At 43.3% G+C, this 144,179-nt stretch overlaps 3 protein-coding genes across 5 annotated transcripts in view; 1 reads left to right on the top strand and 2 right to left on the bottom strand.

Annotated features, from left to right (window-relative positions):
* Positions 1-40,644: 40,644 nt before the first annotated feature.
* On the bottom strand, positions 40,645-115,224 carry ARK2N (arkadia (RNF111) N-terminal like PKA signaling regulator 2N). 3 transcript variants are annotated; one of them, XR_014025290.1, is made up of 7 exons: positions 114,788-115,224; positions 102,192-102,275; positions 92,724-93,544; positions 64,082-64,282; positions 47,706-47,832; positions 41,910-45,950; positions 40,645-41,766 (listed from the first exon to the last, which is right to left on the bottom strand). XR_014025290.1 is itself a non-coding variant. In XM_081319289.1 (6 exons), the coding sequence occupies exons 3-6, from the start codon at positions 93,448-93,450 to the stop codon at positions 45,767-45,769; spliced, it is 1,221 nt and encodes a 406-aa protein (XP_081175415.1). In that variant the 5' UTR covers positions 93,451-93,544; positions 102,192-102,275; positions 114,788-115,224; the 3' UTR covers positions 40,645-45,766. The 3 variants fall into 3 exon arrangements, 2 of the variants coding, with proteins under 2 accessions (XP_081175415.1, XP_081175414.1); XM_081319289.1 differs by having other exon boundaries at positions 40,645-45,950; positions 64,082-64,264; XM_081319288.1 differs by having other exon boundaries at positions 40,645-45,950.
* Positions 115,225-130,547: 15,323 nt separating this feature from the next.
* On the bottom strand, positions 130,548-142,768 carry HAUS1 (HAUS augmin like complex subunit 1). The gene is made up of 9 exons (XM_081319304.1): positions 142,661-142,768; positions 141,413-141,587; positions 140,266-140,401; positions 139,107-139,241; positions 136,358-136,481; positions 135,069-135,134; positions 132,596-132,667; positions 132,011-132,058; positions 130,548-130,742 (listed from the first exon to the last, which is right to left on the bottom strand). The coding sequence occupies exons 1-9, from the start codon at positions 142,748-142,750 to the stop codon at positions 130,683-130,685; spliced, it is 906 nt and encodes a 301-aa protein (XP_081175430.1). The 5' UTR covers positions 142,751-142,768; the 3' UTR covers positions 130,548-130,682.
* Positions 142,769-143,634: 866 nt separating this feature from the next.
* ATP5F1A (ATP synthase F1 subunit alpha) overlaps positions 143,635-144,179 on the top strand; it is a gene marked incomplete at both ends in the record, with an annotated part of 16,280 nt that continues 15,735 nt past the window's right edge. Inside the window, one exon of the mRNA XM_081316315.1 lies at positions 143,635-143,730. Within this exon, the coding sequence (XP_081172441.1) occupies positions 143,635-143,730 (96 nt within the window). The remainder of the gene's footprint in view (positions 143,731-144,179) is intronic.

Below are 144,179 nucleotides of genomic sequence, written 5' to 3' on the forward strand. Positions count from 1 at the left end.
ATAATAATAATAATAATAATAATAATAATAATAATAATAATAATAATAATAATTTTATTTATATACCGCCCTTCTCCCGAAGGACTCAGGGCGGTGAACAGGGCAGATATATAAAATATACAAAAATACAAAAGTTAAAAGAAAATTAAACATATGCCCAACTAAAAACAGTAAATACAGATATTAAAAATGACCATAAAAACCCAACCCATCCCCCATCAGGCCAGGCCGGCTTGTTCAAATAAGAGTGTCTTCAGATCGCGACGGAAGGAGCGAAGGTCAGGCGCCATCCGGAGAATAGAATAGAATAGAATAGAATAGAATAGAATAGAATAGAATAGAATAGAATAGAATAGAATAGAATAGAATAGAATAGAATAGAATAGAATAGAATAGAATAGAATAGAATAGAAAATATGGAATGGAATGGAATAGAGCTGGAAGGGACCTTGGAGGTCTTCTAGTCCAACCCCCTGCTCAAGCAGGAGAACCTATAACATCTCAGACAAGTGACTGTTCAACCTCTTCTTAAAAACCTCCAGTGATGGAGTACCCACGATTTCTGGTGGCAAGCTGTTCCACTGGTTGATTGTCCTCAGGAAGTTTTTCCTTAATTCCAGGTTGCTTGTCTCTTTGGTCAGTTTCCAACCATTGTTTCCAATTTGGAGAATTCAGTGTTACCCCATTCGTAATGCTGTCGCATCCTCAGCCATGATTTAAAAGGTGTTTTGTCTTCCACAAATCAACTTTATTTAACCACACACATTTCCTCCTTAAACCGTGCTAAGCTAATTTTACAGCTAACTTTATAGCTTTCTTGTCTGTTTTTTGCATGTGTAGATAGAGGAGCTGAGTGGAAATGCACTGAATTGAATTGAGCTGAGTGAGCTCACTTGACTTGACCTGCCTTGAGTTGAGTTGTTGAGTTGAATTGAGTTGAGCTGAACTGCGCTAGTTCAGTAGAATTGAGTTGAATTGAGTTGAGTTGAGTTGAGTTGAATTGAATTGAGCTGAGCTGAGCTGGCTTGCTTGAGTTGAGTTGAGTTGAGTTGAGTTGAGCTGAGCTGAGCTAAGCTAAGCTAAGCTAAGCTAAACTGACTTGGCTTGAGCTGCCTTGATTTGAGTTCAGCTGAGTTCAATTGAATTGAGCTGAACTGAGCTAGTCCAGTAAAATTGAATTGAGCTGAGCTGAGCTGAGTTGAGCTGAGCTGAGCTGGCTTAGCTTGAGTTGACCTGAGCTGACTTGACTTGAGCTACCTTGAGTTGAGTTCAGTTGAGTTGAATTGAATTGAGCTGAGCTGAAGTGAGTAGAGTTCAGCTAAATTGAGCTGAGTTGAGCTATGTTGAGCTGAACTGAGCTGAACTGAGTTGACTTGGCTTGAGTTGAGCTGTTTTTGAGCTGAGCTAAGCTGACCTGCCTTTAGCTGAGTTGAGTGGACTTAGCTTGAGCTGAGCTGAACTGAGCTAAGCTGACTTGGCTTGAGTTCAGCTAAACCAGGGGTCTTCAAACTTGGCCCTTTTATGACTTGTGGACTTCAACTCCCAGAATTCTTCAGCCAACATGTCTGGCTGAGGAATTCTGGGAGTTGAAGTCCACAAGTCATAAAAGGGCCAAGTTTGAAGACCCCTGAGCTAAACTGTCTTGAGTTGAGCTGAGCTGAGCTAAGGTGGCTTGGCTTGAGCTGAGCTGAATTGCGTTGAGCTGAATTGAACTGAGTTGAGTACAGTTGAGTTGAGTTGAGCTGAGTTGACTTGTGTTAAGCTTAGCTGAGCTGACTGACTCTAGATTTACAGTTGCTTAGTTCTGATTCAAACTATGGCTGGGAACACACCTGTCTTACACCTGTGTTCCTCTTGCATCCTTGTTGTTTCTAAATGTTCTCATTTTATCCTCCCCATAGTTCCCTTAAGGTGGGTTCAATCTTCATAGTACCATAATTGAACAGGCCTTCCTATCCAAAGCATTTTATAAAATAAAGTCGGGCTTTGTTTTGCCCAAAGGTTATGATGAAAAGCCACCAACAGAGTTAAAGCCAAAGAGATCTGTTCTTTTTCCAGAGTGATAAATGGTTTGTGGGGAAAACAGAACTGAGAGCCGATGGGGTTCAGGTAGAGATTGAGTAGCTTTCGAATTGCCCAGAAGCAGAAAGGCCAAAAAACAAACATAGATAACACAGCCTAGTTAAGTATAAGTCGTCCTTGATTTACAATCTTTCATTTTATTTATTTATTTATTTATTTTATTTTTATTGGATTTATATACCGCCCCTCTCCGAAAGGACTCGGGGCGGTGTACAGGGCAATTAAAACACTATAAATAACCCATAATGTATAAAAATTAAAATAGAATTAAATCAAATAGCCCTAAACAATAAACACAGTCTAAAATTTAAAAATTTTTAAAATTTAAAATCTAAAATCCCAGTCCCTCAGTCCAGGTCGGCAAGTTCAAATACCCAAGTCTTCAGGCTAATGACCATTTGAAGTTAGAATAGAATAGAATAGAATAGAATAGAATAGAATAGAATAGAATAGAATAGAATAGAATAGAATAGAATAGAATAGAATAGAATAGAATAGAATAGAATAGAATAGAATAGAATAGAATAGAATAGAATAATTAGTATAGAATAGAATAGAATAGGAATAGAATAATAAGAATCATAATTAGTATAGAATATAGAATAGAATAGAATAGAATAGAATAGAATCATAATTAGTATAGAAAATAGAATAGAATAGAATAGAATAGAATAGAATAGAATAGAATAGAATAGAATAGAATAGAATAGAATAGGAATAGAATAATAAGAATAATAATTAGTATAGAATATAGAATGGAATTAGAATAGAATAGAATAGAATAGAATAGAATAGAATAGAATAGAATAGAATAGAATAGAATAGAATAGAATAGAATAGAATAGAATAGAATAGAATAGGGAAAATAGAATAGAATAGAATAGAATAGAATAGAATAGAATAGAATAGAATAGAATAGAATAGAATAGAATAGAATAGAATAGAATAGAATAGAGCTGGAAGGGACCTTGGAGGTCTTCTAGTCCAGCCCCCTGCTCAAGCAGGAGAGCCTATACCATCTCAGACAAGTGACTGTCCAGTCTCTTCTTAAAAATCTCCAGTGATGGAGCACCCACGATTTCTGGAGGTAAGCCGTTCCACTGGTTAATTGTCCTCACTGTCAGGAAGTTTCTCCTTAATTCCAGGTTGCTTCTCTCTTTGGTCAGTTTCCAACCATTGTTTCTCGTCCTGCCCTCTGGTGCTCTGGTGATCAACCTGGCCCCCTCCTCTTCTTGTGGCAGCCCCTCAGATACTGGAACTCTGCTATCATGTCTCCCCCATTTCTTCTTTCCTTTAGACTAGCCAAACCCAAGTCCTGCAGCTGTTTTTCGTATGTTTTAATCTCCAGGCCTTGGATCATCGTAGTTGCTCTTCTCTGAACTTTTTCCAAGGTCTCAACATTTTTTTTGTGTGATACGGTGACCAAAATTGGCTACAGTATGAGAAATATGAAAAAAGGTAACCTATGGACCTTTTCCACACGGCCTTTGCCGCATCCCCAGGGTCACGTGATCAAAATTCAAGATGCTTGGCAACCGGATCACATTTATATTTATATTTTATATTTTATTATATTTGTATATATTTGTATACCGCCCTTCTCCCGGTTGCCATGGCCTGAGGTCACGTGTTCATCTTTTACCGACTTTCCGAGAAGCAAAGTCAATGGGAAAACCAGATTGACTTTACAACTAACTGCGTTACTAACCACGGAAGTGACTCATTCAAAGAAAACCTGAGGCAAGAAATGGTCATAAAACAGGGCAAAAATCACTCCGCACCTGTCTGGCTTAGCAACAGAAATTTGGCCGTAGATTAACCCTACTGTACATCTACGAAAGATTTTGCGGCTGTGTTTTCACCTCGTGGTAAAATTGGTATTAACCTTGTTCAGTTGGGTGTTGTTTTGCAGCTTCGTGCGTGCTTGTGAATTCCACCTGCTTCATTAGTTCCAGATCCAGGAGAAAGTCGTGTGTGAACTCAGAAAATGGATTAATTCAGTCATCTTAGAAGAGCCTTGGTGGAGCAGTGGGCTAATGCCTCCTTAAGTAACACCAGCTGCCTGCAATTAGTGCAGGTTCGCATCCCACCAGGCTCAAGGTTGACTCAGCCTTCCATCCTTCCGAGGTAGGTAAAATGAGGACCCAGATTGTTGGGGGCAATTAAGCTGACTTTGTAATAATGCCGCTTGGGGTGTGTGTGAAAGCCCTAATAAGCAGGCATATACATAGAATGAAGGCTACTGCTAAGCTTGTAAGCTGCCCTGAGTCTTCAAAGAAGGGCGGGATATAAATGGAATTTAAAATAAAAAATAAAATAAATCTTGTTGACTGTTTTTACGCTGGTGAAGCCATGGGCAACCTGTGAGGGCTGCATAGTTTTTATTCCCCAAGATGGAATTTATCCTCCTCAAAGTTGTCTAAAGCTAAGAAAAAGCAGCGGGGAGGCCCAGAGCAAGCAGTTTTATTAAATCTTACTTAAAATTACATTTAATTAATTCCAGTTTACTTGTACAGAAGATCTGATTATTGCCTACGTGTTTACCTACCTTTCCACATATTGCACTTCTGAAAAATGCAACGCGGTGTGAGCTGAGGACCGCACAGATGCCATACAGATAGTCCTGAAATTATAATGGTTCATTTATTTTATTTATTTTTTTTATTTTAATTCCATTTATATCTCGCCCTTCTCCGAAGACTCAGGGCGGCTTACAAGCTTAGCAGTAGCCTTCATTCTATGTATATGCCTGCTTGTTAGGGCTTTCACACAAACCCCAAGCGGCATTATTACAAAGTCAGCTTATTGCCCCCAACAATCTGGGTCCTCATTTAGTGACTGTTTGAAGGTAATGATGACACTTGGGAAAAAAGTGAGGTATGAATGTTTTTTTTGCACTCACAACTCTGGCAACATCCCTGGGATCAATGTGGTCTAAACGTGGTTGCTTGGCAACCGGTTCATATTTATGACGGTCGCAGGGGGGGGGGACAAGAAAGAACATAAAATGGCTGAAAACTCTCTTAACAAGGCCAAAGTTCCTATGTGCAGTTCAGAGCAGTTTTCCAAGGTGTAGTCCTGTGTGCGACATTTGTTCATGTGGATTTTTGCAGGCCATCCCAATGATATCGTGTTCCTAAATTGCACTACTTGTTCTCAAGATGTGTTTCCTTCGTTTTCTCCCCTCCCCAAATTCAAGGAGCTGGAAGAAACTTTACTTTCTGCAGTGCATGTAAATTCTCAATGTCTAAACTGCACATAATTAAAAAAAAATCTCCTGTAATGTTTCTCCAAGGTTAAAGGGACTCTATTAATGTCTGGACAGCATCCAAGACCAGTAATTATAATTTTGACTCCTCGGAATTCCAAGAAGAGTTTTAATTAGAAATGGATTTCTTTTCTTTCCTTCTCTGCTTTTTCTCTGGCAGGATTCTTTGCACCGTTTCAATTATTTTTCCGTCTCAAAATTTGTCAGTTATTAATAACAGGTAAAAAATTCCTTCTGGAGCTGCAGAAATAATAATAATAATAATAAAAACACCCGCTTGGCTTTCTTTGAGAATCATCTTTATAAAAAGAAAAAGAAAAAAGCATTGCGGTAGTTTTTTCATGATTTGCCTAGCCGGGAAATTGATAAATTCAACACATAGAATAGAATAGAATAGAATAGAATAGAATAGAATAGAATAGAATAGAATAGAATAGAATAGAATAGAATAGAATAGAATAGAATAGAATAGAATAGAATAGAATAGAATAGAATAGAAAATGGAATGGAATGGAATGGAATGGAATGGAATGGAATAGAATAGAATAGAATAGAATAGAATAGAATAGAATAGAATAGAATAGAATAAAATAGAATAGAATAGAATAGAATAGAATAGAATAGAATAGAAAATGGAATGGAATGGAATGGAATGGAATAGAATAGAATAGAATAGAATAGAATAGAATAGAATAGAATAGAATAGAATAGAATAGAATAGAATAGAATAGAATAGAATAGAATAGAATAGAATAGAATAGAAAAAGGAATGGAATGGAATGGAATGGAATGGAATGGAATGGAATGGAATAGAATAGAATAGAATAGAATAGAATAGAATAGAATAGAATAGAATAGAATAGAATAGAATAGAATAGAATAGAATAGAATAGAAAATGGAATGGAATGGAATGGAATGGAATGGAATGGAATAGAATAGAATAGAATAGAATAGAATAGAATAGAATAGAATAGAATAGAATAGAATAGAATAGAATAGAATATGGAATGGAATGGAATAGAATAGAATAGAATAGAATAGAATAGAATAGAATAGAATAGAATAGAATAGAATAGAATAGAATAGAATAGAATAGAATAGAATAGAATATATAATAGTAGAATAGAGTGGAGTGGAGTGGAGTGGAGTGGAGTGGAGTGGAGTGGAGTGGAGTGGAGTAGAGTAGAGTAGAGTAGAAATATAATTCTTTATTGGCCAAGTGTGACCGGACACACAAGGAAATTTGGCTTTGGTGCATAAGCTCACAGTGTGCATATAAACCACAAATAATAGGTCATAGGTGATAAATCATGGTTACAATAATTAATCAAAACAAACAACAATCCCTCATTTAAGATTGTTCCGCTTGTTCAACCCCTCCAAGAGAATTGACTGATTTTTTTCAACGTTGACTAATTTGGCAGCTATGTTATAATGAAAGCCTGTCTCTTCTTTGGGGGGGGGGGAGAAACACCATTGGTGACTTGCCCAGCCAGCTTCCAACAAGCAAAGTCAGTGGGGGAAGCTGGATTTGCTTAACACTCCTATGATTCATTTAATGATTGCAGTGATTTGCTGAACCACTGTGGTTTAAAAAAAAGGCCATCCAATAGCCTGTCACTCACTAAACAACTGACTTCACTTGGCAGTGAGAACTCTGGTCCCCCAAACTGTTGTCGTAAGTCAAGGATAACTGCCCACCAAAGAGGGTTGGGTCCATATTTCCACTGGACTGGTGGAAGGCCATGCCTTCATATCAAGCCAGGATAGGACCGTGGAGACCAAGGGTCTTCAAACTTGCCCTTTTATGACTGGTGGACTTCAACTCCCAGAATTCCTCAGCCGGCCTGGCTAAAGAATTCTGGGAGTTGAAGTCCACCAGTCATAAAAGGGCCAAGTCTGAAGAGCCCTGGTGCAGACATATCTATACTGTGCAATGGAAGAAAAGAACTTTCCCGAATACGGGCAGTCCTCAACTTACGACCAAAATTTCTGTTGCTAGGTGAGACATTTGTTAAGTGAGTCTCACCCCATTTTACAACTTTCTTGCCATCGTTGTTAAGTGAATTGCTGCAGGCCTTAAGTTAGGAACATGGCAGTTAAGCCAACCGGGCTTCTCCTTTGATTTCCCCTTTGATTTCGAACGGCTTCTGGAGGCAGGTTGTTCCACTGGGAAACTGTCCTCACTGTCAGGAAGTTTCTCCTTAGTTCCAGGTTGCTTCTCCCCTTGGTTAGTTTCCATCCGTTGCTTCTTGTCCTGCCTTCGGGCGCTTTGGAGACTAGCTTGACTGCCTCTTCTTTGGGGCAGCCCCTGAGATATTGGAACACTGCTATCATGTCCCCCCTCACCCTTCTCTTCATTAAACTACACATCCCCAATTCCAGCAATCGTTCCTTGTATGTTTTAGCCTCCAGTCCCTGATCATCTTCGTTGCTCTTCTCTGCACTCTTTCCAGAGTCTCAACATCTTTTTACATCGTGGTGACCAAAACTGGATGCCGTATTCCAAGGGAGGGGAGGAGGAGGAAGGGAAAGTGAGAGTGAGAATAAAAAGCTTCCCATATATCAAAAGAAGCAGCCTCTCCAGACTAATACAAAGAGCAAACAGAAAGTTTGCACAGAGGCCCTTTTCTGCAGCTGAAAGTGGATCTGGGGCTGGAACAGATTTCCAGGAGACTCCTTGCAATTCGGAATCAAGTTTCTCTCTGGAGCTGAGACCTTGGAATAGAATCGATGCTCCTAAACCTGCAGCTGTTGCAAAAGGAGAGCTATTCAGCCTTGCCAGGGTGTGTGTGTGTCTGTGTGTGTGTTTGTGTGTGTGTTGGGGGGAGCCTGTCTGGCTTCCCTTCCGCCAATTGCTATGAGAACTCCAATAAAAGAAACTGGGGGTCTGTCAGAAGCCCCCCTCCTTCCTCCCCCAACTCCAAAGCCAGATTTTTATAGCCTAATAACTGTTGGTTTGTCCTCAAGAACTTTATGGGTTTGTCATTAAAAGGAAATGAACCAGAGGGAAGGGGATGTTTCTTATTTATCTATCTATTTATTTATCTATTTATTTATTTTTAACCTTCCTTCCTTCCTTCTTCTCTTTCTGCACTCCTTTATTTCTATTTCCTTTTTCTTTTCTTTCTTTCTTTTTTCTTTTTCTTCCTTTTTCTTCCTTTCTCTTTCATGTTTTCCTCTTTCTTTCTTTCTTTCTTTCTTTCTTTCTTTCTCTTTCTTTTTCTTTCTTTCTTTCTTTCTTTCTTTCTTTCTTTCTTTCTTTCTTTCTTTCTTTCCTTCCTTCCTTCCTTCCTTCCTTCCTTCCTTCCTTCCTTCCTTCTCTTTCTTCTTTCTTTCTTTCTTTCTTTCTTTCGTTCTTTCTTTCGTTCTTTCTTTCTTTCTTTCTTTCTTTCTTTCTTTCTTTCTTTCTTTCTTTCTTTCTTTCTTTCTTTCTTTCTTTCTTTCTTTCCTGCCTTTATTATTTTTATAAATAACTCAAGTTGGCGACAATACGTAATACTCTTTCTTCTCTCTATTTTTTCCCCACAACAACAAGCCTGTGAGGTGGGTTGGGCTGAGAGAGAGGGACTGGCTCAAAGTCACCCAGATGGCTTTCATGCCTAAGGAGGGACTAGAACTCACCGTCTCCTGGTGATTGGCTCAAAGTCACCCAGCTGGCTTTCATGCCTAAGGAGGGACTAGAACTCACCGTCTCCTGGTGATTGGCTCAAAGTCACCCAGATGGCTTTCATGCCTAAGGAGGGACTAGAACTCACCGTCTCCTGGTGATTGACTCAGTCACCCAGATGGCTTTCATGCCTAAGGAGGGACTAGAACTCACCGTCTCCTGGTGATTGGCTCAGTCACCCAGATGGCTTTCATGCCTAAGGAGGGACTAGAACTCACCGTCTCCTGGTGATTGGCTCAGTCACCCAGATGGCTTTCATGCCTAAGGAGGGACTAGAACTCACCGTCTCCTGCTGATTGGCTCAGTCACCCAGATGGCTTTCATGCCTAAGGAGGGACTAGAACTCACCGTCTCCTGCTGATTGGCTCAAAGTCACCCAGATGGCTTTCATGCCTAAGGAGGGACTAGAACTCACCATCTCCTGGTGATTGGCTCAAAGTCACCCAGATGGCTTTCATGCCTAAGGAGGGACTAGAACTCACTGTATCCTGGTGATTGGCCCAAAGTCACCCAGATGGCTTTCCTGCCTAAGGTGGGACTAGAACTCACCGTCTCCTGGTGATTGGCTCAAAGTCACCCAGATGGCTTTCATTTCTAAGGAGGGACTAGAACTCACCGTCTCCTGGTGATTAGCTCAAAGTCACCCAGATGGCTTTCATGCCTAAGGTGGGACTAGAACTCACCATCTCCTGGTGATTGGCTCAAAGTCACCCAGATGGCTTTCATGCCTAAGGTGGGACTAGAACTCACCGTCTCCTGGTGATTGGCTCAAAGTCACCCAGATGGCTTTCATGCCTAAGGTGGGACTAGAACTCACCGTCTCCTGGTGATTGGCTCAAAGTCACCCAAATGGCTTTCATGCCTAAGGTGGGACTAGAACTCACCGTCTCCTGGTGATTGGCTCAAAGTCACCCAGATGGCTTTCATGCCTAAGGAGGGACTAGAACTCACCGTCTCCTGGTGATTGGCCCAAAGTCACCCAGATGGCTTTCATGCCTAAGGAGGGACTAGAACTCACCGTCTCCTGGTGATTGGCTCAAAGTCACCCAGATGGCTTTCATGCCTAAGGAGGGACTAGAACTCACCGTCTCCTGGTGATTGGCCCAAAGTCACCCAGATGGCTTTCATGCCTAAGGAGGGACTAGAACTCACTGTCTCCTGGTGATTGGCCCAAAGTCATCCAGATGGCTTTCCTGCCTAAGGTGGGACTAGAACTCACCGTCTCCTGGTGATTGGCTCAAAGTCACCCAGATGGCTTTCATGCCTAAGGTGGGACTAGAACTCACTGTCTCCTGATGGTGAATGCTCAAGCCAGGGACCTTTACAGGAGACAAAATTTATAGGTGGACAGCAATCCTTGTTTATAATTGCGATTTACAAGCCAGGAAGACCTATAAATGGCATGCCGATTTTATGATGGCCATGGATTGTTTGAGTCCATAGTTGGTTCCCAATCACCACAGAATCAACCCATTTAATGATGGGATTTAGCCTCTCTTCCAGGCGAGCTGCTAATCCTAAAACGACACGGCCAAAAGCGTTCCCTGATTTCTGTGTGACCGTGCGTCCTGGGAAACGCTCGCCTTGCAAGGGCCAGCGCTAATTAGCTTTCCTTTCAATCAAGCTTGGTTGTCAAGGTCTAAAGTCTTCCCTTAAACGTTACAGATCATGCCACCACAGTTGAGTGGGAAACGCTGAAAAGGTTCAATTTTATGTTTTTTTGGCACCAAAACATAAGAAAAAAGATCTGTTAAGCCCTGGCTAGATTTAATATGTCCCACTTCCAGCATGTTCGCACTGTTCTATGCAAGCTAGGATCTTTAATCTAGAGCAGGAGTCTTCAAACTCGGCCCTTTTATGACTTGTGGACTTCAACTCCCAGAATTCCTCAGTCTGGCTGAGGGCCAAGTTTGAGGACCCTTGGTCTAGAGCAGAGGTAGGCAACCTCGGCTCTTTTATGACTCATGGACTTCAACTCCCAGAATTCCTGAGTCAGCTATGCTGACTCAGGAATTCTGGGAGTTGAAGTCCATGAGTCATAAAAGAGCCGAGGTTGCCTACCCCTGGTCTAGAGCGAGATCTCCAGGCACGGCAACTTTGTAGACTTCAACTTCCAGAATTCCCAGCCAGCATAGGTGGCTGAGGAATTCTGGGAGTTGAAGTCCACGAGTCTTAAAGTTGCCAAGCTTGGAGACCCCTGGTCCTAGAGCAGGGGTCTTCAAACGTGGCCCTTTTATGACTTGTGGACTTCAACTCCCACAATTCCTCAGCCAGACTGAAGACCCCTGTCCTAGAAGAATGTTTTACGATGCGTGGACTTCAGCTTCCCGAATTCCCTCAACCCCGTGGAATTCTGGGAATTGAAGTCCGCAAGTCTTAAAGTTGCCAAGCTTGGAGACCCCTGCTCCTGGAGCAGCATTGTTACGTTGCGTGGACTTCAATTCCCAGAATTTCCCCCCCAGCCCCGTGGAATTCTGGGAGTTGATGTCCATGGATCTTTAAATGGCTGAAGTTGAGAATCTCTCCTGTATATGAATCTCTCTTGCAAGCCTGGATGGAGCCTGCCTCCCTCCGTCCATTGATATACGCTCCCCGCTTCTTCTTGCTTTTCTACCGATATATTTTATTTTATTTTATTCCATTTATATCCCGCCCTTATTCGTGTGATAATAACGGAGCTCAAAGGAGGAGAGCTGAAAGCTAAGTCACAGGACAACAAAGGGAAGCCGGGCATGTGAAGGGACCAATTGGTGCCATGAAATATCTCCAGATTCACAGCGGGAGGCAACAGATGTCCTCTGGGGAAAAAGGCTATTCAGCTTGATGGCTCTTTAACCCCCCCTATAAAACCACAGATGGCCGGCCGTGAAGATCAGCTGCCAGGGGATAACTGCAAAAGAAGGTTATTGTCCTTTTGTCCCTGGTTGTTTCTTTTCTGGATGCATCTGTTTGCCCACGGCCTGACACCAGAGTCCCAGATTAGATCTGGCCTCAGCCTGATCCCGCCTCAGGATCTGCTGGTATTTTTTGCCCGGCTGTATCTACCTGACCCACCTGAGCAGGGAGGCAGGGGGTGTTATAGGTCGCCCTCTGAAAGAGGAGGGCCTTCTCCATGGTGGCTCCCTCCCTCTGGAACATTTAGAATAGAATAGAATAGAATAGAATAGAATAGAATAGAATAGAATAGAATAGAATAGAATAGAATAGAATAGAATAGAATAAGAATAGAAAATATGGAGTGGAATAGAGTGGAGTGGAGTGGAGTGGAGTAGAGTAGAATATATGGAATAGAATAGAATAGAATAGAATAGAATAGAATAGAATAGAATAGAATAGAATAGAATAGAATAGAATAGAATAGAATAGAATAGAATAGAATAGAATAGAATAGAATAGAAAATATGGAGTAGAATATATGGAATGGAATGGAATGGAATGGAATGGAATGGAATGGAATAGAATAGAATAGAATAGAATAGAATAGAATAGAATAGAATAGAATAGAATAGAATAGAATAGAATAGAATAGAATAGAAAATATGGAGTGGAATAGAGTGGAATGGAGTGGAGTGGAGTAGAGTAGAATATATGGAATAGAATAGAATAGAATAGAATAGAATAGAATAGAATAGAATAGAATAGAATAGAATAGAATAGAATAGAATAGAATAGAATAGAATAGAATAGAATAGAATAGAATAGAATAGAATAGAATAGAATAGAATAGAATAGAAAATATGGAGTAGAATATATGGAATGGAATGGAATGGAATGGAATGGAATGGAATGGAATGGAATGGAATGGAATGGAATAGAATAGAATAGAATAGAAAATATGGAGTGGAATAGAGTGGAGTGGAGTGGAGTGGAGTGGAGTAGAGTAGAATATATGGAATACAATAGAATAGAAGAATAGAATAGAATAGAATAGAATAGAATAGAATAGAATAGAATAGAATAGAATAGAATAGAATAGAATAGAATAGAATAGAATAGAATAGAAAATATGGAGTGGAATAGAGTGGAGTGGAGTGGAGTGGAGTAGAGTAGAATATATGGAATAGAATAGAATAGAATAGAATAGAATAGAATAGAATAGAATAGAATAGAATAGAATAGAATAGAATAGAATAGAATAGAATAGAATAGAATAGAATAGAATAGAATAGAATAGAATAGAATAGAATAGAGTCCCAGATTAGATCTGGCCTCAGCCTGATCCCGCCTCAGGATCTGCTGGTATTTTTTGCCCGGCTGTATCTACCTGACCCACCTGGGCAGGGAGGCAGGGGGTGTTATAGGTCGCCCTCTGAAAGAGGAGGGCCTTCTCCATGGTGGCTCCCTCCCTCTGGAACATTTAGAATAGAATAGAATAGAATAGAATAGAATAGAATAGAATAGAATAGAATAGAATAGAATAGAATAGAATAGAATAGAATAGAATAGAATAGAATAGAATAGAATAGAAAATATGGAGTGGAATAGAGTGGAGTGGAGTGGAGTGGAGTAGAGTAGAATATATGGAATAGAATAGAATAGAATAGAATAGAATAGAATAGAATAGAATAGAATAGAATAGAATAGAATAGAATAGAATAGAATAGAATAGAATAGAATAGAATAGAAAATATGGAGTAGAATATATGGAATGGAATGGAATGGAATGGAATGGAATGGAATGGAATAGAATAGAATAGAATAGAATAGAATAGAATAGAATAGAATAGAATAGAATAGAATAGAATAGAATAGAATAGAATAGAATAGAAAATATGGAGTAGAATATATGGAATGGAATGGAATGGAATGGAATGGAATGGAATGGAATGGAATAGAATAGAATAGAATAGAAAATATGGAGTGGAATAGAGTGGAGTGGAGTGGAGTGGAGTAGAGTAGAATATATGGAATACAATAGAATAGAAGAATAGAATAGAATAGAATAGAATAGAATAGAATAGAATAGAATAGAATAGAATAGAATAGAATAGAATAGAATAGAATAGAATAGAATAGAATAGAATAGAAAATATGGAGTGGAATAGAGTGGAGTGGAGTGGAGTGGAGTAGAGTAGAATATATGGAATAGAATAGAATAGAATAGAATAGAATAGAATAGAATAGAATAGAATAGAATAGAATAGAATAGAATAGAATAGAATAGAATAGAATAGAATAGAATAGAATCCCAGATTAGATCTGGCCTCAGCCTGATCCCGCCTCAGGATCTGCTGGTATTTTTTGCCCGGCTGTATCTACCTGACCCACCTGGGCAGGGAGGCAGGGGGTGTTATAGGTCGCCCTCTGAAAGAGGAGGGCCTTCTCCATGGTGGCTCCCTCCCTCTGGAACATTTAGAATAGAATAGAATAGAATAGAATAGAATAGAATAGAATAGAATAGAATAGAATAGAATAGAATAGAATAGAATAGAATAGAATAGAATAGAATAGAAAATATGGAGTGGAATAGAGTGGAGTGGAGTGGAGTAGAGTAGAATATATGGAATAGAATAGAATAGAATAGAATAGAATAGAATAGAATAGAATAGAATAGAATAGAATAGAATAGAATAGAATAGAATAGAATAGAATAGAATAGAAAATATGGAGTAGAATATATGGAATGGAATGGAATGGAATGGAATGGAATGGAATGGAATAGAATAGAATAGAATAGAATAGAATAGAATAGAATAGAATAGAATAGAATAGAATAGAATAGAATAGAATAGAATAGAATAGAATAGAATACAAAATATGGAGTGGAATAGAGTGGAATGGAGTGGAGTGGAGTAGAGTAGAATATATAGAATAGAATAGAATAGAATAGAATAGAATAGAATAGAATAGAATAGAATAGAATAGAATAGAATAGAATAGAATAGAATAGAATAGAATAGAATAGAATAGAATAGAATAGAATAGAATAGAAAATATGGAGTAGAATATATGGAATGGAATGGAATGGAATGGAATGGAATGGAATGGAATAGAATAGAATAGAATAGAATAGAAAATATGGAGTGGAATAGAGTGGAGTGGAGTGGAGTGGAGTAGAGTAGAATATATGGAATAGAATAGAATAGAATAGAAAATATGGAGTAGAATATATGGAATGGAATGGAATGGAATGGAATGGAATAGAATAGAATAGAATAGAATAGAATAGAATAGAATAGAATAGAAAATATGGAGTAGAATATATGGAATGGAATGGAATGGAATGGAATGGAATGGAATGGAATGGAATAGAATAGAATAGAATAGAAAATATGGAGTGGAATAGAGTGGAGTGGAGTGGAGTGGAGTAGAGTAGAATATATGGAATACAATAGAATAGAAGAATAGAATAGAATAGAATAGAATAGAATAGAATAGAATAGAATAGAATAGAATAGAATAGAATAGAATAGAATAGAATAGAATAGAATAGAATAGAATAGAAAATATGGAGTGGAATAGAGTGGAGTGGAGTGGAGTGGAGTAGAGTAGAATATATGGAATAGAATAGAATAGAATAGAATAGAATAGAATAGAATAGAATAGAATAGAATAGAATAGAATAGAATAGAATAGAATAGAATAGAATAGAATAGAATAGAATAGAATAGAATAGAATCCCAGATTAGATCTGGCCTCAGCCTGATCCCGCCTCAGGATCTGCTGGTATTTTTTGCCCGGCTGTATCTACCTGACCCACCTGGGCAGGGAGGCAGGGGGTGTTATAGGTCGCCCTCTGAAAGAGGAGGGCCTTCTCCATGGTGGCTCCCTCCCTCTGGAACATTTAGAATAGAATAGAATAGAATAGAATAGAATAGAATAGAATAGAATAGAATAGAATAGAATAGAATAGAATAGAATAGAATAGAATAGAATAGAATAGAATAGAAAATATGGAGTGGAATAGAGTGGAGTGGAGTGGAGTAGAGTAGAATATATGGAATAGAATAGAATAGAATAGAATAGAATAGAATAGAATAGAATAGAATAGAATAGAATAGAATAGAATAGAATAGAATAGAATAGAATAGAATAGAATAGAATAGAATAGAAAATATGGAGTAGAATATATGGAATGGAATGGAATGGAATGGAATGGAATGGAATAGAATAGAATAGAATAGAATAGAATAGAATAGAATAGAATAGAATAGAATAGAATAGAATAGAATAGAATAGAATAGAATAGAATAGAATACAAAATATGGAGTGGAATAGAGTGGAATGGAGTGGAGTGGAGTAGAGTAGAATATATAGAATAGAATAGAATAGAATAGAATAGAATAGAATAGAATAGAATAGAATAGAATAGAATAGAATAGAATAGAATAGAATAGAATAGAATAGAATAGAATAGAAAATATGGAGTAGAATATATGGAATGGAATGGAATGGAATGGAATGGAATGGAATAGAATAGAATAGAATAGAATAGAAAATATGGAGTGGAATAGAGTGGAGTGGAGTGGAGTGGAGTAGAGTAGAATATATGGAATAGAATAGAATAGAAGAATAGAATAGAATAGAATAGAATAGAATAGAATAGAATAGAATAGAATAGAATAGAATAGAATAGAATAGAATAGAATAGAATAGAATAGAATAGAATAGAAAATATGGAGTGGAATAGAGTGGAGTGGAGTGGAGTAGAGTAGAATATATGGAATAGAATAGAATAGAATAGAATAGAATAGAATAGAATAGAATAGAATAGAATAGAATAGAATAGAATAGAATAGAATAGAATAGAATAGAATAGAATAGAATAGAATAGAATAGAATAGAGTCCCAGATTAGATCTGGCCTCAGCCTGATCCCGCCTCAGGATCTGCTGGTATTTTTTGCCCGGCTGTATCTACCTGACCCACCTGAGCAGGGAGGCAGGGGGTGTTATAGGTCGCCCTCTGAAAGAGGAGGGCCTTCTCCATGGTGGCTCCCTCCCTCTGGAACATTTAGAATAGAATAGAATAGAATAGAATAGAATAGAATAGAATAGAATAGAATAGAATAGAATAGAATAGAATAGAATAGAATAGAATAGAATAGAATAGAATAGAATAGAAAATATGGAGTAGAATATATGGAATGGAATGGAATGGAATAGAATAGAATAGAATAGAATAGAATAGAATAGAATAGAATAGAATAGAATAGAATAGAATAGAATAGAATAGAATAGAATAGAATAGAATAGAATAGAATAGAATAGAAAATATGGAGTGGAATAGAGTGGAGTGGAGTGGAGTGGAGTAGAGTAGAATATATGGAATACAATAGAATAGAAGAATAGAATAGAATAGAATAGAATAGAATAGAATAGAATAGAATAGAATAGAATAGAATAGAATAGAATAGAATAGAATAGAATAGAATAGAATAGAATAGAATAGAATAGAATAGAAAATATGGAGTGGAATAGAGTGGAGTGGAGTGGAGTGGAGTAGAGTAGAATATATGGAATAGAATAGAATAGAATAGAATAGAATAGAATAGAATAGAATAGAATAGAATAGAATAGAATAGAATAGAATAGAATAGAATAGAATAGAGTCCCAGATTAGATCTGGCCTCAGCCTGATCCCGCCTCAGGATCTGCTGGTATTTTTTGCCCGGCTGTATCTACCTGACCCACCTGGGCAGGGAGGCAGGGGGTGTTATAGGTCGCCCTCTGAAAGAGGAGGGCCTTCTCCATGGTGGCTCCCTCCCTCTGGAACATTTAGAATAGAATAGAATAGAATAGAATAGAATAGAATAGAATAGAATAGAATAGAATAGAATAGAATAGAATAGAATAGAATAGAATAGAATAGAATAGAATAGAATAGAAAATATGGAGTGGAATAGAGTGGAGTGGAGTGGAGTGGAGTAGAGTAGAATATATGGAATAGAATAGAATAGAATAGAATAGAATAGAATAGAATAGAATAGAATAGAATAGAATAGAATAGAATAGAATAGAATAGAATAGAATAGAATAGAATAGAATAGAATAGAATAGAAAATATGGAGTAGAATATATGGAATGGAATGGAATGGAATAGAATAGAATAGAATAGAATAGAATAGAATAGAATAGAATAGAATAGAATAGAATAGAATAGAATAGAATAGAATAGAATAGAATAGAATAGAATAGAATAGAATAGAAAATATGGAGTGGAATAGAGTGGAGTGGAGTGGAGTGGAGTAGAGTAGAATATATGGAATAGAATAGAATAGAATAGAATAGAATAGAATAGAATAGAATAGAATAGAATAGAATAGAATAGAATAGAATAGAATAGAATAGAATAGAATAGAATAGAATAGAGTCCCAGATTAGATCTGGCCTCAGCCTGATCCCGCCTCAGGATCTGCTGGTATTTTTTGCCCGGCTGTATCTACCTGACCCACCTGGGCAGGGAGGCAGGGTGTGTTATAGGTCGCCCTCTGAAAGAGGAGGGCCTTCTCCATGGTGGCTCCCTCCCTCTGGAACATTTAGAATAGAATAGAATAGAATAGAATAGAATAGAATAGAATAGAATAGAATAGAATAGAATAGAATAGAATAGAATAGAATAGAATAGAATAGAATAGAATAGAATAGAATAGAATAGAAAATATGGAGTGGAATAGAGTGGAGTGGAGTGGAGTGGAGTAGAGTAGAATATATGGAATAGAATAGAATAGAATAGAATAGAATAGAATAGAATAGAATAGAATAGAATAGAATAGAATAGAATAGAATAGAATAGAAAATATGGAGTAGAATATATGGAATGGAATGGAATGGAATGGAATGGAATAGAATAGAATAGAATAGAATAGAATAGAATAGAATAGAATAGAATAGAATAGAATAGAATAGAATAGAATAGAATAGAATAGAATAGAATAGAATAGAAAATATGGAGTGGAATAGAGTGGAATGGAGTGGAGTGGAGTAGAGTAGAATATATGGAATAGAATAGAATAGAATAGAATAGAATAGAATAGAATAGAATAGAATAGAATAGAATAGAATAGAATAGAATAGAATAGAATAGAAAATATGGAGTAGAATATATGGAATGGAATGGAATGGAATGGAATGGAATGGAATGGAATGGAATGGAATGGAATAGAATAGAATAGAATAGAAAATATGGAGTGGAATAGAGTGGAGTGGAGTGGAGTGGAGTAGAGTAGAATATATGGAATACAATAGAATAGAAGAATAGAATAGAATAGAATAGAATAGAATAGAATAGAATAGAATAGAATAGAATAGAATAGAATAGAATAGAATAGAATAGAATAGAATAGAATAGAATAGAATAGAATAGAATAGAATAGAATAGAATAGAAAATATGGAGTGGAATAGAGTGGAGTGGAGTGGAGTGGAGTAGAGTAGAATATATGGAATAGAATAGAATAGAATAGAATAGAATAGAATAGAATAGAATAGAATAGAATAGAATAGAATAGAATAGAATAGAATAGAATAGAATAGAATAGAATAGAATAGAATAGAATAGAATAGAATAGAATCCCAGATTAGATCTGGCCTCAGCCTGATCCCGCCTCAGGATCTGCTGGTATTTTTTGCCCGGCTGTATCTACCTGACCCACCTGGGCAGGGAGGCAGGGGGTGTTATAGGTCGCCCTCTGAAAGAGGAGGGCCTTCTCCATGGTGGCTCCCTCCCTCTGGAACATTTAGAATAGAATAGAATAGAATAGAATAGAATAGAATAGAATAGAATAGAATAGAATAGAATAGAATAGAATAGAATAGAATAGAATAGAATAGAATAGAATAGAATAGAATAGAAAATATGGAGTGGAATAGAGTGGAGTGGAGTGGAGTAGAGTAGAATATATGGAATAGAATAGAATAGAATAGAATAGAATAGAATAGAATAGAATAGAATAGAATAGAATAGAATAGAATAGAATAGAATAGAATAGAATAGAATAGAATAGAAAATATGGAGTAGAATATATGGAATGGAATGGAATGGAATGGAATGGAATAGAATAGAATAGAATAGAATAGAATAGAATAGAATAGAATAGAATAGAATAGAATAGAATAGAATACAAAATATGGAGTGGAATAGAGTGGAATGGAGTGGAGTGGAGTAGAGTAGAATATATAGAATAGAATAGAATAGAATAGAATAGAATAGAATAGAATAGAATAGAATAGAATAGAATAGAATAGAATAGAATAGAATAGAATAGAATAGAAAATATGGAGTAGAATATATGGAATGGAATGGAATGGAATGGAATGGAATGGAATAGAATAGAATAGAATAGAATAGAAAATATGGAGTGGAATAGAGTGGAGTGGAGTGGAGTGGAGTAGAGTAGAATATATGGAATAGAATAGAATAGAATAGAATAGAATAGAATAGAATAGAATAGAATAGAATAGAATAGAATAGAATAGAATAGAATAGAATAGAATAGAATAGAAAATATGGAGTGGAATAGAGTGGAGTGGAGTGGAGTGGAGTAGAGTAGAATATATGGAATACAATAGAATAGAAGAATAGAATAGAATAGAATAGAATAGAATAGAATAGAATAGAATAGAATAGAATAGAATAGAATAGAATAGAATAGAATAGAATAGAATAGAATAGAAAATATGGAGTGGAATAGAGTGGAGTGGAGTGGAGTGGAGTAGAGTAGAATATATGGAATAGAATAGAATAGAATAGAATAGAATAGAATAGAATAGAATAGAATAGAATAGAATAGAATAGAATAGAATAGAATAGAATAGAATAGAATAGAATAGAATAGAATAGAATAGAATAGAGTCCCAGATTAGATCTGGCCTCAGCCTGATCCCGCCTCAGGATCTGCTGGTATTTTTTGCCCGGCTGTATCTACCTGACCCACCTGGGCAGGGAGGCAGGGGGTGTTATAGGTCGCCCTCTGAAAGAGGAGGGCCTTCTCCATGGTGGCTCCCTCCCTCTGGAACATTTAGAATAGAATAGAATAGAATAGAATAGAATAGAATAGAATAGAATAGAATAGAATAGAATAGAATAGAATAGAATAGAATAGAATAGAATAGAATAGAATAGAATAGAATAGAAAATATGGAGTGGAATAGAGTGGAGTGGAGTGGAGTGGAGTAGAGTAGAATATATGGAATAGAATAGAATAGAATAGAATAGAATAGAATAGAATAGAATAGAATAGAATAGAATAGAATAGAATAGAATAGAATAGAATAGAATAGAATAGAATAGAATAGAAAATATGGAGTAGAATATATGGAATGGAATGGAATGGAATAGAATAGAATAGAATAGAATAGAATAGAATAGAATAGAATAGAATAGAATAGAATAGAATAGAATAGAATAGAATAGAATAGAATAGAATAGAAAATATGGAGTGGAATAGAGTGGAGTGGAGTGGAGTGGAGTAGAGTAGAATATATGGAATAGAATAGAATAGAATAGAATAGAATAGAATAGAATAGAATAGAATAGAATAGAATAGAATAGAATAGAATAGAATAGAATAGAATAGAATAGAATAGAATAGAGTCCCAGATTAGATCTGGCCTCAGCCTGATCCCGCCTCAGGATCTGCTGGTATTTTTTGCCCGGCTGTATCTACCTGACCCACCTGGGCAGGGAGGCAGGGTGTGTTATAGGTCGCCCTCTGAAAGAGGAGGGCCTTCTCCATGGTGGCTCCCTCCCTCTGGAACATTTAGAATAGAATAGAATAGAATAGAATAGAATAGAATAGAATAGAATAGAATAGAATAGAATAGAATAGAATAGAATAGAATAGAATAGAATAGAATAGAATAGAATAGAATAGAATAGAATAGAAAATATGGAGTGGAATAGAGTGGAGTGGAGTGGAGTGGAGTAGAGTAGAATATATGGAATAGAATAGAATAGAATAGAATAGAATAGAATAGAATAGAATAGAATAGAATAGAATAGAATAGAATAGAATAGAATAGAATAGAATAGAATAGAATAGAATAGAATAGAATAGAATAGAATAGAATAGAATAGAAAATATGGAGTAGAATATATGGAATGGAATGGAATGGAATGGAATGGAATAGAATAGAATAGAATAGAATAGAATAGAATAGAATAGAATAGAATAGAATAGAATAGAATAGAATAGAATAGAATAGAATAGAAAATATGGAGTGGAATAGAGTGGAATGGAGTGGAGTGGAGTAGAGTAGAATATATGGAATAGAATAGAATAGAATAGAATAGAATAGAATAGAATAGAATAGAATAGAATAGAATAGAATAGAATAGAATAGAAAATATGGAGTAGAATATATGGAATGGAATGGAATGGAATGGAATGGAATGGAATGGAATGGAATGGAATGGAATGGAATAGAATAGAATAGAATAGAAAATATGGAGTGGAATAGAGTGGAGTGGAGTGGAGTGGAGTAGAGTAGAATATATGGAATACAATAGAATAGAAGAATAGAATAGAATAGAATAGAATAGAATAGAATAGAATAGAATAGAATAGAATAGAATAGAATAGAATAGAATAGAATAGAATAGAATAGAATAGAATAGAATAGAAAATATGGAGTGGAATAGAGTGGAGTGGAGTGGAGTGGAGTAGAGTAGAATATATGGAATAGAATAGAATAGAATAGAATAGAATAGAATAGAATAGAATAGAATAGAATAGAATAGAATAGAATAGAATAGAATAGAATAGAATAGAATAGAATAGAATAGAATAGAATCCCAGATTAGATCTGGCCTCAGCCTGATCCCGCCTCAGGATCTGCTGGTATTTTTTGCCCGGCTGTATCTACCTGACCCACCTGGGCAGGGAGGCAGGGGGTGTTATAGGTCGCCCTCTGAAAGAGGAGGGCCTTCTCCATGGTGGCTCCCTCCCTCTGGAACATTTAGAATAGAATAGAATAGAATAGAATAGAATAGAATAGAATAGAATAGAATAGAATAGAATAGAATAGAATAGAATAGAATAGAATAGAATAGAATAGAATAGAATAGAATAGAATAGAAAATATGGAGTGGAATAGAGTGGAGTGGAGTGGAGTAGAGTAGAATATATGGAATAGAATAGAATAGAATAGAATAGAATAGAATAGAATAGAATAGAATAGAATAGAATAGAATAGAATAGAATAGAATAGAATAGAATAGAATAGAATAGAATAGAAAATATGGAGTAGAATATATGGAATGGAATGGAATGGAATGGAATGGAATAGAATAGAATAGAATAGAATAGAATAGAATAGAATAGAATAGAATAGAATAGAATAGAATAGAATACAAAATATGGAGTGGAATAGAGTGGAATGGAGTGGAGTGGAGTAGAGTAGAATATATAGAATAGAATAGAATAGAATAGAATAGAATAGAATAGAATAGAATAGAATAGAATAGAATAGAATAGAATAGAATAGAATAGAATAGAATAGAATAGAATAGAAAATATGGAGTAGAATATATGGAATGGAATGGAATGGAATGGAATGGAATGGAATGGAATGGAATAGAATAGAATAGAATAGAATAGAAAATATGGAGTGGAATAGAGTGGAGTGGAGTGGAGTGGAGTAGAGTAGAATATATGGAATAGAATAGAATAGAATAGAATAGAATAGAATAGAATAGAATAGAATAGAATAGAATAGAATAGAATAGAATAGAATAGAATAGAATAGAATAGAATAGAATAGAATAGAATAGAATAGAAAATATGGAGTGGAATAGAGTGGAGTGGAGTGGAGTAGAGTAGAATAGAATAGAATAGAATAGAATAGAATAGAATAGAATAGAATAGAATAGAATAGAATAGAATAGAATAGAATAGAATAGAATAGAATAGAATAGAATAGAATAGAATAGAATAGAATAGAGTCCCAGATTAGATCTGGCCTCAGCCTGATCCCGCCTCAGGATCTGCTGGTATTTTTTGCCCGGCTGTATCTACCTGACCCACCTGAGCAGGGAGGCAGGGGGTGTTATAGGTCGCCCTCTGAAAGAGGAGGGCCTTCTCCATGGTGGCTCCCTCCCTCTGGAACATTTAGAATAGAATAGAATAGAATAGAATAGAATAGAATAGAATAGAATAGAATAGAATAGAATAGAATAGAATAGAATAGAATAGAATAGAATAGAATAGAATAGAAAATATGGAGTAGAATATATGGAATGGAATGGAATAGAATAGAATAGAATAGAATAGAATAGAATAGAATAGAATAGAATAGAATAGAATAGAATAGAATAGAATAGAATAGAATAGAATAGAATAGAATAGAATAGAATAGAATAGAATAATAGAATAGAATAGAATAGAATAGAATAGAATAGAATAGAATAGAATAGAATAGAATAGAATAGGAATAGAATAGAATAGAATAGAATAATAGAATAGAATAGAATAGAATAGAATAGAATAGAATAGAATAGAATAGAATAGAATAGAATAGAATAGAATAGAATAGAATAGAATAGAATAGAAAATATGGAGTGGAATAGAGTGGAGTGGAGTGGAGTGGAGTAGAGTAGAATATATGGAATAGAATAGAATAGAATAGAATAGAATAGAATAGAATAGAATAGAATAGAATAGAATAGAATAGAATAGAATAGAATAGAATAGAATAGAATAGAATAGAATAGAATAGAATAGAATAGAATAGAATAGAATAGAAAATATGGAGTAGAATATATGGAATGGAATGGAATGGAATGGAATGGAATAGAATAGAATAGAATAGAATAGAATAGAATAGAATAGAATAGAATAGAATAGAATAGAATAGAATAGAATAGAATAGAATAGAATAGAATAGAATAGAATAGAATAGAATAGAATAGAATAGAAAATATGGAGTGGAATAGAGTGGAATGGAGTGGAGTGGAGTAGAGTAGAATATATGGAATAGAATAGAATAGAATAGAATAGAATAGAATAGAATAGAATAGAATAGAATAGAATAGAATAGAATAGAATAGAATAGAAAATATGGAGTAGAATATATGGAATGGAATGGAATGGAATGGAATGGAATGGAATGGAATGGAATGGAATAGAATAGAATAGAATAGAAAATATGGAGTGGAATAGAGTGGAGTGGAGTGGAGTGGAGTAGAGTAGAATATATGGAATACAATAGAATAGAAGAATAGAATAGAATAGAATAGAATAGAATAGAATAGAATAGAATAGAATAGAATAGAATAGAATAGAATAGAATAGAATAGAATAGAATAGAATAGAATAGAATAGAATAGAATAGAATAGAAAATATGGAGTGGAATAGAGTGGAGTGGAGTGGAGTGGAGTAGAGTAGAATATATGGAATAGAATAGAATAGAATAGAATAGAATAGAATAGAATAGAATAGAATAGAATAGAATAGAATAGAATAGAATAGAATAGAATAGAATAGAATAGAATAGAATAGAATAGAATAGAATAGAATAGAATCCCAGATTAGATCTGGCCTCAGCCTGATCCCGCCTCAGGATCTGCTGGTATTTTTTGCCCGGCTGTATCTACCTGACCCACCTGGGCAGGGAGGCAGGGGGTGTTATAGGTCGCCCTCTGAAAGAGGAGGGCCTTCTCCATGGTGGCTCCCTCCCTCTGGAACATTTAGAATAGAATAGAATAGAATAGAATAGAATAGAATAGAATAGAATAGAATAGAATAGAATAGAATAGAATAGAATAGAATAGAATAGAATAGAAAATATGGAGTGGAATAGAGTGGAGTGGAGTGGAGTAGAGTAGAATATATGGAATAGAATAGAATAGAATAGAATAGAATAGAATAGAATAGAATAGAATAGAATAGAATAGAATAGAATAGAATAGAATAGAATAGAATAGAATAGAATAGAATAGAATAGAATAGAATAGAAAATATGGAGTAGAATATATGGAATGGAATGGAATGGAATGGAATGGAATGGAATGGAATGGAATAGAATAGAATAGAATAGAATAGAATAGAATAGAATAGAATAGAATAGAATAGAATAGAATAGAATAGAATAGAATAGAATAGAATAGAATAGAATACAAAATATGGAGTGGAATAGAGTGGAATGGAGTGGAGTGGAGTAGAGTAGAATATATAGAATAGAATAGAATAGAATAGAATAGAATAGAATAGAATAGAATAGAATAGAATAGAATAGAATAGAATAGAATAGAATAGAAAATATGGAGTAGAATATATGGAATGGAATGGAATGGAATGGAATGGAATGGAATGGAATAGAATAGAATAGAATAGAAAATATGGAGTGGAATAGAGTGGAGTGGAGTGGAGTGGAGTAGAGTAGAATATATGGAATAGAATAGAATAGAATAGAATAGAATAGAATAGAATAGAATAGAATAGAATAGAATAGAATAGAATAGAATAGAATAGAATAGAATAGAATAGAATAGAATAGAATAGAATAGAATAGAAAATATGGAGTGGAATAGAGTGGAGTGGAGTGGAGTAGAGTAGAATATATGGAATAGAATAGAATAGAATAGAATAGAATAGAATAGAATAGAATAGAATAGAATAGAATAGAATAGAATAGAATAGAATAGAATAGAATAGAATAGAGTCCCAGATTAGATCTGGCCTCAGCCTGATCCCGCCTCAGGATCTGCTGGTATTTTTTGCCCGGCTGTATCTACCTGACCCACCTGAGCAGGGAGGCAGGGGGTGTTATAGGTCGCCCTCTGAAAGAGGAGGGCCTTCTCCATGGTGGCTCCCTCCCTCTGGAACATTTAGAATAGAATAGAATAGAATAGAATAGAATAGAATAGAATAGAATAGAATAGAATAGAATAGAATAGAATAGAATAGAATAGAATAGAATAGAATAGAATAGAATAGAAAATATGGAGTAGAATATATGGAATGGAATGGAATGGAATGGAATGGAATGGAATGGAATAGAATAGAATAGAATAGAATAGAATAGAATAGAATAGAATAGAATAGAATAGAATAGAATAGAATAGAATAGAATAGAATAGAATAGAATAGAATAGAATAATAATAAGTTGGAAGGGACCTTGGAGGTCATCTAGTCCAACCCCCTGCTAAGGCAGGAAACCCTATACCATTTCAAGCAAATGACTGTCCAGTCTCTTCTTAAAAACTTCCAGTGTTGGAGCATTCACGGTTTCTGGAGGCAGGTTGTTCCACTGGTTAATTGTCCTCACTGTCAGGAAATCTCTCCTTCATTCCAGGTTGCTTCTCTCCTTGGTAAGTTTCCATCCGTTGCTTCTTGTCCTGCCTTCAGGAGCTTTCCTGCATTTCCTGAACCCTAAAGGAGTTTTAAAATTCTGCAACAGCCCTTACTTCTGGACATGTCTTTTTGGTGTCCAGCCGAGACCTTTCTGGGTCTTCAAGGCGTTTGAAGAAATGTCGAACTTTTATTTTTTTTATTTTTTTTCACATTTCCCTTTTCTCGGCGTGACAAAGAAGAAAGTGGACAGCTGAAGTCTGGAACCCAAAGGGTAAAAAAAAATAAAGAGCACCTATCCAGGCACTTTTAAAAGAATCTGGATGCACTGGATGCAGATCAAGCTATTTTGACCGCTTTTGATGATCTCTGAGTCACCGACAACAGGCCTGTTGCCCTGTGTGTGTGTGTTTGTATGTTCCCCGAAGGCAGTTGCTTATCCCTAGAGTGAGTCAGGGGGTGTTGTGATTCAGGGTCAGCCTGTGGGTTCGGCAGTTGGGTCGGACGACTCAGAGGAGGAGGAGGGGGCTGTTGAAGACCTTGCTGAGGGCGTTGAAGATCTTGCTGATGAGAGCCCTCAGCCAAGCCCCTCCCACTTGGTCACCATGGAGACCCAGCTGTGTGAGCCTGACAGCGTGGATGAAGATGACCCACAGCTGGCCCTGTTCAAGGATGCCCGACGCAGGAGGCAGTCAATTAGGAGTAAACAGAGGAAGGCAATGGGGCTCCTCGGAAGGAGGCAGAGAGAAGCCACGCCCTGAACTCTATATAAGGGGAATGTGTGGGAGGGCTGGTTTCCTGAAGGCAACCGCTTGGATAGTTCCTGTTTCTTAAAGCTCCTGTTTCTTGGTTCGTGTCTTGTTTGTTTTTGTAGCTATAAATTTGGCAGGCGTAATTCCAGCCTCTTGCCGTTTGTAAAGGGGTTGTCCCTGCCTTTTCTGCAGGGCCGGTAGCAGGCTGGTACAGAACAGGGGGCTTCTGTTTTGTTTTGTTATTACAAGCTTGTAGTTTACTTAAAAAGTCGGCGAGGGAACACCTCCAAAAGTAGGAAGGATCACAGCTGGTACCTTCTGAATTTAGTGCCGGGCAAAGATTCACGAATCCTCACATCATCCTAACATTCTGGCTACAGGCAAGTTTTGTTGTTCTTCAGGCGCTAAGTTGCGTCCAACTCTTTGTGACCCCATGGACCACAGCACGCCAGGGTCTCCTCCCCCCCCCCCGGTCCTCCATTGTCTCCCAGAGTAATCCACCCAAAGTCACCTTCATTGTGTCGATGACATAATCTAACCACCTTGATTTTGCTTGTTGAAAGCCTCCTGGGCGGATCACAAATGGTGATCAAGTGATCCCGGGATGCTGCGACTGTCATAAATACATGCACGTTGTGCCAAGCACCTAAATTTCGCCCATGTGATCTCAGGGACGGTGTGGCAGTCCTGTGTCTGAGGGCTGGTTGTAATTCACTTTTTTTTTTTCCAGCCCTGCCACAATGTCGAACAATCATTAAACCAATGGACATAAGTTGAGGACTACCTAGTGGATGATCCCTTCAATATGAGCCAGCCGTGTGCTGCACCTGCCAAAAAAGCCAACACAGTGCTAGGCTGCATTAACAGAGGGATAGAATCAAGATCACGTGAAGTGTTAATACCACTTTACAAGGCCTTGGTAAGGCCACACCTGGAATACTGCATCCAGTTTAGGTCACCACGATGTAAAACAGCTGTTGAGACTCTAGAAAGAGTGCAGAGAAGAGCAACGAAGATGATTAAGGGACTGGAGGCCAAAACATATAAGGAATGGTTGCTGGAATTGGGGATGTCTAGTAACTAGTTTAATGCAAAGAAGAACTAGGGGGTGACATGACAGCAGTGTTCCAGTATCTCAGGGGCTGCCCCAAAGAGGAGGGACTCAAGCTATTCTCCAAAGCACCCGAAGGCAGGAGAAGAAGCAACGGATGGAAACTAATCAAGGAGAGAAGCAATCTAGAAGGAGAAATTTCCTGACAGTTAGAACAATTAACCAATGGAACTACCGGTACCTGCCTCCAGAAGCTGTGAATGCTTCAACACTGAAAGTTTTTAAGAAGAGACTGGACAGCCTTTTGTCTGAAATGGTATTGGGTTTTTCTGCCTGAGCAGGGGGTTGGACTAGATGACCCACAAGGTCCCTTCCAACCTGCTGCTGCTGCTGCTGCTCCTCCTCCTCCTCCTCATTATTATTATTATTATTATTATTATTATTATTATTATTATTATTATTATTATTATTATTATTATTATTATTATTATTATATTTCTATCTATTGGACGCTCATGTCTCTTGTTCAGGAAGCAATTCAGCTCCACCCACTAGGGATATTTTCTAAATGCAACTTTGAACCACATCAGATCAGTACAAAGTTCGTATGTGGGCTGATGGCTTTCTTCTGGCCAGTAATTTTGCTCTCAAAGAAATCATTGGCTTCCGGACCAGCTCCTGTGACTCTTACAACAGCATAGAACAGGGATAGGCAACCTCGGCTCTTTTATGACTCATGGACTTCAACTCCCAGAATTCCTGAGTCAGCTGGCTCAGGAATTCTGGGAGTTGAAGTCCGTGAGTCATAAAAGAGCCGAGGTTGCCTACCCCTGAACTAGACAAACCCAATTCCAGCAACCGTTCTTCCTGTGTTTTTAACCTCCAGCCCCCCCCCCCCCCGCAACCTCTCCTGTTAGTTTGGAATCTACCAGAACTAATAGGAATGCATATTGATCGTTTTTATAATTGCAAAAAAAAAAGAGATACTATAAGAAGAACGGTAATTCTCTACCAATTAGAATTGGCTGCCTGGAGTGGAATACTCTTTAGAAAATACAGGGACACTGATATTCATCACTGGGTTTTCCATTTGTTTCCTTTTATTAAATAAATAAAAAATTCAGTCGCCTAACCTGCCAGGAACAGAGAGAGCTAGTCCTTGACTTACGACCATAATTGAACCCCCAAAAATAATTTTCCTAAGCGAGACAGTTTTTAAGTGGGTTTTGTCCCAATTTACGACTTTTCTTGCCACAGTTGCTCAGCGAATCACTGCAAGTTGTTAATAACATGGTTGTTAAATGGATCTGGCCTCCCCCATTGACTGTCATAAGCCATTTGTCCGAAATGCTATAGGGTTTCTTGCCTGAGCGGGGGGTTGGACTAGATGACCTCCAATGTCCCTTCCAACTTTTTATTATTATTATTATTATTATTATTATTATTATTATTATTATTATTATTGTTGTTGTTGTTGTTGTTGTTGTTGTTGTTGTTGTTCTTGTTTTGTTGTTGTTGTTGTTGTTATTATTATTATTATTATTATTATTAATAATAATAATAATAATAATAATAATAATAATAAATAATTTTATTTGTATACCGCCCTTCTCCCAAAGGACTCAGGGCGGTGAACAGGGCAAACATATAAAAATACAAAATACAAAAATTAAAAAGGAATTAAACAAAATGCCCAAATTAACAATAGATTAAAATACATTTAAAATACATTTTAAAAACATTATTATTATTATTATTATTATTATTATTATTATTATTATTATTATTATTATTATTATTATTATTATTATTATTATTATTATTATTATTAATTATCCATTTCTCTGAAATGGTATAGGGTTTCTTGCCTGAGCGGGGGGTTGGACTAGATGACCTCCAAGGTCCCTTCCAACATTATTATTGCTATTATTATTATTATTACTATTATTATTAACAACAACAATAATAATACACGCCAGTTGCCAGGTGTCCGAATTTTGATCATGTGACAATGGGAAGGCAGCAACGGTCATAAGTGCGAAAATAAGTCCCTTTTTTTCAGCGCTGTTGTTACTTTGAATGGTCACTAAACGAAAGGTCGTTAAGTCGAGGACTTCCTGTATTTAGAAATCTGGGAATGCTGATATTCATCAATATGTTTTCCCTTTGCTTCCTGTCATTAAATAACAATTCAGTTGCATGCATAACCTGTGAGGATCTAGAATAGAACAACAGAGTCGGAAGGGACCTTGGAGGTCATCTAGTCCAACCCCCTGCCCAAGCAGGAGACCTTACACCATTTTTAGAATAAAAGAGAAGAGCTGGGAGGGACCTTGTAGGTCATCTAGTCCAACCCCCTGCTCAAGCAGGAGAACCTACAGCATTTCAGACAAATTTCTGACCGACGGCAGTCCAGTCTCTTCTTGAAAGCCTCCAAGGATGAAGCCCCTACAACATCTGAAGACAATCTTATCGATTGATTGTTCTCACTGTCAGAAGATCTCTCCTTATTTCTAGGTTGAATCTCTCCTTGATCTGCTTCCATCCGTGATTCCTTATCTGGCCTTCAGGTGCTTTGGAAAATAGGTTGTCTCCTTCCTCTGTGTGTTGTTAGCTGCGAAGTCGTGTCCGACCCATCGCGACCCCATGGACAACCTTCCTCCAGGCCTTCCTGTCCTCTACCATCTTCTGGAGTCCATTTAGGCTCACGCCTACCGCTTCAGTGACTCCATCCAGCCACCTCCTTCTCTGTCGTCCCCTTCTTCTCTCGCCCTCAACCTTTCCCAGCATGAGGCTCTTCTCCAGTGAGTCCTTCCTTCTCATTAGGTGGCCAAAGTATTTGAGTTCTAGCTTTAGGATCTGGCCTTCTAAAGAGCAGTCAGGGTGGATCTCCTCTAGGACTGACCGGTTTGATCGCCTTGCAGTCCAAGGGACTCGCAGGAGTCTTCTCCAGCACCAGAGTTCAAAGGCCTCAATTCTTTGGCGCTCGGCCTTTCTTATGGTCCAGCTTTCACTGCCCTACATTGCAACTGGGAAGACCATCGCCTTGACTATACGCACTTTTGTTGACAGGGTGACGTCTCTGCTTTTTAGTGTGCTGTCTAGATTTGCCATGGCTTTCCTCCCAAGGAGCAAGCGTCTTTTAATTTCTTGGCTACGGTCCCCGTCTGTGAGACCCCCTCAAATATTGGAAGACTGCTATCCTGTCTCCCCTGCTCTTCTGTCTTCTGGGGTTCCTTCTTCGGGGTCGTTTGGCAGGTGAAAAAAAGAACTGCGGGAAAACCTTCGGGAGATTAAAAAGAGTCTATGTCTGACTTTTCCAAGTGCCGTGGGGAGCGAGGGGTCCCAGCTGAGTCAGCTGAGGAGCAGAGGTGGAAAGGATGAAGCCGCTGAGGGGTGGAGAAGCATTCGCCAATTCAGCGCCCCGCCAAGCTGGGAGACATAAAGCAAGCAGCAGGGATGCTGCGGAAGTGCTAAAAAAGGTTCGGATAAAAAAATCCACCGAGAATGTGCTTTTCCTTGGGAGACCGAAGTGGGAAGGAGGGAGGGGGAGACCCACCCACCCACCCAAAGGAGCGCCCAGGGGCCTTGGCGTAGTTTTGCCCTGCATTACTCCATCTCTGGCCATGGGGGGTGAGCTATTACCCCCCGTAGATAGGGTGCGCAACTTGGGGGTCCTTCTAGATTCACAGCTCTCTTTGGAAGAGCATATTGGAGCTGTGACTAGGGGGGCCTTTGCCCAGGTTCACCTGGTGCGCCAGTTGCGACCCTATCTAGACCGGGATGCCTTGCGTACAGTCACTCATGCGCTCGTGACTTCTCGTCTAGACTACTGTAATGCTCTCTACATGGGGCTGCCCTTGAAGTCCACTCGGAGGCTCCAACTGGTGCAGAATGCAGCCGCGCGAGTTGTGCTGGGAGCTTCCCGATACTCCCATGTTACACCTTTGCTCCGCGAGCTGCATTGGCTGCCGGTTGTCCTCCAGGTGAGATTCAAGGTGTTAGTAATGACTTACAAAGCCCTACATGGCATGGGTCCGGATTACCTATGGCAACACCTGCGGCCGGCGTCATCTTCCCTCCGTCCAGTGCACTGCCACAGAGAGGGCCTCCTGAGGGTGCCTCCGATCAGAGAATGTCGACTGGTGGCCCCCAGGGGGAGGGCATTCTCTGTGGGCGCGCCAGACCTGTGGAACCGCTTGCCGGTTGAGCTCCGGACGGCCCCCGACCTTCGCTCCTTCCGGCGCGACTTAAAAACGTATCTATTTGAGCAGTCTGACCTGGTCTGATGGGTTAGGGTTGGGGTTTTAATATAGCTTTTATTGTTTTAATTGTGGGCATTTATTTAATTTGTTTTTAACTTTTGTATTCAGTTTGTATTTATTGCCCTGTACACCGCCCTGAGTCCTTCGGGAGAAGGGCGGTATAAAAATGTAATAAATAAATAAATAAATAAATAAATCTTAGGATCCATCAGCACTCAAAAGGCCTCCGCCGTCTTCCTTACTGAAAAGGCAAAAGAGGTGAGAATCAGCAAAAAAAAAAATATCCTTTATGCTAGACAAGGGAGTGCCAAGATTTTTCAGCAATTTGGTTGAAAAACGTACTGTATGAACCGCAAGAAAAGAAATAATAATAATAATAATAATAATAATAATAATAATAATAATAATAATAATAATAATAATAATAATAAAGTTGGAAGGGACCTTGGAGGTCATCTAGTGCAACCCCCTGCTCAGGCAGGAAACCTTATACCATTTCAGGCAAATGTCTGTCCAGTCTCTTCTTAAAAACATCCAGTGTTGGAGCACTCACAGCTTCTGGAGGCAGGTAGTTCCACTGGTTAATTGTTCTAAGTTTCAGGAAGTTTCTCCTTAGTTCCAGGTTGCTTCTCTCCTTGATTAGTTTCCATCCGTTGCTTCTTCTCCTGCCTTCAGCCGCTTTGGAGAATAGCTTGATATTGGTATAGATTGGTATAGATTTACTGTATGAAACCATAAAGTGAATAAACTTCGGGTATGGAAGATTTGGCGCCAATGTGAGGAGCTATTTGATTGGATATAATAAAAATACATGCAAGTGACTGCACTATGATGAAAGTAAAAGCTGTAACCATTGTAATAGTTAAGTCAGTGAGTAGTTAGCAAATAGAATAGAATAGAATAGGTCATCTGTGTGAGATATTTGCTTGGTTTTTTTAATATATTAATGGAAAAGGATGTTAAGGGAAGCTTGGGATGAATTAAGAGTTGTGTTAATTGGAAATGTGAATGTAGGTGAACTGTGTGCAGATGACAAATCTTTTTTTTAATTATTAAAAATTTTATTAAAATTATCATAATATAACTTATAAATGGGAATCAGTTTGATCTAATTGGCTAAGACACCAGGCTAGAAAGTTGGAGATCATGAGTTCAAGTCCCGCCTTAGGCATGAAAGCCAGCTGCGTGACTTTAGGCCAATCGCCAGGAGACTGTGAGTTCTAGTCCCGCCTTAGGTTTGAAAGCCAGCGGGGTGACTCTGGGCCAATCGCCAGGAGACGGTGAGTTCTAGTCCTGCCCCGCTTCATCAGAGTCCAACTTTGGTTTCTGTAGAGCGTCACAGAGGATACCGTGGTTTGCACGTCTTCCTAGAAAAAGACACATTCCAGCATCTGCCTAATGCGTTACTGCAAAGGGTTAGCTTTTTCAAAAGGTCTTGAAACTAATCCAGGACAGAACCAAGCTAGAATTAAGGAGACATTTCCGGACTGTGAGAACAATTAACCAGTAGGTCTCGAACACGGGCCTATTAACCTCCAATTCGGGGTCCTAACAACCTGGGGATTTATTTTCAGGAATTTATTTATTTGTATCCCGCTTTTATTATTTATACAAATATCTCAAGGCAGCAAAACATATCCAACACACACATTCCTATTCCTATTTTCCCTACTACAACAACCCTAGGAGATGAGCTGGGCAGAGAAAGAATGACGGGCCTAAAGTCACCCAGATGGCTTTCATACCTAAGGTGGGAGTAGAACTCACCATCTCCTGGCGATTGGCCCAAAGTCACCCAGCTGGCTTTCATGCCTAAGGCAGGACTAGAACTTACCATCTCCTGGTGATTGGCCTAAAGTCACCCCGCTGGTTTTCATGCCTAAGGTGGGACTAGAACTCACTGTCTCCTGGCGATTGGCCCAAAGTCACCCAGCCAAATTTAAAGTCTAAGGTGGGACTAGAACTCACAGTTTCCTGGCGACTGGCCTAAAGTCACCCAGCTGGCTTTCATGCCTAAGGAGGGATTTGAACTCATGATTTCCAACTTTCTAGCCTGGTGTCTTAGCCACTAGACCAAACTGATTCCCATTTCTAAGTTATGATAATTTTAATAAAAATTTTAATAATTAAAAAAAGCAGATTGTCATCTGCACACAGAAGTTCACTTACAGTCCATTCACATTTCCAATTAACACAACTCTAATTCATCCCAAGCTTGCCTTAATATCCTTTTCCATTAATATATTTAAAAAACAAGGAAATATCTAACACTGATGACGTATTCTATTCTATTTAGTAACTATTCACTAACTTAACTGTTCCAATGGTTACAGGTTTTACTTTTATCATAGTGCAGTCACTTTCATGCATTTTTATTATATCCAGCAAGTAGCTCCTCATACTGGCGCAAAATCTTCCGTAACCATAGTTTATTCACTTTATTGTACATATGCTCTAAATTAACAAATCTATACCAACTTTTCTTTCTTGTGTTCATACGTTTTTCAACCGAATTGCTGAAAAACAAATATCTAATCTTGCTACTCCCTTGTCTGGCATAAAGTATATTTTTGCTGATTTTCCCCTTTTTTACCTTTTCAGTTAGAATTCTGCCAAACCCTTGCCCAGGCTTAGTTAACAAATTAATCTTGCAATTTTGGTATTTTTTCTCTAAATCTACAGAAAGGGCAACATTTGCAGCCTTCACATATGCATTAAGTCACTTTTTTATATATATATAACTATTTTTTAAAAGGACAGTTAAGTAAATGGATTAGCAATAGATATCTTCGTGAATAACGGTTACATTAAATAACTTTTATAGAATTGTTAACTATTTACAGCTGAAAAACGATATGTATACCCTTTTTCTCTTTTATTATGGTTTTTTTTCACTTAAGAAAACGTTTTCTATGCAGGTTTTTATTTTTTGTTGTTTTTGACAATGCATGTATTTTTATCTTGGTGGGGTATTTTTGTTTCTTTGTCATTATTTTAAAAGAAATATAAGAATATATATTTTTTTAAAAAAAAGTTACGTTTACAAGTTTTCAAGTAACTGTCTCCAACACACTCAAAAGTTTTAGCAATATTTCAAACTTTGGCGCCACCTAATGAACTTATATGGGTAGTCCCCCGCTTACAAGCGTTTGTTTAGTGACCATCCAAAGCTACAATGGCACTGGAAAAATTGATTGTTTTCCACACTTACGACCGTGGTCACGTGATCAAAATTCAGACACTCGGAAACTGGCTCGTATTTATGACAGTTGCAGCATCCTGGGATCACCATTTGGTAATCTTCCCAGCCGGCTTCCAACAAGCGAAGTCAACGGGGGAAGCCAGGATTTGCTTAATGACCGCACGATTCACTTAATAACTGCAGGGACTCACTTAACAACTGTGGCAAGACAGGTTGTAAAATGGGACAAAACTCACTGAACAACTGTCTGGCTTAGAAGGCAGGACCAGAAGCGAAAAGTGGGAACTCATCAAAGGGAGAAGCAACCTGGAACTAAGGAGAAACTTCCTGACAGTCGGAACAATTAACCAGTGGAACAACCTGCCTCCAGAAGCTGTGAATGCTCCAACACTGGAGGTTTTTACAAAGAGGCTGGACAGCCATTTGTCTGAAATGGTATAGGGTTTCCTGCCTGAGCAGGGGGTTGGGCTAGATGATCTCCGAGGTCCCTTCCAACTCTAGTGTTGTTATTGTTATAGAACAGCCTTCCCAGGAGAGGACCAGCTGCATTAGCTACAATGAATGCAATTGTACAGTGCTGCCCCACGGGGAATGCTCCTGCTTGGCTTTCACTTGTACCCTTTTCCAGGACGCTCCGTTCCACTTCCACCATCCCGTTCTCTTTTGACCATGAGTGTTTTGTCCCCTCTGAGTGCATCGGGCCTTATTAAGATGCATTTACCTTCTTTGATCGTTCTCGCTGCAAGAACGTGTTTGATTGAATGAGATCCAGCCTACCTCATTTGGGGTGGGGTTTGAAGAGAGGAGGAGGAGGAGGAGGAGGAGGAGGAGGAGGAGGAGGAGGAGGAGGAGAAGGAGGAGAAGGAGGAGGAGGAGGAGAACTGTAGGGTCCTGGGTGCTCTGAGCTTGGCTGTTTTCTTGCAGATTTCATTGCCCAACTAGGTAAAATCATCAGTAATAAAAGGGAATGGGGCATGTGGGGGGGGAGGAGGAGGAGGAGGAGGAGGAGGAGGAGGTGGAGGAGGAGGAGGAGGAGGAGGAGAACTGTAGGGTCCTGGGTGCTCTGAGCTTGGCTGTTTTCTTGCAGGCATTTCATTGCCCAACTAGGTAAAATCATCAGTAATAAAAGGGAATGGGGCATGTGGGGGGAGGAGGAGGAGGAGGAGGAGGAGGTGGAGGAGGAGGAGGAGAACTGTAGGGTCCTGGGTGCTCTGAGCTTGGCTGTTTTCTTGCAGGCATTTCATTACCCAAGTAACATCATCATTTCAAGAAGGGAGTGGGGTAGTAGTAGTAGTAGTAGTAGTAGTAGTAGTAGTAGTAGGAGGAGGAGGAGGAGGAGGAGGAGGAGGAGGAGAACTGTAGGGTCCTTGGTGCTCTGAGCTTGGCTGTTTTCTTGCAGGTGTTTCATTACCCAAGTAAGTAACATCATCAGTGCACTGATGTCACCTAGTTGGGGCAATGAAACATCTGCAACAAAACAACCAAGCTCGGAGAGTACCAAGGACCCCACGGCTATCTGTTAGTGGTAGAGTGGAGAAATGTTGTGATCAAGTCTGCAAAGAGGGCGGATCCCAATGGTATCACGCTATTGGTCCCAAGGCAGAGCTGACCTCTAGGCTTCAGTTCAAGGAGCTCCAGTTCCTCTGGATGGACGAGGGTAGCGAGTCGATCTGGAATCTTCACGGAAACCCGACGCATTGGCGACGGTTTGGAAATAAAGAGGGGAAACGGCAGAGATGGGGAACGATGGCCCTTTGATGACTTGAGGACCCTGGCTGGCTGGGGAATTCTGGGTGTTGAAGTCCACAAGGGCCATCAAGTCCTAAGGGGCCATGGGTCCCCATCCCTGCTTTATGCTTTAATCAGCGACCGAGGGATGACCCCTTGCAGGGTAGGGCTGAGGAATTTGTACAGTATCTGCAGGACAAAATCGCCCAGATCCGGTCTGGTTTGGACTCCGACTGGGTGGAATCCGGCGGAGTGGAAGGGGCAGGTCTTGGTTATTACCATCTGGGGTGAGTTTGACCCTGTATCTTTGGATGATGTGGACAGGATTATGCGCAGACTGAGCGCTACAACCTGTTTACTGGACCCATGTCCCTCCTGGCTAGTTTCGGCCGCCGGGGAGGTGACAGGGGGCTGGCTCCAGGCAGTTGTCAATGCTTCTTTGATGGAGGGTGTCTTCCCCTCTGCCTTAAAAGAGGCGGTGGTGAGGCCCCTCCTCAAGGAGCCTGCTCTGGACCCAGCCTCGTTGAATAACTATCGTCCTGTCTCCAACCTTCGCTTTGTAGCGAAGGTTGTTGAGAGTGTTGTGGCGTGTCAGCTTCCGCAATTCCTGGATGAAGCGGACTATCTGGAGCCGTACCAGTTCGGTTTCATACCCGGTTACAGCACGGAAATGGCATTGGTTGCACTGGTAGATGATCTCTGGCGGGCCCGGGACAGGGGCTGTTTCTCTGTCCTGGTCCTACTTGACCTCTCAGCGGCTTTTGATACCATCGACCATGGTATCTTGCTGCAACGGCTCGAGGGGTTGGGAGTGGGAGGCACTGTTTTACGGTGGTTCTCCTCCTACCTCTCGGGCCGTTCACAGTTTGTATTGGCAGGGGGGCAGAGATCCACCCCGAGGCCCCTTTCTTGTGGGGTGCCCCAGGGGTCGGTTCTCTCCCCCCTCCTGTTTAACACCTGTATGAAGCCGCTGGGTGAGATCATTCGTGGTTTTGGGGTGAGGTATCAGCAATATGCGGATGATACCCAGTTGTTCATCTCCACCTCGAGCCAACCCAGTGATGCCCTTGACGTGATGTCCCGGTGCCTGGAGGCGGTACGGGTCTGGATGGGAAGGAACAGGGTCAGGCTCAACCCCTCCAAGACCGAGTGGCTGTGGATATCGGCATCTCATTCTGTCCAACAGGTTCCATCTCTTCTTATGGGGTTGGAGTTATTGCCCCCGTCAGAAAGGGCTCGCAACTTGGGTGTCCTCCTGGATTCACAGCTTAATTTGGAAGAACATTTAACTGCTGTGACCAGGGGGGCCTTTGCACAGGTTCGCCTGGTGCGCCATTTGCACCCCTTTTTGGACCGACATGCCCTATGCACGGTCACCCACGCCCTCGTCACTTCTCGCCTGGATTACTGTAACGCTCTCTACATGGGGCTGCCCTTGAAGTACACCCGGAGGCTTCAGCTGGTGCAAAATGCGGCCGTGCAGGTACTTATGGGAGTTCCTCGATACTCCCATGTTACTCCACTCCTGCGCGAGCTTCATTGGCTTCCGGTTGTCCTCCGGGTGCGATTCAAGGTGCTGGTAATCACTTTTAAAGCCCTACATGGCTTAGGCCCGGGGTATTTGCAAGACCACCTGCTGCCAATGTTAACCTCCCATCGCCCGGTTCGCTCCCACAGAGTCGGCCTCCTCAGGGTTCCGTCGGCTAAGCAATGCCGGCTGGCGACCCCCAGGGGGAGAGCCTTCTCTGTGGTCGCGCCGACCCTCTGGAATGAGTTGCCTCCAGAGCTGCGGACGGCCCCTGACCTTAGGTCCTTCCGCCGTGACCTGAAGACATGGATGTTTCAACAATCAGTCCTGGACTGACTGTGGTTTTAAATTTGGTTTTATGGGGTAAAATTACTACGTATTGAACATATCTACTGTTTAATTCTTTTTTAAATTTTGTATTTTCATGTTCTTTTTTTAGTTTTTATGGTTGTGAGCCGCCCTGAGTCCTTAGGGAGAAGGGCGGCATATAAATATAATCAATCAATCAATCAAATCCATGTATGGAAACCACCCCGGAAGACTTTTCCCCAAGGAAAAAAACGTCACTACAAAAAACCCTCACAGGCTACGAAGGAAAGTATTGTTTAAATAATTCACTCTATTTTATTATTTTCCTTTAAAATAGTTTAAACTTTATGCTACAGACTTGTTTCAAAAAACAAAACAAAATCCCCAGAAATCTCATCTTGCACATGTGTGTGTATACACACACACATGCATATACTATGTATACGCATATATATATATATATATATATATATATATATATATATATATATATATATATATATATATATATATATATATATATATATATATATATATATATATATATATATATATATATATTCTCCAGACCATTAAATATTACATGGAGAGAAGAACGTGTGTTAAAAGGAACTTTTTTGTGTTCGTCTTTTTAAACTCAGCAGTTACACAAATTCTAACTTTCCCTCCCCCCCCACAAAAAAATCTTCCTTGCAGAAGATGTGAACAGAACTGTTAAAACCAGGCCTGTCAAGAGAAAATTAGCAGCCCAATCAATAGCTTGCTGCCAAATGCTTATAGCGAAATCAGGGGTTGTTTTTTTTGTGTGGTTTTTTTTGCAGCCGAAAATGCCAACTTTACTGAAAATCCAGCTGACAGCCGGGCCGAAGAGGGCCAGCTTGGCAAGCCTGTGCTAAAATTATCAAGTGCATTGATTCTTAACCATACAATGGCTACAATCTCACTTTTCCACAGAGCAAAAGACAAATCGAAAACAGGTTGCCAGCTCTCGCCAAAAATAAAATAGAACAAAAATAGCAATAATAATAATAATAAAAAAAATCAAACTCTAAATCCTTTAGCTATCCAGTGATTGTATTTTTTTTTCTTTCTTCCTCGTCCTTTAAAAAAAAAACTTTTTAAAGTCCTTCAAAGGAGAGGGGGGAAAAAATGTAGTGTTTTTAATTTAAAAAAAAAAAAAACGATTCCCGAGCTAACAAAAAACCTCATGATTCCTTTAGAACAGACACAGTGCACAATTGGAAGAAGTTTGGTTAGAATGCAGTCAGTTTATATATATATATATATATATATACATGGAAGTCACAGCAAGTACAAACTAAAAAATAGCTTTTTTTGCCCCCACCACCCCCCCCCTCTTCGTTTTAAAGGGTAATAATCCATCTGTATGCTCCCCTGATGCTTCTGATACTGGCCAACAACATGAAGGGACTAAATAATGGATTTATTCAATCAGTAGGTCAGTTAGAGATGTAGCTTTCCTTAGTTTAAAAAAAAACGAAAAAAAAAATCCCCTGCTTTTTCTGGGTTTGGAGAGGGGGGGGAAAGAAACTCAATTAAAACTAGCGCAAAGATTTCACTCCCGCCTAGTTTTCAGACACCCCAATCGGATCTGCTTCCCCCCCTGGGAAGGAACTGTTGCGACCCCGCCAGGCTCACTGCTACTTTAGACGTGGCGCAAGCTATCCCGTAGAGCAGGGGTCTTCAAACTCGGCCCTTTTATGACTCATGGACTTCAACTCCCAGAATTCCTCAGCCAGGCATGCTGGCTGAGGAATTCTGGGAGTTGAAGTCCATGAGTCATAAAAGGGCCGAATTTGAAGACTCCTGCCGTAGAGCGACAAGGGATGTTTCCCCCCCCCTCCGTGGGAAAATTATGGGATTGCCTCCTGGTGAGAGAGGTGGAACCAACCCTTGGGGAGGAAAAAAAAGAAGAAGAAGAAGAAGAGGTTGGTTCTTTGGCTGAGAAGAACCTGGTCTGGTCACACAACGGCCGTTTGTTTGAAGAACCTCAAGATGAAGGATGGGGTTGAGGCCTTTGGGATGTTGTGCTATTTTCTGCGGGTTGTGAACACTGCATTATGGGCCGCTGTGTGCCGTCACCGCTACTGAGGGCCAGTGTCTCTTTTGAATGGAGGGAGGGGGGAGAACAAAGACCCTCCCGCCCTACTTGTTGTAGGAAGTAAGATTCAAGTTTCACAAGGTGTCCATGCCCGCTTAAGGACAAGAAGGGGAAGAGACTTCCTTGAGAGTCAAGAGATGCGGGATTGCAATTCTTCCCAAATCGTTTGGGACTTATTTTACACCCTGAAATCAACTTGTGTGTGTGTGTGTGTGTGTGTGTGTTATGATTCTAGTGTAAACAGGGGGTGGGGGAGAATCCCACAAGGAGCTTGGTTTTCTCCGAGTGTGCATGTGTGTGCTTGGGTATGGTTAGCCTAGCACAGGGGTCTTCAAACCTGGCCCTTGGATGACTTGTGGACTTCAGCTCCCAGAATTCCTCAGCCAGGCATGCTGGCTGAGGAATTCTGGGAGTTGAAGTCCACAAGTCATCCAAGGGCCAGGTTTGAAGACCCCTGGCCTAGCAGTACGTTCAGAGGAACGCTGCCTCCACTTAACATTGGATATAATGGGGTCGTTCGAAGCAAAAGCTGCCAACTCTAAGATCAGAAGTTAGTAATTCGAAGAGACCCACCCACCCACACACACACACACACACACACACACACACACCCTCCCAAGCAACCAGGAAGGCTGCAATTTTGTCCTTTCCATTATTAAAGAGTTCCTCGGCCACCTCTCGCTGTTAAATCTGCAAGGGCTGTTTCGTTTGTCCTTTTAAGGATGAATAACGAAGCCTTCTCCACGTCTAACATCCGACAGCACTTTTAACTGAACAGGCTTGTGACATGCAAAGGCCTGGATCTACCTGCGGGGGGGGGGGAGGAATGCGTGTTTTAGCACACGCTTCTGAACGTTAACAGGAGACGGGATGATGTTTCTGGGATTTTTTATTTTTTTTTTAAACTGAGCAAACGTTAAGGTTGTTTTCTCTCACAGTTCTTTACCGAGCTAAGCTGGTGGGGAAATTCTCCGATTTGTGAGCCTTGACTTTCTAAAGGGGTGGGGGAGGGGGGGTGCGAGGAAGAGAGCAAGCTTCCTTTAAACTACCATTCTCAGTATATGCTCCCTTAAAAAAGGCCAGTTTCCGAGGACACGTCGCGTAAGTGGAATCATTTCCTGGTCGTGCATGCAAGCTGTCAGGAGATTCAAAGGATGTTTTTTTGGTGTGTTTGTGTGTGTTTGTGTGTGTGTGTGAAGGATGTGATATGCCTGTACTACTGTTTCCTGACACTTGTGAGCATCTGAGGCTGGCTTGCCCAATAACACCCGCCCTTAGGCACAGGATCCCCCTTAGGCAACCTTGGCAGTTTTTATGACTGGTGGACTTCAACTCCCAGAATTCCTGAGCCAACATGGCTCAGCTTGGAAACCTCTCCCTTTCCCCTCAGCACGGCTGGCTCAGGAATTCTGGGAGTTGAAGTCCACCAGTCATAAAAGGGCCAAGTTTGAAAACCTCTGCACTAGGCCAGGGGTAGGCAACCTTGGCTCTTTTTATGACTGGTGGACTTCAACTCCCAGAATTCCTGAGCCAACGTGGCTCAGCTTGGAAACCTCTCCCTTTCCCCTCAGCGTGGCTGGCTCAGGAATTCTGGGAGTTGAGGTCCACGAGTCATAAAGCAGCCTAGGCCTAGGCCAGGGGTAGGCAACCTTGGCTCTTTTTATGACTGGTGGACTTCACCTCCCAGAATTCCTGAGCCAGCATGGCTCAGCTTGGAAACCTCTCCCTTTCCCCTCAGCGTGGCTGGCTCAGGAATTCTGGGAGTTGAAGTCCACGAGTCATAAAAGAGCCAAGGTGGCCTAAAGGTTGACCTCATCAGGCAGCAAACGTGAACTTCTGCAGAAGACAACCAAGTCTAAAGCTGCAGGAGAGGTTCCACAAGCACGTAGCATCCTTCTTAAATTGCTGGTCAAGAACCCCGGAGAGGATCCGAGAGCTGAAGAGACTCGAGGAAAACTTGACACACCTGATAGAGAGAATGTATGCTAACAGGGTGCAGGTCGTTTCTGAAAAGGTGTTGAAATGAATGCGCGCGCATACACACACACACACACACACACACACACACACACACACACTCACACACACGTGTTCTTCCTCTGGCTATCTGTTTGTGCAACGGACATGTCCTGCGAACGTTTTCCAAGAAAACTTTCTAATTAATACAGGCCAAAGGAACACTGCGCGTTCCCGCAGGGGTGCCACCCCGGTGCATTCCGATGTGCTAGGGATGCACGGATCAGAGTCTCTTCCCTGTTTTTTCTCCCCCGCTTCCAATTTACAGAGGGAGAAGAGCTTGTTCTGGTCATGGAAGAAGGGAAAAAAAAATAAATAAATCCTGAAAGCGGAGTTTGCGCTCGGCACCTGCAGATCCCACCTCAGGTTTCTCAGTAAGGGCAGAACTTGGAAGCGGGCGGCTGTTTCATGGCTGCTTTCCACCTTTTTGCCCGAAGGCAGACCAGGCTCTCACAAACGTACCATCGCTGTATCTACAACCCCACAGGTATGGGATTGCAGCTACAACCCGGGACCACTGAGCCGCCTCTGCCAAATACAGCCGAGATCGGAAAGGAGCTCTTTGTGCTTGTTCGTTTTAAAAGACCCCCAAAATAAAATAAAAACAAAAAAAGACCTTTAACAAGCCAAGTGACCAGTAGGAATACAGTAGTATTGGGGAGGGGGAGGAGGGGAGTGGGAGAAAAAGAGGGACGGAGGAAATAATAGAAAACGCACTACTCTAAAACTCAAAAGCTGAGTGCAGCCGAAAATTAACTCCTGGTTGTTGTTGTTTTTTTTAAAAGGAAGAGCTGCTCAGTGGAGGCGGCTGGCCTTTGGCGGACCCAACCTTGGTCCTTCAATCGCCGAATCTGTTTGCCACCCGGAGATTCCTGGTCCTGACTGGCTGCTTGCAAGCTTCCTTCCCCCTCCCCCCCCCAACCCCCCAAATGATGTTACAATGAGGATACTCAGAACCAGGAGCCTGTTGGGCCAGCAGTGTGTTTTAATTGCTTCCACTGCAAGAGACGGAAGGAAAGGCAACCGGGCACGTTCTGGGCTTCCGCGGTGAATTCGAAAACAGCTGTACGGCTCTCTCTACAGGGTGGGGCTGAGCAGGTATGGGGCCTTCGCTAACCACGAGCCGCGCGCGCGCTCCGAGGGAAAGACGGGGGGAGATAAAAAGGCGGAAGCCAGGTCTCCGAAGATCAGCGCACGCGCACGCGCTACCCTTCCCACCAAAGGGGGAAGCTCCCTTTGTTTTTGGCCAAGTCTCGCTCTTTCCAAGACGAAAGAATAGGGGGTGAGGGTCTCGTGACCTTGCAGTTCTAAAGGCAGGTGGGCAGGAGGGGGGGGCAGAGGCAGAGAAAGGGGAAAAACTTTCCAGAGGCAGTCTGACTTCCGAAACACCTGGAGCAGATAAGATGCTTTGGACACCCGAGGCAAAGGTATCCGGAAACTTCTGTGCCGCAAAAAGGGGAAAGGACTAAATAACAAACAAAACAAAAAAAAACTCAACAAAACAAAAAAAACAAAACGAAACCCCACAGTGAAAAATTACTGCATTACAGTAAGTATTTCCGCCGGCTGTCGTCGTCCAGCGTCAGATCGACCACTTCAGGAGGCGAGGACCAATTCTGTGGAGGGGCCACACCTGTCCATGTATCCGATTGCCGGGGACACTGCAGTCCTGAGCCGTGTTTGCGGGAAGACACCCTCTGGATCACACCTCCACGAGGATGGATGTATCTGGGATCAAAGCAAAGGGAGACGCACGTTTGTGAAGACGCCCATGCGGGAGTAGATAACCTTTTGTTGTCATTTTTTTCAAAAAAAAAAAAAAAAAAACTCTGGGCACAACGACACACATCGAAAATGAAACGTAAGTTGCTTGCTCTCTGAGCGTACACATACATGACACGCATTTAAACATCCTATACACAACATATGTATAGACCTACACCCTTACATATAAGTAACATATAAATATTAAATACTGTCCATCTTGAATACATAACGGAAGGAGGAAGCTTGAGAGTTCACAAGGTTATTGCTGTATGGAATGAAACGATGGCTGAATCTGGATGTTCTGCTTCGGATACCACGGAGCCCCCCTCCTCCCAGAAGGGAACAAGGAAAACAGGTTGTGGAGAGGGTGTATAGCGTCCCAGACAATCTTGTGGACCCTGTTCAAACAACGCTTCTGTGCTGTGTCCTGGATGGAGGGGAGGGAACTGCCAATGATCTTTTTGGCTGTCCTCACCACTCTCTGCACCGTCTTCCTGTACGAAGCAGGGATGCTTCCAAACCAGACTGTGATGCCGTACGACAGGATGCTCTCCGTCGTCCCTCTGTAGAAAGTGGTCAGGACAGGGGAAGGAAGACGTGCTTTTTTCATGCGACGCAGAAAATGCAGGCGCCGCTGTGCCCGCTTCACCGGTGTCTCGCTGTTGAGCGACACACAGGAAAGAATGCAGGTTATGCCTTGGTCAAGGGCACGTTGGCCCGGAGTCCCACGCTGGATGGGTGGTTTTAAAAACTACTAAATAATACAGGCAGTCTTAACGGCTTACAACCGTTCGTTTAGTTCAAAGTGACAACAACGGCGCTGAAAAAAACCCCAAATCGGGACCGTTTTTCACAGCGACTACCGTAGGGAGCATCCCTATGATCTTGGAGGCCAGGAAAATAAAATCTGTCACTACCTCCATTTTTTTCCCATCTATTTGCAAGGAACTGAGAGGGCCGGATGCCATGATCTTGGTTTTCTTAATGTTTAGTTTCAAAATCATTTTTACTTCTTGCAATTCTCTCCTGTAAGGTGACTCTGCTTTGACTATATGCTTGGAGGTGGAAGCAGCTTGACACAATCGCCGTGCACTTTTATGTGTACTCTCTTAAGCCCAGAACCCCATGTTTTTTTTGTTTTAAATCTACTAGATAAATGCTGTCTCTATGTCTGAAATTAAATCTGAAAAGAAACAAGCCATCTGAAGTGTCTATGGAGGATCTCAATCATTGTTTGTCCCAAAGGTGCTTTTTTCAAGATGCAACTGGACTTTCTTCATTTTGCTTTGAAGACATTTCGCGCCTCATTCTAGAAGCTTCTTCGGTTCTGAATTTTTCAAGAGGCAACTGGACTTTCTCCATTTTGCTTCGAGGATGTTTTGCGCCTCATTCTAGAAGCTTCTTCAGCTCTGAATTTTTCAAGAGGCAACTGGACTTTCCTTGTTCTTCCCTGAAGACGTTTCGCTTCTCATCCAAGAAGCTTCTTCAGTTCTGACTCTTCAGACCTGAAGAAGCTTCTTGGATGAGAAATGAAACGCCTTGAAGGAAAAACGAGGAAAGAGCCCCCCCTCCCCCCACCTCTTGGGGAAAGCCACCTGCAGGCAACAAAAACACAATCCCCAAAGCCTAGCGTTTTTCATTTTGAAAACTTATTCCAGCTTTTTGATTAGAGTCCACGTTAAAAAGCAGAAGCAAACAGAAAAACCTAACGGGCACCTTGCATGCTCCTGGACTCCCACAATCTCCACTTCGCTATCAGAGGAGGCAACGTTAATTTCTTCATTGACCTGGCCGTGGCTGGTGGGAAGTTTGCTGCTTGCCAGGAACTCAGCATCCAGATGATCTACGGGAGAGAAACCGACAGGCATCAGTCAACTAAAGACTCAGCAGCTGGAACAGATTCACAGTTCAGGTAAATCAAAGATCTTGTTCAGTAGAGCACAGCTGCAAGGCTTGTAAGTCTAGGACAGCCTGACTTACAGGGCGTAGTTTGAAAAACAGTGCAAAACAAGTTCCTCAGAGGAGTATCCCAACTTTTATGACTGCAGCCATGTCACATAAAAGATGTTGAGAGTTTGGGAAAAGTTCAGAGAAGAGCAACTAAGATGATCCAAGGCCTGGAGACTCAAACATACAAAGAACGCCTGCGGGGTTTGGCCAGCCTAAAGAAAAGAAGAAGCAGGGGAGACACGATAGCAGTCTTCCAATATTCGAGGCGCTGCTACAAGGAAGAGGGGGGTCAAATTATTCTCCAAAGCAACAGAAGGCAGGACAAGAAACAACGGTTGGAAACTGACCAAAGAAGAGAAGGAACCTGGGATTGAGGAGAAACTTCCTGACAGTGAGGACAATCAACCAGTGGAACAGCTTGCCACCAGAAATCGTGGGTGCTCCATCACTGGAGATTATTAAGAAGAGACTGGACAATCCCCTGTCTTGAGATGGTATAGGTTCTCCTGCTTGAGCAGGGGGCCAGACTAGAAGACCTCCAAGGTCCCTTCCAGCTCTATACTCCTTTACACATTCTTACACCAACATTATCACCACTGCCACTACAGACTTACAACCATTCCTTCAAAGTTACAATAGCCAAGAGCAATACCAATAGCATTTAGATTTATATACTGCCCCATAGCACTTTACAGCCCTCTCTGGGCGGTTTACCATGTAGAAGGATTGTTTGCATCTTGCCCCTCCCCTCCAATAATCTGGGTCCTCATTTTACTGACCTCGGAAGGACAGAAAGCTGAGTCAACCTGGAGCCCCGTCAGGATCGAACTGCTGGCAGTGGGCAGAGTCTGCCTGCAATAACTGCATTCTAACCACTGCGCCTTCAGGGAGGGAGGGAGGGAGGGAGGGAGGGAGGGAGGGAGGAAGGAAGGAAGGAAGGAAGGAAGGAAGGACAACTGCTTCACAGTGCTTTACAGCTCTAAGCAGTTTACAAACTCAGCGTATTGCCCCCAACAATCTGGGTCCTCACTTTACTGACCTCGAAAAGACAGAAGGCTGAATCAACCTTGAACCCCGTCAGGATTGAACTCCTGGCTGTGGGCAGAGTATTGCCTGTGCTACTGCCCTTTAACCACGGTGCCACCCTGGCTTTTGAAAACGGCCCTGAAAAAAAATGACTTACGACCGATTTTCACACTCAGCAGTGTTGCAGTATCCCCGTGGTGACCTGTGGTCAAAATGTGAGCGCTTGGCAACCGTCATTTATATACGACCGTCACACTGTCCTGGAGTCAGATGATCCCCATTTGCAATTTTCCCAGCTGGCTTCCGACAAGCAAAGTCGATGGGGGAAGCTAGCTTTGCTTAGCACCCTCATGATTCACTTGAACAAGTGTAGGGATCCGCTTAACCCAGGGGTAGGCAACCTTGGCTCTTTTATGACTGGTGGACTTCAACTCCCAGAATTCCTGAGCCAGCATAGGTGAACTATGGCCCCTTCATAACTGGTGGACTTCAACTCCCAGAATTCCTGAGCCAGCATGGGGGAACTATGGCCCCTTCATGACTTGCGGACTTCAACTCCCAGAATTCCTGAGCCAGCATGGGGGAACTATGGCCCCTTCATGACTGGTGGACTTCAACTCCCAGAATTCCTGAGCCAGCATGGGGGAACTATGGCCCCTTCATGACTCGGGGACTTCAACTCCCAGAATTCCTGAGCCAGCATGGGGGAACTATGGCCCCTTCATGACTTGCGGACTTCAACTCCCAGAATTCCTGAGCCAGCATGGGGGAACTATGGCCCCTTCATGACTCGGGGACTTCAACTCCCAGAATTCCTGAGCCAGCATGGGGGAACTATGGCCCCTTCATGACTGGTGGACCAACTCCCAGAATTCCTGAGCCAGCATGGGGGAACTATGGCCCCTTCATGACTCGTGGACTTCAACTCCCAGAATTCCTGAGCCAGCATGGGGGAACTATGGCCCCTTCATGACTGGTGGACTTCAACTCCCAGAATTCCTGAGCCAGCACAGCTCAGCTTGGAAACCTGTTACCCCTCAGCATGGCTAGTTCAGGAATTCTGGGAGTTGAAGTCCACGAGTCACAAAAGAGCCAAGGCTGCCTACCCCTGGCTTAACCATTGTGGCAAAAAATAATAATTAAAAAAAGATTGTAAAATGGGCAAAACTCAGTTAACAACTGCCTTGGCTCAGCAAAGGACCTTTTGAGTTCAGTTATGGTTATGAGGACTATCTATTATATTTTTACCCTGCCTTTTTTATGTATGAGGGCAATTTGGAAATAAACCTCCATTTGATTAATGACAGACACATTGTAGGCTAATTCAGGAGCCTTGGTGGAGCAGTGGGCTAATGCCTCCTTAAGTAACACCAGCTGCCTGCAATTAGTGCAGGTTTGAGTCCCACCAGGCTCAAGGTTGACTCAGCCTTCCATCCTTCCGAGGTAGGTAAAATGAGGACCCAGATTGTTGGGGGCAATTAAGCTGACTTTGTAATAATGCCGCTTTGGGGTGTGTGTGTGAAAGCCCTAATAAGCAGGCATATACATAGAATGAAGGCTACTGCTAAGCTTGTAAGCCGCCCTGAGTCTTCGGAGAAGGGCAGGATGTAAATGGGATTAAAAAAATAATAATTCTACCCACAGTCTAGAGTTTGACCCAGAGGGTTGGGGGCAAATATGCTGACTCTGTAAACCACTTAGAGAGGGCTGTAAAGCACTGTGAAGCGGTATATAAGTCTAAGTGCTAGTGCTATTGCGTCACCATGAGAGAGTAGGCGGCAATATAAATGTTCTAAATAAATACAAGGGCAATTCGGAAATAAACCTCCGTTTGGTTATCAATGACAGACACTCACAGATGCAGAATTTTTATTATACGTATTAGAAAACTACAGCGCTACATTACTTTTTGACACAATCGCCATTCAAATTGAGGCCCCTGTCGTAACGTCTTACAAAGTTTGAAATGCCTTAGTAGTCGTTGCTCAGCGCCAAATCTGGGCTAGATGTGTGTGTCTGTGTGTGTGTGTGTGTGTGTGTGTGTGTGTGTGTGTGAGATCAAATACATCACAACGGAACCGCTTCAAAAGTTCTTGGCTGCAGTCTAGTGGTGTGTGGGCAAGCATTGTCATGAATCAATACCACACCGGAAGCCAGCAGGCCCCGAACGCTTGTTATGGAGGGCGCGTCTGAGTTTTCGTAACGTTTCATAGTAGACTTCTGAATTGATGGTCCAACCACGCTCCATGAACTTCACTAGCCGTACACCTTTGGCATCTTCCCATTGCGAGGGATTTTCTATGGCATCACTTCCAGTGTCGTGTTGGTTCACGATACAATGCTTGCCCGCACATCGCTAGATGTACCCAAGAACGTGAAGCAGTTCCGTCGGGATGTTTTTGATCACCACCCCCCATAGCCCGGATTTGGCGCCGAGCGACAACTACTAAGGAATTTCAAACCTTGTAGGACGTTACGACAAGAGCCTCAATTTGAATGGCGATGTCCTGGTTCCGACAGATGAAACTCTTCAAAGAACTTTGAGGCATTGTTTGCCTTAAAAGAATTTTTATTTGAGTAGCACAGCGTTGGCACTAACATAATCGAAGCCAAAAACTGAATTCCCCTCCCCTGAGCACACAGTATCAAAGCACAATTCCCTCCTTCAATTAACAGTCATAAATCACATTCCCCAATTAGTTTGAAGCACAAGCTTCCCCTCCAGCTCTCCAGCCCACCAATTGTTATCATCTCTTATTTCAATAACCTTGGTTCTCACACTAGGTTCAGCGCTGTTATGTCTAGCTAAACTCTCAAGCACATTCCTCCCCCCAGCGTCATCTTCTAACTCTAACTCTAAGAGTAAAACATAAGAAGAAAATGGTTGCATCTCGATCTGTTGTCAAAGCAAAAACATCCGATGTTAGCAGCGTTGACAGGCAATTGTGTCAAAAAGTAAAGTCATGTTGTAGTTTTGTAATGTCTACAATAAAGGTTCTGTATCGGCGAGTGTCTGTCATTGATAACCAAACAGAGGTTTATTTCCCGAACTGTCCTCGTATTTATCAAGACAGCCAACATACCAAATACAGATAGTCTTCACATTATGATGGCAACTGGGGTCAGAATTGCCATAGAGTGTGACATCATGGGACTGTGTCTCTCAGCAAGACAACCCCAGTAGCTGTCGAAAACCCCAAGATCATTAAGTCAAAGTTTTGGTCAACACGATGTAAAAAAGATGTCAAGACTCTAGAAAGAGTGCAGAGAAGAGCACCAAAGAGGATCAGGGGACTGGAGGCTAAAACATATAAGGAACGGTTGCTGGAATTGGGTACGTCTAGTTTAATGAAGAGAAGGACGAGGGGGGACATGATAGCAGTGATAGACACCATAGAAGTGGTGAATGCTCCAACACTGGAGGTTTTTAAGAAGAGACTGGACAGCCCTTTGTCTGAAATGGTATAGGGTTTCCTGCCTGACCAGGGGGTTGGACTAGATGACCTCCAAGGTCCCTTCCAACTTTATTATTAAAGTGGCAGGGGAGTATATGGGAACCTCTATTTGAGAAAGTGATCAATGCAAGCTCTAAAACCGTGTTTCTTCTTGTATATCTGAGTCTCTAGACAGTAGAGAAAAGCAGACGGATGGTGCTGTCTGAAAACCATAGCAGCAGACAAATATAAGGCGTAAGTACATTTATGTACCGCCAGCAACTCTTAAAAAGAATTTGCTACAAAGCAGAATGATCCGGTGCAAACTGAACACTGTCGGATTGCATTACATTCTGAAAAGAAGAGATAATTTATTGCATTTCCCTTCGACTGATGGGAAAGTCACAAATCCAAAAATACAGCTGGGAGCAGCAGTCGCATCGGCATTAATTTAAATAAATTCCCAGCCTGTCTTTTTTTTTCCTCTTTGGATGTACTGTGGCTTACAAATATAATATTCAGCCGAGCCACTGAGATATCAAATTTAAAAGAAACTGTCTCCTGAAACTATAGTTTTCTTCTAATTAGCTACACTAATGAGTCTTCCTCGTGAAAAAGTGCCGAAGCCCTAGAAAACCAAGCAAGGATGATACGTGGCAAGAAAATTAAGAAATCAACTTCCATGCCGGATCTCAACGTCGAAAGAAAGGAAGTTACAGCTTACAAAAGAATTAGGGGGCCTTTGGTCTTCTCTGAACTTGGTCGTTTTCTTGCAAACATTTCACTACCAAGCTAGATTATATCAGCAATGCTAGAAGGCTCAGACCCCAATTAAGGAGCTACCAGCTCAGACAAACAAACAATAAACAACAGCCTAATCTAAGGAGCAACCAAAATCGCTCCCACCAACGCTGACAGGGCAAATGATTGGTATATAATAAAGACTAGATAACCATTTGTATAGTCAAGGCTATGGTCTTCCCAGTTGCAATGTAGGGCAGTGAAAGTTGGACCATAAGAATGGCCGAGCACCAAAGAATGGAGGCCTTTGAACTCTGGTGCTGGAGAAGACTCCTGCGAGTCCCTTGGACTGCAAGGCGATCAAACTGGTCGGTCCTAGAGGAGATCAACCCTGACTGCTCTTTAGAAGGCCAGATCCTGAAGCTAAAACTCAAATACTTTGGCCACCTAATGAGAAGGAAGGACTCACTGGAGAAGAGCCTCATGCTGGGAAAGATTGAGGGCGAGAGAAGAAGGGGACGACAGAGAAGGAGGTGGCTGGATGGAGTCCCTGAAGCAGTAGGCATGAGCTTAAATGGACTCCAGAAGTTGGTAGAGGACAGGAAGGCCTGGAGGAACGTTGTCCATGGGGTGGCGATGAGTCGGACACGACTTCGCAGCTAACAAGAAGAAGATAAACACTTGTCTGAAATGGTATAGGGTTTCCTGCCGGAGAAGAGGGTTGGACTAGATGACCTCCAAGCTTCTTCTTCTTTTTTTCCTTCTCCTCCTCCTTCTTCTCCTGAATCGGGTAGGAGATACAGGAGTAGAGCCAGCCGTACCAACAGGCTGAAGAACAGCTTCTATCCATGGGCTGTCAGGCTCTTGAACGGGAAATAACTCTTATGTATGATTGACTTGCCAGGCCGGTGTGTTGTGCAATTAGCTCACACGGTGTAACAAGACGGTGGGTTTGTTGTCGCTGCAAGTTGTGGTGGTGGTGGGGGGCACGAAGGGAGGCTCAGCCAATCTCAATGTATACCTGGTTGTACTTGGACAATAAAGGTTCATTCATTCCTTCTTCTTGTTTTCTTCATCTCCTTCTCTTCTCTCCTTCTCCTCCTCCTCCTCATTATTGTTGTTGTTATTATTATTATTATTAACAAGAAGAGCAAACACCGCTCATAAAGGCGAATCAGTTGCCAAGCATCCAAATTTAGGTCACATGACCATGGGGATGCTGTCGTGGTGGTAAGTGTGAAAAACAGTCACAAGTCACATTTTTCTTAAGTGCCGTTGTAACTTTGAATGCTCAGTAAACAAACTGTTGTAAACTGAGGACTACCTGCATACGTGCACTGTTATTAACAAAGAGGAAACCCCATTCCATTCTAGCACTGATGTTGTTACCCAGTTGGGTCATGAAACGTCTGCAAGAAAACAACCAAGCTCAGAGAGCACCAAGGACCCCACGGTGATCCTCCTCCTCCTCCTCCTCCTCCTCCTCCTCCTCCCTTCTAGCACTGATGATGTTCCCTAGTTAGGTCATGAAACGTCTGGAAGGAAACCACCAAGCTCAGAGAGCACCAAGGACCCCACAGTCGTCGTCCTCCTCCTCCTCTTCACAAACCCCATTCCCTTCTAGCACTGATGACGTTACCTAGCTGGGTAATGAAACGTCTCCAGGAAAACCACCAAGCTCAAGAGAGCACCGAGGACCCCACTGTTCTACAGCTATTCCCTTCTACCGGTTCTAAAAGGATCAGAGCTGTCACAAACCCACAGGCAACGAATGTTTAGGATGAATTGAAACTTCCAAAAACTCCTCCTGGCCAGGCCACAAAGGACTGGTTTGAGCGTGGTGCTACATGCTTAATGGCGGCTTGTCCAATCAGCCCTGATAGGTTGGCTTCATATAACACAGTAAGTCGAAATCACAGTTTGCAAGCAGCAATGGCCAAACCAAAGAAAGCCAGCAAACCACGTTATGGGTAAGCGTGTGTCTGAACACAAGGGTGCCCTACAAAAGTCATTTAAATAAATTGAGAGAATCTGGATGACGATCGTCAGCCCTCTGTTCTGGTCATAGTTAACACGCCAGGTATCTCTCATAAAAATGCACTTGGGGAGGATTTGACCACCAAGACACATTTGGAAGAATGCTGCGTTAGAAGTATAATCCTGTAAAAACTCTTTTGCGTTGTGCTAACTGTTAGTGACTATACAGACCAGGGGTCTTCAAACTTGGCCCTTTTGTGACGTTGTTGTGATTCAGCGTCAGCCTGTGGTTTCGGCAGCTGAGTCGGACAATTCTGAAGAGGAGGAGGAGGAGGAGGGGTTTGGAGAGCCTTTGGTGTCAGAGGAAGGTTCTGATGCACCGCAGAACTCTCAGCCTGGCCCCTCCCGTCTTGTTCCTCCTCAGACCCAGCTGCGTGAGCATGAAGGATTGGAAGAAGACGATCCACAGCTGGCTCTGTTCAGGGACACTTAGAGCAGGAGGCAATCTAGCAGAACTGAGCAGAGGAAAGCAATGAGGCAACTCGGGAGAAGGCAATGAGAAGCCACGCCTTCAGACTGCTGTTAAAAGGGGAATGTGTGGGAGGTGCTGGTTGCTGAAGGCAACCGTTTGAAGAGCTTCTGCGAGAGTCCTGGTCTGTTACTGTTTAACTCTTGTTTAACCTTTTTGGTTTAAGTCTTGTTTGAACTTTTCGTTTAACTTTTGTAAATAAATTTGGTTGGGTTAGTTCCAGCCTGTTGATTATAAAAAGGGCTTGTCCCTGACAGTCGTAGGCTGGAACAGAACAGTTTGCCTTCAGCCTCCCACCCCTTATTATTATGGAGCAGCTACGTGCTAAGAATGCCCAGCTCACCCAGCAACTCGCTTTGTTGGCAGCTCAGGTGGCTCAATTACAAGCACAGGTCCATGCTGCACCACCACCACCACCATCCAGGAGAAAATGCCAAGTTGCGATGCCGGATAAATTTAATGGCAATCCAGAGATGTTTCCTGCTTTCCTGGGACAATGCCAGCTATTTATCAGCGTGAGAGCAGCTGATTTCCCCACTGACCGGGATAAGGTGGGGTTTGTGTTAAGCCTCTCTGGTGATGCAGCTCGTTGGGGCACACCTCTGCTGGCCCAACCTAGCCCATTGTTGGACAACTTTGTGGGGTTTTGTAATCATATGCGTCTGATGTATGAGGACCCCATAAAGATGAAGACTGCTACCCGACGTCTGAAAGCTCTGAGGCAAGGCCGACGCCCCCTACAGGGCTATATCAGCGATTTTCGGCTGCTTAGCCAGGATTCAACCTGGAATGAGGCTGCGCTCGTGGACGCTTTCCAGGATGGATTGTCGGAGATGTTGGATGAGCTGGCCCGTGTTGATATTCCCTCAGACGTCAATGGGCTGATCCATCTCTGTCTGCAGATCGACGCTCGGCTGCAGCAGCAAAGGAGTCGCCGTGCCACCCCAGAGACCCCTGCGGCCCCTGTTGTGCATGAGACCCCGGTTCAAAGGGAGGAGCCAAGGGAGCTAGGTGCTGCTAGGCCTCGTCTATCGGTGGCAGAAATGAACAGGCGACGTTCGGGGGGGGGTTATGTTTTTACTGTGGGGACCCTGGGCATTTGGCTGCCTTCTGCCCAAAGAAGCGATGCTGGGCGTCAGTGACCGAGTCTGCCCCGAGAAAGCCCCCTACTCCTCTGTCGGGAAAACGCCCTGAGCCCAATCTAAAAGGTGTGTTAGGTCAGGCATCCCACAACACCGAGCGACGTCCTTCTGATGCTGCCTGTGGACCTCTACGGCATCTGATATTGGAGGCATGTCTGATCCTCCCCGGCAAGCCGAAGGGGATTCCAATCCATGCCTTAATTGACTCTGGAGCCACCACAAATTTTATGGGCTCAGCATTTGTGGCCAAATGGGCTGTTCCCCAGTGCCCGGTGGAACCGCCCATGTTAGTGGAGACTATCGATGGTCGAGTGCTCCTGTCTGGGCCAATTAAGGCCGCCACGCAACCGTTATGTATGGCCATCAGTTCCCATGAGGAGGCCATACAGTTTTATATCACTTCAGATCTGCATTTCCCCGTGGTCTTGGGACTGGCGTGGCTCCGGGCACATGACCCACAGATCTATTGGTCACAGAACTTGGTCACCTTCCCAAGCTTGCAGTGTGTGGACCACATCCGCCATATCTGTGCTGGCCAGATGGAGGGTTCCCCAGGGGTTTCCTTGCCTTCCGAACTGACTGAATTTGCTGATGTGTTCAGCGAGACGGAGGCGGATCAATTACCCCTGCACAGGCCCTATGACTGCCCCATTGATTTAGTACCTGATGCACCTCTCCCAGTGGGGCGTTTGTACTCCATGTCGGACCCTGAGTTGGCTGCGTTGCAGGACTTTCTGGATAAGAATTTGGCTCGGGGTTTCATCCGGCCCTCGTCCTCGCCAGTGTCTGCACCCGTGCTCTTCGTCAAAAAGAAGTCTGGTGAATTGCGGCTTTGCTGCGATTATAGAAAATTAAACACCATCACGGTGCACAATCGTTACCCGCTGCCCCTCATCCCCGAACTCTTGGTCCGACTCCGGGAGGCTAAGATCTTCACAAAACTGGACCTGCATGGAGCTTACAACCTTGTCAGAGTTCGGTCGGGTGATGAGTGGAAGACGGTGTTTGGTACTTGATACGAACATTTTGAATACACGGTGATGCCATTTGGACTGACCAACGCCCCCGCCGTGTTTCAGTATTTCATGAACGATATTTTACGGGATTTGTTAGATCAGTTTGTCGTGATCTACTTGGACGACATCCTGATCTACTCTCCGTCGCGAGAGGTGCACCATCAACATCTCCGTCAGGTCCTGCAGTGACTCCGAGAACATCGGCTGTATGCTAAATTGGAGAAGTGCCAGTTCTACCAGGTGATCATCGATTTTTTGGGTCACCACATTTCTCCTGAGGGCATCGCCATGGAGCCGAGTAAGGTCGAGTCTTTGCAGAGTTGGCAACCCCCACGTCGTGTGAAGGATGTTCAGCGACTTCTTGGGTTCGCCAACTATTATCGAGCTTTCATCCCTGGGTTTGCTACCCTGACAGCCCCCCTCACTTGGCTCCTGCAGAAGAAGACTCGGTTTCAGTGGGACGCTCCAGAACAACGGGCTTTCCAGGCTTTGAAGGAAGCCTTCATGAAGGAGCCCATCTTGAAGCATCCTGACCCGCAACGGCCGTTCGTCGTGGAGGCAGATGCCTCCGACATTGCCATTAGGGCGGTGTTACTCCAGGCAACGACCCCCGGCGGTACCCTCTTCCCTTGCACGTAGAATTCGTGGAAACTGAATCCGTCGGAATGCAACTATACCATCTGGGAGAAGGAGCTGCTGGCCATCAAAGTGGCATTCGAGGCCTGGTGGCATCATCTGGAGGGGGCGCGGCATCAAATTGAGGTCCGGCGGACCATAAGAAATTGGAAAGCCTGCAGACCGCTCGGAAATTGAACCAACGCCAGATTCGGTGGTGTTCTGTTCCCCTTCCCTCAAGGTACAAACAAACAAGCAGGTACGAAACAAAAGGGTTAAGTCTTTATACCACAATATAATTGCTGTCCGATAGTCTTGGCAGCAAGCTACGCACAGTCAGCCAAAATAGGTTAGTTATCTCAAACGTTCACTGACATGAGATAACTGCCAACAAGAAATTCCAAGAAAGTCCAGACAAACAAACCGAAAAGCAGAGATGAAGAAGCGTAGGCACGAAATCCAGACCAGGGTTCACACAGGTAGAGAAATCTGACAGAGGTGACCAGAAGCTGTGGTGAATTAAATTGTTCGTCACAAATTTATGAGAGCAGCCACACCCCCTTTTGTACGTTATGGGGTGTGGCTCAATGACTCAGCTACTCCCTGGCCCTCCTACTCGACCTACGTTGCTGCAAATGCTTGGCCCTGCGTCTTTCTCGAGGGTCTAGCCATGAGTCATCTTCACTAGACTGTATTTGCTGCACCTGCTCGAGCTCCCTCCCAGCCTGGCTACTCCCAGGCTGCTCCTCTCGGCCTACAGATGGAGACGGAGGCCTTGCCAGAGAGGAGGGCCCCGGCGAAGGAGGCCTTGCCAGTTCCTCCCCATCATCCTCAGAGTCCTCTTCCTCGGTTAGGACAGGCGCGGGGGTCGGGGCCACAACAGGTGGTCTGTTTTCTTTGCGAGGTTCAATTTCCGAGTCAAGTACATACCCAGGGGTCGCAATCAAAGAGCAGATGCTCTGTCCAGGAAGCCCGAATATTCCCGAGCGGAAGACAAGCTTCTGCCCAGGACAGTGCTCCCTATCGAGTCTTTTGCTGCGGTGCGGGAGCCAATATATGGGCTCGGATCCGGGAGGCACAGCAGCAGGATGTGTGGGTGGCTCAGCGGAAGGAGGAGGTGGGGCCAGATTCTCCTTGGATGGTCACGGATGGACTCTTATTTTATTGTGACCGGCTCTATGTTCCGGGAGGGCCACTCAGGGCACTCATCCTCAGCCAGTGTCACGATAACCCGGCGGTGGGGCATTTTGGCCTGTTCAAGACCCTGAACTTGGTCTCCCGTACCTTCTGGTGGCCCTGAGTCCAACATGACGTCCAGGCCTACGTCACTTCCTGTATCCCGTGTAGGCAGGCCAAGTCAGCAACAGGGGCCCCACCCGGATTACTGCAGACCACGCCTTGGGACTGCTGTTAAAAGGGGAATGTGTGGGAGGTGCTGGTTGCTGAAGGCAACCGTTTGAAGAGCTTCTGTGAGAGTCCTGCTCTGTTATTGTTTAACTCTTGTTTAACCTTTTTGGTTTAAGTCTTGTTTGAACTTTTCGTTTAACTTTTGTAAATAAATTTGGTTGGGTTAGTTATAGCCTGTTGATTATAAAAGGGGGTTGTCCCTGACATTCAAACAGGGCCGGTCGTAGGCCAGAACAGAACGCTTGTGGACTTCAACTCCCAGAGGAATTCTGGGAGTTGAAGTCCACAAGTCATAAAAGGGCCAAGTTTGAAGACCCCAGCCACAGACTCATGAATATAGGTTTTTTTGGGCAACAATGTGGAACAATATCATCTGTTTTTCCTGACTTCTTGAGATTTCTTAGTAAGTTCCCACCCTCCATCCCCATTATTAATAACATTTGATTCTAATTTTTTTTTAGATCAGCTCTCTCACGCACACGCGCGCACACACACAAAAATATGAGTACCACCCTATAAAATTACTTCAGGTATGGCTTTGTGTGCATGATGTGGTTTTCACCATTCAACAGCCCTGGTGGTACAGTGGTTAGAATGCAGTTATTGCAGGCAGACTCTGCCCACAGCTTGGAGTTCAATCCTGATGGTGCTCAAGGTTGACTCAGACCTCCATCCTTACGAGGTCGGTGAAATGAGGACCCAGATTGTTGGGGAGCAAGAAGCTGACTCTGTAAACCGCTTAGAGGGCTGTAAAGCACTGTGAAGTGGCATATAAGTCTGAGTGCTATTGCTAGACCTTCCTTCCTTCCCTCCTTCCTTCCTTCCTTCCCTTCTTCCTCCCTCCCTCCTTCTCTGGTGGTGCAGTGGTTAGAATGCAGTTACTCCTTCCTTCCTTCCTTCCTTCCTTCCTTCCTTCCTTCCCTCCCTTTTTCTTCCTTCCTTCCTCCCTCCCTCCCTCCCTCTCTGGTGGTGCAGTGGTTAGAATGCAGTTACTCCTTCCTTCCTTCCCTCCCTCCCTTTTTCTTCCTTCCTTCCTTCCTCCCTCCCTCCCTGGTGGTGGTGTGGTTAGAATGCAGTTATTCTTTCCTTCCTTCCTCCCTCTCTGGTGGTGCAGTAGTTAGAATGCAGTTACTGCAGGCAGACTCTGCCCACAGTCTGGAGCTCAATCCTGACGGGGCTCCAGGTTGACTCAGCCTTCCGTCCTTCCAAGGTCGGTAAAATGAGGACTCAGATGGTTGGGGGAACAAGACGCTGGCTCTATAAACTGCTTAGAGAGGGGCTGTAAAGCACCGTGAAGCGGTATGTAAGTCTTAAGTGCGATTGCTATTTCTGCCTCTCCTCTGCAGCAGGGGAGGACCAAAATGGACCGTTGGTTAAGAAAGCTCGGCTCGGCATAATAGGCACGGCCTAAGTTGACTCAAGGACATTCCTGCTTTTTAAAATAATCTTGGTATTTCCTGTTATTGCAACCTTGAAGGGTTGCTTCTGGAGAAGTAGGCCGGGCAAACATATGGACAAAAGTACATGTCCAGATAACCCTGGGGGAGCTCGCTGCCCTGAAAGCGAGGGAAGAAACGTACAGTCCTCCCTCACACATACTCAGCTCAGGCTCTGAAGTAAGCCTACTCAATGTTTGGACTAAAGCGCAGAGCCCGGGGACTTGCCCAGGATCTCTTTTGCAGCCCCTGGAGGTCCTCCAAAGGTTTCTGCCAGAGGGTAACTTTTTAACGTGACCAAAGGGATGATTTATGTACAGGCGAGGATCATATTCAAAGAGCCTTGGTGGAGCAGTGGGCTAATGCCTCCTTAAGTAACACCAGCTGCCTGCAATTAGTGCAGGTTCGCATCCCACCAGGCTCAAGGTTGACTCAGCCTTCCATCCTTCCCAGGTAGGTAAAATGAGGACCCAGATTGTTGGGGGCAATTAAGCTGACTTTGTAATAATGCCGCTTTGGGGTGTGTGTGTGTGAAAGCCCTAATAAGCAGGCATATACATAGAATGAAGGCTACTGCTAAGCTTGTAAGCCGCCCTTAGTCTTCGGAGAAGGGCGGGATATAAATGGAATTAAAATATAAAAAAAAAGATTAACTGTATTTTTGTCAATTTAATTATATAATTAGATCCAAGTTCTCCTGCTTGAGCAGGGGGCTGAACGAAAAGACCCCCCAAGGTCCCTTCCAGCTCTATTCTATTCTCTATTCCTATATTCTATTCTGTTCTATTCTCTATTCCTATTCTATTTCTATATTCTATTCTATTCTCTATTCCTATATTCTATTCCTATTCCTATTCCTATTCCTTTCTGTTCTGTTCTGTTCTATTCTATTCCATTATTTTTTTTCGTCAGGGTCTCTTGAATTTCTTCCCCTGTTTGAACCACAGACGTCATTCTGAGGTCACGGCCTTCAGCCCTGAATGAGTTGAATGAATTCAGCAGTATGGAGCTATATGACTCACACCTTCTGGGGTTGAAAGGCATGCCATTTCACAGATAGTCCTTGACTTACAACAGCTCATTTAGTGACTGTTGGAAGTTACAACGGCACTGGGGAAAAAAGTGACCTGTGACGGTTTTTCATCCTTACAACCGTTGTAGCATCCCCATGGTCCCACATGATCAAAATTCAGATGCTCGGCCACTAACTCATATTTATGTCGGTCGCCATGTCCCAGGGTCTTATGATTCCCCTTTTGTGACCTTTCTGAAAAGCGAAGACAATGGGGAAAGCCAGATTAGCGTGCGGCTAACTTTAACTGTAGGAGATGACCAGGCTGAGCCCGAGGGAGGGACTCAAACGCATCATAAGTCACTAGTCCCTAAGCGCCCGCAAGAGATCTACAGGAAATCCAGCCCACCTTGAATGACTCTCTTATCTCCCGCTCGTGTCCCTTGACTGTTAGTCGGTCAGAGTCTTGTACAGAGCTTAAGCTTGCAATAAACCTTTAGGCTCATTTAAACTGGCTGAAATTCCTGGGATTTACTTAACAAATGTGGCAAGGAAGGTCAAAATTCACTTAACAACTGTCTCATTTCACAACAGAAATTTGGGGCTCAATTGTGGTCAAGGACTGCCTGTATTGCAGGTGGATCAGGGGTCTTCAAACCTGGCCCTTTCATGACTTGTGGACTTCAGCTCCCAGAATTCCTCAGCCCTTTCATGACTTGTGGACTTCAAATCCCAGAATTCCTCAGCTAGGCACGCTGGCTGAAGAATGCTGGGAGTTGAAGTCCACGAGTCATAAAAGGGCCACGTTTGAAGACCCCTGCATTATGTGATGCCACAAGGTAGAAGAGCAGGTTGAGGACAAAGCATAGCTGGCTGGGGCATTCTGGGAGTTGAAGTCCACACCTCTTAAAATGGCCGTGCTTGAGAAACACCAGTTTAGCTCTTTCTGAGTTAGCATTATTTTCCCCTCACATTATGTCAGGGGGTCTTCAAACCTGGCCCTTTAATGACTTGTGGACTTGTGTGCCTGGCTGAGGAATTCTGGGAGTTGAAGTCCACCAGTCCTAAAAGGGCCAAGTTTGAAGACCCCTGAGGTAGACAGATGTCTTTCTCTGCAGGTATTAGTCGAGCAGGTAGGCTGGGATTATGTGATTCCGCATGGAAAGGGAAGTATCAGAGGCTGCTATGGAACAGAACAGAGCCGGAAGGGACCTTGGAGGTCTTCTAGTCCAGCCCCCTGCTCAAGCAGGAGAACCTATACGGTCTCAGACAAGTGACTCTCCAGTCTCTTCTTAAAAACTTCCAGTGATGGAGCACCCACGATTTCTGAAGACAACTTCTGTTCCACTGGTTAATTGTCCCCACCACCAGGAAGTTTCTCCTTAATTCCAGGTTGCTTCTCTCCTTGATCAGTTTCCAACCATTGTTTCTCGTCCTGCCCTCTGGTACTTTTGGAGAATAAGTTGATCCCCCCCCCTCTTCTTTGTGGCAGCCCCTCAGATACTGGAACGCTGCTATCATATCTCCCCTGTTTCTTCTTTTCTTTAGACTAGCCAAACCCAAGTCCCGCAGCCGTTCTTCGCATGTTTTAGCCACCAGGCCTTGGATCGTCTTAGTTGCTCTTCTCTGAACATTTTCCAAACTCTCATCATCTTTTTTGTAGTATGGTGACAAAAACTGGCTGCCGTATTCCAAGTGTGGCCTCACTGGGGTTTTATAAAGCGGTACTAATACTTATAATATTATAATGCTTAGAATCGTAATACTTAGGATCCCGGCAAGACCCACGCAAATGCGTTCTACCCACTTGTCTCAGCATTCAGCTCTTCTAGCAGCCCCCTGGACCTCCATGTTGGCTCGGCGTCCTGCTTAACGACCGAACTGTTGTGCTCTTGAACGGCGGCGGCTGCCAAAAGATTGTCCACGTTCACCACTTCGGGGTCTGAGTTCGTGTCTGAGATGTCATAGTGGGGCACGACCGGAGGTCCATCTGGAAAGGAAAGGAAAGCTACGGGGATCAGTGACGCCACTGCAAAAGAGACACGCGGGAAAGATCTACTGCAGTTTGACGCGAGCATTTCAAAATGAACAGAACACCAACATGAACGGTTGCAATGGTATATATGCACATGAATAAAATGCTTAACGTAAAAACTTAGGAAATGAATATATGAAACAAGACAAGTTATCCTTCCCATCAAAGCACAGATCCCTCATTCTGTCAAGGGAATTAGAGAATTGGATGATTTCTATCCAAAAAAAGAAAAGAAAAGAAAAGAAAAGAAAAGAAAAAATAGATGGTGTAGGCCAGGGGTAGGCAACCTTGGCTCTTTTATGACTCGTGGACTTCAGCTCCCAGAATTCCTGAGCCAGCATGGGGGAACTATGGCCCCTTCATGACTGGTGGACTTCAACTCCCAGAATTCCTGAGCCAGCATGGGGGAACTATGGCCCCTTCATGACTCGTGGACTTCAACTCCCAGAATTCCTGAGCCAGCCATGGCTCAGCTTGGTAACCTCTCCCTTTCCCCTCAGCATGGCTGGCTCAGGAATTCTGGGAGTTGAAGTCCAGGAGTCATAAAAGGGCCGAGGTTGCCCACCCCTGGTATAGGTCCTCCTGCTAGAGGGATTCTGGGAGTTGAAGCCCACAAATCTCAACGTTGCCAAGGCTGGGCACCCTGGATTCATGGGCATACCAAATTGATCACTTGACTAGAAAGGACTATAAGAGGCCAGCATCCTTGCTTTCCACCGTGATCAAATTCACTTTGGGAAGCACACAGGCAGGATAGGAGCCTGTGATCCTCCTGTGTTGTTTGCTCTCCGGCCACTGACAATGAATCATCACTAACTATTGTTTGTAATTCCCCTCCATGGATTCATCTCCTGCCTCCTTCGGGAGAAGGGCGGTATACAAATAAAATTAATAATAATAATAATAATAATAATAATAATAATAATAAATGCATATTATTATTATTTTTAAATTGTTTTTAACTTTTGTATTGACTTGGTTTTAAATACCCTGTAAACCGCCCTGAGTCCTTCGGGAAAGGGTGGTATATAAATCCAATAAAATAAATAAACAAATAAATATTTTGAAACCAGCAGCTGTCTGGAGCGTATCGCCCTCGCCCTGCTAATAAAACGGTTTTGCAGATATAATGAAAGAGGAAGCCGCTGCTGTCTCACGAAGACCCTAACCCTCACTCAGTTGTGGCTTGTAGGCACTTGGGAGATGGCAGCGATCACATTTGCTCATGGTTTCCTCGGAATCCCGGCATAAAAACGGGCTCCCAACACAAAGCTGGGGATGGCCTCTGCCAAAGGGGGGATCGCATACGCGGGAAGAAACACAGAACCGGGTTCAGATCGATTCCGCGCAGCTAGCCCTCAATTTACAATCCCAAGGTAGCCCCAGATTTCTGTCGCCAAGGCAGACAGTCGTTCAGTGAATTTTGCCCCGTTTTGACGACCACTCTCAAGTGAATCCCTGCGACTGTTTTAAAGTTAGCGACACGGCTCTTCAGCGAGACCGACTTCCCCCGGGATTGACTTGGCTTGGCAGGAGGATAACATGACAACATGACCCTGGGACGCTAAACGTGTGTTAAGTTGCCAAGCTTCTGAATTTCAATCAGGTAAACCAGGGGGAATGCTGCAAAGGTTATAAATATGGAAAATGGTCGTCAGTCACTCTTTTTTTTTTTTTTTTTTTGAGTGCCGTTGCAACTTTGAACAGTCACCAAACGAACTGGGGTAAGCTGGAGACTACCCCTTTAAAAACTAACTTTTAAGGTTAGAATGGCTTTTTGTATTGCAGGCACTGTTAAGCTTCAGCCTGATATAACTACAGATGATAGGGAGAATAAACTGTATTATAAGAAAAGGGCTTGAAGGCTGAAGATCTACTGGATCAAACCAAAGTCTTTTCTTTGTTACAGTAGAGGATGACCCAACAGCAACAGCTCTTAAACCAGGGGTCATCAAACTTGGCTCTTTTATGACTGGTGGACTTCAACTCCCAGAATTCCTCAGCCAGGCATACTGCTCCATATTGGTTTACAGCCCCCTCTAAGCGTTTTAGAGTCAGCATTTGGCCCCCCCAACAATCTGGGTCCTCATTTTACCGGCCTCGGAAGGATGAAGGGCTGAGTCAACCTTGAGCCGGTCAGGATCGAACTCCTGGCAATGGGCAGAGTTTGCCTGCAACGCTGCGTTCTAACCACTGCGCCACCAGGGCTCTTATACTTCCCCCAAAAGCCTTTTCCTTCGAGAAAAAAAAGATATTTGGGCATGGAACCTGTAAACATTGACGTTCCATCTAGCTGATGAATTTTTTTTTTAAAAAAGAATCAAAATTTTAATCCAGAGTTTGCCGGTCCCTTTTAAAATGTTTGGCAGGTAAAAAAAAATTCTGGGGCAAAATGATGCACAGAACATCTGAGATCAGTTTTTGCAATTGACACTCAAGAAAGGTACAGAAGAAAGTCAAATCTCACTTCTTTCCAAACATGTTTTTTTTTCCCTGAAAATATGCACTTCCGACAAATGACAGCAGCACTTTTACTTAAAAAGGATAAATGAATGTTTAAATATGAGAAGGTGTGTGAAGCTGGCGATGAGGGGAAAAGGATGATTTTTGCAATAAACGCTGATGACTACAAAGTGTCGGAGAAGCCTTTAACAAAACCAAAAAAAAAAAAATTGGCATTTCGATATGGGCTGTCTAAATGTTGCAGGCAACTATACTGAAGTAATAGTTGAGGTTGCAAGAGGGACCTCCAGGTTTGAGTAATGTTAATAAAATGAAAGCCATTTCTCCCCTTGACGAGTCATCAGAGTTCAGTGCAACTGGGCTTCAACTGACATTGCATGATCAATTAAAAAAAAAAGGTTTAAGTGCAGAAGATACGAGGGTTAAGTACAATATTGACTGTTTTATTACCTAGCCAATGATGGTGCTGTTCGTAACTCCTTTTATCAATTTCTCAGTGGATGGTCTTTAATTATCAGCACTTCTTATCCAAAGTAGAATCAAGCGGATTTCTGGAGGCCGAATTAGGCTTAGTCAACGATAAGAACCGAGTCAAAATTGTACCACTTCAACATGTATAATCATGCAAAAATGTGGAATAAAATGCATATACATGCAGAGTGGATCACCTACCCAGAGAATAACTTGGGTGAAAGTCTTCGTCAGTAGGAAATACAAGCATAAACTTGCTTATCTGTGGCGCCAACTCTTGTATCTTCCACACTTCCAAACCGCAAACCTTACACAGCTTAAGCTTAAATTTAGCACACATAAAACAGTGACAACTTCACATGCTGAACAATTAAGACTCATCCGTTAAGAAAAAAATAGCAACGGCTTTTTTCTTTTCCTCACGTTTTCAATTGAAACAAGGAAAGAAATCAAAATGCATGCCTTCGCACGGTGAATGGAACGAAAAATGCTGCTTTTTTAAAAAATTCTGACTCGCAAGTAAGATGAAAACACATGAGAAAATCCTAGGTCCTCTTGGAGGGAGGGGCAAATAAGCAGAGAGGAACACAAGGCTGGAATATCTGGCACAGTGGATGGAAACTGATCAAGGAGAGAAGCAGCCTAGAACTAAGGAGAAATTTCCTGAGAGTGAGAAAAATTAATTAACCAGTGGAACAACCTGCCTCCAGAAGCCGTGAATGCTCCAACACTATAAGAAGAGACTGGACAGCCATTTGTCTGAAATGGTATAGGGTTTCCTGCCTGAGCAGGGGGTTGGACTAGATGACCTCTAACCCTTCCAACACTGTTATGTTATTTTTATATTATTATTATTATTATCATCGTCATTATATTATTATTATTATTATTATTATTATTATTATTATTATTATTATTATTATTATTATTATTATTATTATTATTATTATTATAAAACTTTTATTCATTAAACATGAACCTCAGTCAACTGAACACTCAAACTGACTGGCACTAATAGTTGACATGGGTTGCTGCCTGCATCCTAGATATCAACCAGGTATCTCCTTAATAATAATTATATTATCATTATTATCATCATCGTCATCACTTTTCTGCACAAATGTTCCTACAGTTTACAAAAAAGGGGCTTCAATAAAACAGGCAGGAAACTTACCAATAAGCCTTTGCTTACAGGGAATTGTGTGTACCTCTGAATGCTGCCTTTCTCTTACCTATAGTGCATTTCAAGGCTACCATTACCATAGAATAATTCCACGGTAGTAATTAGGGATTATTCCTATTTTGAGTAAACACACGTGGTTTTGGATCCTGTGGTCCTGAAATGCATCGGTTCAGCGCTTTCTCAAAATGGCACCCTTCGGCCAGACCACAAGCCAACTTTTCCAGATTTGCTGTTTTTCCTCATTCTGAACGTAGCCACTAGGAGGATGTCTCCTTTAATGTGTGTTAATGACTCTGAACTGCACAGAATAAATCTTTCTTGCAGGAGAGAAAGCTGAACTGAAGAAGCTTCTTGAACTAGAAGCTAAATCTTTTCAAGAAAAAAACAAAACAACCAAAAAACCAAGGACGTCCAGGTGCGTTTTTGAAGAGCACCTCTGAGAAGCTGCCAGAGAGTTTTGGGGGGGGGGAAATAAATAAAACTAAAATAAGAAATCCAGGATGATGCCAAAGGAAGCTGATTTAGTCTTCCACATGTTTCCGTTGCGTTCATAAAAATTATTCAGGAAACCAAAAGAAGGCTTTGCCCAACTCTCTTCCTGTTGCCCAGGTCTACATTCCCAATCCATGAACATTCCCCAGTCGCTTGGCTGGAGGAAACCAGCCTTCCAGAGAAAATGAAAGGAAACCACCACTTCCTCAAAAAGGGAAGAGAAGGTCTTGGGGACTGGGTCTCTACCGGCTTCTATAACTTAAAAATTATGAATATATGGTGCAACGGTAGGAGAGCGAGACTGGAGCTCAATATAAACACAGTAAGGAGAGGGGAGGGGAGGGGTGAGTAAAATAAAAAAAACAGATTTACAAGAGGAAAATAAAGAGTAATAACCAAAAAAACATCTAGGCGAGCTTCCTGGAGACATATAAACAAGGCATAACAGCGGTTAAGACGCCAGAGCTGCCGAATTCCACCCAGTTGACGTTCAGCGGCATGTCGCCACTGAAAATGGACAATTCATACGGGTAATCCTCAATGCTTGACCACAATTGAGCCCAGACTAGCCGTCGTTCAGCAAGACGGTTGCTAAGTCAGTAAGACGGCGGTTGAGTCCCCAATGGCTTCGTCAGAAGTCGGGAAAAGTGATCACATGAACCGTCACGTGTACATGCCAGTTGCCGAGCTTCTGAATTTTGATCACGTGACCACGGGGGATGCCGTAACGGTCCTAGGTCTAAAAAAAACAGTCCCAAGTCAGGTGTGTTTCCCCCCCCCCGCCCAGTTTGAAAGGCCACTCAACGAACGGTTGTTAAGTTGAGGACCACCTGTGTAGTTTTCGCGCCTTACGGTCTGATTCCCTTCAAAGATGTCTAAATTTCCTTGAAAAGGAAGGCTGAATCTTTGCCTCTTATTTCCTGGGATGACGGAAGCAGTCCCTCTTCCCAGACAACAAAAGGAGTAGACTGATAAAGAGATCCAATGATCACACAGCCCAAAAGGTTTGTTTTTTTAAGAAGAGATTGGACAACCACTTGTCTGAAAAACACTTGGAATACGGCATCCAGTTTTGGTCACCACAAAGTAAAAAGATGTTGAGACTCTAGAAAGAGTGCAGAGAAGAGCAGCGAAGATGATCAGGGAACTGGAGGCTAAAACATATAAGGAACGGTTGCTAGAATTCGGTATGTCTAGTTTAATGAAAAGAAAGACTAGGGTTGAAAGGATAGCAGTGTTCCAGTATCTCAGGGGCTGCCCCAAAGAAGAGGGAGTCAAGCTATTCTCCAAAGCCCCTGAAGGCAGGAGAAGAAGCAACGGATGGAAACTAACCAAGGAGAGAAGCAACCTGGAACTAAGGAGAAACTTCCTGACAGTGAGAACAATTAACCGGTGGAACCACCTGCCTCCAGAGGTTGTGGCTGCTCCAACACTGGAAGTCTTTAAGAAGAGACTGGACAGCCATTTGCCTTAAATGGTATAGGGTTTCCTGCCTGAGCAGGGGGTTGGACTAGATGACCTTCAAGGTCCCTTCCAACTTTATTATTATTATTGATCATCGCACAGTCAGCCAGATGTTCAGACTGGATTTGGCATTTTTGTCTACCTATCGAGTCCTTACCGAGGACCCAGGATAGGCAGATGTGGATGTTTGATGGTATTACAGATCTCGTCGCAGGATGGAAGCAGTTCCCAGCAAGGCCGCCTTTTGCAATTGACTGAGGGCGAATTTGTCAATGCCGATGATGGTGTTCAAGTGGTGCTCCAGTTGTTTTGGGATGGCACCCGAGGCGCCTATTACTATTGGTGCCACCCTTGCTTGCCTTTGCCCCAGTCGTTCTATTTCTATTTGTAGGTCTTTGTATTTTGTTATCTCCTCCAGTTCTTTCTCGTCTATTCTGCTGTCTCCAGGCACTGCCAAGTCCACTATCCAGACTTTTTTGTCTTTCTTATCAACAATTGTTAAGTCCGGGGTGTTATGTTGTAGGCGATTGTCTGTTTGAATTCTGAAGTCCCAGAGCAGTGTAACTTTATCATTTTCTATGACTTTCTCTATTTTACGGTCCCACCAGTTCTTGCTTACAGGCAAATGATATTTCTTGCAGATCTTCCAAGGCACCATTGTTGCGACTTTGTCATGCCGCTGCTCGTAGTCAGTCTGTGCGATCTTCTTGCAGCAGCTTTCCAGGTGGTCCACTGTTTCTTCAGCTTCTTTGCAGAGGTGGCACTTACAGTCTGTGGCTGTCTTCTCCATTTTGACTTTGTATGCGTTTGTCCTTGAGGCTTGGTCTTGTGCAGCCAGAGTTAGTCCCTCGGTCTCTTTCTTCAACTTTCCTGCTCTCAGCCATTGCCAGGTCTTGTTATTATCTGCTTTCCCAGCTATTTTTTTAATGTACTGGCCATGTAGTGCTTTGTCTTCCCATGCCTCTATTCTGTTCTTCATTTGGTCTTTCTCGTAGGCCAGTTTGGTCTCTCCAGTGGTCAGTGAGCCTTCCTGATATACTAATTTCAGTGCATCTTCATCATCATCGTTGTCGTTGTTGTTATTTGTACAGGGTCTCCTGCTGGGGGGTTGGACTAGAAGACCTCCAAGGTCCCTCCCAATTCTGTTACCTTCACAGACCATAAGCTGTTCAGAGAGGAAAAAGCTGCAGGGGATGGACTGGCTCCACTCGTCCTGTGGGTCCATGCAGTTAAATTATTTTTTTTATTTTTATTTTTATTTTTATTCCATTTATATCCCGCCCTTCTCCGAAGACTCAGGGCGGCTTACAAGCTTAGCAGTAGCCTTCATTCTATGTATATGCCTGCTTGTTAGGGCTTTCACACACCCCACAAGCGGCATTATTACAAAGTCAGCTTAATTGCCCCCAAGAATGTGGGTCCTCATTTTACCTACCTGGGAAGGATGGAAGGCTGAGTCAACCTTGAGTCTGGTGGGATGCGAACTTGCACTAATTGCAGGCAGCTGGTTATTAGGTTATTAAATTAGGGCACCTCTATCTAGTCCAATCATGAGGAGGAAAATTCTCAAATAATTCAATGTTTCCAGGAAGGAAGGGAGAAAAGGGAAAACTAAAACGGAAGTCTCTCTCTCATCAAGGGGAATTGGCTGATAATTACTGCCCTTGTTTCCTTCTCTAAGACTTTGCATGTGCTGCAGGCATCACCAATCCTGACATGAAATTGGTGTTCATGCCTTGGAATAGAAATGAAGGAAGGAAAGAAGGGAGGGAGGGAGGGAGGGAGGGAGGGAGGGAAGGAGAGAGGGAGGAAGGAAGGGGAGGGAGGGAAGGAAGGAGAGAGGAAGGAGAGGGAGGGAAGAAGAGGAAGGGAAGGGAGGGAGGGAAGGAGAGAGGGAGGAAGGAAGGGAGGGAGGGAAGGAAGGAAGGAGAGAGGAAGGAGAGGGAGGGAGGGAGGGAGAAGGAAGGAAGGAAGGAAGGAAAAGAGGAAAGAAGGAAGGAAGGAAGGAAGGAAGGAAGGAAGGAAGGAAGGAAGGAAGGAAGGAAGGAAAATGTGAGCAAGACTTGGGTAAGCCGTCCAGAGTTACCTTGAAGTTAAAACAGGCGGCCTGCAAATTTTATAAATAAATAAAAAATAAATCCCGAGGTTTATTTCACCCCCAATCCTAAGTGGGAACAACCAAAGGGGATGTGTCGTGACTATGACAAATCAGAGAACAGGGGAAAGCAACACAGTGAACAACAAAAGGGAAAAGCTAAAGAGACATTTGCTGGCGGTCAAATCAATTAGACACACACACACACACACAAACCCAAGAAGACATGGCTTTCTACCCTGTGGAATGCCGTAATATTCTTATTTGAGGCAATTTTACCGCCTGCGGTCGCCGATCCCACTTGACATCATTTCCTCCAGTCCAAAGAGACCAACATTCGTCACACAACACTCGGTTGGTTTGTTGAAATCTCTCATTAGGTGAAAAAATAACAGCACCCACCCCCCCCCACTTAAATTTCATAAGGGAACGGCCGTCATGGATACTGTTATTATTATTTTTTTATATACTAATTTGTTTTACAGGTAGATCCTCAACTTCACAACCGTTCGTTTAGCGACAGTTTGAAATGACAGCGGCACTGGGGGGAAAAACTGACTTACGACCGTTTCTCACACACACAACCGTTGCAGCATCCTCACCTGATCGAAGTTCAGAAGCTTGGCAACGCTTGGCCCATATTTATGACGGTTTGAGGATCCCTAGACCAGAGGCTCTTCAAACCTGGCCCTTTTATGCCTTGTGGACTTCAACTCCCAGAATTCCTCAGCCAGGAATTCTGGGAGTTGAAGTCCACAAGGCATAAAAGGGCCAAGTTTGAAGACCCCTGCCCTAGAGTGTGGGATATCACCTTTTGGACCTTCGGTCAAACGAAGCCCGATTCTCTGAACCATGTTACTGACTTAATGACTACGCCGATAACCCTTAATGACGATGCCGAGAAAGGTCGCAAAATGGGGCGAGGCACATTCAATTCACAACTGTTTTGCTTAGTAGCAGAAATGTTGGGATCCATTGAGAACTATCTTGTTTTTGTACTTTTTAATTCTTTGTTTTGTACTGTGATCTGTATTTTAACCCCTGCTGGATATCCTGCAGGTTCCGATGAGAGAAAAATATGTAGAATACAGACTGAAGACGGGAATAAGGATGCCGTAACTGGGCTTTCTCAGCACACGACACGTTAAAAACCTCTTGGGATGTCTGGACCGTTTCCAACACTTTTAGGAAGAAGTCCTAACCTTACCCCTGGGTCAGCTGAAGTGAGCTGTCCATCAAGGTTCTACATTTAGGCAAGAAAAACCTCCAAGGATTTGGGTGAGGGGAAAGATGGGGAACTCATCAAATCTGCAGACAACGCCAAGCTGGCAGGAATAGCCAACACTGCAGAAGTTACAGGCTTAAGATACAGGAGGATCTGGACAGACTCGAACACTGGGCGCTATCTAACAAAATGAAATTCAATGGTGAAAAAAGTAAGGTTCAACATTTAGGCAAGAAAAATCAAATGCACAGGTATAGTATAGGGGGTACCTGGCTCAATAGTAGTAACCGTGAGAGGGATCGCGGAGTCCTAGTGGACAATCCCTTAAATAGGAGCCAGCCGTGTGCGGCAGCTGCCAGAAAAGCCAACACGGTGCTAGGCTGCATTAACAGAGGGATAGAATCAAGATCACGAGAAGAGTTAATACCACTTTACAATGCCTTGGTAAGGCCACACTTGGAATACGGCATCCAGTTTTGGTCACCACGATGTAAAAAGATGTTGAGATTGTAGAAAGAATACAGAGAAGAGCAACAAGGATGATCAGGGGACTGGAGGCTAAAACATATCAGGAACGGCTGCTGGAATTGGGTAGGTCCAGTTTAATGAAGAGAAAGAAGGACAAGGGGGGACAGGATAGCAGCCTTCCAGTATCTCAGGGGCTGCCCCAAAGAAGAGGCAGTCAAGCTATTTTCCAAAGCACCTGAAGGCAGGACAAGAAGCAATGGATGGAAACTAGTCAAGGAGAGAAGCAACCTAGAACTAAGGAGGAATTTCCTAACAGTCAGAACATTTAACCAGTGGAACCACCTGCCTCCAGAAGTTGTGAACACTCCAACACTGGAAGTTTTTAAGAAGAGACTGGACAGCCATTTGTCTGAAATGGTATAGGGTTTCCTGACTGAGCAGGGTGTTGGACTAGATGACCTCCAAGGTCCCTCCAAACTACTACTACTACTACTGTTGTTATTATCATTGTTTGTTATATTGTGTTGTTGTTGTTGTTGTTAAGAACCAACCCCAAGGAGGGCTACAGCCCAACTCTTGGGCTTCTAACTCTCACCAATCTTAGCAGGGAGAGTTGGTCCTCAGAGGCGTCAAGCATTCTCATGCAACGCCGTTTGTGGGGTACCAGATATCTCAAGCCACTTTCCATTTATATAGGGTGATAGAAATGAGAGCAATTTCTCTTTTTTCTTTAGCCATGGGGCCGGTGGGTGAAGGTATACCTGCTCAGATAGGACACAGGGATTTATACTGGGGTGTTCAGTCATCAGGGGGCGTGATGGCTCAGTGGTTAAAGAGGCCGGCTTCGTTTGAGACCCCAGCTCCGCGCAACGGGGCGAGCTCCCGTTCCTGGCTCCAGCTGGACTACGGAAATTGTCCTCGGAGGTGAGCATCGTGCCCCAGAGTTGTATAGGACCGACAAGGATACCGTTTCCTTTTTATTCACTATAAACAGGTACCTACACTAAGTCGCAAAAGGGAAAGGACGTCTTGGTTTGGTAACGGACCTTTTCCAGTAACAAATGAAAGCGACGACGACAACGATGATGATACGAAGCAAAAGGTGCAGGACAGCTGCCTAGCTGAGGTTAAACAAAAATGCATTTCCATAATTTACCAGCTTTTTAAAATTATTTATCTGTTAAACGTATTTGCAGCCTATCTCACTGTGCCTGTGAGGTCTTGACATTTGAGAGAGTGTGCGCGTAACCTTGACGATTGTGTTTACTTAGGATAGTCCGTGTTGATGTTTCCGGAAATCTGCGCTCTCCACTATTTCCTTTTTTCTGGTTTGTTTGTTTTTTGGAAGGAAAGTTTGCACTGCATTACTTAAAATTATGGTCAGCTGTTACAAATTGGCTTTGAAACCGTGAGCCTTACCTTTGGCACAGAGGTAACACAAATTCCATGAAAAAGATTAAACTGGGTGGGAAAAGATGGCGATGGGAGGAAAGGGGGCATCTGAGTTTGAGGTGGGCACCTCTAGTAACATGATTAGAAACTGGGAAATATTTTATCTGGAGGCCTCCGCCAGGTAGAACTCAAGATTCAACTCTTCATGTTCACATTTGTTCAGATTTTTTTTAAAGACTCACAAATACAAAATTATTAGCATGATATAATTAAGACAAGCAGAAACGGTACATGCCTGCCGAAGGACTCAAACCGTATTAATACATTGATGCTTGTTAACCTGTCGTTCAGAAGAAATAAAAGTTTTGTCAATTTTACGGTTTCGAGCCAAACCTTTAAAATGGATATACGATAATCCCAACTGTATTGATAGGGTGGCAATGCTACTTTTCAGAAACGTTTTCAAAACAACATCCCCGTTATTTCATGTTACCACTGATAGGACCAATTTCCAGGCAAGGGAGTGGGGTGCATCATCGGGAACTGAGTTTAAACATGCTTGGGATAAACCACATGTCCATCATCTGACAAAAATTAAAAATAAAGAAAACATAAAAACAATAATTAGAAGTAACAAATGAAAAAAGAAAACCAACCAACCAACCAACAAGCACGAAGGGAAGATTTGATGGACTACTACATCTTTTCCCGCTATCAGCGTTCTGCGTTTCTGATAATGCTAAAAATTATAGGGACATAATAAATTTGCACGTCTTAACCTTAGGCAGCTGGGGATCACGGGACTTTGAACCATCATCTCAAAAAGGCCTTTTGCTGTGAACTATGCTCAGCGTGCCAAAGCAGAAAAGCGTCAGGAGCAGACAATAAGCCAATAACTAAATCTGCGTACTGAACTAAACCATGTGATTTTCCCCCCCCCTCTTAAATTTAGTACAGTAAGTTACGTAGGCTCAGCCACTGTCCCTAATAAACTGTGATTTAGGGCTTACCATATCATATGACTCCAACAAAGTGTGCTTTAAATAATCAAATCATCAAGCATGATGGGGGGTGAGGGTGAGGTGTTACCCCCCCCTTGATAGGGCTCGCAACTTGGGCGTCCTCCTGGATTCACGACTCAATTTTGAAGACCATATAGGAGCCGTGACCAGGGGGGCTTTTGCCCAGGTTCGCCTGGTGCGCCAGTTGTGACCCTACCTGGACCGAGATGCCCTACGCACAGTCACTCATGCGCTCGTGACCTCCCGTTTAGACTACTGCAACGCTCTCTACATGGGGCTGCCCTTGAGGACCACTCGGAGGCTTCAGCTGGTGCAGAATGCGGCCGCGCAAGTTGTGATGGGGGTCTCCCGATACTCCCATGTAACACCTCTACTCCGCGAGCTGCATTGGCTTCCGGTTGCCCTCCGGGTGAGATTCAAGGTGCTGGTGATGACCTATAAAGCCCTAAATGGCTTGGGTCCGGGGTATCTAAGGGAACACCTGCTGCCGGCATCACGTTCCCTTCGTCCAGTGCGCTCCCACAGGGAGGGTCTTCTCAGGGTGCCACCGGTAAGAGATTGCCAGCGGACGACACCCAGGGATAGGGCCTTCTCAGTGGGGGCGCCTGCCCTTTGGAACCAGCTGCCAGTGGAGCTGAGGACTGCCCCCGACCTCCGTTCATTCCGCCGGGGCCTGAAGACCTGGCTCTTTGAGCTCTCTGGCCCAGGCTGAGGATTAATCTTATTTTAACTGGGGTTTTATTTATACAGGGGCAAATATAATTTCTTTTTAAACTTGTTTTTAACTTCTGTATCTCGGTTTTTAATTACCCTGTAAACCGCCCTGAGTCCTTCGGGAAAGGGCGGTATATAAATGTAATAAAATAAATTAATAAATAATTAAAATAAACCATACTTTAACTTCTGTTCACTACATATAAGACATGTTATGGCTTAGTGCAGGGGTCTTCAAACTTGGCCCTTTTATGACTGGTGGACTTTAACTCCCAGCATTCCTCAGCCAGGCTGAGGAATTCTGGGAATTGAAGTCCACCAGTCATAAAAGGGCCAAGTTTGAAGACCTCTGGCTTAGCGTGATGTATGAACATACATCACATACATTGTGTATGATAGTTTCCCAAGTAAACCAGTGGGATTCGTTCATACTTTGTGTTAAGCCACAGCTTACAAATTATGTCCAGATTCGTGCAAAGCCCAAATTCTGCTGAGCTGCAGCTTTGTGTGACGTGTGACCAGTCACTGTAACTCACTAGCAAATCGCAGTTAAAGCAGTTGTTAAGTGAAGTATGGGAACCAAGGTAATACAAAAAAAAAAAATTTCTCATCATAAGATCTGCATTTCAACTCTTTTTTGGGGGGATCGCATTCCTTACTGGGCTACTGGCTATTCCAATTAATCATCATAAACCAGAGTCCTACCTGACAGGACTGGGCAACCGGTAATGAAGTATATCATACAGGATGTTTTCTCCCAGTTATATTTAAGTCCTTCTGGCCGGATTCACGCAAAACCGAAATGACGAAGACAATACCATTGTCTGTGAACCCAACTCAATGAAATAAAAACTTTCTGGGTTATTACAAATCGAGTCGGGCCTGTAACTTGCAAAAAGCATCTCCGTGTTGTTCTCAACTCGTGGCTTACTAGGACAACCTTAATACTTACTCAGAAGTAAGCCGCTACTGAATTCAGGGTCCCTGCAAAAGCTGGGCATGGCTATTTGGTAACGTCAGACAACGGGAAGAAAAATCTGGATGGGGCTCCTTCCAAACATTTTATCAATTGGGGGGGGAAGGGGGATGAATTCGGAAGGATCTGCACCCAGGTCTTCTTTCACCATCTTGGATCTTCTGAGGCTGCTCAAGGGGAAGATGCGAAACAGCTCTCTCTCTCTCTCTCTCTCTCTCTCTCTCTCTCTCTCTCTCTCTCTCTCTCACACACACACACACACACACAAAAGCACAAAGAGGAATTTGCAGGAGACAAAGGGAGAGTAAACTATTGACTGACTATTGGCAAAAATAAGCCATAGTTCTGAAGGTAAGGGGGGGAAAAATATTGACTGTACAGAGAAAATATAGATTTCTTTAGAAATCAGACTTCAAGTTACTGGGAGCCAAACTGGCAAGCTGCTTGTTTGCTGCCAATTTCATCAACTGGGCAGGTTCCTCCTTCTGCACCCTGTTAAGCTATTGTCCATTTCATGTTCACAAAATAAGAGGGGAAAAAACCTCGCGAGATTAACCAAGAGTGGTTGTTCCATGTGCTACCCTGCATCTGCAATTTTAGATTGTCGTGCCATCGGCTGATATCCTTTGAAATTAAGATATAGTTATTGGGGGGGGGGGTGTCTCGGCACCTCCCCACCCCAGAGAACGAGAAGGAAAAAGCTTCAGATATGCTTTCTTGCCATAGCTGTGAGGGGAACCGTGGCCCTGGTTAAGTTAGTAACACGGTTGCTGAGCGAATCCAGTCTTACTCACTGGCTTTGCTTGTCAGAACTCGCAAAAGAGGATCGCGTGATCCCCGCACACTGCCACCCCTCACAGGTGCACGCCAGTTGCCAAGCCTCTGAATTTGGATCAGGTGACCGTGGGGATGTTGCCGTGGCCGTTAAGTGTGAAAAATGGTCCTGGCTCACTTTTTTTTTTTCCATTGACGTTGTAACTTCGAACGGTCGCTAAATGAACTGTCGGAGACAACCTGCAGAGCAGCATTTGAACAAAACCCAGTTCGCTGGCACCAACAGGAACATTGCACCGGCCTTGTGGGAAGCAAATATGACCTTTAAACCGTTGTTTGTTTTGCAACGGTTTTTAGAGGGTAAAAGTTGGGAAGGTTATTGTCGAGAGGTGTTTCTTTCATATGTTAGTTTAGACTCCCATCAGAAATTATATATTGCGGGGGGGGGGGGGGAAATCTACCAATAAAACCGTTTCTAATTTCTTCTACTCCTGTAACGTTTCAGAACATGATTAAGGCAATAAAATGGTATTAAACCAAGGTCTCTGCATGCTTGAGAAGACAGAGATAGCTGGCAGCCTCCTCTGGATTTAATCCTAAATTCTTACCTGTACCTCAAAGAGTAAAACAAAGCAACTACAATACAATAAACACTACACCTTCTTAATTTGTAAAAGAATGGCAAATGTATGCTTTATTCAAGACAAAACAAAAAACAGACCGACCTTGTCAAGATACTAAAGAGATTTCCTACTGTTTAAAACCAATGCAGTTCAATGTATACATTTTTAAGGTTAGGAAGGCATCAAATTCACATCCATATCAATATGATACATGGAAAACGATTAACACCAAACTTATTTTTTTTTTCTTTTAGAAACCATTCACATTTGTTTCACATATTATTTCCTGCATAGCCTTTTGAACAGATACCCTGACAACACAGCTTTTTAAAAAGCTGCTTTATTTCTCCTAAGATAAGTCACGTAGAAGAGAGGGTAGAGTAAACCAGTTTACATATTTTTAAAAAAATTTTTTAAAAAAAATTGCTTTTCTTTAAAAAAAAAAAACATTCACAGACAAAATTAACAAGATGGATCAATGAGCAATAGCTGAAGATATCTATAAAATACAGGCATCCAAGGTATTGCTTTAAATATCACGATCTTAGAGATCTTTTTGAATGCTTATCGATTCGCTGCGTGCCGTTTCAAACTGCGTGCAAAGGGCTTTTTGGTCTCACGGATGGCTTTCCACGGGGTAGGAGCAGCCTTGAGAAAAACACACAGCATAGTCATACGGAGGTACTCAAACAATTTTTTGCTAATTCTCCGTCAACTTTGACAACGGAAAATTTAGATGGCAAACTTCTAAACCCAAAAAGCTGTTAAGTGACCTGTGTAGGATTTACTTCTGAGTAAACATGCTTAGGATCGCATTAACTGTGGAAAGACGAATCAGTCTTCCAGCACAAATTTAACCAGATTGAACTACACACATTTTTAATCTTTTAATTTTTAGCATACTAAGCCCAAATAAAGAACCATCAGAACTTTTTGACTTCCTTTTGAGAACAAACCTAACTTGTAACGGATGTTTACTTATTAGCCTTTCCCAGGCATAAAAGAAAATTTTAAACTGAACACTGAATTTTAAACTCAACTCACAGGACTGGGGAAGGATGTTCAGGGATAGCTCCAAACGAGAACTTAGAAAATGCTTCTAAAAATACAAAATAAAAACACGAAAGGAAGAGCAGCAAAAGCCACTTACTTCAGGGTCTTATGTGTCCCTATACACCATTTCCACTTTTATTTGAAATACTCAGGAAAATATGATTATTTTTGTAGATCAAGGAGACGGGATAAAATTTTTGTAATTGTTGTATTGTTATTTTAAAAAACCTTGTGAACCGCCCTGAGTCCTACGGGAGAAGGGCGGTATATAAGTCTAATAAAGATAAAGATAAAGATAATAAAGGATATTCTGAAAACAAACTCTGAGCAAACATTTGGAAAACAAAACAAAATCTTACCTTATGCTGCTTCCAGAGGTACGTCTTCTGGAAGCAGGGATGATTCAGGGCACAGAAGAATTTTAAACTCTTAAATCAGGGGTGTCCAAACTGGGCAACTTTTAAGACTTGTGGACTTCAACTCCCAGGATTCCCTAGCCAGAATTCTGGGAGTTGAAGTTCATAAGTCTTAAAGTTGCCAGGTTTGAACAGCCCTGCCTTAAATGTACAGATAGAAGCGTCCCTGATCATTTAGCCCAGGGGTAGGCAACCTTGGCTCTTTTATGACTCGTGGACTTCAACTCCCAGAATTCCTGAGACAGCCACGCTGAGGGGAAAGGGAGAGGTTTCCAAGCTGAGCCAGGCTGGCTCAGGAATTCTGGGAGTTGAAGTCCAAGAGTCATGAAGGGGCCATAGTTCCCCCATGCTGGCTCAGGAATTCTGGGAGTTGAAGTCCACGAGTCATAAATAAGCCAAGGTTGCCTACCCCTGATTTAGCCTAAAATGGGTTTAAGAGTCCAAATTTTTACCATTATCTGAACCAACATGGAAGCCAATGCAGGTACCGGGAAAACAATCCAGGACGTCAATTATAAACCACACAATAGAAAGAGGAGGATAACATTTGTTAATGCTTGAATTGTTCACAATGTCATTTGGCATCAAGATTAGAAAAAAAGCAGGGAAGGGACTTGTTATGCAGCACAAGAAATGCCGACTAAAAGAAAAGCAATTCAAACTGATCAGGCTACGAATTCGTTCATTGAGTGCCTGATCATTTTTTTTTAATGGGTTGCAAATGAGAGCATCTTTCAATCTGTAATTTACATCTGGCCAAATTTCAAGACTAGCCCCGCTATTATTTCACAATACAGCCCAGAATTGATAGCATAAAGTTACAATTTGATTGTATGAAACACAGCCACACTGACAATTATTCTGTTTTGACAGGTGGCATAAGTTCTTAAGCATGCTTCTGTAGTAAACATTCACTTAATCTCTTTCATTCCATTTTCCCAAATCAATTTAACCCTTGGAGAGACAGATCTATTTTTTTTCTCTCTCTCTCACAATTCCTCTGGCCATTAGGATTAGTAAGTTGTCTTTTTTTTTTTTAATAAAACGTAAGATTCCTCCTAAACATAAATACTGTGAATACAAAAACTGGAATGAAAGCGAATGAGAATAGTGAATGATTTACCAAAACTTTCCAATTCACAAATCAGCCCATTTCCACCCTAAGCGATGGAGGAACCAAACATGGCACAAGCAGTATTATAATTCTGTTTTAAGATGCACGCTATAGATGCTCTAGCATTTGTTTTTAAGAAAATATTTACAGGATGTACTGATTTGGTCTACGAGTCTTTCAATTCCAATTTCTTTTTTTTTTCCTTTTCACAAATAAAACAGTTCTGGCATGCAAGAAGAGCAGATGAGGGATACACACGGAGTGGCCCGGCAAGTCAAGATACAGACAAAAAAAAAAAGGTTGCGAACTTGTACGCTCTGCCGACGGAAAGCCAGGAAGTGCACCTCAGCGGCAAAAACCCCCCCAAAATATTACATCTCTTTTCTCGAGAAGGCGACGGGGAAAAAAAAATTAAATGCTGCTTTAAAAAAAAAAAGCCTAAAGGAGGAACCAAAACGTGTTATTGGTTTACAACGGTCAGCTTTTTTTTTTTCTCTTTCTTTTCCGGCGAGATCTGTGGGTTAACCCGTAGCCGCTGGAGGGTCTTGTTAAGTTGGCGACGGGTTCAAACCGGATTCCACGATATTCCCGTTTTCGGGGAAGAGAGCTGGGAAATTGTTATTCAAAGTCTCCGGAAGCTCGAAAGCCGCGTCGGGATTTTGACGGCTGGCGTAAGAAGAGTTAAAGGGCTGCTGCGGAAGGCCTTGGCCATCCGGCACCCGCGTAAAAATCCCTGCCCGAGGCGTTGAGGGGATTCTTTGGCCATCTAAGGCTACTTTAGACTCCCTGGACTCCACCTGCTGCTTGCCTTCTTCGTCGGTGTCGAGGCCGGTGAGTTTCTCTATCCACATGCGGAATTTCTCCTCGGTCTGCCTCTGCATCTCGGCAAAGCAGTTCATGGCCTCTTCCAGGACGCTGCCTATGCAGTTCCTATCCCACACGGTGCCGCCCCCGTCAAGCAATCCTGGGATTTCCCGGGTCGCTCCTCCAGATCCCCCAGCACGACTGAAGCCAGCTTGAAAGACACGGAGGCCATGGCGTGAGACAGGGTTCAAAGGAAGGTCATTCACATCCACACATTTAAGGCATGCGAGCATTGGTGCCAAGCGGCTAGACCCTTGCGCTAGCTGATCCGAAGGACGACGCCTCAGAGACGACGCCGTGTTCAGCCAAGCGTTCGCAAACCACCCCACAAAGTTAAGGAGAAGAACCCTTTTTTGGACTTTTCGAAATTATTTTCGGAAAGTGAAGTTAACACAATTCCCGTATACAGTTTAAGCCTTCGTTACAGAAAGCAAATAACAACAGCAACAATAATAATAATAAAACCACCCCCAGAAATCGTGGGTGCCCCATCACTGGAAATCTTTAAAAAGAGTCTGGACAATCACCTGTCTGAGATGGTGTAGGTTCTCCTGCTTAATGGGGGGGGGGCTCGACTAGAAGACCTCCAAGGTCCCTTCCAGCTTTGCTCTGCTCTGCTCTATTCTATTCTATTCTAATTTTAATTCTTTTCTATTCTTATTTCAGTTCTATTCTATTGCTTCCTGTTCTATTCTATTCTATTCTTATTTTAATTCTATTCTATTCTATTCTATTCTATTCTATTCTATTCTATTCTATTCTATTCTATTCTATTCTATTCTATTCTATTCTTATTTTAGTTCTATTCTATTCTTTCCTGTTCTATTCTTTCCTATTCTGTACTGTTCAATTCTAATTCTAATTCTAATTCTAATTCTAATTCTAATTCTAATTCTAATTCTATTCTATTCTATTCTATTCTATTCTATTCTACTCTATTCTACTCCATTCCATATTATCCTATCCTATCCTATCCTATCCTATCCTATCCTATCCTATTAATTCTATTCTATTTTTATTCTATTCTATTAGAACAATCTCAAATCTAGGTTGTATTCGTATTTTTCTTAACATACAAGTAGCCCTCCCAAAGCAAATCAGAGATATCAAGTTCAGCATTCCACATCCATTAATCCAGAGGTCCCCAACCTTTTGGCCACCAGGGACCGGTTCCGTGGAAAGAGGTTTTTCCGTGGGCCGCAGTGTGCGTAGTTTTGTCTGCTGCCTGCATCCCGCGGATGGGGCTTTGCTTGTTTGTGCGGCCCGGTTGCTGGCATGCCGTGGCCCGGTACTGGTTCACGGACTGGGGGGGTGGTGTTTGGGGATCCCTGCATTAATCCCTTGGTGAGTATCTTTGGAAGTTAGTAAGTTGTGAGGGTGACAGGCCACTCCTGGTTGTTCCTCAACGTATTACCCATAAACATGAGAGTTTTGTTCACCTTATGGCCACTGTCTTTCTCGAGGCCTCTAAGATTTTAAAAAAAGGCTTAACTATCCACAGGAGAAGCGGTACACAACTAATTGGGTCAAAGCAACTTTAATGACACTGCTTTAAAAAGAAAGTAAGACATTCACACCCAAAGCCCATCCAGTCCTGCATTTGGTTCCCACCAAGGCGCCTCAGAGATCCCTTCGTAGCTTATGATGAAGACGTGAAATTATCCTTCCAATTCTGTTTCTCAGCAACCGTGTCGTCATGAGTAAGCGGCCTTTGATATCTTCTGTTGAACTGCTTAATTCCCTTTTAAAAGCTTCTAATTTGGTAGCCCACCACCACTCTCATGGGAGAAAAATTTAAATCCCAAATCTTGGGAGACCTGCTCTGTGGACTATTTGGGGGGGGGGAAACTGCTCCTGGAGGCAGTTATTATGATGCCGCACAAGTTATCAATTACACAATTCCAGACATTCCCAAAGAAACATTAACAGACTTAAGGCACAATTAGAATATGGCCACTGAAATCAAGATTTTTAAATAAGACTAAGTCTGATGCAATTTTCTAATATCATACTCGCAGAAATGTAAACAAATTTTAACTTTCAAGTTGTTTACTGGTGATATTTAGAGCTTTGCCTAAATTCATGGCATTTTGTCAGGGACTAAAATGACTAAGGACAGAGCAGATAAGCATGGGTAGAGAGGAAAAACAGGAGGAACACAGACAGTGAACAATGAAGAAAAAGTTGAAATACACTAATTATTTCCAGTGGTTACTATAAATTATTTTCCAGCATTCTTTTGGTATGGGCTTCATATACATACCATCTGCATATTTTATCTGAGAGACTAATAGCTAACATTTTTATTTTAGACACGTTAAAAATCTAACCTTCTCTATTATAAAATAAAGCCATGATAGTGAAGGCAGAGGAATGTGTTTTTCCACATAAATCTACAGCTGAGTTTGCTACAGACTTCTGCAGATGTTAAAAAGCGAGTACAGTACATTGTCCATTAAGTGGATGTACCAGAAAATCACGGAGACTGAAGAATTGGGTTATTTAGATGAACTTTGAGGGGGGGGGGTGCCAAATGGTAATATATCATTTGATATAAAGGTAACTTTATCAAATAAATGGGCAAGATGTAGGCATGCAAATTTAGCAGCCGGGTGATCAGCAAATAACTTTATCTGGCTGACTTATCTGGCTCAGAAGCTAAACTGGGTATTCTATTCTATTCTATTCTATTCTATTCTATTCTATTCTATTCTATTCTATTCTATTCTATTCTATTCTATTCCATTCCATTCCATTCCATTCCATATTTTCTATTCTATTCTATTCCATTCCATTCCATGTTTTCTATTCTATTCTATTCCATTCCATGTTTTCTATTCTATTCTATTCCATTCCATTCCATATTTTCTATTCTATTCTATTCCATGTTTTCTATTCTATTCTAGTCCATTCCATATTTTCTATTCTATTCCATTCCATATTTTCTATTCTATTCTATTCCATTCCATATTTTCTATTCTATTCCATATTTTCTATTCTATTCCATTCCATTTTTTCTATTCTATTCTATTCTATTCTATTCTATTCTATTCTATTCTATTCTATTCTATTCTATTCTATTCTATTCCATTCTATTCCATTCTATTCCATTTTTTCTATTCTATTCTATTCTATTTTTTCTATTCTATTCTATTCCATTCTATTCCATATTTTCTATTCTATTCCATTCCATTTTTTCTATTCTATTCTATTCCATTCCATTCCATTCCATTCTGAAAATATAGGACAGTAGGCTAAAGTAGGAATCAAAAAAGCACAATAGAAGGCAAAAATAAATTAATGCAGTATACAGTTGTAAAGACATGTCCATATAAGACTAACGCCGTAGCAAATCTAGTCAACTTTGGTCTTGTCAAAAAAAAGTTAAAGACGGTTAGAATGAATAATTAACAATAGGAGATTACGGAGAAATCTCAGAATGTAGAATAGATTGAAAAATAAAAAATAACTTGGTAAAAGGCAATGACAAACCATTTCTCTAGTGCTACCAATAAAATTGCATGAAAGCATCTAGGAAATCAACAAAAGGTTGGTATGTTACAAGAAATGTTGTTGTTGTTATTCAGGCTAATCTTCCCTGATCTATAGCCCTCCTAGGGTGGGTGTTTTTTTTTTAATGTAACTCCCCAAAGACAAACTAGCAAATTATTATTCATAGTTAATGAAACCATACTCCAACCATATCTGGAAAACTGCTGTTGAGCCAGAATGCATTTTGAGCTAAGAATAGTAGGAGCATCAGGCACACTTTTCAGATGGCTCCTGAAACCATGATACCTATTTCAGAGAAAAAAATCCAGATCATCACATTCTGTTCTGAATTCAAAATGACAAGCCTTGCTGCTGTATTCCGGCAAGAGAAACTTAACGAAGCATCAACCCTGAATTTCCCTGCAAAGACACAGGGCATGTAACGTAGACACAATTCTACCTTAATCCCAACCACAAAACCTCAGTCTGCAAAAGGAACACGTCTTGGAAACGTAACACAAATGCAATTTGGTATAAGTTAGCTCGAGAAAAAAAAAAGAAAGTAAAACTGTAGGAAACTAAACCTTCCATTGTGCGCTTACGTTTTATTCTTCTGAATTATCTTTCCGCACAAGGCTCACCCTGGAAGACCATATAGTAGCCATGACTAGGGGGGCTTTCGCCCAGGTTCGCCTGGTGCGGCCCTATCTGAACCGGGATGCCCTGTGTACGGTCACTCATGCGCTCGTGACCTCTCGCCTGGACTACTGCAATGCTCTTTACATGGGGCTTCCCTTGAAGACCACTCGGAGGCTCCAACTGGTACAGAATGCGGCCGCGAGAGTTGTCTTGGGAGTTTCCCGGTACTCCCATGTTACACCTTTGCTCCGCGAGCTACATTGGTTACCAGTTGTCTTCCGGGTGAGATTCAAGGTTTTGGTTATGATCTTCAAGTCCTTACATGGCATGGGTCCGTGGTACCTCGAGGACCACCTGCTGCCGGCGTCAACTTCCCTCCGCCCTGTGCGTTCCCACAGAGAGGGCCTCCTCAGGGTGCCTCCGGTCAGGGAATGTCGACTGGTGGCCCCCAGGGGGAGGGCCTTCTCTGTGGGCGCTCCGGCTCTATGGAACCAACTGCCGGTTGAGCTCCGGATGGCATCGGACCTCCGCTCCTTCCGGCGCGGTCTGAAGACCCACTTATTTGAATTAGCTGGTCTGGCCTGATGGGGGACGTCAGGGTTTTTTAATGGGTTTCTTATATTGTTATTGTATTTTTTAACTGGGCACTTGTTTAATTCCCTTTTAATTTTTGTATCTGCTATTTATATATGCCCTGTTCACCGCCCTGAGTCCTTCGGGAGAAGGGCGGTATACAAATTTAATAAAAGTAAAGTAAAGTAAGTAAAGTAAAGTAAAAAGAACCCCCACATTTCCTATTTCTCTTTCGGTTCCTGGATACCTACATCAAAGTGCCTCTGGGGATAAGGCCCAATATTCAGGTGTTTTTGCAAACTTGGGTTCAACAGGCCGGTCAACCAAAACTTGTTGGCCACAACCAAGTCAAAGGCAAACGATCTCTCATCCTTCTCTATATTCAAATTTGATCATCTGTCAACCTCGGTGTCCCAGCGGAACAAGCCAGGATTGAACACCTGCCTCCAAACCACCCTTTCCTGATAAAAGAGTTATCGAAGGACAGAGAAGGCATGGCTGATCTCCATCCGTCAGCAAAAAGTCCCAACTGCATCTCAGGTATAATAAAGCCTTTCGCCTCATTCAAAATAGAAGTAAACAGAGTTTGCTTGCCTCATTGTCTGCAAGGGCGCGAATGCTTCAGTTCTGCTCCAGGGGCAGGCAACCTCGGCTCTTTGATCGCTCATGGACTTCAACTCCCAGAATTCCTGAGTCAGCAATTCTGGGAGTTGAAGTCCATGAGCGATCAAAGAGCCGAGGTTGCCTACGGAATTCTGGGAGTTGAAGTCCATGAGCCATCAAAGAACCGAGGTTGCCTACCCCTGCTAGCATGTACCCCCCGCCAAAAAAAAAGGTCTCCTGCTGTCTTTTCTTGTTATCTTCTCATCTTAAAAGAGAAAAGGTTATCACAGGTAGTCCCCAACTTACGTCCATGATGGGAGTCCAAACTTTCTACTGCTAAGCAAGACCGTTCCGTGAGTTTTGCCCCATCTTAGCAACCTTCCTTGACACGGTTCGGCGAATCGCTGCAGCGGTGAAGTTAGTAACGACTAACTTCATAACGACTCCGGAATACTCCGACGATCATCAATTAATATGAGTCAGCTGTCAAGCATCTGGATTTTGCATCCCATGACCGCAGAGATGCTGCCGTGGTTTTAAGTGCGGGAAAACGGCCACAAGCCACTTTTTTTTTCAGTGCCACTGCAGGTTTGAATGGTCACTAAGCAAAAACCGCCGCACATCGAGGACTACCTGTATTCAGTGGTGGGATTCAAATAGGTGAGCAACCGGTTCTCTGTATGGAGAGCAGGGATGGGAGGGGGAAAAGAAGGAAGGAAGGAAGGAAGACAGGTGGATGGAAGGGAGGGAGGGAGGGAGGGAGGCAGGCAGGCAGACAGGTGGATGGAAGGGAGGAAGGAAGGGAGGAAGGAAGGAAGGAAGGAAGGAAGGAAGGAAGGAAGGAAGGAAGGAGGGAAAAGAAGGAAGACAGGTGGAAGGAAGGAAGGAAGGAAGGAAGGAAGGAAGGAAGGAAGGGGGAAAAGAAGGAAGACAAATGGGAGGGGGGGGAAGGAAGGAAGGAAGGAAGGAAGGAAGGAAGGAAGGAAGGAAGGAAGAAAGACAGGTGGATGGAAGAGGGGAAAAGAAGGAAGGAAGGAAGGAAGGAAGGAAGGAAGGAAGGAAGGAAGGAAGACAGGTGGATGGAAGAGGGGAAAAGAAGGAAGGAAGGAAGGAAGGAAGGAAGGAAGGAAGGAAGGAAGGAAGGAAGGAAGGAAGGAAGGAAGGAAGGAGTGATGGGATTGAAATAAGTGAACAGCCGGTTCTCTGTGTGGATGCCCCTTCCGGAAGTCCATTCTGGGCCTCGGCAACAAAAAATTAGCTAATGTTCTGCCGAAGCGGTGCCAACCAGCTGAATCCCACCACTGCCTATATTCCAACGAAGACGATGGAAGCCTTCTCCCTCTAACCTGGATCTAGAAGGGAAAACCTTACGCACGCTGTCAATGCTGTTTCCATCTTCCCTGTGCTACAGATCCAAGTCCACGTCTACCACCCTTCCCGAGCTGTGACACAAATCGCAATGGCGCCAACGTGATGGTGTGAGTGCAATGAGGGTCATCGCCCAAAATGCCACGCTCAGTCCTGGCGTCAGAGGCCTGACGTAAGTTCTGGCATTTATATACTGCTCATAAAAAAAATAAAGGGAACAGAAAATAAGACATCCTACTAATAAATACAGTACATTGTGTTGTTTGAGTGTTCCCTTTATTTTTTTTTTTGAGCAGTAAATAACGGTCACAAGAAGCCCAGGTTGTCATTATGCACACCCTACCTAGCATCCCCTTGGCAGATGTCCCCGTTTCTCAGCAAGGCTGCGATGCTTCCAAACTGACAGCATTGAATTCTGGCTATTTCTTGTTGCTAAATGTTTCTACCCTTTAAAATGTCATTTTTATTAAAAACTAAATTGCCGTAGACTCATTTCTCTATTTGTGCCAAGGGCAGTTGAAAGCTTTCGATCCTAATTTCTACCAGCTGATAAAACTCTGCATGATGAAAGCAACTCATACTAGTTTGTATTAACACTGTTGTTCCCATTTTAGCTACTGTCAAAACTCAAACTTATTTATCCTTAAAAATACGTTCTGATACGTACCTCACCAGAAGATAAAAAATATTAACATCCAAAACTAAACATGCATGTTTTATCACTTTTTTTTTCAAATGTAATCTAATCAGGATTACTTTAGGAGTGGACATTTTTTTCCTATTTATAGGGAAAATATTAAAATGTAAATGAATAGATATAGATTACGTGCTTTTTTTGCACTTTAATTTTCCAGTTTCATTTCCCTCAGTGCCAGCGGCCTGCTCAATCACCTGAAGGGAGTCTCTTTATATGCTGAAAATATAGCATGTAAAATATAGTATTTAAGATGCAGTGGTATGTTTCTTTGAATTGCCTGCTCACCAACATTTGTTTAGATTTACAGTCTCCTATTTCAACCTCATCCTATTTGTTATATAGCAAAACAATTCTCCATACAATAGACTTACACTTCTAAGAACATCACAATTACACCTGTAGTTTTCATGTAAAAGAAATTTTTTTAAAAAAAAAAAAGCCAAGGGGACGATTTCTGAATCTGCCAATGAGAAAAATATATACTAAGTAGGTTTGCTAAGATTCAATCAACTAAGATAAATAGTACAGAATTATATGTACTTTATCTATCAGAATATTACTCTGAAAAGGGTTTTGAGGTCTGTTTCATACACTTATTAGAAATGAACAAATGAATATAGATTTTGTCTTATAAACAGGTTCAAATAGAGCCCCTTATTCAGTGGCAAAAAAAATTAGCTCTGTTCCTATTCAGAATTTTCTGAGGCAAACATAATTTATTACACCTAGCCAACGTTGCGCATAAGGCAAAGAGAAAATTAGCTAGCCTCGCCTGCAGTTTGAATAAAGGCTACACTGAATTACGTTCAAACAAAACCGGTCCAGCAGAAACCATACTGAATTTATTTGTGGCGGGCTGTAACATCTGAGACTGTACCCCACTGGTTGCCTTACCAACAGTTTGTGTGACTTACAATCTGAAATGGTAGAAGCCCAGCAAGAGATAACACTATCATGGTCTGTTCTAATCAAGACAACTGTCAAGACTTGTGTAGTCTGTCATCAAATAAATAACCATTTCAAAAGGAAACTTCCAGATCCTCCGCACATTGTGCAAAGGCAGAATCCGTCAAGCATGCGAGAAAGGGGGCTCAAAATTGTAGTCTTCCCAGTCTAAGATTTACTTAGAACACCGACTGCAATTACAAAACTCACCTCCTTTTGTGTAAAGAAATAAATGCGTGCTCACCCATAAAAGATTAGCAAACCAGAGGATTTTGAAACAGTATTTTATTTTAAGGTTGTTATAAATGCAATTATTTAGAATAACCATATGCCGAGTACTTCGATACATATTCCTGATCATGCTGTTTCAGCTAGAGGAATGATGTAGGCCTTAACAGTCTTTTTTTTAAAAAAAAAATTTAAATAACACACCTTCTGTTATTTTACGAGAGCAGCCAAAATATTTTTCTTCTCAATTTAGATGCAGCAGGGGTGGGGTGGGGTGGGGGGAATCGATAATTGTGCAATCCACACAGCAGAACGTGTTCTCTCTCTTCTGAAACTGTGGGATAGCAAGAGGTGGGTGGGGGGGGGAGGGATACGAATTTGCAATCTTGTGTGCAAAATATTCCTGACGCGGGCTCTGAAATGACCGAGTTGCCCGTTTAGAAAACCTGCGGCGAAGCCGAGCCCAGCTTATATTCTCGTGCGTTGAAAAGGGAGCTAGAAAGTGCGACATTAACAAGGGAGCGGGGCTCCTCCCAGGAGCAGTTAAGATGCCTCCTGAAATTTCAGATAGGGGGAGAGAGGAGAGGAAAAAAAAAAAAACACAGCTGCAGCCCGTGAGAACAGCAGCCAGCCCCGTTCAGGATGGGAATAGCGGGCCAAGGACTTGTTTCAGAGTTTGCAATCTAAGGTGAAGCACGGGTAGGGGACGACGGACAACTCGACATGTATCAGGATTTGTCTGGATTACGATTACTGCTATTATTATTATTTTTTTAAGGTGAACTATCGTGCAAATAAGAGGACCGGGAAAACCCCTCCCTCCTTACCCGCCTTTGGGGAAAAAAAAAAGTCACGTTATAAATAACGTTGCAGCAGCCCTCGTATTTTACACCGAGCTCTCTTGTTTCTCCTAGTGAATTATTTCTCTACGGGTTTGTTTGGGGGTTTTTTTTGGCTCCTTTCTAAATTTAACACGACAGCCGGAGAAACGGTGGCAGGAGCCTCTTTTTTGGGGGGGATGGGGGGGTGGGGGCAGTTCAGTTTAAAAAACATCCTCTACCTGGTATCTCTGCCGTGATTGTCTTGCTGCTGCCTGAGACCTCCTCGTCGTCGTCCGAGGAGCTGGTGCTGGAGTCGCAGGTGAGGTCGCTGTCGCTGGTACTGCTGTCCTGCAGCAGGTTGTATTTTTTGCGGGCGGCGGCCTCCCGCTTCTGCCTCAGCAGCCGGATGCGCTCCTTGTGCTTCTGGCTCCGGTGACCTTTGACCTTGGCGAGGCGGCCGTTCTGCTTGTCGCTCGACTGCCGGTTTTTCTTGGCGGCCATGGTCGTCGAGGTCTCGCTCTCCGACCGGGACCGCCTCGATTTCCTCCCCGGGGCCGAGAGGGAGACGGCGGAGGGGTCCCCCTCGACCGCCGTCTCAGCCTGGCCGGGAGCGGCCTCTTCCGCCGAGGAGAGCGTGTCAGAGTCGGCCAAGTGGCCGCTGGACGAAGGGGAGAGCATGCAGTGGTTAGAGGAGTCACTCTCGTAAACCCGACCGGCCGTGGGCTTGTCACTTTCCGTCGAGGCCAGCTGTGACTCGGACGAGTCCCGCCGCAGCTCCATCAGCAAGCAAGGCATGGAGGCGAGCACGGTGGAATCCTCGCCGGGCGCCCGGCTCTCCTTCGGAGCAGGCAGGTCCAGTTCTATAGAGCCCTCTTCGCCCAGAGCCGGCTCTTGCTTCCCAGAGAGTTTGGGTGGGGCTTCGGAGTCAATGGGTTCTTCTGTTCTGTCTGCCGCCTCCATCTTCATTTCAGAGTTTTTAAGTCTCTCCTGGTCTCAGAGGATGGACCCACAGCTTTGGGGGGAAGGGCAAACTCACCTACGGCTTTGGAAGGAAAGCAACCTAAAGGGGGGAAAAACACACACACAGAGCACGTAACTGAGCTGGTCACGAGGGCAAATATTTTGGGCAATATTTCGCAAAATACAAAAGCAGCAGGCTGATCATCCCACAGAGCAGGGTAGGTCTGTGAGGATAGACAGTGCATTTAAAAAAATTTTTTTTTCTTGATTTTCTAATTTTACATTCAGGTATTTAAAAAGCAACGTGGTGGCTGAGTTAATCAAAAATTCAATGACACACAAGCGTCTTTAGTACAAGTCTCAAAGTACCACGTTAAATATTTCTTCTCTTTTCCCCTTAGTATTTACTGTCGTCTCATGTTTAAAGCAATACCATTCTTGTTATATTAATTAAATGAAAATAACATTCTTACATTTCTCAATCATTTTTTAGCTTATACATATCTTGGTTATTTTAACGTTCAGTCTTTATGGACAAGCGATGTCCTAATTAGTTTTTTCCCCAATTTTTAGTTTCCCATCAATATTTAAATTTAACATTTAATATTTATAATTTCCACGTTTAAAGTGACCAAAATTCCCTTTATCACAATTCATCATGAAGTCTAATGTTCAGGATACACGTTTTATCTATTTGAATATATTCTATTTCTCACCATCTTAAGTCAGAGGGTGGACAGTGCATTAAAGAAAGTATTCAGACCCCCCCCTTCACTTTTGTCAATTTTGCTCTGCTGCAGCCTGATTCCACATTGGTTGAAATTCATTTTTTCTCTCTCTCTCTCGTTAATCTACGTTCAGTGCCCATAACGACAAAGTGAAAAGAGAATTTTAGAAATGTCTATACATTTATTAGGGACGCAGTGGCTCAGTGGGTTAGGACGCTGAGCTTGTCGATCAGAAGGTCGGCAGTTTGGCGGGTCGAATCCCGAGTGCCGCGTAACAGAGTGAGCGCCTGTTACTCATCCCAGCTTCTGCCAACCTAGCAGTTCGAAAGCACGTAAAAATGCAAGTAGAAAAACAGGGACCGCTCCGGTGGGAAGGTAACAGCGTTCCGTGCGCCTTTGGCGTCTAGTCATGCCGGCCACATGACCACGGAGACGTCCTCAGACAAGCGCTGGCTCTTCGGCTTTGAAACGGAGATGAGCACCGGCCCCTAGAGTCGGAAACGACTAGCATGCGTGTTTCGGGGGAACCTTTACCTTTATACATTTATTTAAAAAAGGGGGGATGAAATATCACACTAGCATAAGTATTCAGACTTTTTGCAACAACATTTGAAATGTAGCTCAGGTGCGTTCCAGTTCTCTCGATTGTTGCTGACCTGTTTCTTCTACAGGGTATAATTTCAATACTGACTCTCTCCGCTTACCTCTATTTTTACAATGGGGTGGAGTGGTGCTTAAGAGTCAAGAAATATATTGCTTTTGTAATTTCATCAGATGAGTCTATTCCAAATTCATGCATCACCATTGAAAAGCTGTATGTACGGTACTATCAGCTTTTTCCATTCTGTTTCCCTGGAGCTAACTGGAAACCTACAACTAGAAGAAAAAGAAAAAAAAATCCCTCCCTCATAGACTCTAAATAGCCCACGAGTTTGTCAGATATTCATTTCAAGAAATTATAATGTACCCATTATCCCTGTTCTCATAGCCTCTAAAAAACTGGGCACTTTTTAAGCAGAAATTAATTTTAGCCTAGATTCTCTAGCAAAGGAGCATTTGGGAAGCAGAATAGGGGGGAAAGCTTGGTTTTTTAGGCCCCCTAGAACAGGGGTAGGCAACCTCGGCTCTTTTATGACTCATGGACTTCAACTCCCAGAATTCCTGAGTCAGTCCATGAGTCATAAAAGAGCCGAGGTTGCCTACCCCTGCCCTAGAAGAAAGAAAAATGAACAATGGAAGCTGTTAAAACAATTCGGATCGATATATATCGTCTGATATAAAAACTGGAAAATGATCCAGGTACTTCTGTTTATTTTTATTTATTTATTACGTTTTTAAACCACCCATCTGCTGCAGAGGGACTCTTTTTTCCAGGTCATGGCGTAACAAATCAAGGAATGCTTCACTCAAGCCTACCCATCTTCAGTCTGTCAGTAACCAAGTTATTCCATATACCTGTTGAAAAGGTAGCAACAGAATGGTTCAAAACGACGCAGAGGCCTCGAAATCTTAGAACTGAGCGTGCTGTCTTTTCAAAGTTTGATCAAGCAATGCAATAAATTCCCACGTCTGCCTACAATAACGATGTCGATGGGGGCATGAGAATTATGAATGCCACCAGGATCAAAGTGGATATAAGATAGCATGTTTTTGTAAAGTTCTTGTCTGCCATATAGATAAACTTGCTGCTTTTTTAAAGGCTTGCTGGGATGTTTGCATTTTAAAACGCTAAGATTTTTTAAAAAGATGTTAGCATTTTTAAAATGCTAAAATTTTAAAATAATTTTTAACTATGCTTGTACTTTCTTACATTCTATTTCTATATTGTGTAATCTGCCTTGATTGGTCCACAGAGCAGAACTGTATGGTATACAATAATGCTAGACAGCATAAGTTGTGCTGTTTTCAACACAATACTTTCTTCTATTGACTGGTGGCTCTCAGGTGTATGCAAAGAGTGTGTGTGTGTGTGTGTGTGTGTGTGTGTGTGTGTGTGTGTGAGAGAGAGAGAGAGAGAGAGAGAGAGAGAGAGAAAGAAAGAAAGAAAGAAAGAAAGAAAAGAAAGAAAAGAAAAGAAAAGAAAAGAAAGAAAGAAAGAAAGAAAGAAAGAAAGAAAGAAAGAAAGAAAGAAAGAAAGAAAATGAACTATATGCATATCCCCCGAAACACGCATGCTAGTCGTTTCCGACTCTAGGGGCCGGTGCTCATCTCCGTTTCAAAGCCGAAGAGCCAGCGCTTGTCTGAGGACGTCTCCGTGGTCATGTGGCCGGCATGACTAGACGCCAAAGGCGCACGGAGCGCTGTTACCTTCCCACCGGAGTGGTCCTATTTTTCTACTTGCCTTTTTACATGAACTGCTAGGTTGGCAGAAGCTGGGACGAGTAACAGGCGCTCACTCTGTTACGCGGCACTCGGGATTCGACCCGCCAAACTGCCGACCTTCTTATCGACAAGTTCAGCGTCCTAACCCACTGAGCCACCGCGTCCCTCATGCATTACTTAAATACTACTAACAATGTTATTAAGGTTTTTAGATTTCTTTTTAACTATTCACAGGTTGTAAGTTACCAGTGTAAAAATTAATTTAACTTCATTCTGTACTTGATGATAATAACCTATCACAGTACATCCTTAAAATGTAAAGAGAATCTTGTTTTTCTGTGTGGCAAAAGACGTGACATCATTCTAGGTCTATTCTTGGCAATGCCAGCATGTTGTATTGAGAAGAAAATCTTCATTTACATAGACATGATCAAAGCATATAGACATGTGGGTTTTTCATTTTCAGGGCAACTTGTTCCTGTCTAAACTATTCCTTGACTACATTGTCGTACTAATCACAACAAACTTTATTTAGGAACTTTATTGTCACTGGCAAATACATTCCAAGCTTCAGGCAGAGTTGTTTTCCACCTTTGCTTTAAAACGCTGGGAATTTTTGCACACCGTTTTGCCCAACGCAAAAAGGGGACATAAAAATATAAAGTGGATGTAGTTGAAGACCTTGTCATATACTGTATTAAGTCAAGTCTTCTGAAGCACCCGCCAGAAGAAAAAAGAGCTATAAAAAGCCACACCTCAGGTGCACAAGGCAAGCAGAACAGAAGAATTAAAGCTAATAATAAAGCTACAACTGCAACTTGAAGTGAGTTAGTCAATAGTCCCCAAGTCTAACTTCAGGTACCTGCACATAGTGCTAAATGTAGTTAAAATGGAGCTACAGACAATTAATGGAGAGAGATTTTTAAGCTGAGAGAACCCAAGATTTGCAAAAACAGAAAAAATCTTATGCTGACGACGTGAACAAAGGAGTCCAACATAAAGGCTCTGTGGGGGCAGAAAAATCGTGATGGGAGAACGAAAAAGCCACAGGTAAATTGGAATATTTTGATCGCTCAGTAGCTTTTAATGCTATTGACCATGGTACCTTGCTGGACCAGCTCCAGGAATTGGAAGTGGGGCCACTGTTTTACGGTGGTTCTCCTTTCTCCGTGGCCATTATCACTCAGTGTTGGTGGGGAAGGAGAGGTCAAGCCCCCAAGCCCTTATTACGCAAAGCGCACTGATGATGTGACCTAGCTTGGGCAATGAAATGTCTGCAACAAAACCGCCAAACTCGAGGAGCACCAAGGACTTCAAAAAGGAGCTTGACTGAGAGAGAATGAGGCATGGAATGGAATAGAACAGAACAGAACAGAAGAGAACAGAACAGAAAATATGGAATGGAATGGAATGGAATGGAATGGAATGGAATGGAATGGAATGGAATAGAATAGAATAGAATAGAATAGAATAGAATAGAATAGAATAGAATAGAATAGAATAGAATAGAATAGAATAGAATAGAATAGAAAAAATGGATTGGAATTGAACGGATTGCAATGGAATGGAATGGAATGGAATGGAATGGAATGGAATAGAATAGAATAGAATAGAATAGAATAGAATAGAAAATAGAATAGAATAGAATAGAATAGAATAGAATAGAATAGAATAGAATAGAATAGAATAGAATAGAATAGAATAGAATAGAATAGAATAGAATAGAATAGAATAGAATAGAATAGAATAGAATAGAATAGAATAATGGGATGGGATGGGATGGGATGGGATGGGATGGGATGGGATGGGATGGGATGGGATGGAATGGAATGGAATGGAATAGAATAGAATAGAATAGAATAGAATAGAATAGAATAGAATAGAATAGAATAGAATAGAATAGAAAAAATGGATTGGAATTGAACGGATTGGAATTGAACGGATTGCAATGGAACGGATTGCAATGGAATGGAATGGAATGGAATGGAATGGAATGGAATGGAACAGAACAGAACAGAACAGAACAGAACAGAACAGAACAGAACAGAATAGAATAGAATAGAATAGAATAATGGGATGGAATGGAATGGAATAGGATAGAACAGGATAGAATTACAGAACGTTTCTCCTCTCCTAGTTAATGTCTACATGAAGCCTCTGAGAGAGGACACCTGCTGGCATGGTGTTTGGTATCATCCATATGCTGATGATACCCAATGACACATCTCTATGCCATGTTGGGCAACGGAGGCCATTTGGGTACTGGGTCAATGCTTGGAGGCTGTAAGGGCCTGGATGGCGAGAAACCAGCTGCAACTCAAGCTTAATAATACAGAAGTTCTAGGTTTCGGCCCCTACAGGTCAGGAGAATTAACATACCGGACTCTGGGCAGGTTAACCCTCCCCCCTATAGGTCTGGCGCACAATTTAGGGGTCCTCTTAGACCCCCGGCTCGTGCTACAAGAACAGATAGCCAAGGGGAGCCTTTGTCTTCTCTGCCAATTGCAACCACTCCTTGCTCATCAATTACAATTATTTTCAAGCAACGTATCCAGAAACAACAGTTAGGAGGTTCCATGCAGAAAAGGTTTTGAGAAGAAGCGTGTAGACGTGAGGCAACCAAATAAATATTTACATGCCCCTTGGGCCCGAGGAGGCTTTCCCTCTGCTTGCCAAAAATCTAAGGCAAAAAACCAAAAACAAGCCACCGTCCTTCCGATTAACGACCCATTCCTCCAAGCATTTCATAATAAAAATGTTTGGGCTAATGTTGCTAATCAGGATTCCTCGGTGAGATTTAGAGAGAGACTCAACATACACCACACTCTGTACGCCGGCAGGGACGGGCGACTTGTTTAATTTCAAAGTTCCTCCGCGACATGATTAGATTACCGGAAAGGGTAATATATCTCTTCACTGCTTGGCAGAAAGAAGGAAAAGAATTATGCTGGATGGACACAGGAAGAAGCCCTGTAACTATCCATTCAGTGACCGGAGTTATAATGGCACTGGAAGAAAAGGTAACTCTTGGCCATTTTTCATGCGTGCAACAGTTGCAGCATCGCCAAAGCCACGTGATCAAAATCCGGACACTTGACAACTGAGATGCATTTGTGACGGTCTCTCGGTCACGTGATCTCCTTTGGTGACCTTCTGAGAAGTCAACGGGGAAGCTAGATTCACTTAACAACTAACTTAACCTAAAACTAAAACATACAAAGAGCGGTTGCTGGAATTGGGCATGTCCAGTTTAGTCAAGAGAAGGACCAGGGGTGACGTGATAGCAGCCTTCCAATATTTCAGGGGCTGCCCCAAAAAAGATGGAGTCAAGCTATTCTCCAAAGCACCCGAAGGCAGGACAAGAAGCAACGGATGGAAACTCACCAAGGAGAGAAGCAACCTGGAACTAAGGAGAAACAAAACAATTAGCCAGGGGAACCACCTGCCTCCAGAAGCTGTGAATGCTCCAACACTGGAAGTGTTTAAGAAGAGACTGGACAGCCATTTGTCTGGAATGGTACAGGGCAGGGGTCAGCAACCTTAAACACTCAAAGAGCCACTTGGACCCGTTTCCCAGAGAGAGAAAAAACACTGGGAGCCACGGGGGGAACTTGATTGAAGAGTTTAATTTAAAAGAAATAGAGGCTGCTGTGCATGAGTTCTCTCTCTCTCTTCTCTCTCTCCCTCTCCCTCCCCCCTCCCTCTGTCTGATCTTCTGCTCACCGGACAAGCTGACACACATTCTTACTGGGCTGGCTCTCCTGCTGTTTCCTGCTTCCTGTGGAGACGCAGCAAAGGCAGGAGCCCCACCCAATAATCTTGTCAGCTTCTCGGACAACAGCGTGTTACACACATACACAAACACACACACACACACACACACACAGACAGAGAGAGAGAGAGAGAGAGAGAGAGAGAGAGAGAGAGAGAGAGAGAGAAGGGAAGTGCAAGAGCCTTTCTCTGTCTCTCTCTCTGTGCAAACTGGGAGTCGCAGAAGGCTGAAAGTGCCGCATGCGGCTCCAGAGCCGTGGGTTACCAACCCGTGGTATAGGGTTTCGTGCCTGAGTAGGAGGTTGGACTAGATGACCTCCAAGGTCCCTTCCAACTCTATTATCATCATCATCATCATCATCATCATCATCATCATCATCATTATTATTATTATTATTATTATTATTATTATTATTATTATTATTATTATTATTATTAAACCACTGCAGACTCACTTAACAACTTTGGCAAGAAAAGTCGTAAAATGGGGCAAAACTCACTTAACTACTGTCTCACTTAGCCACAGAAATTTTGGGCTCAACTGTGGTCATAACTCAAGGACTACCTGTTGTCATTCACTGGTCTCTCCTGACTGTTGCCTCTTACCTCTTCAATCTCACTAACCAAGTGGCCTCCTTTAGATTTCCTGCCTGAGCAGAGAGGTTGGACTAGATGACCTCCAAGGTACCTTCCAACTTTTATATTTTTATTATTATTATTATTATTATTATTATTATTATTATTATTATTATTATTATTATTATTATTATTATTATTATTATTATTATTATATTAAGTTTAAGGAAATGCAGTCTCTACAGTAGCAATGGTTCTCCCTTCTGATACACCACTGGGCATAAAGTCCTTCTTCTAATCTTGAGCAAATCTGCTCATGATAATTTACAAATGGCGTTCACCCTTCTGACTTACTTTCTGGATTTTAATCTGGTTAATAATGCTTAAACACACACACACACACCGCCGCCATAAAGATACCTCTTCTATTACGTCAGTTCCAGTTTCTTTCCCCACATTTTTTCTTTACAAGGCAGTCGCTACTTCCTATATCCCAGGGGTGGTGAACGTATGGCGCGCGTGCCAGAGGCGGCACTCACAGCCCTCTCTATGGGCACACGCCCCGTTGCCCCAGCCCGCCTCCCACTGCAGCCCGCATGGAGCAACGCGGCCAAGGACATGGCAGCCGGGCAGTGGGGACAAGACTCCGCCCTCGCGTCCCGTCACACGCAGTTGATGCTTGTGGGGGGGGAAGGGCGTGGCCGCCGTGGCGCTGCTGGGCTGCCTGGGCGATCTGCTACAGCAGGCCGTGGAGGCAGTGGGTGGCCCTGCGGGCAGGGTGGAGCAGGCAGGTTGGGGGGCAGTTTTGGGGGGCACTCGGTCTCTAAAAGGTTTGCCATCACTGCTATATCCCATCACCAGCCTGTTTGCTTTCATTTTGTTTGAGAAGTATGTGCAATTAAGTTTATTATTCAATTCTATTCTCTCTGAGAGACAGAGTGGCTGGCGCATGCAGGTGGGAATCAACTTATTAACTGAATTATCAGTTAATTATCTGCCAGCTCATGGGGGGGCTCACAGAGTGGCATGCAACTCTCGGGGTTGTGCCCCCCCCGCCTTTTTAAACTTTTAACTTATTCAATATTTGTTTTACCCAGCTCCCATTTTACTGACCCATTTTAGTTTTATCTTGAGTTTTATGCTTTTACCTATACACTGACCAGAGTAACTCTGATGGGCAGTGCCTAAATTGGATAAGTGATTACTTAATTAGCGATTCGTGGCAGACGCACATAGGTATCTGCAGATCCAAAGGGTTGCCTTACATGAACTGTGAACCAATAAAAAGCTTTTGCAAGTGAAATTTTGCATGCATTTAAATATGAATATATGGTTGAATTAATTCCTTACTTTTCAGCCTCGGCTGTCACTGCTCTGTAGACAGAAAACTTGAGTGTCCAAAGTTGTCATTCTGGCTGTTTCCCACCAAATTCTCTAAACAAAGAAACATATGCATAAATTAACTTAGAAAAATGTTTCCAAAAAAAAAATTACATCTGGAAGACTTAGCTACTAGTGCTTATGAGTGCTGTTCACGTTTTTCCTAATTTATATAGAGAAAATAATATTTGCAGAAAAGGTATTACAGGTAGTTCTACATGTTCTCTTCTTTGCATTGCTTACATGCAGAACTCGGCACAAATTACTTCCTCTTCCCTGTAAGTCAACTCTGTACTGTAAATATTGTTCAAAATTACAATAAATTCAATTTAAATGATGCTTTTGTAAGGTCACAAGAAACAGTGTGGCAACCTACAAAAGATTTCATGCATTTCAATCCAATTCCATGTTACATTAAGTAGACATGCATATTACCTGCTCTTTTAGTAATGAAAGCGAAAACCAAAACCTCCCACATAGTAAAGGCTGAGTTTCACAAGCAACAAAGAGCTGTCCGTAATGCTTATAATAATTTTGTTAAATTAGTACAAAAAAAGAACCCAAAATAAAAAGGTACAGAAGAGAAAAGAAATAGAAAAAATTTAAAAAAATAAGAATATAGTAAAGAAAATGTATAAGGAAGTGATAGATATACAGGGGGATGGCAGCATGAAAAGAACCATATTATGGTAGATAGCACAATACAACAGGGTAGATTTATATAATCTGAAGAGAAAGCAGAGTATAGGAGTAATAAAATTTGAACGGGGGAGGAAAAAAGCCATTCATTCATTCATTCATTCATTCATTCATTCATTCATTCATTCATTCATTCGCTCCTCCTCTTGCCACAGGGTAATTCTGGGTGGCTTACAGCCATAAAAATGTATTTATGCAGAACATTAAAACATAAATTATAACTAAACATTAAAATCTGATGACATGTAGGGAGGGGCGGGGTGGGGTGGAGGGGAGGTAAGATCTGTTGTTACTACATCCTGTTATTATTCTGGTTAATGGACTGATTTTTTTTTAAAGTAAAAATTATACACTACAGTCAAAATCTGTTTTTAAAACCTATATCCCTTTCGGGGTGCTTTATAAAACTGAAGCACGCGTAATGGTGTACATAATAATAATGATCTTTGGAAACAGCTTTGCTGTTTTTGATGTTCCAAGTCCTTTTGTAGCTTCCAATTCTTTGTGACCCAAAAGGGGAGGGGGAGAGAAATGGTCAATAACTGCTTCTTTGAATTCTAACAGTTCATATTTACGTCATCTATGATGGCATCTAACTATTTTGTCTTCTGTTTGCCTCTTTTCCAATTGCTTTTGATTATTTCCAACTATTAAGGTCTTCTCCTATGTTTTTGGCCTTCACATTAGGTGTCCGGTTTCATTTTAGTTTAGTTCGTCCAGTGAATACTCAAAAGTTTTACTTCATTCAATATTGAATTATGTCTTCTTCACAGTCCAAAGTATTCTCAAATTCTGAGCAACAGATTGGTTTTACCAAATCTCTTCTTTCCACTTTAACAAAAGATTTGGTTTGTCAAGCGGTAATCACTTTGTATCATAACTCAGGCTACCCCATCAATCAAAGTTCTGGTTATCCAATCCCAAAAATGACAGCATGGAATTAAAAAAAATACGAAATAAGGATTTGGATACTTCTTATTGAAGAAGCCTCAGAATATTCAGGCCTTTTTATTATTTCCAATCCAACAGATTGTCGGAAAAAATTAAGTGGAGGAGGTTAGGTTTCTATCTGTCTGTCTGTCTCTCTCTCTCCACCCCATGCTTCCCAGTGAAATATCACACTAGTGTAGGGGTAGGCAACCTCGGCTCTTTTATGACTCATGGACTTCAACTCCCAGAATTCCTGAGTCAGCTATTCTGGGAGTTGAAGTCCATGAGTCATAAAAGAGCCAAGGTTCCCTTCCCCTGCACTAGGACAACACCCTACGCTCTTCAAAATAACGTTACTAATTGAGAGGGCATCCGGCCCTCTCAATTCCTGGCAAATAGATGGGGAAGAAATGGAGGGAGTGACAGATTTTATTTTCCTGGGCTCCAAGATCACTGCAAACGGGGACTGAAGCCAAGAAATTAAAAGACGCTTGCTCCTGGGGAGGAAGGCCATGGCGAATCTAGACAGCACACTAAAAAGCAGAGACGTCACCCTGCCAACAAAAGTGCGTATAGTCAAGGCTGTGGTCTTCCCAGTTGCAATGTAGGGCTGTGAAAGTTGGACCATAAGAAAGGCTGAGCGCCAAAGAATTGAGGCCTTTGAACTCTGGTGCCGGAGAAGACTCCTGCGAGTCCCTTGGACTGCAAGGCGATCAAACCGGTCAGTCCTAGAGGAGATCAACCCTGAATGCTCTTTAGAAGGCCAGATCCTGAAGCTGAAACTCAAATACTTTGGCCACCTAATGAGAAGGAAGGACTCACTGGAGAAGAGCCTCATGCTGGGAAAGGTGGAGGGCAAGAGAAGAAGGGGACGACAGAGAATGAGGTGGCTGGATGGAGTCACTGAAGCAGGAGGCGTGAGCTTAAGTGGACTCCAGAAGATGGTGGAGGACAGGAAGGCCTGGAGGAACATTGTCCACAGGGTCGCGATGGGTCGGACACGACTTCGCAACTAACAACAACAATAATACCCACATTGGGGGCTCTTTTGGCTTAGCAGTTAAAGATGCTGAGCTTGTCAGCTGGAAAGCTAACAAGCCAGGTTCGAGTCCTGGGTGCAACCTGAGTTCCTCTTCCTCGCTCCAGCTTCTGCCCTCCTATCAGTTCGAAAGCATGTGAATGCGAGTAGATCAATAGGTACCACTTTGGTGGGAAAGTAACAGCCCTCCTCTATGCGCCTTTGGCATATACCAGTGATGGCGAACCTTTTAGAGACCGAGTGCCCAAACTGCAACCCCGAAAGCCACTTATGTATCGTTGGGTGCTGGGTGGGCGTGGCCCATTGGGTGGGCGTGGCTGAGGTGGTAACGGCAGACTGGGTGGGACTAAAAAGTTCAATCAATTCCAACTTTGTGAGATCTTTTTTTTCCCCACGAGAAGTTGAAATTGATTGATTGATTGATTGAACCTTTTTTTTTTTGCACACAGCGGCGGAGGCCTAAAGTGAAAAGGTTTTATAAAACCCAGCTGAAAGGCCTAGGACTGGGGCGACGGCGCGTGTGCCCACACAGGTTCGCCACCACGGGCATATAGCTATGCTGGCCACGTGACCACGGAAAACATCTTCGGACAACGCTGGCTCCCTCCGCTAAGAAACGGAGAGGAGCACCGGTCCCCTAGAGTCAGACACGGTCGAAGGATCTGCTAAGGGACTGCTGGGAACAATTGCAATAACTGATTGCTCGATATGCGAGGGCTGTTATTATACTATCCTGATACCGATCCACTCCACAATCAAAAGAAGAGGAAGTTATGGCCATGACCGGAGAAGGCAACTTTAGGACAATATTCTTGGAGAGGGTGCAATACCACTTGCCTCTTAATATGGATTTGTATACAAAGTTTAAAACAAAGTTTCGGCTGCCTTTCTTCATTTCCAAGGAGTCACAAATAATCTCTTGCTTTGCCCACTTAAGACTTTTCTATACTATCCATGTTCATCGGGATGAATCAGGGTGGATAAGAATCAATGATATTTTTTGTTAAAAAGGATTTTTATTGAAATTGGATTTTTTTAAAATTTTTATCAAATTTATTTTAATAAAACGCTTTTGGAGTAAAAAAAATCTATCTAAGGATAGTTTTCTACTTAATATACATTAATAACTTAGTTTATTCAGCATGACATGGAGCTTAGTTATGTAGTTATATAGTTTTTGGTAAACTATTCAATGAATCCAAGCTCTGCAAACTGAGATAGCTTGCGCACTGCACTGATGCATTCACACAATTTCACAGTAAACCATGAGACAAATCATAAAACCAAGTTCAGGAATATTCCTTTATCCCATTGTTTTGCAAATCTGCGTACACTACAGACTGTATGTTTTTTATTTTTTTTTTGAAGAGAAATGCATCTGTACCAGGCTCCAAGTGTTTTAATTAAATAAAAGAATTTGAGTAGTTTTCCAACAGTGTGTGATTAACCGATTACCGGTAACCTAAAATCGTTTCCGATATCGCTGTTTTACTAACCTGACAGCTTATTATTCTAAATAGGAAACCTTCATTTTGTTTGCAAATAATAACATTAAAGGTTCTAACTACCAGCAAGAATGAAGTCCTTACATTTAAAGAGCACCTGTCATTTCAGATCCATCATGGCAATGCCTGTTAGCGGGCATCCACTCACCTGCTGCCTGCCACGTCCCTCACCTTGTGGTGTTCACTGCTGCATCACCAGCCGCCCCATTAAAGTGAGTGGGACTGTCGGTGAGTCAACAGTGGGTCAGAGATGACAGCTGCTCTTTAAAAATTACAATTTAAATCGAGTTGGTTTAAAAAAAAATCAAATCCACCCTGGGAGGAATCAATCCAGGTGCCCCCCCCCCCGTTTATGAAGAACATTTTAACTACAATAAATATCAGCTGTAGCTTCCCACAATATAGAAGCATAAGTTTCAGAAGGCAACGTGGACAACGGATGCAGTTTTGCAAAAGAAAGCCCAAAGTAGCGTGCTGAATTCGTAAAATCCTTGGCGTTTTAGGCGTCTGCCAAACTGATAACTGACTGCACCATTTTTCAATGTTTTTTTTTTAAAGACAGTATTTTGAAAAGTGTGATAGGCCGATTGGGGTTGGCTGAGCTCATGAAATGAAATACCTACTTTTGAATCAGCATTGACTAGGAGTCTTTATTTCGTAACTTTGAAGGTATAAAATTAGGTAAGCTTAACTGTGCATGGCCATGTGCTACAGCTGCCAAAAAAGCCAACACGGTGCTAGGCTGCATTAACAGAGGGATAGAATCAAGATCACCTGAAGCGTTAATACAACTTTACAAGGCCTTGGTAAGGCCACACTTGGAATCCTGCATCCAGTTTAGGTCACCAGGATGTAAAAAAGATGTTGAGACTCTAAAAGAGTACAGAGAAGAGCAACAAGGATGATCAGAGGGCTGGAGGCTAAAACATATGAAGAACGGTTGCTGGAATTGGGTATATCTAGTTTAATGAAGAGAAGGGTGAGGGGTGACAGGATAGCAGCGTTACAATATCTCAGGGGCTGCCCCAAAGAAGAGGCAGTCAAGCTCTTCTCCAAAGCACCTGAAAGCAGGACAAGAAGCAACGGATGGAAACTAGTCAAGGAGAGAAGCAACCTGGAACTAAGGAGAAACTTCCTGACAGTTAGAACAATTAATCAGTGGAACCACCTGCCTCCAGAAGGGATGAATGCTCCATCACTAGAGGTTTTTAAGAAGAGACTGGACAGCCATTTGTATGAAATGGTATAGGATCTCCTGCTTGAGCAGGGGGTTGGACTAGAACAGGGGTCTTCAAACTTGGCCCTTTCATGACTTGTGGACTTCAACTCCCAGAGTTCCTCAGCCAGACACACTGGCTGAAGAATTCTGGGAGTTGAAGTCCACAAGTCATAAAAGGGCCACGTTTGAAGACCCCTGGACTAGAAGATCTCCAAGGTCCCTTCCAACTTTATTATTATTATTATTATTATTATTATTATTATTATTATTATTATTATTATTATTATTGTTGTTGTTGTTGTTGTTATTATTGCCACCTATAATGATGAAAAGTAGGCAAATGTTTACAGCAACACGGCACTTCAGCCTTCAAAGGCAGCATTCAGTTGATTTGAATAGTTTACAGTCAGCATAGAATTTATCAAACTTTCCTATTACGACTAATACACAGGGCTACAGCACTCATCTATGAGGCAGCCAATGAAAAGGACAACAACTGAAAATACAGGGAGATTCACCCAAGTTGACTACTTCTTCTCAAAAAGGAAAACAATATAGCACTCTTAGAAAATAGTCTGAGAACAAAAGTCCCGGAACGTAAAGGACAAAACTTTGTTCACAACTCTAAGCCAGGTTAACTTCCCTTTGCTATATATCTTCTGCAAGTCGCCAGGGCAAATTCAGTATATGAAGTAGCCAAGGGGGGGGGGGAAAGTACACTTATAAATTACCTGTACTCTGTAATTTAAAGGCTAGTAAAGTGGTTTGCTTTTGTGCTGGTACAGAAGGAAGGAGTATAGCCTTACTAATTAATCCCAGATCAATTGCACACAATTACCTCTTACCCATTTACTCAACGTACTGTGCAGCGTTTGTAATCCTACACAATTATTTCAATGGTGTTTTTTTTTACTACAAGAAATAAATAACTATGTTAGGTAAACCTATTTCACCCTGATTTGTTAGTCTATTTTTGAAAACGTGCTATAAATACACAGAGGATTATATTTCGTAGCAGTGAGACACATGGAAATCAGCAACTCGGCCTTTTAGTTGTATTGGCCCCAGGCTGGGAAGCAACACACAAAACAGTTGCTCACGCTGCCTTCTGAGAGATATTATTTAAAACAGGGTCTGTGTGTTTGTGTGTGTGTGTGTGTGTGTGTGTGTGTGTGTGTGTGTGTGTGAAGGAAATCATGTAGCAAGAAGATGAACTTGCAAATTTTGATGAAATGAATTATCCGCAGGTAGTCCTCGACTTACGTTCATTTACTTTTACTTTACTTTTATTAAATTTGTATACCGCCCTTCTCCCGAAGGACTCAGGGCGGTTAACAGGGCATATATAAATAACAATGCAAAAATTAAAAAGGAATTAAACAAGTGCCCAATTAAAAATTACAATAACAATAAAAGACCCATTAAAAACCCTAATGTTCCCCATCAGGCCAGACCAGCTAGTTCAAAGAAGGGGGTCTTCAGACCGCGCCGGAAGGAGCGAAGGTCCGATGCCATCCGGAGCTCAACCGGCAGTTGGTTCCATAGCGCCGGCAGTGAAAAAAGCGACTTATGACCATTTTTCACTGTTGCAACATCCCGCGGTCACGTGATTTATATTCATCCACTTGGCACAGCTGGTTCCAATTTATGACGGTCGCAGTGTCCCGGTGGGGGTGGGGGGTGGGGTCTTGTGTGATCCCCTTTTGCAACCTCTTGAGAAGCAAAGACAACGGGAAGCCAGATCTACTTAACAACCGTGTGACTCATTTAACAACCGCAGCGATTCGCTTAGCCAATGTGGCAAGAAAAGTCGTAAAATGGGGCAAAACTCACTTGACAAATTTCTCACTTAGCAACACATAAATCCTGGGTCCGACTGTAGTCATATGTTGAGGACTACCTGTATTATACAGCTGACATCTTTGGGGCATTTCCTGAACAAGCATCTTTATTTATTTATTTTTAAAAAATCAATATCTTATAGTGAAACCCAATATGGCAAATACAAAATGTCTAATTCTGACCCAGAGGAGCATTTACACGGGAGAGGACACAGGAGGAGGAAGAGTTGATGGTGGTGATCTGCTTTTTCAGTATAATCTCTTCCTCTAAATCCATTTCCCATTATCCTTGTTATGCACACAGCAATTAAAAACAGGAATCTCTTTCTATTGGCAAAGTTCAAGCTGCAGTTCAGGAATGTCACACGACTAGAAATTAAATGGTCAACCCTTTTTAAAGTAGAGGTAGTCCAGTTCATTTAGCAACTGTTCAAAGTTACGACGGCACTGGGGGGAAAAAAAGTGAAAAAGTGACTTAGGACCGTTTTTCGCACCATTTATGACCACTGGTTGTAGCATCCCCAGGGGATCACGTGATCAGAATTCAGTTGCCCGGCACCTGACTCATATTTATGACGCTGTGCAACCTTCCGGCAAGCAAAGTTAATGCGGGAAGCCAGATTCCACTTAACAGCCGTGTTGCTAAGGTAACAACTGCAGTGATTCTCTTAAGAACGGCGGCAAGAAAGGTCGTAAACTGGGGCAAATGTCTGAGTCGGTAACAGAAATTTTGGGCTCAGTTCTGGTCATAATTCGAGGACTACCCGTACAGATGCCGAATGCAGGTTACAATTAATTCCATCCAGTTAAACTCTGCTCAGAGAAAGAGAGAAGAAGAAAAGAGAAGTTATAGTCTTATCTATGGGACTTAAAAATGGCTGGATGGAAGAAAAATATAAAATTGGCTTATTGGATTATAGTTAAATAATGAATTGCTATGTCTGAAGCTTAATGGTCATCTTGACTGGATAGGGTTTTTTTATTTTATGGAAATGTTTCATTGGGCCAATGGATTATTTGCATTATCTACAGTATTTTTAGCGCATAAATAAGCCATTACTATTTCCTGTAATGCTTAATTCATTGTTTGCGTTCATTGTTAAATGGAATTAGACTTTTATTATTAAAGAGAGGAATGAGAGGGATTTATACTAAACTAGACAGAAAGGTAGATATGCTTATGTTGTTAGGCATGCCTTTTCATTTTTATCGGACCTCGGATGATTCACGAGGAGAGCTGAAGACTGATAGGTTAGTTCAGGGATAGGCAACCTCGGCTCTTTTATGACTCGTGGACTTCAACTCCCAGAATTCCTGAGCCAGCCTGGCTCAGCTTGGAATCCTCTCCGTTTTCCCTCAGCATGGCTGGCTCAGGAATTCTGGGAGTTGAAGTCCACGAGTCATAAAAGAGCCAAGGTTGCCTAGCCCTGGGTTAGTTTATACAACGTGGGGGGGGAGGTACGGAATGAAAATGCATTTGGGGATTATAATAAAGTGGGGGGGAAGAGGCTCTGCATTTTGTAGAGGATATTGTGGCCAAAAGGTAGCTTGGGGTGGAATCCAGACAACGGATAATTTTCTCGGGAGGAAAGACAATTCTGAGATCATCCCCATGTATTTTAAAGCAGGGGTGTCCCAAACTTGGCAACTTTAAGACTTGTAGACCACAACTCCCAGAATTCCTCAGTCAGCTAGAGTTGAAGTCCACAAGTCTTAAAAGTTGCCAGGTTTGGACAACCCCTGTTCTAAACAGCTGGCGGCGGGGGGGGGGGGGAGATGGTCTGTAATTCAACAGCAGAAACAGTTTTTTCCAGCTGCTTATGTTCAGCTGGAAATCACAGTTTCCACCATGCTCTGAGCCGTTAATATAGGAGGGTTTTTGAGGACTCAAAGCTTGTCCTAGCCTCACTTTTTAAGTCACCTTGAAGTTTAATTTTCTTTTTACTATTTCTTTAAGATTGAAAAGCTTTCAAAAGTTGTCACACTAGTATTTGCTGGGCGAGTTAATCTGTTTTAAAAGAAAACACTAAGTTTTTTTCTTTTTTTGGTAATATACAGCACAGGGGACTATAGTGTTTTAGCTCGTAAATACTAAGAATATGGATGAAACTGATTTATAGTTATAGTTATAGTTATAGTTTATTTGATTTATATACCGCCCTTCTCCTTGGTGGGACTCAGGGCGGTTCACAGGGCATACATAAGAAACACTATACAAAAATTAAAAAGAATTAAATCCATGCCCAATTAAAACAGAAGTACAGATTAAAAACAATTAAAAGCCCATAATCCCCCATCAGGCCAGACCAGCTAATTCGAACAGATGGGTCTTCAGGCCCCGACGGAAAGTTCGAAGGTCTGGTGCCATCCGGAGCTCCACCGGCAATTGATTCCATAAAGCCGGAGCCCCCACAGAGAAGGCCCTCCCCCTGGGGGCCACCAGTCGACATTCCCTGACTGGCGGCACCCTGAGGAGGCCCTCTCTGTGGGAACGCACAGGGCGGAGGGGAGTCGATGCCGGCAGCAGGTGGTCCCTGAGGTAACCCGGACCCATGCCATGTAGGGCCTTAAAGATCGTGACCAACACCTTGAACCTCACCCGAAAGACAACTGGTAACCAATGCAGCTCGCGGAGCAAAGGTGTAACATGGGAGTACCGGGAAACTCCCAAGACAACTCTCGCGGCCGCATTCTGTACCAGTTGGAGCCTCCGAGTGGTCTTCAAGGGAAGCCCCATGTAGAGAGCATTACAGTAGTCAAGGCGAGAGGTCACGAGCGCATGAGTGACTGTACACAGGGCATCCCGGTTCAGATAGGGCCGCAACTGGCGCACCAGGCGAACCTGGGCGAAAGCCCCCCTAGTCACGGCCACTATATGCTCTTCCAAAGTAAGCCGTGAATCTAGAAGGACTCCCAAGTTGCGAGCCCTATCCACGGGGGGTAAGAGCTCACCCCCCATAGAAAGAGATGGAACATTTGGAATGTCCCGGGATGCCGGAATGCACAGCCACTCAGTCTTGTCAGGGTTGAGCTGAAGTCTGTTCCTCCCCATCCAGACCCGAACCGCCTCCAGGCAACGGGACATCACGGCGAGGGCATCACTGGGGTGGTTTGGGGTCGAAAAGAAAAGTTGGGTATCATCGGCATACTGATGATACCCAACTCCAAAACCACGAATGATCTCACCCAGCGGTTTCATATAGATGTTGAACAGGAGAGGCGAGAGAACCGACCCCTGAGGAACTCCACAAACGAGAGACCTAGGGGCCGATCTCTGCCCCCCTGCCAACACCGACTCCGAGCGTCCCAGGAGATAGGAGGAGAACCACTGAAGAACTGTGCCTCCCACTCCCAATCCCCTGAGACGCCGCAGCAAGATACCATGGTCGATGGTATCGAAAGCCGCTGAGAGGTCTAATAGGACTAGGACAGAGGAATGTCCCCTATCCCGCGCCCTCCAGAGATCATTCACCAGAGCGACCAATGCCGTCTCCGTGCTGTACCCGGGCCTGAAACCCGATTGGTAGGGGTCCAGATAATCCGCTTCATCCAGGACCAGAGGGAGCTGATGCGCCACCACACTCTCAACAACCTTCGCAAGAAAGCGAAGGTTGGAGACTGGACGAAAGTTGTTCAAAACGGCTGGGTCCAGGGCAGGCTTCTTGAGGAGAGGTCTCACCACCGCCTCCTTCAAGACGGTGGGGAAATAACCCTATAGAAAGATGTGCAAGTCAACTAAAAATATCTTATCTTGTGGGAAAGGGGGTCTGTGTTTATAAATTGCTGGGAAGGCTTTGAAGGCCTCAGACCCATTAGGAAACTGCCAGATGGCCTTGTTAAAGAAAATTTACAACCTGTGAATTAGTTGACTATATTGCAAACAAAAAAATGTTGAAGAGAATCAGGCTGCTCTCAATGAAATTTAAAAGGATATCATAAAGTAAAGGACGCTAAAATTATAATCCATAAGAAAGAGATGGAGATACTGCATCTACAAACAACTGGAGGACTACTTAAAAACAATAAGAGATACCACAAAGTACGTCGTGGATTGTTTATTAAAATTAAAATATGACAGACTTTGCTAGAGAGGCAACCCTTCAAAGTACAACTGGAACTTGATAAAGATGACAAGGATTTTGAGAGATGATAACCCCCCCCCCCCAAAAAAAAACCCCAGAAGTTAATCATTTGATATATGGGACTTAAAAAGATTGCTGGGAAGAAGAAGGGGGGAAATGCAAAATTGGCTTGTTTGATAATGGTTAAAAAGACACATGTGAACTGGCAGGTCCTGCAGCCTGGGCCTACACTAGGCCTCCAGGGCCCCTTCCACTTCTGAGGCACACTTAAAGACTGCAACAGGGAGAGCAGGGATTAGAGTCGTAAATCAAGGATTAACTGTATATTATTCAGAGCCAGCAACTTGCACAGTGGTTATTTGATTTGGACTGAAATTTGCAACTTCAGATTCGCTTCAAGCGCATCTCAAACAATATATCCCCAATGGTGCAGGGAAAAATGAAAGAAGACCAGGTTGGTATCACGAATAGTTTTCTACAAACTTAAGAGAGAAAATCTGTACGGAACAGCACTTCTTCGTTCCTGTAATTTCCATCTAAGAGCATAGGAATAATATACCACCAGCAAACCACAGATCCAAACAGGACGCACAGGTTTGCTCCTGTCAGCTTAGTGATAAACCTGGATTTATTTAAAACTTGCCTAACTTAGCTTAGAGCAGGGGTAGGCAACCTTGGCTCTTTTATGACTTGCCCAGAATTCCTGAACTGGCCCTGCTGACTCAGGAATTCTGGGAGTTGAAGTCCACAAGTCATAAAAGGGCCAAGGGGGTTGCCTACCCGACTTATGAGCTTCATTATGGCTGCTCCAGATAAGAGAAATACAAATGGAGGAGGTGTGGGAAGTCAGCCCCCCCCAGAGAAGGAAATATTAAAAAGGCAGAAAAATGTATTTCCTCAAAGGATCTTAAAAGAGGCAGAAAAGCAGGCCCAGTTTTCTTAATAGCCCCAAGTCTCTCTCCCCCAAGCAGAAACCAACTCTGCAGATGTGATAATCTTGTCAGAAAGACCGGAGCCAGGAAACCGGGATTAGGAAGAAAGATCCCTAGAATCAACACCAAAAATCTAAGAGTCATCAGCCCCAGCCCCAGGGAAGCAGGATATGACCTTTGGGACATAATAGGATTAACCCACCACCATCAGAATACCAGAAAGGCACACTCAGACTAAGGTCAAAGTTCATGCCACAGAAACAACTCCAAACACAAAAGCCCAAGAAGGTATAAAAACCCACTCCCTACATGTGCTCACTCTTTTGTTGTTGTTGTTCCAGAGCCCTCTTCCTGCCTGGCTCTCCTCTTCAATAAACTGCAACCTTCTTTCTTAAGCAGTCGCCATGTTGTTTATTCCCGGCTTGGACTGAACCACGATGAAGACATTTCCTTCAACCGAGGTAAACCTCAAAGGGAACTCGAGAGGCCAAGTCTCTTCAGGTAGATGGGTGTATGATTTTAGACACAGGTGGTCCTCGACTTACAACTGCTTAGCGACCATTGGAAGTTACAACAGCCCTGAAAAAAGTGACTTATCGCCATTTTTCAAACTTGAAGGCTGTTGTAGCATCCCTATAGTCAAATAATCGAAATTCAGGCACTTGGCAATTGATTTTTTTTTTAATCCCATTTATATCCCGCCCTTCTCCGAAGACTCAGGGTGGCTTACAATCTAAAGCACAAATCAATGTGCTTAGCAATATTTATGATGGTCGCAGTGTGTCCCGGCGGGGAGGGTCATGTGATCACTTTTTGAGACCTCCTGACAAGCAGAGCCAATGGGAAAACAGATTCACTTAACAACTGTGTTATTAACTTAATTGCAGTGATACACTTAAGAACGGTTGCAAGAAAGTCGTAAAATGGGGCAAAACTCACTTAACAACTGTCTTGCTTAGCAACATAAATTTTGGGGGGCCATTGAGTCCTAACTTGAGGACCACCTGTGTACTTACAGAGAGCAGCTGTGAATTCGATAAATAAACAATATATAAGTGCTGGGGAGAAATGTTACTGGCATCATTTGCTACTAATATCCTGCATTCTTCATAGGCCCAGATGGGTCATCAGAAAGGGAAATATTTTAATACTGTACAGATGTTATTGTATATGTATTAAAGCAATATAATATATCAAGATTTATAACCATAATAAAAGGGAAAAAATAGGAAAAAAGGGGAGCATTCAAAACTCACTGAAACAGCATTTTTTTAGCCTTCCAAATTGCATCACAAAAGTTCAGACTGCTGAATAACTACTTGGAAAATTACTCAGTAACAACCCAGCTTTACGTTTATGGCTCAAACTACACAGCTTTGCATTTTAATTATATCACCTGTATTAACTATTTTACAGACTGCCAGCATTTCTATTATCACCATAAACTCTTCTGGGAAATATAATTGTTTCAGGGCTGTACGCTAAATCAAGAAATTAAAAAACACCCCGAAATAAGGCACTCTTGGTTGCTCTGCAGGAATCTTTTTGGAACTAATGCAAACATAAGAAGGCTCCCTTGTCTGACTCTTTATTTTTTTTAGCACTTATGCTTAATGAATTAGGCACGGATCTCATTTCATTAGTTTCAGGCGGGATGTGTGTGCATGTTTCTTAATTAACATAATAAAACCACCATTTCACATAATAAAACTACCCGAGCCGTGGTGGTGCAGTGGTTAGAATGCAGTCCTGCAGACTAATTCTGCCAACTGCCAGCAGTTCGATCCTGACCGGCTCAAGGTTGATTCAGCCTTCCAAGATCGATAAAGTGAGGACCCAGATGGTTGGGGGCAAATATGCTGACTCTTTAAACCGCTTAGAGAGCGCTGCAAAACACTGTGAAGCGGTATATAAGTGCTACTGCTATCTCAAACACAACTCATCAAAGATAAGCTATACCCTTTAGATAACAGCCTTCACTCCAGCCTTTTCGCATTTCCTTGGATAACATCGTATCAAACTCTGAAAGCCACCAAACGAACAAAAGATTCAAACCATCACATCGAATGATGAATGCTGGCTAAAAGGGACGACAAAATTTCTGAAACAACATGGAATTAACTGCCTAATTTATCGTAAAAGTACGTACAGCTCTTTTGCCTCTAAATGGTGTGTCCAACTGCCCTAAGTTTTAAATGTCTTTTCATAATTTCATACAATTTCAAAAGTTAAATTAAGAAGACCAAAATCATCTCCAACTACCTACGGTGGCTACTACTTAACACATACCAAAAACTGCAACATTCTAATAATTCAGAAATGAAAGCGGGGGGGGGGGGGGGATGAGAACATGACGCAGAGGCCAAGCTAGAATAGATGCTATCAAAATATTTGAGAAACAGCACCTAATCAGTCAATCCATTGCTGCTGATTTACAAAGACTATAGATTACTCATTTTCCCCAGAATCTATTACATTCATCTGACATTTAAATTTAATTTTATCAGCAGTGCCCTTTTTTTGTGTGTGATGCCACCTGGCATCGCCAGGAATGACAGCTTGCTTTCCAGACAAGGAATGCACGTTGCTCTGTTTCCGCATCGTGTTCTCCAGTGAGGATTGGCTTGGGATCTTGTGGGTAGACAGATTAATTCCCCAACCACTGCTTTTATGCTATGCAGAAATGTTTTGATCCCTTTTGAAGCCAAGTAGATGGAAGCGAAGTACGGGGACTGAGAAGAATTATAAAATAAAACATAAAATAAATATCTGAAAGATACGACAAAAGTCCCAGAAAGCTAAGGAGTCTAAGGAGCACTTTATTCTAAGAAATAACAAAGAAGCCTAGCTGGGAATTACGGGTTAAGTTTAATTTCAGTTGCTATGTGCTCCTAAACCTACTATTTTGTCTCTGATATTTATTTTCTTTGTACAAACTGAGCAACTCCCGTGTTTTGTTTCACTTGGAATTCCTTTACGGTGGGAGAGGTTTGTCTAGTTAGGAATGACTAGCAACAGTTTGTGGCTTACACGGAGCTTTGTATTTCCCTAGGGGAAATACTTTTACATTACAATATCTGATTTGAAGGGCTCTTACTTATTTCCCCAGTGCTGAGTATTTCCTTACGACTACCTAGAGTTAAAAGGACATTTTTAAACTCTTTCAATTCCTTCGATTTTGTTTACCTCTTCTTATAAGACTGGTCTGTATCCCGAAGAGGAGAAAAAGGAGAGCTGGCTTGTCTAGCTGGGCGCCTCAATACTTCAGGGCCAGGGAGGCGCACGGTAGGTTTTTATTTTTATTTGTTTAAAAAAAACATTGTTCTCTTTTCTTTTCAGTCTGCCGGAAAAGCACCTTTGGGTTATGGGAGCCCACCGTGTTGGGGCCATGGGGAAGGGTGCCAGGTGAGGGACAGGCAATTACTTCCAGCTGGCTCCACCCAGGCAGGAGGGCGACGGAAGGCAGACCCAGAATTTGTGACTTCCAACCTTTCTCCCTACGGGCTCAGTCATGCTGCTAAGCAATTACGCCAAACTCGTTGGGGGGGAAAAGAATCTTCCAGAAGAAAAGGGTTGCTTGAGCTACGCTGAGTGGTTTAAAAGCTTAACCTTGGTCATCCTCGTTATGCAGGAAAGCAACTGAGCAAGGAAACTCTTACGTTTATTTGCTCCCAAATACAACCGCATCATATTCCTCTGACTGAAGCCTATATTTACTGCAGGGCGTCTTCAAAAACGTGGCGCTATTATGACTGGTGGACTTCCACTCCCAGAATTCCTCAGTCGGCCATTTTGATGAAACTGCGGGCTTGGATCCAGACTCTCCGGGGTCTTCAAACTTGGCCCTTTTATTTTTTTATTTATTTTTATTTTAATTCCACTTATATCCCGCCCTTCTCCGAAGACTCAGGGCGGCTTACAAACTTAGCAGTAGCCTTCATTCTATGTATATGCCTGCTTATTAGGGCTTTTTCACAAACACCCCAAGCGGCATTATTACAAAGTCAGCTTATTGCCCCCAACAATCTGGGTCCTCGTTTTACCTACCTCGGAAGGATGGAAGGCTGAGTCAACCTTGAGCCTGGTGGGATGCGAACCTGCACTAATTGCAGGCAGCTGGTGGACTTCAACTCCCAGAATTCCTCAGCCAGGCAGGAAGAGTTGAAGTCCACCAATCATAAAAGAGCCAAGTTTGAAGAGCCTTTTTACTAACCCATGACAAGTCTTATAAACTACAGTAGCTGGGGTGAACAAATTGCTATAGTCCCAAAGAAAGCTAAAGTATGGTTTATTTTAATTATGCTTGATTATTTGATCATTTAAAGCAGGCTTGGTTGGAGTCATATGATATGGTAAGCCCTAAATCAGTTTATTAATGAGAGTGGCTGAGCCTACGTAACTTACGTAACTGGGAGCTGAAGTCCACAGGTCATAAAAGGGCCAAGGCTGAAGACCTCTGCTATATTGTGTGATTTTCACCTGTGACTGGCACCTCATCCACGATAAAAAGCATTTGAGTTATACAATACAGGTAGTCCTAGTTATGACCACAATTGAGCCCAACATTTCTGTTGTTAAAGAGAGACATTTGTTAAGTGAATTTTGCTCTGTTTTATGGTCTTTCTTGCCACAGTTGTTAAGTGAATCACTTGCAGCCGTTAATAAACACGGCCGTGAAGTCAATCTGGCTTCCCCACTGACTTGGCTTAACCAGACGTTCGCAAAAGGTGGTCATGTGACTCCAAGACAGTGCAAACCGTCATAAATGTGAGTCAGTTACCAAACAATTTTGTTCACGTGACCGTGGGAATGTTGCCAGGGTTGTGTGAAAAACGGTCACAAGTCACTTTTTTCAGGGCTGTTGTAACTTTGAATGGTCAATAAATAAACCAGTGGTTTATTTAATAAACCAGTGGTTTATTTATTGGCTGAGGAATTCTGGGAGTTGAAGTCCACAAGTCATAAAGTTGCCAAGTTTGAAGACCCCTGTTATAGACCCTGTAAGTTAAAGAATTCCAACTGACAACGCCTAGAGCAGGAGTAGGCAACCTTGGCTCTTTTGTGACTCGTGGACTTCAACTCCCAGAATTCCTGAGCCAGCATAGAGTTGAAGTCCACGAGTCATAAAAGAGCCAAGGTTGCCTACCCCTGGTCTAGAGCAGGGCTTTTCAACCTTTTCACCCATTGCACCACTTTTAGGATATGGAAACATCCGAGTACTACCAGTCGCCTAGCAAGGTGTCAAAAACTTGATGACCCGCCCCCCAAAAGGAAAAAAGCGAAGTACAGGTAGTCCTCAACTTATAACAGTTTGCTTAGTGACTGTTTGAAGTTACAATGGCACTGAAAAAAGTGCCCCCCAAGCCACAGCCGAGCAAGACACCTGCCTGCCTGCCTGGAGACGCTCTTCCTCCTGTCCGAGGTTTTCATTGTTGTGAGCATTTCTGTTGAGGACTGGCAGCGGGGGTGGGGGGGGGTGTTTGGTTTTTATTCCTCCCATCTGCTGGGTGGTTGCAGCAGGTTTGGGTCACTTCACATGACCCTGGGACACTGTGAGCGTCGTAAATAATCAGTTGCCAAGCCTCTGAATGTAAATCACAAGACCCTGGAGATGCTGCAACATTCCAGCGCATTGGCGCTTCTTCTGGGCTCAGCAGAAGCGCCAGGATCAGCGCCCAGCTCCAGCTGGATCCTGGCGTTGATCCTGGCGCTTCCGCTGAGCCCCGACAACCCTGCAGCTCCAGCCGTCTCTCGCTTAGGCTTGTGCGGTGCTGCCACCGGTTCAGCTCATTCCCCTCCCCCGCTACCACTTTTCTAGGATGGTCATGTACCTCCTGCCAGATGCCAATGTACCACAGGTGGTACCCGTACCACTGGTTGAAAAGCCCTGGTGTAGAGAAAGAGCCTACTCTTTAGATAGATAGATAGATAGATAGATAGATAGATAGATAGATAGATAGATAGATAGACAGACAGACAGACAGACAGAGATGATAGACAGACAAATGATAGACAGACACAGACAGAAAGACAACCTTGTCATTTTTTTACTGTGGGCACAATGGCACACATTAAAAATGAAATTTAGCTACTTGCTCTCAAAGTGTACACATACATCACACACAAATAAACGTGCTATAGAGAACACATGTATAGACCTACACCCTTCCATATAAGTAACGTATAAATATTAATCCCTGTCCATCTTGAATACATAACGGAAGGAGGAAGCTTCATGGCTCCTGACAAATGGCATGCCTTGCCCCAGAGGTGAGCTTCTGGCTTTCTAGCAGAGCATTAAGAACCGGCTCTCTCAACTCACGTGCAGATCCAACAACAGTAGGCAACCCTGGGGGTTGGTTGGTGGCTTCAGAGAGCTCTTTCCACCTTTTTGGTTTTAGCTCTGTGTTTTTAACGCTCTCTTTTATAACATGGGTTTCACGGTTCTAATCTATAAACTCCCCAGAATCATTCAGAAAGATGGGTAGTGTGTATTTGATATACAAGCAAAAAAAAACAGGATTAGAATTACGAAGTAGATGTTTTTGTTATTTAGACAGCAAATAGTTACATTTAAGAAAAATAAAAGTATTATTCGGTATCTATATATTAACCAATGAGCTCCTAAGCCAGGGGTGTCAAACTGCTGGCCCGGGGGCCGGTTTCCTCATACCGAAGCCGTGCCCACCCCATTGGCGGCAATGCACAAATATTGCGATACGTTGAGACACGTCATGTGACGTGGAGAGTTTAACACCCGTGTCCTAAACTTTCCTTAATTTTCTTCTAAGTTTTTCCTCAATTTTAATATTTGTCCACTTTAGTAAACTAGCTTATCTCAATGTACACATGTTGTACTTTGACAATAAAGGTTCATTATTTATTACTATATATCTATTGTTCTAAATGCTGTCCAAATTTTATAACCAATTTGTATAAAAGAACAAAAACATCATCCATTCTTATATTAAAAACACAAGCATTAAGGTAGGTCGCGGGTGCCAAAGCAGCTCTACATGTATCTATGTTTTTCACACTGATTTCACATCAAGGAAGCTTTTACACAAAGTCATCATCAAATGAACTCCACCCATGAAAATATTGTTCAAGCTTATTTTTGTCATTCTTGAATAAATCTACTGAGATGATCTTGCTGAGATAGAAAACTATTCATACTGCGCCATGGACACTAAAAAATATCACACAGTTGAGGATACACAACTGAAAATATCTGAATGCAGGCTAGAGTGTAACTGAAACAACTTATTAAGATAGTAAGTATAAATAAAACCCCTTCACTAATTTTATTTGATTTCTTATAGCTGTTCCACTTCAATGGACTCTTGACTGTCCAGAATAGCAACGTTTGTTCAAACCGAACTATTACCCAAATTTAAACTTTATTTCTCTTAAATATTTCATAAATTATTCAAAAGTGTATGTCTCAAAAAAATCCACAGCCAAATTATAAGCCTGAATATCATTCAAACAAAAATATCATTCAAGCAAAATCAAGCAATAGAGAGGTTATTAAATTTAAATACCTTTTCCTAGGATTTTATCGCAAAACATTCTGTACTGTACAATATACAATCTTCAAGTTTTATTCTGTGAGATGTTAGGCTGAGATAGTGATTATACCTGTATCACCCACTGAGCTTCCATGAACAAGGGCAACCTCGGCTCTTTTATGACTCATGGACTTCAACTCCCAGAATTCCTGAGTCAGCGTAGCTGACTCAGGAATTCTGGGAGTTGAAGTCCATGAGTCATAAAAGAGCCGAGGTTGCCTACCCCTGAACAAGGCTAAACGTGAACCTGAGTTGTCCTAATCCAGGGGTCTTGAAACCTGGCCACCCGTGCCTGGCTGAGGAATTCTGGGAGTTGAAGTCCACAAGTCATCAAAGGGCCAGGTTTCAAGACCCCTGGCCTACTCTAATACGTTTAGCACTTCACCACTCTGCCCCACATTAATGCAAATTGACAGGTTAGGGTTGTCAATCATAAACAAGGAAATATGTCAGTCCAAGGAGTTGTCTACATTGCTGTAACTTCCGCTGCAATTCTCTAACTTCCCCAAAACAACCACTGATTTATTGCACTTGATGCAACAAAAAGTGCTGTGACTGGCAAGCAAAAAACAACCCCTATGTATCGCCAACGTATAGGGTGTTTTCTGTTCATACACAGACCTAGCCATATTCTCAAGGTTTTTGTCCAGTACCTTAATTAAATTAAAAGTTAAAGTTGACCATCCTAGTGAACAACTGCTAGACCTTTTTCAGTTGAGTTTCAGGCTGAGTATAGTACAGGAGGGGTCCCCAACCCTGGCAAGACCTCTGGACTTAAAATCTCAGAATTCCCCAGTCAGCACAGGCTGCACTTGTGAATGAGCCAAGGTGAGGGCTGCCACGTTCTCCCGGCCCTCCTTGATCTTTCAGCAGCTTGTATTATTCTGGACTAGCTGTGGGGGAAATAGGACCAATAGGAAGAAATGTGGCTGATTCAAGTTAGCGTTGGGTCTGAAATCCTTGCTATGCCAAGTGCTACAAGGGTCAACATTCTCACCCTTCCTGCTTAATACCTACGAAGAGTCACTCGGGGAAGTAATTCTTCAGCTTGGAGTCAAGTATCAGTACGTGAAGGACTTGCCTGACCGTTTGGGGGCTGTTGAAGTCTTGAGTAGGGAAACACAGGTTCAAACTCAAACCTAGGAAGATTGAGCGGCTATGGCTGCTTCAAAGTATTGGGTTTGAGGATCTTCATCCTTAAATGGGCTGCATTTCCTTTTCAGGTCTAATGGGCAAATCTGCTAGTCTTCCTAAACTCTTAGCACCTGCTTGAGAAGTATTTGTGAACAGCTGGTGCCCAGGAAAGCTGTTATACAAACCCTAACACACACACACCCGCTTGTGCACCAATCAGGCCTGGACGAGGAGACCTTCCTTGCAGTTACTCCCGCTTTGATCACTGCAATGGGGTCTACGCTGCTCCCGAAGACCATTCAAAAGCCACAACTGGCCCGAAGACCATTCAAAAGCCACAACTGGCCCAGAATGAAGCAACAGGCAAGCCTAGCCGTGCCCATGAAACCCATTTTGTGAGCCGCACTGATTGCTGATAAGCTTCCAGGAACAATTCAAGGGGTTAGCTCATGCTGGTAACTATAAAAACCGAACACAGGGGTCTTCCAACTGGGCCCTTTTATGACTGGTGGACTTCAACTCCCAGAATTCCTCAGCCAGGCACACGTGCCTAGCTGAGGAATTCTGGGAGCTGAAGTCCACCAGTCATAAAAGGGCCCAGTTGGAAGACTCCTGCTTTTTCTGATCTAAACACAATGCTGTAAAAATCAACCTAGCTAAAAAGCGCTATTAAAGCCATTAGAATTAGTAATAGAATTAATCATACTGACAACACTGGAGGGAGGGGAATTGTCTGGATAAGTCTAGGACAGGGGGTCTTCTAACTTGGGCCCTTTTTTTATGACCGGTGGACTTCAACTCCCAGAATTCCTCAGGCAGGCAGGCAGGCTGGCTGAGGAATTCTGGGAGCTGAAGTCCACCAGTCATAAAAGGGCCCAGTTGGAAGACCCCTGCTTTTTCTGATCTAAATAACAATGCTGTAAAAATCAACCTAGCTAAAAAGCGCTATTAAAGTCATTAGAATTAGTAATAGAATTAATCATATTGACAACACTGGAGGGAGGGGAATTGTCTGGATAAGTCTAGGACAGGGGGTCTTCCAACTTGGGCCCTTTTTTTATGACCGGTGGACTTCAACTCCCAGAATTCCTCAGGCAGGCAGGCAGGCTGATTGAGGAATTCTGGGAGCTGAAGTCCACCGGTCATAAAAGGGCCCAGTTGGAAGACCCCTGCTTTTTCTGATCTAAACACAATGCTGTAAAAATCAACCTAGCTAAAAAGCGCTATTAAAGCCATTAGAATTAGTAATAGAATTAATCATACTGACAACACTGGAGGGAGGGGAATTGTCTGGAAAAGTCTAGGAGGGGGGGTCGTCTTCCAACTTGGGCCTTTTTTTATGACCGGTGGACTTCAACTCCCAGAATTCCTCAGGCAGGCAGGCAGGCTGAGGAATTCTGGGAGTTGAAGTCCACCGGTCATAAAAAAGGGCCCAAGTTGGAAGAAACCCCCCCTCCCCCCCTGCCCTAACTGGACCACAGACGGCCCTTCCGTCGCCAGCGCCCTTCCCGTGACTCATTGGCGCCACACGCTCACCCGTTCTTAAACTAACCATGGTTTATGCCTTAATCCCCTCCCTGCCCCCCGTTTTCCGGCCGGCCCAACGCGCTGAGTGGCTCTCCAGGCCTCAGACGGGGCGATCCGAATCGGGAGCTTTGAGGCAGGGAGAACACAGCAAGGGAAGCCCGGGGAGGGGGGGGTTGCCCGGCTTGAGGAGGGGCGGGGGGGTGGCGAGCGAGGCGACCGAAGGGAAGCGACGCCCCCCCCGGATAGCGTTGTGGGGGTTTTTTTGGGGGGGGGTTCAGCCTCCGTAGGCCGAGGCGCTCCGGGAGGCTTAAGCGACGGAGAAGGGGAGATGAGGCACTCACCAGAGTCGTCGCCGCCGCCGCCGCGGCCTCCGAGGGTCTCCCCGGCCTGAGGCCCCGCGGGAAGGCCCAGCTGGAGCATGAGGGGCCGGGGCTCCTCGTCCTCCCCCGGCGTGGCCGGCGCCGCTGCCTCGGCCCGGGCAGGAGGGACGGAAAAGAACGGAGCCGGAGGAAAGTGGTGGTAGCGGCGGGGGGGGGGGGTGGAAAAAAAATGTCACCTCAGAAAGGAGGCCGCTGGAATCGCCTCAGCTCGAGCTTTCCCGACGTCACTTCCGGCAGCAACAGCGGCGCTGCCCGACGGAGGAAGTGCGCCAAGGGAGGAAGCGGGCGCGCGGCCGGAAAGAACGGCGGAGGGCGCGAGGCGGCGGCGCGCTCTGGGCACGCGCGCCACCTGGCGGCTCCCGGCTGCTCCTGCAAGGGGCAAGGGAGGCGATTGGGCGGGAAAACGAGGGGAGAAAGGCGGGGCGCTACAGCTCGCCCTTTCCAACGGCTGGCGGCCGTTCGAAAGGCGACTGCGCCTGCGCGTTAGGAAGGAAAGGAAAGGAAGCAGGCGGGGCTAACCGTGACCCAGCTGTTTGGTGGTGGTTGTTTTGCTTGACCCAGATTAAGGAGTTGTGTGAACAAGGCTATCGGCCTGGGACCACTTTGCAAAGAAAGCAAAAGGAGAGAGTAAACCACTGGATGGAGAGAAATAATCTTGCATACAGGGCCAATATTGGATACTGGTCAGCTGTAATGTGCTCTTCCTATTGCTTGGGACCAGTCGATGTGGCAGCACTACAATTCCCACACGCCTAGGGCCAGTCGACGTGGCAGGACTACAACTCCCACACACCTAGGACCAGTCGACGTGGCAGCACTACAATTCCCAGACGCCTAGGGCCAGTCGACGTGGCAACACTACAATTCCCACACGCCTAGGGCCAGTCGACATGGCAGGACTACAACTCCCCCACACCTAGGACCATTCAATGTGAATCCCCACACTCCTAGGGCCAGTTGACGTGGCAGCACTACAATTCCCACGAGCCTAGGACTAGTCGACATGGCAGGACTACAACTCCCACACGCCTAGGACCAGTTGACGTGGCAGCACTACAATTCCCAGACGCCTAGGGCCAGTCGATGTGGCAGCACTACAATTCCCACACGCCTAGGGCCAGTCGACATGGCAGGACTACAACTCCCCCACGCCTAGGACCATTCGACGTGACAATCCCCACACTCCTAGGGCCAGTTGACGTGGCAGCATTACAATTCCCAGGCACCTTGGAGTCAGCCTACCCAAAAGGCAATGGGAGTTGCAGCTTAAGACTTCTTAAGTCAAGAACTTAAAAGGGGACAACCGTGAACCCCATCTAAAAGATTACACAGCCAGTGGGTCACCCAGGTGGATCAAGATACATGCCTGTCGGTGGTGATAGCTTAGGTCAACTGGCCCTTTTCTAATGCTTATCACTTGGGATCCCTTCAACTCAACTCCAACTTCTGTCAATGATCTAGCTCAGGGTTCTTCAAACTTGGCCCTTCAAGCGTGCCTGGCTGAGGAATTCTGGGAGTTGAAGTCCACAAGTCATCAAAGGGCCAAGTTTGAAGACCCCTGGTCAAGCTATTCTCCAAAGCACCTGAAGGCAGGACAAGCAACGGATGGAAACTCATCAAGGAGAGAAGCAACCTGGGACTAAGGAGGAATTTCCTGACAGTGGGAACAATTAACCAGTGGAACAACCTGCCTCCAGAAGAGGTGAATGCTCCAACACTGGAAGCCTTTAAGAAGAGACTGGACAGCCAATTGTCTGAAATGGTAGAGGAGTTTCCTGCCTGAGCAGGGGGTTGGACTAGATGACCTCCAGGGTCCCTCCCAAATCTGTTATTCTATTCTATCCTATCCCTGCTTTTGAAATTTATATACTAGTTGGAAGTTCTTGGAGTCACTGATTGGGGCACCTAAACCAACTGTCTTGTGTTGAAGGAAATTGCACAAAATGTTGCTTTTTAATTACTCTTCAATTAACTTTATAGCACCCTTATCTGTTCAACTAGCAGAGGATTGTTCTAAAGATGATGAAATTAGTGTCTCACGATCTTAAAATGAAGCCAATGCTGGTAAGTCCTCATTTAGTGGTGGCAACCAGGAGCAACAACTTGGTTGTTACGCAAAGCAGTGACTAAGTGAAACCGCAATTGTGCTTTATAATCTGACTTGTTTTCTTTACCAATTTATGAAAGTTGTCTTAATGGTGAGCACTGGTTGCAGAGTCACTTTCTCACCGCTGTCATAACTGCAATCAATCACTTTGTGAGGCATTTGCTAAATGAGGACTATCTGCACAATAAAACCATTAATCTGACATTTTAGGGTTGCATGAACAGCTGTGACCATTTTCATGCTGTGAAGTCCCTAATTCAGAAACTTGAACACAGCATCACCCGGCTGATATGTCTGGATTGATCACGTTTTTAAAATCCTTATGTTCGTGGCATTTGGAATCTGTCAAAATCAAGAATTTTGATTTGTTCAGTGTGGTTAACGGTGCCCTGCAAGAAAAATCTCTTATGTGTATCCATTTCCAATAATGGGACTAACTCTCCTATGAAGAATCGGAGCAAGTGAGATTTTCATGCCATCTGGAAGGTATTCTGTTTATTCTAGACCAGGGGTTTTCAAACTTGCCCCTTTTATGACTGGTGGACTTTGACTCCCAGAATTCCTCAGACGGCCATTTTGATGAAACTGTGGGCTTGGATCCAGACCAGGAATCTTCAAACTTGGCCTTTATGACTGGTGGATTTCAACTCCCAGAATTCCTCAGACGGCCATTTTGATGAAACTGCAGGCTTGGATCCAGACCAGGGGTCTTCAAACCTGGCCTTTTCATGACTGGTGGACTTCAACTCCCAGAATTCCTCAGACGGCCATTTTGATGAAACTGCGGGCTTGGATCCAGGCCAGGGGTCTTCAAACTTGCCCCTTTTATGACTGGTGGACTTCAACTCCCAGAATTCCTCAGACGGCCATTTTGATGAAACTGCGGGCTTGGATCCAGACCAGGAATCTTCAAACTTGGCCTTTATGACTGGTGGACTTCAACTCCCAGAATTCCTCAGACGGCCATTTTGATGAAACTGCAGGCTTGGATCCAGACCAGGGGTCTTCAAACCTGGCCTTTTCATGACTGGTGGACTTCAACTCCCAGAATTCCTCAGACGGCCATTTTGATGAACCTGCGGGCTTGGATCCAGGCCAGGGGTCTTCAAACCTGGCCCTTTCATGACTGGTGGACTTCAAGTCCCAGAATTCCTCAGTTGGCCATTTTGATGAAACTGGGGGCTTGGATCCAGACCAGGGGTCTTCAAACTTGCCCCTTTTATGACTGGTGGACTTCAACTCCCAGAATTCCTCAGACGGCCATTTTGATGAAACTGCGGGCTTGGATCCAGACCAGGAATCTTCAAACTTGGCCTTTATGACTGGTGGATTTCAACTCCCAGAATTCCTCAGACGGCCATTTTGATGAAACTGCAGGCTTGGATCCAGACCAGGGGTCTTCAAACCTGGCCTTTTCATGACTGGTGGACTTCAACTCCCAGAATTCCTCAGACGGCCATTTTGATGAAACTGCGGGCTTGGATCCAGGCCAGGGGTCTTCAAACTTGCCCCTTTTATGACTGGTGGACTTCAACTCCCAGAATTCCTCAGACGGCCATTTTGATGAAACTGCGGGCTTGGATCCAGACCAGGAATCTTCAAACTTGGCCTTTATGACTGGTGGACTTCAACTCCCAGAATTCCTCAGTTGGCCATTTTGATGAAACTGCGGGCTTGGATCCAGGCCAGGGGTCTTCAAACCTGGCCTTTTCATGACTGGTGGACTTCAACTCCCAGAATTCCTCAGTTGGCCATTTTGATGAAACTGCGGGCTTGGATCCAGGCCAGGGGTCTTCAAACCTGGCCTTTTCATGACTGGTGGACTTCAACTCCCAGAATTCCTCAGTCGGCCATTTTGATGAAACTGCGGGCTTGGATCCAGACCAGGGGTCTTCAAACCTGGCCTTTTCATGACTGGTGGACTTCAACTCCCAAAATTCCTCAGATGGCCATTTTGATGAAACTGCGGGCTTGGATCCAGACCAGGGGTCTTCAAACCTGGCCTTTTCATGACTGGTGGACTTCAACTCCCAGAATTCCTCAGACGGCCATTTTGATGAAACTGCGGGCTTGGATCCAGGCCAGGGGTCTTCAAACTTGCCCCTTTTATGACTGGTGGACTTCAACTCCCAGAATTCCTCAGACGGCCATTTTGATGAAACTGCGGGCTTGGATCCAGACCAGGAATCTTCAAACTTGGCCTTTATGACTGGTGGACTTCAACTCCCAGAATTCCTCAGTTGGCCATTTTGATGAAACTGCGGGCTTGGATCCAGGCCAGGGGTCTTCAAACCTGGCCTTTTCATGACTGGTGGACTTCAACTCCCAGAATTCCTCAGTCGGCCATTTTGATGAAACTGCGGGCTTGGATCCAGACCAGGGGTCTTCAAACCTGGCCTTTTCATGACTGGTGGACTTCAACTCCCAGAATTCCTCAGACGGCCATTTTGATGAAACTGCGGGCTTGGATCCAGGCCAGGGGTCTTCAAACCTGGCCTTTTCATGACTGGTGGACTTCAACTCCCAGAATTCCTCAGTCGGCCATTTTGATGAAACTGCGTGCTTGGATCCAGACCAGGGGTCTTCAAACCTGGCCTTTTCATGACTGGTGGACTTCAACTCCCAGAATTCCTCAGACGGCCATTTTGATGAAACTGCGGGCTTGGATCCAGACCAGGGGTCTTCAAACCTGGCCTTTTCATGACTGGTGGACTTCAACTCCCAGAATTCCTCAGACGGCCATTTTGATGAACCTGCGGGCTTGGATCCAGGCCAGGGGTCTTCAAACCTGGCCCTTTCATGACTGGTGGACTTCAAGTCCCAGAATTCCTCAGACGGCCATTTTGATGAAACTGCGGGCTTGGATCCAGGCCAGGGGTCTCCTCCATGCTGGCTGAGGAATTCTAGGAGTTGAAGTCCACCAGTCATAAAAGGGCCAAGTTTGAAGACCCCGATAAAAAAAGGTTTTGTACCTTTTTAAAAATATTGTAAGCCACCCAAAGTTACCATGGAAGATAGTCTCTTCTAGACTTTTCCAAACTATTCCCCTCCCTTCAATATTTTTTTTGATTAATTCTATTAACAGAATAATTAATTCCAATCTAATTCTTTTTAGCTAAGATTGACTTGTTATGGTATCGTATTGATACAATTAGGTTCTATGCAGTTTTGTCGTTAAAAATGTAAGCCGTTCAGAGTTAACGGAGAGGTAAGGTGGGCGGCTAATAAATTTTATAAATAACACACTATTGTCAGGAATGAGATACTTAACAGTCATCCTGCTACGAACGAGTTAGATACAATAACATTTCACAGGCACGCGATGGGGCAATGGCCCGACCCAATTGCTTGTACAAATGCTTACGTTAAAGTTTTTATTCAGAAAGACGGACTACTATAACATAGTCCTGGAGGGAGGGGGGGGAAAATGAATTTATATACAATACGGTATGTTATGTTGGCCCAGAATGATTACACAAATGCTCGCTTGGTAGGTTAAGTTACTGACAGTGCAGTCATGTCCAATTTCCTCGAAAACTCGGCCTCCAGGGCTTCCTGCAAAGGGGAAAACAGCATCCATAAGGTTATTTGCATGAAAGGGGGGGGGAAGCTCTTTCTGGCAAAAGGGAGAATGAACAGCCATAACAGAGCCCCGAATTTCTGTAACTTGTTAAGGCCACACTTGCAATGCTGCATCCAGTTTTGGTCTCCATGATGTAAAAAAGATGTCGAGACTCTAGAAAGAGTACAGAGAAGAGCAACAAAGATGATCAGCGGACTGGAGGCTAAAACATACAAAGAACGGTTGCTGGAATTGGGGATGTCCAGTTTAATGAAGAGAAGGACCAGGGGTGACATGATAGCAGTCTTCCAGTATCTCAGGGGCTGCCCCAAAGAAGAGGGAGTCAAGCTCTTTTCCAAAGCGCCCGAAGGCAGGACAAGAAGCAACGGATGGAAACTAGTCAAGGAGAGAAGCAACCTAGAACTAAGGAGAAACTTCCTGACAGTCAGAACAATTAACCAGTGGAACCACCTGCCTCCAGAAGCTGTGAATGCTCCAACAATGGAAGTTTTTAAGAAGAGACTGGACAGCCATTTGCCTGAAATGGCATAGGGTTTCCTGCCTGAGCAGGGAGTTGGACTAGATGGCCTCCAAGGTCCCTTCCAAATTATTATTACTATTATTATTATTATTCATTATCCCCCTGCTTGAGCAGGAGACCCTATACCAGGGGTGTCAAACTGCTGGCCCACGGGCCGGACGCATCATCCGGAAGCCATGCCCACCCCATTGCTGGCAATGGCGAAACTGACCAAAGAGAGAAGCAACCTGGAACTATGGAGAAACTTCCTGACACTCAGAACAATTAACCAGTGGAACAGCTTGCCACCAGAAATTGTAGGCGCTCCATCACTGGATGTTTTTAAGAAGAGATTGGACAATCACTTGTCTGAGATGGTGTAGCTTCTCCTGCTCGAGCGGGGGGGGGGGCTGGACTAGAAGACCTCCAAGGTCCCTTCCAGCTCCTATTCCATTCCATTCCATTCCATTCCATTCCATTCCATTCAATGGTTAGAAACTGACCAAAGAGAGAAGCAACCTGGAATTAAGGAGAAACTTCCTAACAGTGAGGACAATTAACCAGTGGAAGAGAAGCTGCTTCCAGAAATCGTGGGCGCTCCATCACTGGAGATTTTGAAGAAGAGGCTGGACAGTCACTTGTCTGAGATGGTATAGGTTCTCCTGCTTGAGCAGGGGGCTGGACTAGAAGACCTCCAAGGTCCCTTCCAGCTTCTATTCTAATGCCAAGGGAAAGACCTACCAGCTCCCTCTTGGCTTCTTCAATCTTCACTCGAGCAAGGGAAGGATTCTGGAAAGAACAGGAAGACACAGTTGTAAAGACGACACACACAGGATTCCCTCCAACGTGCCACAGTTAGGGTCCCCCTCCCCAAAATTCAAAGAGAGAGCTTCCCTGCATTGCTTAAATACCCAACACTCTAGTACAGTGTTTCTCAATGTTGGTCGCTTTAAGATGTGTGGACTTCAACTCCCAGAATCCCCCAGGCAGCTGTGCTGTGCCAGAACTCCTAAGAGGGCCATAGTTTTGCTACTAACAATGCTGCCGTCCCTCCTTTTTCTGCTTCTCACTCTCCTTGAACCCAGTTCCCCTTAGTCCGTCCTCATCTCCTTTCCTTTCTAGCCTCACTTTGTAGTGGCCATAAAATGGGTGCAGGACACCTGTCTACGAAGGACAAACTCAGGAAGAAGGGGAAGGAGGGAAGGGAAGGGAAGGGAAGGGAAGGGAAGGGAAGGGAAGGGAAGGGAAGGGAAGGGAAGGGAAGGGAAGGGAAGGGAAGGGAGGGAGGGAGGAAGGAAGGAAGGAAGGAAATAAATAAATAAATACCGGTGTGAGATCCAGATAAGACTCCAGTTTCTTTTTTAAAGGAACTGCCTGCTTCTTCAAATCTGCCAGTTTCTGAGGAAATAATTATTTTATTTTTTATTTCATTTCATTTTCTTTTATCATTTCACAGGTAGTCTTCAACTTAAGGTTGAGCCCAACATTTCTGTGGCTAACTGAAACATTTCTTAAGTGAATTTTGCCCCATTCTATGACCTTTCTTGCTACAGTTGTTAAGGGAATCACTGCAGGTTAGTGTCATGGTTAGAATGGAATAACAGAATTGGAATGGACCTTGGAGGTCATCTAGTCCAACCCCCTGCTCAGGCAGGATACCCTATACCATTTCAGACAAATGGCTGTCCAATCTCTTCTGGAAAACTTTCAGTGTTGGAGCATTCACAACTTCTGGAGGCAGGTAGTTCCACTGGTTAATGTTTTCCCCATTGACTTTGTCTTTCAGAAGGTCGCAAAAGGGGATCATGTGATCCCGGGACGCTGCAACAGTCATAAATGTGAGTCAGTTGCCAAGCCTCTGAATTTTGATCACGTGTCCTATGGGGATGCCACAACCGTCATAAGTGTGAAAAACGGTTATGTCACTTTTTTCCAGTGCCGGTCCCTAAATGTCCTGTTGTAAGTCGAGGATTACCTGTGTTTTTATTTCATTTCCTTTCATTTATACTTCACATTTCTTAAGTGTCCAAAATTTGGGTCTCAATAGCGGTCCTAACTTGAGGACTGACTACCTGTAGTAAGATCAGGTTGGCTCACTTCACGCTCACCTTACCCAGCCACAGAAATTCTGATCCCAATTACGGTGGTTAAGTTGAAAAACCTTTGCATTCCGTTTGGCTTTTCTTGTTTGGTTTTGTTTTAGCGTTTCCATCGAATTACCGTATTTTTCGGACCATAAGACGCACCTGACCATAAGACGCACCCAGTTTTTAGAGCAGGAAAACAAGAAAAAAAATATTCTGAACCAAATAGTACCGGTATACTAAAACAGGGCTTTTCAACCTTTTCATCCATTGTACCACTTTTAGGACAAGGCAATGTCCGAGTACCACCAGTGGCCCAACAAGGTGTCAAAAACTTGACCCCCCAAAAAAAGGAAAAAAAATGATACAGGTAGTCCTTGACTTATAATGATTCACTTTGTGACTGTTCAAAGTTATGACAGCACTGGAAAAAGTGACTTATGACCATTTTTCACACTTATGACCGTTGCAGCATCCCCAGGGTCATGTGATTTACATTCAGATGCTTGGCAATCGATTCATATTTATGATGGTCACATTGTTCCAGGGTCATGTGATTGCCTTTTGCAACCTTCTGACAAGCAAAGTTAGTGGGGAAACCAGATTCACTTAACAATCATGTTACTAATTTAATTTCTCTCCCTCTCTTTCCCTCTTTCTCTCCCCCTCCCTCTCTTCTCTCTCCCTTTCTCTCTCCCTCTCCCTTTCTCTCCCTCTCTATTTTTCTCTTTCCCTCTATTTCTCCCTTTCTCTCTCTCCATTTCCCTCCTTCTTTCTCCTTCTCTCTCTCCCTTTCTCTCCCTCTATTTTTCTCTTTCCCTTTCTCCCTTTCTCTCTCTCCCTCTATTTCCCTCCCTTTTTTCTACTTCTCTCTCTCCCTTTCTTTCTCTCCCTCTTTCCCTCTCCCTCTTTCTCTCCCTTTTTCTCCTTCTCTAGTCCTCTTTCTCTCCCTCCCTATTTCTTTCTCCTTTTCTCTCTCTCCCTCTTTCTCTCCCTCCCTATTTTTTTCTCCTTCTCTCTCTCCCTCTTTCCCTCTCTCTCTCTATTTCTCTCCCTCCCTCTCCCATTGTCCCTTCCTTTTTTCCTTCCTTCCCTCCCTCTTTGTCCTTCCCTCTCCGCGTTAGAGCAGTACCCGTGGAGGCGGCCCTGCGGCCCGGCTTTCTCTTGCAGAAAGCAGGCTGAAACGGAGCGAGGGAGATTGCAGCAGCGCAAGATTGGCCAATTCGCGTTCCTGGCAATCTCCCTCGCTCCGTTTCAGCCTGCTTTCTCTTGTAGCAAGGGAAGCTGAAAGCGAGCGAGGGAGATTGCAGGAGTGCGAGATCGGCGTTTCTCAGCACGTGCCGATTCGCGCTCCTGGCAATCTCCCTTGCTTTCCACTTGCGGAGTTTGGGGCTGGCCATACGGATCAGCTTCGGACCATAAGACGCACCCTCGTTTTCTCCCACACACACTTTTGGGCGGGGAAAGTGCGTCTTATGGTCCGAAAAATACAGTATTCCCTCCCTCCCTCTCTCAGCATCTGATTTCACCGCAGAAATTTGGGCAGAAGACGCATTTGCCCCTGGAATGCTGAACGCTTCGGAAAGGCATTGAAAGCTTAAAGTCAGCAGGCTCGGATCCCGGGTCCATGTCGCCGAATAGCATTTCCTCCAGCCGCCCCAGTTAAATACCAGCCAGCTGGTGCCGTAGTGTAACACGCGTGGCATCCCACCCACCTCTGAAAGCGTCACCAGCGATTCGTGTGTCAGGGAAGCATCCAGCCCACTCGCAGACAGCTGTTCCTGCCGGGAGAGGAGAGGAGAGGAGCAGGGCAAAAGCAGACAGAGTTACTCATAGGAAATGGAGAGACGTCAAAGCCCCTTCTACACTTTGCTATAGAACTGGAAAAAGCAGGGAGGGAGGGAGAAAAGAAAGGAAGGAAGGAAAGACGGATGAAGGAGAAAGGGAAGGGGAAGGGGAGGGAAAGGAAAGGGGAAGGGAAGGGAAAGGAAAGAAAACAAGGAAAGGAAATCAATGAAGAAGGAAAGGAAAGGAATGGATGGGGAAGGGAAGGGAGTAAATGATGAAGGGAAGGGAACAAGGAAAGGAAGTAAATGGATGGGGAAGGGAAGGAAGTAAATGGATGAAGAAGGAAAGGAATGTATGGGAAGGGAAGGGAAGGGAAGGGGAAAGGGAAGACAGAAGGGAAGGGACAGGAAAGGAAAGGAAGTAAATGGATGGGGAAGGGAAGGAAGTAAATGGATGAAGAAGGAAAGAAATGGATGGGAAGGGAAGGGAAGGGAAGGTAAGGTAAGGTAAGGGAAGGGAAGGGAAGGGAAGGAAAGGAAAGGAAAGGAAAGGAAAGGAAAGGAAAGGAAAGGAAAGGAAAGGAAAGGAAAGGAAAGGAAAGTAAATGGATGGGGAAGGGAAGGGAGTAAATGATGAAGGGAAGGGAAGAAGGAGCAGGTGGAGGAAGGAAGGAAGGGAAGAAGATAGGAAGGAAGGAAGGAAAAGGGAAGGGGAAAGGGAAACGCAATACAAGAGAACATCTGGAGCTCAGGGTTGATCTATGGAGACACTGGCACTCTCTGAGCATTACTGAGGATGTTCCCTTGTTGGGTAATGGAACCAGATGCAGATAGTAGATGGCTGGGAGGTTACCATTTCCATAAAATTGTCCCCCCCCCCGCCTTTAAAAAAAAGGCCTGGGTGCACGTATACAGACACTAGGAATGGAGGCTAAGCCTTTCTAAGGGAGAAAGACGTTCTTTCCAACGTGAAGCAGTACAGCCTAAAAAGGCACGTGCTTTTTTCCCTTCAAAATCCAAGCAAGAGCTAGAGAGTAATCGTTTGTCCTCAAATTCTTCTCTTTAAACAGAGGTTCCCTACCCAATTTCAGACGGCGGGATCGGCACCGGCAGGAACTTAAAAATATACTTTTTAAAGTCAGTCCATCCGTTCCCCACCCCACCCCAAAATATCAATTTCATTCCACAGAAACCTTAGTGGCCTTGCCCGGGCTTACCTCCGCGGATTTAATCTGGCCTTTGATGTCTTCGGATTTCTCAATGAGGAACTTCATATACTGCGTTCGGCTTTCCGTTTTCGCTCTTTCCACTATCAGATGATCTTCGGTTTTCACGACGTCCCTACAACAGAACAGAGTATTGGTAGCTCAGGGTTGAAGTTGTGTATGTGTGGGGGGGGGAGAAGGCTCTGAGCTGGGTTGTTTTCTTGCAGGCGTTTCATGACCCAACTAGGAAACATCATCAGTGCTAGAAGGGAGTGAGATTTGTGGAGAGGAGGAGGAGGAGGAGGATTGTGGAGTCCTTGATGATCTCTGCGCTTGGTTGGTTTTCTTGGAGATGTTTCGTTACCAAACTAGGTAATATCATCAGTGCTGGAAGGCAGTGAGGTTTGGGGGGGAGGAGGAGGAGGACGACGACGACTGTGGGGAAGGATCTGTAGCTTAGGACTGAACTATGGGGTCCTTGGTGCTCTCCGAGCGTGGTTGTTTTCTTGCAGACGTTTCATTACCTGACTAGGTAACATCATCAGAAGGGAATGGAACTGGAGGAGGAGGAGAACTGTGGGGTCCTTGGTGCTCTCTGAGGTTGCTTGTTTCCTTGCAGACGTTTCATGACCCAGCTAGGTGACATCATCAGTGTTGAGAATTGAGTGGGTTTGAGGAGGAGGAGGAGGACGACGACTGTGGGGTCCTTGGTGCTCTCTGAGGTTGCTTGTTTTCTTGCAGATGTTTCATTGCCCAACTAGGTAACATGACTGACACTGCTAGCACTAGCAACCAAGGCTGGGCGCTTTCAGAAGCAGTATCCTCCATCTGTTTTTCTGAGCTGATATTAACACCAATGTTTGGTTCTGCAAGGCCATCTGAATCACTAGAACCCAGAATAGCATACAATTGGAAATCAAAAAAGGCAGCATTTATTTATTTATTTATTTATTTATTTATTTATTAGTTTTTATAAACCGCCCTTCTCCCGAGGGACTCGGGGCGGTGTACAGAGGAAGGAAGGTATACAGATCGAACAATAAAAATAATAAGAAACACTAATGAACACAAACTGGGACCCCAATTAACGCTATCATGCCAGGCCAGCCTGCTGAAACAGGAAAGTTTTTAAGTCGCGACGGAAGGTACGGAGGTCAGGGGCCATCCGGATTTCTGTTGGTAAGGTGTTCCAGAGGGCTGGCGCACCCACTGAGAATGCCCTCCCCCTGGGGGCCACCAGCCGACATTCCTTGAGCGGTGGCACCCTGAGGAGGCCCTCTCTGTGGGAGCGCACAGGACGGTGGGGTGCTGACATCGGCAGAAGGTGCTCCCGAAGGTAGTCCGGACCCATGCCATGTAGGGCTTTGTAAGTCATCGTTAGCACCTTGAACTTCACACGGAAGGCAGCCGGAAGCCAGTGCAGCGCACGGAGGAGAGGTGTGATATGGGAGTATCGGGAGGCTCCCAAGAGTGTCCGTGCCGCCGCAATTTGCACCAGTTGAAGCTTCCGAGTGGATCTCAAGGGCAGCCCCATGTAGAGAGCGTTACAATAGTCTAGGCGAGATGTCACAAGGGCATGGGTGACTGTACGTAAGGAATCCAGGTCCAGATAAGGCCGTAGTTGGCGAATTAGTCGAACCCGGGAGAAGGCCCCCTTGGTCACAGCTCCAATGTGGTCTTCCAGGGAGAGCTGCGAGTCTAGGAGGACACCCAGGTTGCGGGCCCTATCAACAGGGGGAAGTAACTTGTCCCCAATGTTAAGCAGTGGGACGTTCTGAATCTCCTGGTTTCCCGGTACGTACAGCCATTCAGTCTTGTCCGGGTTCAGTTGAAGCCTGTTTCTCCCCATCCATTCCCGGACCGCTTTCAGGCAGCGGGACATCACGTCTAGGGCATCACTGATATTGTTTGGAGTTGAGATAAAAAGCTGGGTGTCATCAGCATACTGATGGTACCCTACTCCAAAACTGCGAATGATCTCACCCAGCGGTTTCATGTAGATGTTGAACAGGAGAGGCGAGAGGACCGACCCCTGAGGGACTCCGCAAGCGAGAGGCCTCGGGGTCGACCTCTGTCCCCCTGTCAGCACCGACTGCGAGCGACCCTGGAGAAAGGAGGAGAACCAACGCAGAACCGTGCCTCCCACTCCCAGTCCCCTGAGGCGTCGCAGCAAGATACCATGCCATTCAATTGAGACGGATTCAGCTCAATAGAGCTGAAACTCTGTAGCAGGGGTCTTCAAACCTGGCCCTTTTATGAACTGGTGGACTTCAACTCCCAGAATTCCTCAGTCGGCCATTTTGATGAAACTGCGGGCTTGGATCCAGACTCTCAGGAGTCTTCAAACCTGGCCCTTTTATGAACTGGTGGACTTCAACTCCCAGAATCCCTCAGTCGGCCATTTTGATGAAACTGCAGGCTTGGATCCAGACTCTCAGGAGTCTTCAAACCTGGCCCTTTTATGAACTGGTGGACTTCAACTCCCAGAATTCCTCAGTCAGCCATTTTGATGAAACTGTGGGCTTGGATCCAGACTCTCAGGAGTCTTCAAACCTGGCCCTTTTATGAACTGGTGGACTTCCAACTCCCAGAATTCCTCAGCCAATGTGCCTGGCTGAGGAATTCTGGGAGTTGAAGTCCACCAATCATAAAAGGGCCAAGTTTGAAGAGCCCTGCTCTAAAGCCTGAAACTCTGCAAAAGCCTTTGGGAGCAAAGGAAGGAAGGAAAGGCAAAGAAAGAAAAACGGCCAAGTATGCTTACTCCTGAAGGCGTTTTTCCAGCACGAGCGCTGATGTGAGCTTTCTCCTCAGGGTGCTGAGTTCGAATTCGAGCTCTTTGTTTTTGGACTGTGCTCCATACAGATCAGAAGTCAAGTCGTTGATGGCCGGAATAAAACTAAGGAGAAAAAGGCCAGTTAATCAGGATTTGTTTGGTTTTTTTTTACATTGAGAGCTGTCATAGTATTTAGCGACTAGTCACAATTAGATTCTGAGGGAGTTTAGGTGAGATAGGCAGCATAAAAGTTTAATAAATAAATGGATAAAAATTTAGAATTGCTTGCAAAATCAGATGTTCTCATCTCAGTCATGAAGTCAGCAAGAAGCCGTTAACAGACTAATATGTACCCCACAATAAATAAAATGTGATAAGTTTGAAGACGATTCTTTTCCTCTATTGTTCTTTATTTTTTAAAAAGTATAAGCCACCATTTTGAGAAGGAAAGCCTCTAAATGGAAACAGATGAATAAATAAATCTGTACTAGATTCTACCAAAGTGATTTCAACCTCTAAGCTGAAACAATAAACAAATTCCGGACCAGAGATTATCTGAATTTCAATAAAGTTTTAAAGCTAGAACTGTTGAGAGAGAGAATGATGGATGGTAAAGAGACAGATAGACGGATGGATGGTGAGTGAGAGATACCAAACAGATAGATGGATGGTAGATGGATTGATATAGATAGCAAATAGATTGATAGTAGATAGATAGATAGATAGATAGATAGATAGATAGATAGATAGATAGATAATGATAGGTACGTAGATAGATAGATGATAGATGATAGAGACAGATTAGATAGATGATACAGACAGACAGACAGATGGATAGTAGATAAAAAGATACAGATAGATGAGATAGATAGATAGATAGATAGATAGATAGATAGATAGATAGATAGATAGATAGACAGACAGACAGATGGATAAGTACATGGATAGATAAATAGATATACAGACAGATGACTAGATATAGGGAGGGAGGGAGGGAGGAAGAGAGGGAGGGAGGGAGGAAGGAAGGATTAAATTCTCTCCAACTTTTCTCTCCAAAAAACATCCATGATCCTGAAGGGCCTGCAATGCCTTCCTCAGAGCTGGCACTGCAGCATTCAGAAACGCCTTGGGAAGAGAGCTACCCCACCTTGCCAGAGATGTGTCCTTTGTCTCCAGAGCCAGGGCAATATCCACTAGGCTATTGAGGTAGCTCGTGCTGGCTTTCGATAGGCCGCTGAGGGAAAGATTCAGACTCTCCATTAAAAGTTCCTGCAGGAAGAGGCCTGGGGAAACAAAAGGTAAGACAGCAGGTGGTTTAAGGAAACCTCACATGCTTGGCCTGAGACTGACACAATTACTCTAATTAGAGAGCCAGTTTGATCTAGGACAGATACTCTCGGCTTGTGGGGATAGGATAGGATAGGATGAGAATAGAATAGAATAGAATAGAATAGAATAGAATAGAATAGAATAGAATAGAATAGAATAGAATAGAATAGAATAGAATAGAATAGAATAGAATAGAAGGAATTCTGGGAGTTGAAGTCCACGTCATAAAAGGGCCAAGTCTGAAGACCCCAGCTATATACCCTTACATAAGTAACATATAAATATTAATCACTGTCCACCTTGAATACATGGACAGTGATTAATATTTATATGTTACTCATAGGTAACATACAAATATTGTGCAATGGTCCTTAAGTGTGAAAAACAGGCCCTTTTTCCAGTGCCGTCGTAACTTCGAACAGTCACGAAACAAATGGTTGTAAGTTGAGGACTACCTGTAGTTAGAGCACTGGGCTAGAAACCAGGCAACTTGTGAGTTCTAGTCCAGGCTTAGGCACGAAAGCTGGCTGGGTGCCTTTGGGCCACTCAGCCCAACCTACCTCACAGGAGAGTCGTTACAGGGGAAATGGGGAAAATTTATTTATTTATTTATTTATTTTATTTTAATTCCATTTATATCCCGCCCTTCTCCGAAGACTCAGGGCGGCTTACAAGCTTAGCAGTAGCCTTCATTCTATGTATATGCCTGCTTATTAGGGCTTTCACACACCCCCAAGCGGCATTATTACAAAGTCAGCTTAATTGCCCCCAACAATCTGGGTCCTCCTTTTACCTACCTCGGAAGGATGGAAGGCTGAGTCAACCTTGAGCCTGGTGGGACTCGAACCTGCGCTAATTGCAGGCAGCTGGTGTTACTGAAGGAGTTTACTTCCTGCCCCATATTATGTTTACCACCTTCAGGTATGTATCAAAACCCCGAAAGGTGGGAAATGGATCAATCTCACCCTCTGACTCGTACTCCACTGCTTTCTGCTTCATGTCTTCGATTAACAGGATGACATCTCCATCTCTGGACTCGTTGCATTCAGCCAGCTCATGCAAAATGTCCACTGTCCGGGCATTCACCTCGTAAAGAGGAACCGGCTGGTCCCCAAAAAGCTTCTTCAACCACGAAGTGACCTGTCGCAGAAAGGAAAAAAATAGCCATCTTTCTCCTCCGTTCTGCTTCCGGGGTACGAATGCATTTCGGAAAAGCGAGTAGGCCCGCGAGTCACGTTTCAATCTCACGGCATTTTAGAATTTTTATTAATGTATTTACTCCTATCCTGCCTTTATTTTTATTTTTTATAAAGAATTCCAGGCAGCAAACATACATAATACCCCCCTTCTCTTTTCCCCACGACAACAACAACCTAGTGGGGTGGACTGAGCTGACAAGAGAGTAACTGGCCGAAAGTCACCCAGCTGGATTTCACTCCTAAAGCAGCACTAGAACTCACCGTCTCCTGGTGATCGGCCCAAAGTCACCCAGGTGGCTTTCATGCCTAAGGCAGGACTAGAACTCACAGTCTCCTGGTGATTGGCCCAGTCACCCAGGTGGTTTTCATGTCTAAAGAAGGAGTAGAACTCACAGTCTCCTGGTGATCGGCCCAAAGTCACCCAGGTGGCTTTCATAACTAAGGTGGCACTAGAACTCACCATCTCCTGGTGATTGGCCCAAAGTCACCCAGGTGGTTTTCATGTCTAAAGAAGGACTAGAACTCACCGTCTCCTGGTGATTGACTCAAAGTCATCCAGCTGGCCTTCCACCTAAGGCAGGACTAGAACTCACAGTCTCCTAGCGATCGGCCCAAAGTCACCCAGCCAGCTTTCATGCCTAAGGCAGGACTAGATCTCACCGTCTCCTGGTGATTGACTCAAAGTCACCCAGCCGGCATAAGGAAGAAGTGAACAGGGAGATCTCTCCTCTAACAAAGATAAATCTTCTAGATCCCCACAGATCTCACCCAAAAGCTTTGAGCCTCGCAGGGCGTCATTTGCTAAATGTTGTTATCTGTTACGCTGGAGCTGCAGAATCTTTAAGTTTGGGGCTTTAAGTTGCAGAGAATTGGCCCCAAACCAGGAAAGAGAGAGCAGAGGATGGGTGTGTGTGTGTGTTTTCGGGAAAACCTTTCCGATCCTTGTAATTTTTATTATTATTATTATCATTCTTTCTTAGGGAATAACCCCGAAGGGTCCCAGGCCCCGCTCACCTTCGCTATCTTTTCCTCCATTGCTCGTTGGCTTCGCTTGCAGTGCGAACTTCCCGCTCCCCTTCCTCGGTCGCTGGCCAATGACGTCATCAGACGCAAGGACTGCTGGGAGTCGTAGGCCGGCTGAAATAACCCCTGGGAGGAAAAGAAAGGGAAGAGTCAAGGTTCTGGGACGGAATAGGTGGTGGAAGAAAAAACTTTTTATTTTCATTCCAGAAACCAAGATTTTGTCAGCCCTTTATACCATCTCAGACAAGTGACTTGTCCAGTCTCTTCTTAAAAATCTCCAGGGATGGAGCCCCCACGATTTCTGGTGGCAAGCTGTTCCACTGGTTAATTGTCCTGTCAGGAAGTTTCTCCTTAATTCCAGGTTGATTCTCTCCTTCATCAGTTTCCAACCATTGTTTCTCGTCCTTCCCTCTGGTGCTTTGGAGAATAAGTTGATTTCTCCCCCCCCCCCCCTTTCTTTGTGGCAGCCCCTCAGATACTGGAATGCTGCTATTATGTCTCCCTATTTCTTCTTTTCTCTAGACTAGCCAGACCCAAGTCCTGCAGCCGTTTTTCATGTTTTAGTCTCCAGGCCTTGGATCGTCTTAGCTGCTCTTCTCTGAATTTTTTCCAAACTCTCAACATCTTTTTTGCAATATGGTGACCAAAATTGGCTGCAGTATTCCAGGTGTGGTCTGCAATCAGAATAAAAGCATTACAGCACAGCATAGCATTGAGCTAGGCAGGGGTCTTCAAACTCGGCCCTTTTATGACTCATGGACTTCAACTCCCAGAATTCCTCAGCCAGCATGCCTGGCTGAGAAATTCTGGGAGTTGAAGTCCATGAGTCATAAAAGGGCGGAGTTTGAAGACCTCTGAGCTAGAGCGTCATTTGGATGGAAAAGTTAAGAAAAATCGTTCATTTTTGCAGGGGGGGAAAAAAAAGGAAGGCAGCTTATGCAGCAGCAGCAGCAGCACCAGCAACCATGGAGAGGGCGATCTCTGCGCATGCTCAGAAGCTACCTTCTGAGAGCAGGCGGCTGCGCAAGCAGATCGCCGCGGTTGACAGGAGGCCGGCCCACGTGCTCCTTTCCATCTCTTTCCTCGCCTCGGGGGGCGTGGCCACGACGCGTGGCCTTCCCCGCTCCGCCCTTACGTCATTCGGGCCACGCCCCTTCCCAGTGTCCGATATTTTTTTTTCTCCCTGGTGCGCGAGGCCTACGGCTTTTCCGCGCCATCCATTTTGAGGGGAACCGTCCTTCTATTAAAAAACGCTATTTTTTATGTTAAAAAAAACCCTCCTTCCCTCACTTTGACACGAACAAAAATTAAAAAAAAGGCGAAAAGTCAGACAGACATCCTCACGAGCGTTTTTTTTTAAAAGCGGGGTCGAAGGAGGAGGAAGAGGGGACAGGAGTGCTTCCGGGTCGTCGCCGCGGCAACTTTCCGGGGAGGAAAGGGGCGTGGCCTGGGGGGGTGTATGTGCGTGAGGTAAAGCCGGCCGCCGAGAGGGGGCGGAGCGGCGGCCATT

Source organism: Vipera berus, assembly GCF_964194415.1.
Source record: "Vipera berus genome assembly, chromosome: 2".
NCBI classification, from domain to species: Eukaryota; Metazoa; Chordata; class Lepidosauria; order Squamata; family Viperidae; genus Vipera; species Vipera berus.

Bases quoted from the DNA above. Each gene is read 5' to 3' on its own strand.
- HAUS1 (XM_081319304.1), bottom strand. From the start codon at position 142,750: ATGACGTCATTGGCCAGCGACCGAGGAAGGGGAGCGGGAAGTTCGCAC. The intron at 139,242-140,265 runs GTGGGGTAGCTC...TTTTCTCCTTAG, and splicing joins AAGGACACATCTCTGGCAAG to TTTTATTCCGGCCATCAACG. The intron at 132,059-132,595 runs GTATTTATTTAT...TGTTCTTTCCAG, and splicing joins CTTATCTGGATCTCACACCG to AATCCTTCCCTTGCTCGAGT.
- ARK2N (XM_081319288.1), bottom strand. From the start codon at position 93,450: ATGAAGATGGAGGCGGCAGACAGAACAGAAGAACCCATTGACTCCGAA. The intron at 64,283-92,723 runs GTAGAGGATGTT...TGATCCCCGTAG, and splicing joins AATCACGGCAGAGATACCAG to CTTTCCTTTCCTTTCCAGAT. The intron at 45,951-47,705 runs GTGCCCGTTAGG...CTTTGATCCCAG, and splicing joins GGAGTCCAGGAGCATGCAAG to ATACATCCATCCTCGTGGAG.